At 45.1% G+C, this 144,179-nt stretch overlaps 2 protein-coding genes and 1 long non-coding RNA gene across 3 annotated transcripts; 2 read left to right on the top strand and 1 right to left on the bottom strand.

The window, feature by feature from the left end:
• Nucleotides 1-106: 106 nt before the first annotated feature.
• On the top strand, nucleotides 107-1,662 carry LOC147707755 (uncharacterized). The gene is made up of 4 exons (XR_015296468.1): nucleotides 107-201; nucleotides 286-386; nucleotides 809-878; nucleotides 1,405-1,662. It is a non-coding gene; the product is annotated as an uncharacterized LOC147707755 (long non-coding RNA).
• A 36,479-nt stretch (nucleotides 1,663-38,141) lies between these two features.
• LOC147707754 (trypsin-like) lies at nucleotides 38,142-88,127 on the bottom strand. The gene is made up of 5 exons (XM_086925665.1): nucleotides 88,073-88,127; nucleotides 69,775-69,943; nucleotides 51,941-52,200; nucleotides 50,693-50,829; nucleotides 38,142-38,350 (listed from the first exon to the last, which is right to left on the bottom strand). The coding sequence occupies exons 1-5, from the start codon at nucleotides 88,125-88,127 to the stop codon at nucleotides 38,201-38,203; spliced, it is 771 nt and encodes a 256-aa protein (XP_086781791.1). The 3' UTR covers nucleotides 38,142-38,200.
• Nucleotides 88,128-92,986: 4,859 nt separating this feature from the next.
• Nucleotides 92,987-127,242, top strand: LOC147707753 (trypsin-3-like). The gene is made up of 5 exons (XM_086926607.1): nucleotides 92,987-93,063; nucleotides 99,114-99,282; nucleotides 101,140-101,399; nucleotides 117,577-117,713; nucleotides 126,956-127,242. Exons 1-5 carry the CDS (start codon nucleotides 93,018-93,020, stop codon nucleotides 127,106-127,108), a joined length of 765 nt encoding a protein of 254 aa, XP_086782733.1. The 5' UTR covers nucleotides 92,987-93,017; the 3' UTR covers nucleotides 127,109-127,242.
• Nucleotides 127,243-144,179: the final 16,937 nt, after the last annotated feature.

Raw genomic sequence — 144,179 nt, 5'->3', positions numbered from 1 at the left:
GTTACATTTTCTCACCAGTACACCATTGTACTTGTTTACTATTGTCAGTTAGTGGACTACATTTCCCAACAAGCTCTGTCGAATATCAGATACACGTGTTCAAACTACGGGACTATTTGAGATTCGTGTTGTAACCCTCCGCGAGTTTTACGGCTAGGAACGTTTAGGAATCAGACACGCAACACCACTGATATTCTATCGGTAAGTTATAGTCGTATTATGTGTCAGTTGAGGCAACATTGTATCTGTTTGTGCCTCTAACTTCCCGTTTACATTTCATTATAGATATTGACAGCGCCACGTCACGTTGACATTAGTGTCTGCTATCGGCCGTACTTTTAGTCACCTCCACTTTGGAATAGCAGGATTTCATCCTGACTTGCGAGGTATATCCATCTACTTATTTATACATAGTTGGGCATTATTGCAGTGAATGCGGCTCTCGTGTTTGATTATTGTTTGAACATAGACATCCATATTGATTTCTTTACCGGTTATTTACCTCTTGTGGTCAAGTCGATAGTCATTCTAGTAAACAGAAGGATATTACCGCGTTTTTGCGGGTATATAGGCCATTACTTTTAGACATAGAAACCTCACAGTACGTTATTTCTAGTAATGTGGATGTCCAGTTCTTTCAGCGTAATGCAATAATTTATCTACCCGTTTCCGATTATGTGACACAAGACGTACGTATTTTAGCTAGGGTCCGCTTAGTTAAAAACTCTCTTTGGCCTTTTTAGTCTGTTTCTGTATAGTGGAGTCTATCAACTGAATGTAATCCCCCGTTGCACTTATTATTTTTTAGCTCCTACAAAGACGTTAACACTGACAGTGAAGACCTGCGTATTGGTTTAGTTACAGCAGTACAGGAATAGGTATGTAGAATGTCAATAACTCATCTTCACGGTCTCCTGATAAACATCTGAGTCTAACTGTATAGATGTAAGCACGCCTTCGTACGAAACAGGTTCCTACGTAGGTGCATTTCCCTCGTTAGAATTTAGGGCAACATGTCTTAGTTTTCCTTACTTTGGGTAGCACGATAAAAGCTTATATATATAAATATAACAGATGCTATTTCACACATTATTATCTGCTTAAGAGTATGCTCCATGCCTAATGTTATATAATGATTATGAACATCCAAATCAAATGCCTGTGCTTATAAGCAGGGCAGGTACATCATTGCCATGAGGGTCTCTCATGATACCCACTGATGTGTAGTGTATAGAGATCACACTGTGATGTTTAGTGTAAGTGATCGATGTAGCATAGATGTTACACAGTTTACTGTCTGATAGCGGTGTCACTGATATGTTCTTTCCTCCTTGTGCATAAGACTTTTTCCAAATTAGTTTGATTATGAATCCTTATATATATTTTTGTATCATACTCTTTTAGGTTTTCGCCCCTGAAGAAGGGAACAGGGCTTCCCGAAATGCATCGGGCGACACCATTTCACTACCGTCAATGTCATTGTGTTATTTGAACAACCTACTCTCAAAGATAGCTATGTATATATGTATAAATTCTATAACCTTCACTGTCAGTAATAATATACACGCATGAAGTGTTTGTGTTGTATTACTAAAATTATTATGTAGAAACCCAGTATTGTTTTGCTCGAAAAGCTACACTGGAAAATAAATGTATTGAATGTAAGAAACGTTGAAAGACTACTGATTTCATAGAGTCTGAAAATAACTTTTAAGTTGGTGAGAATTTATATTCTCCAGGAACAGTGCATCCTGCATGTAGGCTTCGCTTGCATATTTTTTTGTTGTTAATCAGCAGGGGTTCATAGTCCCAAATGACATAACCAAAGAGATTAAGTCCCTCTCCAAGCGGATACAAAAATCATTAGCAACATTGCACTCCGAGTAGCTACAAGCATGAAGCTGGGGAGCGATCTATGAGAAGTGGAGAAGTGTGGCTCACTGGTTAGAAGTGGCAGACCCTGAAGCAGAGATCAGGCCCGGGACCAGGGTTCAATTCCTGACGCGGCAAGGTCTTGGGCTCAATGTCTGCAGACTCGATAATTCTTGCCTCCGGGCCTACTCTACTCATGGGTCCCACGCTGCAACTCTGGGCAATAGCTTGCTTAATCTCCACAACGGCCCTGACAACACTGGGATGCCTGGCTTCACCTTGGGGGTGCCCAGGAAGGGGCATCTCACGGGGAAAGCCAGGAAGGATTCCACAGTGTTATACAGCGCCAGGACGCCCCGGTGATGGGCAGCTGTGCGCTTTACAAGTATACTACATTTATATTTACGAGCCACTGGAGATGGCACAGGTGCAAGGCACTATATTGGCAAGAGTATTGTATACTTTCAGTCTAGTTGAAGGCTTTCAGTCATGAGCTTTCTCTTTCTTCCTAGAGTGAATATACAACAAGGCTTCCTCCCCAGCATGGGGCTCATGGTGAATCTGATCCACTTCACAGCGGCCGAGCAGAGAGTGGTAACTATTCCCCCCAGCTTGATATTAACCCCTTCCGTGCGGCCGCGATTTTCCCCGTGTGCGGTCGCCGGCCGAACACGGGCGGGCCATGACGAACCCCAGCCGTCATCAGCACACGAGCACCATAGTGCATGACGGCTGGGGTTCGTCACCAGCATGGAAGGGGTTAAGAACATACCATCAACATAAGCACTCATTAGGGTGTTGAGTCTATGAATTATAGGCTTTTAGGGAGAGCCACAGAGAATTGTTATCTTTGTCTTACAAGAGCAGAGAGTGGGGTCTATTCCAATCAGCTTGATTTTAAGAACTTATTAGGTTGTTGAGGGGTTGTGAATTATAGGCTGGATGGCTTTTAGGGAGAGTCACAGAAAATTGTTCTCGTGTTCTAACTGGTTTATCTGAACACAGCATATAGAATCAGGCAAGGTAGTCCACTGCATGACAGAATCACAGAGAAAAACGTTCAATTATTTTAGAAGATCAAGGAAGGGAAGATCAAAACATGTAAAAAATGTACTTTAACGCACTAACAGGTAACAAAAGCCAGAAAGCTTGTTCTGCGCAGCTTCTATCGTGCCACCCGTTAAATGCACCTAGATTCACGCTGATGAGAAAGAAACAGAAGGCTTTGCTAAATAAATTTTAGTACATTTCCACAACTTAACAAAAATATTGCCATGGCTGACCTGTGTTTCATAAAGTGTGTGTTATAGATAGGGTTCATCAATACTCTGCACAATCACGCTATCCTGGTGACCCAATGTCCTGGATGTACCATGGCAGTACCACTTTTGTGGATGGTTGTCACAGCCTTTCCACACATTTCTGTAAATTGAATATATGGGCCTTGTGGGAGGGCAGGTCGGATATACAGACGCGGAGGCTGAATATATTGGCGAACAGCACTTTTATTATCAGGAAACAAGGTTTTAGGTTTCACAACGGGTTCCGCACTTCCTCCCGCGGCACCAAGTTCTCCAGTATTGGAAGGATTAGCCGTGGTACTCGATGTTCCTCCCTCTTCTTCCAGTGGTTGTTGTTCCTGGGACGATAGGGTCTCTGTGGTGTTGTTTTACCGGAGGTACCGAGAGGGAAAAAGAGAAAGGGGCCGTCAGTGGTACTGTTGTTTCAAAAACCCTTGCTCCTACACCGGACGGTAGTGCACGAAAATGGGGACGGTGAAGGGTTGTGCATAAAGGTATTGGAAGTGGTAGATAAAGGGGTAGGTAGTGAATTGGTACGAAATGAGGATAAGAATTTAGCGGAGGTATAGTCATAGACCAGACACAACTAACCCCAAGATAAGCAACCAAGTGATACTGTCGGGTACTGTTTTCTCAGAGGTGAACGTTTCGGTTTCCCCTTTAATAAATTCCACCCACAGTTTACACTCTACCTCCCACCTCCCGCAACACAAAACAATTCCCCAAATGGGCTTCGGTTCAATGTCACTCACCGGCCCCGCCGTAACTCTCCTGAGTCACGGCACGCTCTCCAGCCTCCTCCGGGGGACACCACCACTCCTCCGTCCAGCGGTCTTCGGTTTCCCCCGCCTCTTCTCCACGCTCAGCAACGCTGTCTTGACTCTCGGCGTTAAGCTCCGGCTCCCGGCTCCGAGATTCGGCGTCCTCCTCGTGGTCCGTCTCAGGTCCCGCCTCCTCGACGTTCTGCGACCCCGCTTCCTGTGTGGCGTCTGTTTTTATTCGTCCATTTTCTGTAGCGCCTCCTCTAGCCGTTACCTCACGCTGTGGAAAGAGAGGAGAGATATAGGTCTTCGTCCGTGTTTCTGGTGAGACATGATGTAGCCTTGTACGTGCAGGGGCGTCTGGGCTTTGTAGTCCAACCCTATCGGGTGTTCCGACAAGATCTTTCTCACATCCCCTTTCCCTTGGTGTCCTGTTACTAGGGTTTCTGTCCTGTGGATATCGGGACAGGAAATCTACATTCCCTTGCTCTGACCCCTTCCGATGTTGAGTGCGAAACCTATAGGGTTGTAGCGCCAAGAACCATCTTAACACATGATCGTTTTTTCCTTTGTTGCGGGATAACCATTCCAAAGGGGCATGGTCAGTAAATAAGGTAAACTCTCTTCCTTCCAGATAGTATCTCAGTGTTTCTATGGCCCACTTCACTGCCAATGCCTCTTTTTCAATGGCTGCATAGTTTTGTTCTCTAGGAAATAATTTCCTACTGATGTATAAGATCGGCTGTTCTTGTCCCTGTCGTGATACTTGTGAGAGCACCGCCCCCAACCCCTGATCCGATGCATCCGTCTGTAGAACAAACGGTAAAGAATAGTCAGGACTGGCTAGCACTGTTTCGGACGTCAGTGAACCCTTCAGGGTATGGAAGGCTCTTAGGATGTCGGGAGTGGGATGTCTCAAGCGTTCTTCTGTATTGGATGCTTTTTGCAATAGGTTAGTGAGAGGAGAGGCGATTTGTGAAAAATTGGGAATAATACTTCTGTAGTACCCCAAAAGGCCCAAAAAAGCCCGTAGATCTTTTTTAGTCTTAGGAAGAGGAATTTGAGATATGGCTGTCAATTTGGAATCTTGTGGTCTAATCATTCCCTTGCCTAAAAGGTATCCCAGATACTTTACTGTTTGAGCCGCTAAATGACTTTTCGAGGGATTGATTTTTAAACCATTTTCTCCTAGGGTTACAATGACTTGCTTCAAGTGCTGTACGTGTTGGTCCCATGTATCACTAAAGATGACAATGTCATCGATGTATGCTCCGGCATACCTCTCGTGAGGACGTAGGATACAATTCATTGCCCTTTGAAAAGTGGCTGGTGCCCCATGTAAACCAAATGGCATAACCTTAAAATGGTACAATCCATCAGGGGTAGAAAAAGCTGTTTTCTCTTTGTCTTGTGGACGTAAAGGAATTTGCCAATACCCTTTACACAGGTCCAACGTACTGATATATTTGGCTCTCCCTATTTTCTCTACCATTTCATCCACCCTTGGTAGTGGATAGGTGTCGAATTCAGATAATTTATTAACTTCTCTGAAGTCGATGCAAAATCTGACCGAACCATCCGGTTTTGGAACCAAGACAATCGGTGAGTTCCATTCGCTAGAGGAGGGTTCGATAATGTCCATTTCCAGCATCTTTTGGACTTCCTCTCGTATGGTTTGACGACTTGCCTCGGGTATCCGATTGGGCCGAAGTCGCACCCTTTTACCTACAGGTGTTCTGATGGCATGTTGTACCAAGGTTGTCCTTCCAGGAGTCAGAGAAAACACTCCTCCAAGGGGAGCGAGGTTTTGAGTTAACTTCTCTTTTAAAGTGTTTGGAAGACTAGCATCAATGCATTGAGCAAATAAAGGGGCCTCGTTCTCTGTTTGGGCACTTAGAATAGGCAGAGGTCCTTCCCATTTCTTTAACAAATTGATATGATAGATTTGTGAAGTACCCCTGGCTGCGTCTAGCTCTATTCTATAAGTCACAGGGGTGACTTTCTCAGTGACCTTATAAGGTCCTTGCCATTGTCCAAGCAATTTGTGGTCAGAGGAGGCCATCATTAATAGAACGAGGTCTCCCACCTCAAACTTTCTTTCCTTTGCTTTTTTGTCGTACTGCATTTTCTGAGTAGCCTGTGCTTCTTCCAGATTATTACGGACAATAGTCCGAATCTGACTCAGATGTGTTTTAAGGGTGGACACGTAATCAACTAAAGGTTTAGTATTGTCAGGTTCATTCTCCCACTTTTCTTGAGCCATGTCTAAAAATGTACGGGGTTGATGGCCATATAACAATTCAAAAGGAGAATAACCAGTACTTTTTTGTATTTTGCACCGTATAGCAAACAGCGCTAACAGTAACATATCCTCCCACTTCCTTGTTTCTAGCTCCAACAGTTTTTTAAGGGTTGTCTTAAGTGTAGCATTGTACCTTTCGACCAACCCGTCGGTCTGGGGGTGATAAGCTGCCGTTCGGATTTAATGTATGCCTAATTGGGTACACACTTGCTTCATGACTTTGGATATTAATGGGGTTCCTTGATCAGTCAAGATTTCTTTTGGAAACCCTACCCTGGAAAACACTGTTATCATCGCTTTGGCGATATTGATAGCATCAGGCCGCCGTAAGGCTATGGCCTCAGGAAAACGGGTGGCGTAATCCACCAACAGCACAAATCTACAGCCACTCCTCGACGGTAACAAGGGGCCTATAATGTCCATGCCTACTCTGTTAAAGGGTTCTTCTATCACAGGGAGTGGACGTAATGGTGCACGAGGGGGTATGTACCTGCTGTGTCTCTGACAGATGGGACTTTCTCTGCAATACCTTTTAACCTGTTGGTAAATTCCAGGCCAATAAAATCTCTCTAGTATCTGTTTTTCTGATTTCTCCGGACCAAAATGACCTCCTAGCAGATGGCTATGGGCTAGGAACATAACCTTCTCTCGAAATGGTGTAGGTACTATCAGCTGGGGGTTTGTGTAGGATTTCCTTTCCTATAAAGTAACCCGTTTTTCTTAAAGAAATAGGGACCTACATGAAGGGGATCTTCCTGTTCTAGCGCATTCTTCCAGGCCTCCAGTAGAACCGGATCCTCTCTCTGTGTAGCCCGAAAACTTCTGTCTGTTTCCCAGGGGTTCTCTTCAGGTATAACTGGCAATACATTAGGTGGCTTCCCTTTTTCTATCCTCTGTTTTCTACTCTTCCGTGGTTTTGATAAAGGCCACTCATGTTCGTCTGCTTTAGAAAAAGGAGCTTCAGCCCACCAGTCCTCTCCTTTTTGACTATCATATGCTAGCATCTGTGAAAGTTGGGGATAATCGTTACCCAGAATGACTTTCTCAGGCAGATTCGGTATAAGACCCACTTTTAGGGAGGTCCCCGGATCGTTGATATGTTGAATTGTAACCTGTGAAGTTGGGTATTGTTTAACATCCCCGTGTACGCATCGGATGGCCACCATCTCTTCACTTGGTACTACCCTAGGTTGAAAATCTTGGGGACGAACTACACTCTGTCGACACCCGTGTCTGCCAAAGCCAAAGTGGACTGTCCATTGACCTTTACTGCACAGTGATATGGGGGTAAAGGTTCTCGTGAGTTAGAACAGTAGTAGTTCCTGGCTATCCCTATCTCCATAGGTTCCTCTTTTTGGGGACAACATTTTACAATATGCCCCATCCCTCCGCAATGAAAACACTGGGGTCCAGGATTCGGCGGTCTGAACACCGGGGTGGGTATCATAGGTCCAGGTAAGAGAGCCACGGGATCTGGTTTTTTAGGGACAGAAACGAAAGATGGTCTGTGATGTCCTGGTCCGGGAGTTCTCCATTGGGTGTCTTCTCTGCCCTTTTGGAGTTCTTGGGCCCTGTTATAAGCCCTTGCGATCTCCACTGCAGTTTCTAGAGTCAGACGTGGTTGTTGTCTAACCCACCTCTGTATCGGTGGGTGGAGGGAGGCCAGGTACTGCTCTAAGTAAATTTTCGACATGATACCATCCTTATCCGTGGTGGCAGGCTTCAACCAGCGGTCGGTCATGTCTTTTACCCTGAAGTACAAGGCTCTGGGTGTTTCTTGTGGTCCCTCTTTTATCTGGCGTAACTTTATCCTGTAAGACTCGTCATCCACCCCCAACCTTTCCATTATACAGCGTTTAATGTCTGCATATGGCACTGTTCCTTGTATGGTGGCTGCTTGGTATGCTGCCTGTAAATCCCCTGAAAGAAGAGGTCCCAAATACTGACCCCATTTATCGACGGGCCATGCGGCAGCAGTGGCTATACGCTCAAAGTTTGTAAAAAAGAAATCAGGGTCCTCTCCACTAACGTATTTCTGCATCACCATTGATGGGAGCTTAGTAGGTCCTTTTTGGTTTCCGAGTATTTCAGCCAACTTGTCCATGGCAGCTCCATGTGTTTGACTCTGTCCTGTAAGGACCTTTTGTGTTTTCTCCCGATCATCTTCTACAACATGTAGGAACTTTTCCATTACTTTGCCCAAATGTTCTTGATGTTCAGCCATTTTTGTAAGTGCTGCCTCCATGTCTCCGTCAGATCCCACTTCTGACACCACTTGTGGGAGGGCAGGTCGGATATACAGACGCGGAGGCTGAATATATTGGCGAACAGCACTTTTATTATCAGGAAACAAGGTTTTAGGTTTCACAACGGGTTCCGCACTTCCTCCCGCGGCACCAAGTTCTCCAGTATTGAAAGGATTAGCCGTGGTACTCGATGTTCCTCCCTCTTCTTCCAGTGGTTGTTGTTCCTGGGATGATAGGGTCTCTGTGGTGTTGTTTTACCGGAGGTACAGAGAGGGAAAAAGAGAAAGGGGCCGTCAGTGGTACTGTTGTTTCAAAAACCCTTGCTCCTACACCGGAAGGTAGTGCACGAAAATGGGGACGGTGAAGGGTTATGCATAAAGGTATTGGAAGTGGTAGATAAAGGGGTAGGTAGTGAATTGGTACGAAATGAGGATAAGAATTTAGCGGAGGTATAGTCATAGACCAGACACAACTAACCCCAAGATAAGCAACCAAGTGATACTGTCGGGTACTGTTTTCTCAGAGGTGAACGTTTCGGTTTCCCCTTTAATAAATTCCACCCACCACCCACAGTTTACACTCTACCTCCCGCAACACAAAACAATTCCCCAAATGGGCATCGGTTCAATGTCGCTCACCAGCCCCGCCGTAACTCTCCTGAGTCACGGCACTCTCTCCAGCCTCCTCCGGGGGACACCACCACTCCTCCGTCCAGCGGTCTTCGGTTTCCCCCGCCTCTTCTCCACGCTCAGCAACGCTGTCTTGACTCTCGGCGTTCAGCTCCGGCTCCCGGCTCCGAGATTCGGCGTCCTCCTCGTGGTCCGTCTCAGGTCCCGCCTCCTCGACTTTCTGCGACCCCGCTTCCTGTGTGGCGTCTGTTTTTATTCGTCCATTTTCTGTAGCGCCTCCTCTAGCCGTTACTTCACGCTGTGGAAAGAAAAGAGAGATATAGGTCTTCGTCCGTGTTTCTGGTGAGACGTGATGTAGCCTTGTACGTGCAGGGGCGTCTGGGCTTTGTAGTCCAACCCTATCAGGTGTTCCGACAAGATCTTTCTCACAGGCCTGTTTTAGAAGGGGGGGTGTCGGTTGAGCGCGCTATAGTTGAAATGCACATAATTGTGCTTGCCCAGTGCTTTTTTTTTACAAAAAACTGTATTTATCACATTTCCATCACACAATGCCCACAATAAAGAACTGTGTTATGTAGCATACGTAGAGTCCATATTGTCCTATAGTAATCAAACAGAAAACCATACTGCATTATTGCCATGTTCTCGCACATCGACTCGGTAGTTATGTTAAGAGTGTCTCGTTTCCAGCATATTAAGTGTTCTTTGTGCCTAAGCCACGGGTTCACCACAGCTTAATGCATTTCCTTCTGGGCTTGCTATAGCATTTGTCAGATGTGTTCTCAGGGGTCCCCATATGTCTTTTGGTTGGGACGTTGTAGGTAGTAATTAGCTGTTTGTTTCAACATACGCTCGGCATGTCACCATGTCTATAATCTAGTTTGCAGATGTGGGTGTCCTGCCTCCCCCCAGTGCCTATTTAATCTAAGTTTGTCCATCAGCAGCACCAGCCCCACAAATGTCTCACTCCCTTGGACCTGTTTAACATATCCCAGCAGTGCCATCAACGGATTGCAAAAATAACAGTGGATGGACAGAATGCAGAACAATGTCATACATTCACCCCAGTACAGAGATCTGGGCCTAAATCCATCGTTATTTTTTGCACTCCACACCACCCCAGTTCAGACACGGCCATATGCAAATCAGCCTTGACCCTGTGCCTCATGGGAACAGTCCAGCCCGAACTGCCAAGCCATGTCTTTCCTGGACCGGAATCAGCATCCTAGGACCAGTTTCTGGCTATCAGCCGTCTTCAGCCAGGATAGCTTGACTCCAGTTGTGTGGAGAGCACGGGAATCACGTCTGCAGCAGAAACGAGTGTCCCAAAGAACTAGTTCCAATAGTCCCTAATCCGTGGGCATTCCCATTCCAGATGCAGAAAATTTGCATCAGGGTCCTTGCACGTTAAGCTTTGGATGTCCTCGGTCCAGGTGAACTTCACCTGCGATACTGGCATGTAGTATTGCCTATGTAAAAACTTTAAATGAGTCAGTCTGTACCCCCCCCCCCCCCACACACACACACACACACACAACGTTCGTGGATGCTTCCTTAGTATGCATAGTACGGCCATTGCTCATCAGTTATGTTGGATGCTAACTGCCGGGCCCACTAGGTCCTGGCCCTGGCATATGCGGGTGGCAAGTCCACCATGACTCATTGTACATGATAAGTCTACTGGGGACAGGGCTGCTGCTAGTAATGAAAGCACACTCAGTAGCTATCTTGTGCTATGCCTGCTCTTTTTTTATTTTGAAATGCAGAGCGCTGGTACTTTACTGCAGGGGTGCAACACAGTTAACTGGATATTACTGCCACTTCTCAGTAGCAAACAAGTACTCTGAGACAGGGGGTACCTGCACTTTTATATTTACATGTCATGCAGTGAGCATGCTCACTCTACCATCCTCCCCTCTCCCCTTCTTGCTGTGAAGCAGCTGACTGACAAAGAAGGCAGGGTAGCTCAGTTGCAGTATTCCCTTAGACTATGGGCCCCCAGAGCCTCAGAGTGCATTACCAACTCTGAAGATCACACAGTACATATTGGCTACTCCAGCTTTTGTATTGCATCAGGCAATGTGGTAACAAAACCCCATCCATGTGAGCTCCAGGAATGGAGACCAGTCTGCACTTAATGTGCATCATTAAACAGTTACCAGCAAAAGTTGCACACCTCTGATAATCATAAGTGTTACACTGTTGACAAGGCCATACACTTTCCGAATGCTGTATGTGCCCTTCTTAAAAGACTAATGCACTTTCTACTCTCTGACAAAAGGCAACATGCAATGCTTATTATGTACCTCTGAACTGCTTTCATCCTTTTTATATGTCAATTAGTAAGTCATTGGTGGCCCTCTTCTATCCCAAAGTTAGTGCCAACTTGTAGCCCTACTCTTCTGTTGACGGCTAATCCAAGTTTTTAGTTTGGAATATGTTGTTAACTTATCTTGTAGGCACATAAACCATATCAGGAGGAGAATCCACCAGCACAATTATCTTGAAAAAATAAATAGTATTGAGGATGAGATTTGGCTTGTGCACTTTCTTCCAGATTTATATACCTTCCAGACACCCCCTATATATTGGTGGATTTTCTATTGTTTCCCAGTTGTAAATCAGGAAAACAGGAAACACCTCTGAAAGAAATGTTATGTGAGGAGGAGAATCGACAACTGATTTCTTTTCCAGGTAATAGCCCCATTACTATGCCTGAAATTCGACCAGTGAATTCTCATCCAAAGTCGCCCCCTGGTACTCCTCCGCCCTTAGAACTATGAAACAATCCTGCCGCAAACTAGAGAGAGCTTGGAGACAAGAATACTCACAACCGAAGAAAGCAGAGCATAGAGCCGCAATAAAGCTCCACAAAAATGAAATAAAATCGGTACAAGCCCAATTTTATGAATCCAAAATTAACCTAGCTGCAAATTCCCCTAAAGAAATTTTTTAAATTGCCAAATCTCTGATCTCCCCCACCCCCCTGAGCGTCCGTCATCCGACGGCGCGCAAACCCGTTGAAACAACTTAGCCACCTTCTTCTCCCAGAAGATCCAGGCCATTTATTCCTCATTCACCACTGGTAGTGCATAGCTGCCAAGGTTTCAGATTGCTTTTGTGTGACATTTTCCTAATTTCAGTGTAAATATGAGTGACATTAGACGACTATGAGTGACACTTTCTTTCGAGCAAAATCAAGCGATGAAGACACAGGAACAATGGATCCACATGCACTCACATAGCAGCTGCATTAAGAAGAGTAAATTGAAAGGGAACTGAGGTCATTTCAGTCACTGGGGTTTCGAAAAAGAATGCAAGGCCTAGGTGTATCCAGTCATATAATCATAAAAATGTATTTTTTAAATAGCACTTCGTTCAGCAGTTCTATAAAGAATGGATTTTGGTGTAACAACTTAACAACGCTCAATATACTGGCCTCTTGAAGAAGGACACTTTGCCTCTTTCGGATTGCAGGTAGTGGTGTTTAAATTACTCCACTTCATGAAGTTAAGCGTACCAGAACTCCATGAACTTCACCCAGGCCTAGTTTTTATGCAGCTTCTAAAATCGCTGATGGGTTTTCATGAAACAAACCAGCAGAAAGTGGAGATATATTCCCCCCCATGTGTCAGTGCTACCCAGTATAGTCAATAACGAGGTCCACTAGGATTATGCGCTTCTGCGGTCGCTGTGATTTTCGCCTAGTTATGGATTTGCCGCATCTGCCATATAATCCATAATCTGCTGCATAATTTGCAGATTATAACCCCCCCCCCCCCCAAAAAAAATTGTTTCTATCTCAAACGCATCAAAGTTTTAAAAAATGTGGTTATTCAGGTACCTGGGTCACCCAAACACTTTCCGCAAAGTTTGACTGTTACTGGATCTGGGTGTTAATTTATTACTAATAAGGTGAGCTCTTTTCCCTGACACTGTTACCAGGTGTAAAAATGACAAAATAATGAAGTAATACTGTCACAAAAATGCCACATTATGGCTCATAATTTGCCTTTTCTTGCCTCATAATTTGCCTTTTCTTGCTGCATAATTTTTTTAACACTGCTGCATAATTCCAATGGTCCTGTCAATAACTTACCCAACCAGTATTTTCACTTATATATCTTGTTCTCTGTGTTTAATCAGAGGACTAACACAAACTCATGAACTATAAAAACGCGTGTTAAAAGACACAAACATTATTTCAGTGAAAGAAAATCATACACTGAGGTGGAGACAAAAACAAAAAAAAAACTTTGGGAAAAAAAAGTGTATTCCAGATGTTAGACTGTACTTTAACTGGTACAAAGCCTAGTAAACTAAAAGTCATTTTAAATGCAAAGCTACCAAAATGCTAATTATTGTAATTTTGGTATGGAACTAGTGAATGTTTGGGATGGAAGATTGGGGAGGGGGCTGAGTTACCTTTATCTTTGGCAGGGAGAATTGCAATAGATGGTGATGTTGCTGAAACTGTTATATCTATTCATAAATATTTCGATTCCTCTTACCCAGGAATTTTTAAAATCTCTTTGGTCATTACTGACATCCCTGGTGTCGGCAGGTGGGCAGGCGCGGGTGTCGTGGAAACTTTTGACCCTTCCTTTGCACCAGGGGTGGTTGGGCACCCCAGATATGCAATTATATGCATGGAGTGCTCAAGCTTGGTCCCTACATTATTGGGTACATCCCACTCCATTTCAACCTCACACAGCAGTGGAAACTGACGTGGCAGCACCAATCCCTTTGCAAGTGGCGCTGTGCCACACATATAAGCACCCTCGAGGAGATATAGACACAGTCCAGACTCTACGCTGGGCATGAGATAAATTAAGGAAACGGGCTAAGCTCAACATCCTATATGCACCATCAATGCCATTAGCACACAACCCCATGTTGCCCACTATGGGAGAAGGCACAAACAGAACATTAGCGCAGGAAATGGGCCTTGGAACTTTTGCAGACCTCTACCCCGATGAGGAATTTAGGTTGCCTCCTGTACCTGTCAAGGAGCATGCCGTTCCCTTTTTTGAATTATTCTTATACTACAAATTAAGGGCTACGTGTAGGTCCCTACATGACACTTTCCCCAGCTCCCCGCCAGCTCTGCCTGCATTGGAGAATGTGCTAAAGTCGGATTCGCCGCGCAGACTAACTACACGCTTATATTTAGTCAAATGCAAAACTCTGTCCCCCTGGTTAAACCCAAGGCACTTCAGGCATGGAATGCAGAACTCCACAGAGGAGCAATGGGCTTATTGCTGTAATCAACTTACGGCTTTATCTCCCAAGTATAAGCTCCGCCTCATTCATTTTAAATATATCCATAGGTTTTATAGGACCCCGTCGCAATTACACCAAATGGGACTAAGGGAAGATGAAAGCTGCTGGAGATGTAGCCTTGCCCAGGCCTCGTTTCTACATATGGCATGGAGCTGTTTACAGCTGTCCCTGTTTTAGAATTTCGTTTTCACCATGATTCAGAGCATGATAGGCACAACTAATGACCTGGATCCCCTTTTGGATTTATTAGGATATGTAAAGAACACACCCATAAATGTGAGGTAGCTACATGCGATGCTCCTTTTGCTGGTTAAACGCTGGGTGGCCATGTGGTGGGGAAGGATGGGAGTCCCATCCACGAAGAATTGGATCCAAGACGTAACATTTGGTCATACACAACTTACCACATTCTGGGAGCTGATGCCATCGGCATCCAGACCTAGGGATATATGGGAGCCATTTTTCGTATGGGCCCGAGCACAACAGGAGGAGAGATAAGAATTGCCAGATGAGTCACTAGACCCATAAACAAATACGAATAGGCCGGGGTATGGATGGAGGTATTGGGGTGGACGGATGCTACATACGAGACATAGGTACGCCCGTTCGCTACTGCTACTAGTTCGAACCACACAGGTCAGAGATCGAGATAGAATGAATGTTGGTCTGTCAACGTGTTGTAAGATGATACAAAGTGCCTTGATGGACTCTGTTCAGTTTTCTATTCATTTGTACAGGGGGACGCCCATGATTGTAATAACCTATATAACTCAGAACGGTATGGCGATGTATTATTGCATTGATTATCAACTGGCTTGTTATTTGTAATGTTTGTAACATTGTTGGAAAAAGTCAATAAATAAATATTAAAAAAACATTATTGTAAATTTGGTAATGTGAAGTGCTTAAAAAAAGCTTACGTAATTCTCAGTTGCTGTTCACCTGCAAGACACTGGCCTTGTGCCACTAAATTGTCTAACAAAATAAACCCATCCTCATGATGTAAGGTGAGGCACCGTTTCCTGGTAAATCAATCCCCAATCTCCACCAAATGTGTAAATGCATATTTTTGCGTAAGAAACGGGCAACAACATGATCTGAAACCAGTGCGCTGAAAGCAATGGACGTCATGGCTTTCACTTTGCGATCCCCGACGTGGCCCCTGCAACCTCTGAGATACAGGGGTCTGTACTGTCAGGGATAAAAAAAAAACATGCAATGCAATTGGTCTCGCCTTTGGGACCTTATATGTATTTAGCTATGCAGCACATTAGCCTGGATGCTGAAGCATCTACTGTTCTTTAACATGGAGGGAAAGTAAGCACCAAACTGCGTGACATGCCAGGTATGGGAATACATGGAGAGAAATATTGCCTTTCAGCTGGAAATGGAATATTTCAAGGCTCAGTTTTTAATATAAAATCAGGGTCTTCGGTGGTCATATCACTGAAAATACAAGATTTGAAAAATATAATATTGTCTACGGGTGCTTGTGGAAGACAATTTTTATGGACTGGAATCTAGAGAATGCAAAAGTGAATCTGGTATTTTACTGACATCTGCTGGTTGTTTTTATCAAGAAAGTTAAATAAAGGCAGTGACCAGAAAAATTTGAAAAAGAAAGTTCCTCAGCAGAAAGCAATTCTGGTATTTTATTGACCTCTACTGGTCGTTTTCTATCAAGACAGTTAAATAGAGGCAGTTGAACAAGCAGAAAGCGATTCTGGTATTTTACTAAACTCTCTTGGTGGTTTTCGATCAAGCCAGTGAAATAGAGGCAGTTGAACAGGAAAAAAGTCCCTAAGTGGAAACAGACAAGTCCTAGGGCTGATCTCCAGAGCCCACAAAGTAAATACACTTATAAGTATATACTAAAGTAAAAAAAACAAGCTTTATTGGACAATGTCATAAAAGCGTAAAAATATAAAATACATTTCGTAGTTTAAAAAGATTAAAAAGGTTGAGTTAAATTCGTAAAATGCGTCGTAAGTACAGAATACAAAAGTGCGTGTTTTGCCTACTGGCTTGGGCTAGAAATTTCACAAGATTTCAGTCCCAGTCACAGTTTACTTCTGATGACCCAGGCCCATCCTATGAATTTGGCCAGTGCTATACAGATGGTAAGATTATTGCTGGTGCGGATTATTCTAGCTGCTGCCATGCCACTTCTGGTTCCCAATAACTTGACGATGTATGTATGTATGTATGTATGTATTTTAATGCTTATTAAGCGCGGCTGTCACCCAGCGGGTATCCTGGCGCTGAGATCAGTTCCACCATCTGTTCTACCATTTATTCTGCTCTAGGGAAGAGAAAGGTTTTAAGGTCCTTTTTAAATAGAATCAAATTTTGACTGCTCCTCAGTGTTAGAGGTAGAGTGTTCCACATTGTGGCGGCCGTAAAACTGAAGGCGCGGCCGCCCATTCTCACTCTGTTTATTCTTGGGATTTTCACCAAGAACGCTGAGGCGGATCTCAGAGGTCTGGCAGCCTGATACCACGAAAAGAGATTTTGCAATGGTATTGGTCCTTGACCGTGCAGTGCTCCAAAAACCAGGCACAAAGCCTTATAGGAGATCCTCTGCTGGACCGGTAACCAATGTAAGATTGCCAGGGCTCCGGCAGAAGAAGCCGAGCGAGGCAGGGATAGGGCTAGTTTAGCCGCCATGTTTTGAACCCTCTGTAATTTATGGATCAAAACCTTTGGGGCTCCTAGAAGTAGTGCGTTGCAGTAGTCTAACCTACTGAGGATGGTACTACGCACTACTTCTACTCTGGCTTCCCGCGGGAGAAGCGGCAGTATCTTCCGTAGAGCACGGAGCAGGCCCATACATGTCCCAACAGTCCTGTTCACCGAGACGTCCAATTGCAGGTTCGACTCGAACAAGACTCCCAGATTGCGGGCCGAGTCTGCTGCCTCCACCGAGCCTGGAATGGAGCTAGGCCAGAAGTCTTCCGGCAATGGGCGAGGGAGTCGGTCAGAAGAGCAGTGCAATATCTCCGTCTTTGCGCCATTAAATTGGAGTGAATTGGCTTGCAACCACTCTGCTGTGGCCGACATACACTGATGGAAGGTGTCCCTCGACACTGCCTCTGAACCCTCAAAAGAAAAAATCAATTGGGTATCATCGGCATAGTTGATGACTTGAATACCGAAAGATCTTATAAGTTGTATCAGGGGGCGGAGGTACAGATTAAAAAGAATCGGACTTATCGCCGAACCCTGGGGGACACCCTGGTTCACCTGGCGTATGGCAGAGCGGAACGGTGGTAATGTTACTGCCTGTTGTCTGTTATCCAGATATGATGATAACCAGGCTAGTGCTGAGCCCGTTATTCCCGCATTACCGAGACGGCCCAGGAGGACCTCATGGTTCACCGTGTCGAACGCGGCCGACATGTCAAGCAGTACTAAAAATGCTGACTTGTCCTTGTCGACACGCGTTCGCAGATCATTCAACACGGTAACCAGAGCAGTCTCAGTACCGTGGCCCGGTCTGAAGCCAAATTGAGCTACATCCAGACTGGAGTTGGATTCCAGGAAGTTGGCCAAGGCTCTCGTAACCCACTTCTCTAAGATCTTTATCGCGAATGGTAGCAGCGAAATAGGCCTATAATTGGCTGGGCAGAGGGGGTCCAAAGTAGCCTTTTTTAGCAAAGGTGTTACAATAGCCAATTTCCAGCAGTCTGGTACAGATGCAGTAGCTAACGATTGGCAACAGATTGAGTGGAGCGGGGGAAACAGCTCGCCCTGAAAGGCCTTCCAGATCTTGTGCGGCATGGGATCAAGAGGAGAGCCAGATGATACACAGTTAGCCAGAGCACAAAACTCCTCCAGCGAGGGTATTGGAAAACTCGGCAACTGACAGGCAGACTCCTTGTTCATACTTGACTCAGAAGCCGGGTGGCCTGGGGACACAGAGGGACAAGAACCAGATGGCATAGGCTGCATAGAACCCTCAAGGCCCTTCAGAATGTTCCTAATTTTGTCATCAAAAGCTGTGGCTAAAGAGTCACAAAGCTCCTGTGACACCGGTGGAGATGGTATGGCACATGTAGGGTTGGCTAAGCTCTTTACCAATTTGAACAGGGTCTGTGATTTATTCGATGCCTTTGCCAATGTCTCTTCCAAGAATTTGGCTTTGGCATTTCTTAACTGGAGCTTATATTCCAGTAAGATGCCTTTATAGATAGCCCTGTCCTGCTCTGAATACCCTTTCCTCCATGTGCGTTCCGCTTGTTTACAGCGTAGCTTCACCTGGCCGAGTTCCTCGGTGAACCAACCATTGGTCCCTCTGGATCTGTCCTTCCGTTTCCGTAAGGGTGCTACCTCGTCCAAGGTTGTTAAGATTTGCTGACAGAGGGCATCATAGCTCTCACCTACGCTGTCCTTTAACTCAAATGTTCGGGACAGGAACATGGGTTGCTTAATCTCCTTTAACAGGCGAGTCCATGATCGATTGAATGTAGTACTCCCCGAACTAACTGGTTTTGATAGGGCCAGCTGAGCTACAGTAAAGAGGATCAGTGAGTGGTCGGTCCAGCATTGGGTTAAAATGTCCTTCACTAAGATTAGTTCATTATCCGCAAACACCAAGTCCAGTGTATGCCCCTTCGTGTGGGTGGAGGAGAGGACAAGTTGTTCAAGTTGAATGTTCTCACACGCTTGGCAAAGTTCTCGAAAGGCAAGATCATGGGGCCCAGAGGGCCACAGATTAAAGTCGCCCAAGACAAGGAACTTAGAGTGGGAGTTTGAAAGATCATATATCAGATCGACCAGGGATTGAAGGGCCGCTGTAGTTGACGAGGGTGGTCTATAACACAACAGGCCGGCCATCCACGTACCACCTTGGGTCCCGATAGAAAAGCCCATGAGCTCAAATCCCTGAATTTCCTTTATCACAAGCGGTAGGGGGGAGATTGAGTCTCTAAAAATACATCCGACTCCTCCTCCTCTGCCAGAGCCACGAGGAACGTGCCTCACGAGATATCCAGGTGGGCACGCCCACCCGAGTTCTACCTCGCAATCTGATGTGATCCAAGTCTCGGTCACAAACAGAATATCCAGGTGGGAGGATTCTATTACCAGGGCAATTTCCGCATAATGCTTAACTAGGGAGCGTACATTCAAAAGTCCACAGGAAAAAACCTGAGGTTGTACTCCTCCCTTGTTCTCGAAAGGAAATACCAGCGGGTCCGTCGGAGAACTCGATGTGCCAGAGGCAGCCCTATGCACTGCACCGGACGCGTCCGAGACGCGAACGGGCGCAAACGGGCTTACCTCTGGCGCACCTCCGGCGCGTCTACGGCGCGGCCGCTGCGCGTCTGTTTACACATACCTATTAATGGTATTGCGCCGCCCGGGCTTCCGGCTACTAGAGCCTCTAGCCCCACCCAATATGGCGCCTGAAGTGTCCCAAAACGTTAGCCCCCACCAAGATGGCGGACGGAAAACACCACCGGAACCCTGGAGCCCTGTCTAAAACCCCGCAAAATGCGGGTGGGGGGGCCGATTATGGTGCAAGAATGCCTAACTCTTTCCCCGCGTTGTTGGCCAGGTAATTAATACACAGCAGTAGCGCGATAATACATACAGAAAAAGCGGCGCAGTTTAAAATCAAGATTAGCTGAAGTAGTAAATGATAAATTTAAAATAGCAGCAGTAAATTAGTAATGCGCGCGATGATGAGAGATCTAAGGCACTTACCCGGGGAGCCGCTTAAATAAGCTCTCCAGTGCCCGGGCTTCCGGCTACTAGAGCCTCTAGCCCCACCCAATATGGCGCCTGAAGTGTCCCGATGAGGCATAGCCACTTCCAACGTGGGTCTGCATACACTGGGCATTCAAATAATATGTGGTTTATCGATCCCAGAGCAGCAGGACAACCCGGGCAGGCAACCTCATTTACCCGGGCCCATTTTGAAGTAAATGCTCTAACTGGTAAGCTGCCTATCCTTAGTTGGAAAAACAGCTTACGATCCAGAGGTTTTCTGATACTATCCCAAAAAGCTTTGAACATGTGTTTGTCTTTAAAACCCAGAAAGGTCCCTGTGAGTGAGAGGGGGGCAGCATTCCTGTACACTTTTAGGGTCACAGCCTCCCAGTACAAACCCTTGAGGACCTTTTTGAGGGGAACCTGGCATTCGCTGGATCTTCCCAGAGCGCTCTTAGTCCCAGTTCTAGCAAGCTTTTACCAATCCTGGATAACCATACGATTTTGTGGTGGATGTCACTTCTGATTACGTCCTTAAGTCCTTCAGCGTAGGTTTTCAGTTCAGGTGTTGTCCATAGGCGCCTCCAGTATAGAACAGGTCGGAGGGCAGCTATGTGAGCAATAGGTCTCATGGCCATGTCAAGATACAGGGGGCACATAGGGGTGCTCTGGGGTAAGCTTACAAGATTCCTCAAAAATCTATTTTCTGATGCTGTTAGTTTCCCCAGGTTTTTGAATCCCCATATCTCTACGCCGTATAGGGCTGAACTAATCACCTTACCATTGTAGACGGAAAGGACAGGAGCGATTGGTTTAGTGTGTGACCTAGCGTGTTCCCTATTTAATGCTCCTGCTAGCTATATACAAGAGGTCTTGAATTCCCAACCTAAAAAAACAGGGATTTTTAAGCGCCATGATGCTTTCTGAGATTTGTATCCAGCAGCTGCCCTGTGAATGTTCGCACTGTAATGTCCCAGTTCCTGCCGAGGAAGTTCACAATTTGATAGTTTCTGCTAACAAGCTACTTTCTTTCAAGAACTGGGAAGGCCCTTTGGATTGTGGGAGGGGGCCCCCTGGTTCGGGGGCTTGCATTCACATGCCTGTTTTCCTTCAGTTGCTTTTCAATTAAGTAGAAAGGTAGATAGATTGAAATGAAGGGTTTATTTTTGGAATTATTTTCGATGCATTTTTTTATCTGCCCAAAACTTTGTTGTTGTCACTTAGAATTATGTTACAGCAAACAAATGATGGACGGAATGCTGACAATGCAAACATTCTCCCACAGTCAAAAGATCTGGGTTAAATCCATCGTTATTTTGCCCACTACACCACCCCAGTTTGGACCCAGCCATATGCAAATCAGCTTGACCCTGTGCCCCATGGGAACAGTCCAGACCGAACTGCCAGGCCAGGTCCTCCCTGGACTGGAAAAAAGCATCCTGGGGCCGGTTTCAGGGTATGTCACCCTTTTTCAGCCAGACTAGCTTGAATACAGTGGCACAGTGAGCAAGGGAGCCCTCGTCTGGGTATTCCCATCCCACTTAGGACGAAAAGTGTTACAGCAAACAAATGATGGACGGAATGCTGACAATGCAACCATTCTCCCCAGTCAAAAGATCTGGGTTGAATCCATCCATTTGAATTATGACATAAGGATGAAGCACCCACGCCAGGCTGGGAACGATAGAGTTGATAACAATATGGAAACTGTAGGTGGTTGAGAGGTTTGACCAAGGAGTTATTACCTGGGTGCAGGGGTCGTGTTTCTTGAATTGGGCTATGGTTACCCTTATAGAAAAAAGCTGGGATGAGGGGTGCTAGAATCTTAGAATTTTTGCTGCTGAAGAATAAAGAAAATTAATTATCTCTGCCATTCCTTTACAGCAAGTATGGAAAAATTAAAATAAACAAATGAAATCCCTATCCACTGATTTCCTCTCACTTACACTTTGACTTCCACTAGCATAAGGTACAAAGCTTGCGCTTTGTTTCATTTCTAGTGTGATAGGGATGGATTGTTACTGTGCAGATACCAAAAAAGAGCATCAGGCACGATCCAGTCCAGGCCAATTCCTTCTATCCACATACGCGTCTTTTTCTCACTGCCCACAATGAGAGACCATTTGCTTATCACAGGTGTGCTGCCTAGAGGTGATACTCTATGTAGGGAGATGGCATATCATAAGGATGTCCAGTTGTAAGATGATGCGTGATTAAGCCGTGTGATTATGGCACCGTGCCTACACAATTTGTTTTGGGTCATGTGTAGCCTAATTCATTTGTTTACTGTTGATAGGATGGTATGCGAGAATAAATATTTCTGGGTAAGAAAATGTGAGCAACTGTTTACCCAGAAGTAAAGGAAAGAATAAGGTAGTGGGTGTGCCTGGGCAGTGATAATCATGCAGTAAGGCCATGAGCCTTGGTTCCTGTGCTGCTGAGGAGCTGGTGCACATCAGAAAGTGGGTCTGCGGCTGCTTGGCCCAGTAGCAGAGGACAACCACTTTCCCATCCCCTCAGAATTGCTTCTACCTGGTGAAGTGCTCCTTCTCTGCCCAGTGCTCTATGAGGATCTGGATGGGTGTGGCTTTCTGGTACCTCACTACATTGACGTCTCCTGAGCTCTGGTTCCTGCACACAAACATCACCAGGCCATCGGCTTCCCACTTCCCAGACGTTCAACTGTGCCTCTTCAAACTGCAATTGTCTACTACAGACTCCCTGAAGCCGCACACGTGGCACCTGCCTCTTCATCCATTCATGTGCATTTCCTTTCATCAAGCCATCTATGCATTGACCCAGTTACACTACCACCTTCCAAGCACTCACTCCTTCATCTAGCAAACCTTTAAGTTCAATCTTAGGCAGTATAGATTTGGGGCACATAATCCATTTTAGGATAGAGTACATAAGTATATGTTGGAAAAGCAGAGTTTCGATGCTGGCCAAATTGCAACTGGCAATAATAATAATTTAAATATAATAAATTATGAGATTACAAGTCAGTGAAGTTCTTTATAGGCTTCGGAGACATGGTTGCATTTCTCAAGGCCACAGAACTGCCTGACTAAAATATTTTGGATCATCTGCTACTTATCCAGCAGGAAGGCTGGCTGGCCCAGCAGAGTGTGTTAGCCTGAGCTTACCTGGAAGGCAGGAATAGCACCTGTTACAATGCACGCCAAACCATGCGTGGCAACAACGCAGTCAATACCACTACTGTGTCATTACCACTTTCATTACAACGCAAGTCATTACACTGACTTGCTTTAGGGAAGCGATGGACTTTGGAATAGTTAAAATTACTATTCCAACTCCAGTCGGTGTATCATTAGGGAAGGTGTTAGACTTAGAATCCAACCCCAGACCAACATTGCATTCCCTAAAGCATGTTGTTGTAATGACTTGCATTGTAATGGGCCTTGTATTAATGTCACAGTTGTGGTACTGACTGCATTGTAAAGGCACTACATTGTAGTGCCTGCGCTGTAATAGATGTTTTCAATGAAGGCAGTGACTTAGAAAGCATAACAATTCCAAAGAAGCAATAGAAGTATTTATTTAGCAGATGAACAAGAATCTAGAGTAAAGGAGCTATGAGCTGTCCGAAGGCACCTGTCCATTTTTGCTAGAGAATGCCAAGACAGCATCTTAGCATTTGTCACGTACATGTTCTGGATTTGGTATCTTCATCCATACATTCATAACGGATACCACTGCTAGAGACATGACCTTCAGAGCTCATAACTCACAACTACCCACCAACAGAATTACAAACCATACGAAAATCATACAATGTCTTCCAGCCAGTATTGCTATGCATCTCCTAGAAGCCTAGAAGTAATGTCATCATGAAGAGAGTGATTAATTAAGTAAACAAACATTGGCTAGCTGGAAGTACTGGAGTATGAGGTGGGTGGAAATTACATCAGTGTGGTGAATGCAGGTAGGTTAGAAGATGGAGTGTAGAGCTTCGTGGCTTCTTCAGAGGTGTAGGAGAAATAACAGCTTGTACAATTGGTAGCTCATCTAGTAGAAAGCATGATAGGAAAGAACATGCAACATCTGAAGAAACTCCAGAGACACAGTATGGTAACAGCAGACACACTGGGGACAAAGGAAACACTCCGCCACATGGGTCATCCCTGTTCATCAATATCCCTTGGCTTATCTTTTTCCTTTTTGAAATGCAGTTCATGAGGCACCTTATTAATGCCCTGCTGGTCTGTAGAATTCCAATTGAATTGAAGTATACAACACTGGCATCTATGAAGATACCAAAAAAGCATCAGACAAGACTGCTATTCATAATGAAACACCTACTTCACCACCAACAGAGCTCTCCTACTTTCAACAGTCTGTAGTTTCTTACCCTTTGGCTTCCACAAACATAAGCTACGAGACCAGAGTTCTGTCTCATTTCCAGTTCATCAGGGTGGATGGCTGCTAGGGAGACAACAAAAAAGTAAAAACTGCATCAGGCGCGATCTAGTCCAAGGACCATCCCCTCTATCCACACACACACATTTTCTTTCAGTTCACAATGAGCAAACTTTTGCTTTTTACTGGCATGCAGCCTAAAGGTGGTTCTCTAAGCATGGAAAAACCTTATGTTTAAGTGTACCAACTTTGTCAGATGATGAATGAACACTTCAAGCAAATCTGGTATAAAGTCTAAAACTGTGATTTGGTAACTGTGCTGCCTAATGAATGTGTTTACTGTGACTAAGTTTAAAATGGAAATAAGACTAATGGAATGCAAGAAAAAGCCCTGCAGGGAAGAGAAAATACGAGCAACAATGTATTCAGACATGAAGGTAAAGACAATGAAAAGGTTCATGGGCAGCGAGAATCATGCTGTGTGGAATAACCGCCCAGATAGAACTCAAGAGGATGGAGTTAACATCAACGCGTTGAAGGCAGGTGGGCAAGAGGGGGCTGAGGGCGTAGAATGCTGCTTTTTCCTTTGCTAATATGCACATTAATCCCCTAATGTATTTTCCCTTGCAATGAATGGAGGTAAGTCTCCTTGTGGTGCAATAAAGTTGCATAATGTTTTAATATGTTCTCAGCAGCATTTGCAATTGTCGCCAACCATGGGATAGAGATGCCAGCCACACACCTGGGCTATACTCCACCCTACTGGGTATGCTGCCCATCTCAGAAGTAAGCTGGGCCAATTGTTGTTCCTGTTATCTGCCATGTTTTGAGGAGCACAGTAAAAATAAAGCTCTATGAAAAATGTTGGGGTATGTTAGACCTGGCAACATTCACGTGGGTCTCACTTCCATTTTTTACTGTTGCCTCTTATGTTTTTGCTGGTTTTTTGATGCTTTTAGGCACTGTGACACTGCTGTTCAGCACCACAGTGCAAGTGCTCCCTGTGGTAAATTGATGTATGGATTAGTGACTCCATGATTAGCTTGTTTGATTTACTGTCAGATCCTAATACAGTGCACTGCATGTGCCCAGGGCTTGTAAATCAAATGCTGCTGGTGGGCTTGCAGCACTGGTTGTGCCACCCACCGGAGCAGCTTGTTAAGTGTGTCTCAGGCCTGCCATTGCAGAGCCTGTATGCAGTCTGGTACTGCCATGTTGACTGGGCAAGTACAGCCACTTGCCAGTCCCTAAACCTTCCCTTTTATACATGTTAGTCACCCCTATGGTAGGCCCAAGGGTAGGGTGCATTGTAGGTAAAAGGTAGGACATGCCCTGATGTGTGTGGCTTGTCCTAATAGTGAATTACAGCCATTTTCTTTTTTCACTATTGCAATGCTACCTGTTCCCCATAGTCCAGAATGGGCAGTTTGATTATAACATCCTATAATCCTAACTGACTCAGGGAACTAGGTAGAAATTCGAGTTTAGTATGCCTGATCTTAGAATGATAAAATGCATCTTTTAGTGAAGTTGGTTTTAACATTCTGTGTTTGAAAATACCACTTTTAGAAAGTAGGTATTTTCTTGCCTAGCTATCCAAGCCTGCCTCTGCTAGGTTGTGTATTCCTTTTTTTTTTTTTTTTAATTTTTGAAAACCTTTATTGTGCATCGAATGAATACAGTTACGGGCCTACAACCATCCTGGCCGGCCTCGAAATCAATTTGTAGCACGTTCGTCAACCAGAGAGCACCTCAGTAGTTCACCATTACAACATACTGCATATATTACAAAAAGCACTTCGAATAGACGTGACCACTGAGTTAAAGGATCAGATAAGGTTCATTTTAAAATATATAATTAAAAGGATCAGATGTCATACAATCAACCTAAGGGCACAGAGTGGGCAATGCACGCGTCAGGATGTCCACAGAGCTACTAATCATTATTGGAGTGCCGGTGCTACAGTACACATGTCTAATCACATTTCGCACCAGTCATCGCCCACCCCATGAACGCACGACCGCCTTAATACAGTGAGCAATATCCCAGAGTACAGATACGACAAGAGGCGCAATACTTAACCTCCATACTGACCCAAGAGAAGAAAGAAAAGATAAAGGAAACAAAGAAATAGATAAGTGAGGGAAAAAAGGAATAATAGAAACTAAGAAAGGACAATAAAACAAAAAAGAGGACCCTCCCCCTACCCCCCCGCCCTGCACCCCTGCAGAGGCTATGGCTTACTCCCCCTAGCAGCGTGCCTGTCGCCCGTAAAAAGAGTACCCGAAATATAGTTACAGAAAGGAGAAAGAAAGAACCATTTAGACAGAAAAGTAACCCAGTGTGCTACTCAAAGGAAAGAAAAGAAGGAACAAAAAGGCCATAGAAATGAAAAACCGGACAAGACCCCCCCAACGCCCCCACCCTGCACCCCTGCAGATGGCTACAGCCTAACCCCTAGCAGTGTGCCTGTCGCCCCAAAAATAAAAAGAAACCCCTCCCAAAGATAGGAAAATCCCCCCCACCCAGCCCGGAGGCCAGTGAGGGAAGAAAGAGGAGGAGGGCCATTCTAATTGGCCCCGCCCCCCCCCTGCGCACTATGAACGTCTTAAAAGCAGAGCCAAATCGTGGAAGTTAAACTCAAAACAGTATACAGACAGGTTATGCGAGTCCTGGGCAGTAGCATGAGCTCCGTAATAAACACGTTTCTACCAGCCAATTATCAGTCCCGGTGCAGCACACAGTTTTCAACCCTGTCCCCTTCTATCCGGCCCTTCCTTATGCGTCAGCTGAGCGAGCAATATTCGATAACATACATTTAAGCCCAACCGCCCGGGCAAACAAAGCCGCTCCATCCCCCCCTCATTTGCAAACAATCGAGAACCAACCGCCCATGTCCTGCAAGGATCGAGCCATGCCATTGTTGTCCCTTCATAACTCCTGCGGTCCAAGTGTAGACTACAAAGTATCGAAGAAAGAAACACTGTAACGGGCCGTATCAGTCGCGATGTCCGGGGAATATTAGGAGCTGTCTGGTGATAGTCGAACATCTGGAAAGTAGATCTAGGCTCTGTAGAGTCATCCGCACAGCACCTCGGGTCAGTCAGTACCACTGGGAAAGATGAAACACCCAGCGCGGAGAATGGTGCAATGCCAGCATTATGCCATCGTGGGCAGCGCAAGTCTTCCTGTCCCAAGGAAGAAGCAATGGCGTCCAGCCTCATTTCCAAAGCACAGGCGCCACCGATTAGAGCCACGCGAAGGGAGTCCAATGCAGCCATGAGATCGTTCAAATCGGGCTCCTCCCCATGTGTGTGTGGGGCAACACCATGAACCACAGCACTCTCCCTCCCGGACGGAGGTCCTTGACTTAGGGCGCAGCCTCCCGGCATAGCTACCCTGATGTAATTTAGCCCTGTAGTGCCCCGGGCTGGGTCCAGAACAAAGGAGCGTAGAACGGCCTGATGTCTCCCGGAACAACCAATGCCAGGGATAGTGGACTGCAGGACAAACGACTCCGGCCGGAGCCCTCGATGTGGAAGGCAGGATCTCGTCTCGCACACTGGGCTGCCCACAAGTCTCGGTGGGGGACCAACACAATGGCCGCGCTCGGCGACAAAGAAGGACAGGACGATCTCAGCTGTCCCCCAACACGCAGCTCCGTGCGTCTCGCGATGTCGTCCCACGAAGTGGGCTGGACAATTGCCCCAGGAGACGGTCAAGCGGACTTCCAATGCAGGCTGGCCGCTTCTGCCACCCGCTCATGGCCGAGATAGTCACGTTGGTGGCCGGCCTCACTGCGCACTCGAGGCCCCGGTCTCAGCACCCTAACGGCCGGAAAGGCCGAGGGGAAATTTCTGCGTTTCTACCGCCGGCCGGGACCTCCGGAGCATATTGCCGGTGACCACAGCACATCGCCTCCACAAATCTGCGGCATCCGCTCAGGATAGCAATCAGGATGTCTGCGCACGGAGAGAAGGAACCTGTAGCCGGGAGCCTAAGGGGCCATCACGGTCGCCAGCTTGGCTCCTCCCAGGTTGTGTGTTCCTTGACTAGAGTTTGAGTGACAGGGGTTGGGGGATTCCAGGAGACAGGGTGAGTTGCACCTGGGACCTGAATAGGGCTTTGCCTTCCCTCCACAATGCTGGCTCCACCTCCTGTGGTGCGTCTGATGCCCCTGGCCTGCACTGTCAAAGGACGAGAAGGAGTCCTGTAAACAAAGTGCTTCAGGACTGACCAGAACTGGTTTGGACTAGGCAAAGGCCTCTCTGCCTTCAGAGAACAAAGGGAAAATTAGTATAAATATTGGGATCCAGACCGAAGAACTTTAGATCACTTCTCGGAATAAAGACAAACCTTTGTTGAGGAGAAGAACCAGGAAGCTAAAGGAGGAGTCTACCCCTGTGGTGTGTGTTTGGGGGTTGGCCTGAATTGGTTGCTTCATAGATAAAAAAAGGAGAAAAGGACTGAGTGTGCTTTCTATCAACTTGAGGAAGAATCTCCAAGGACTTGAACTAGAGCTTGCCTCCTGCCTGAAGTCTCAGGGACACAAGACTTCATCAGCCAGCTCCCCCCTGAATTCCCTTCCTGGGAATTGAAGTGTCTGCTGTTGTGCCGGGCCTTCTGAGAGACTGCGTGTCACTGGGAGCTGGAAGCGCGATGCAACGATGAGAAGCGTGTCGCCACCGCAGCAGCTGTCATCGCTTTGCCAAAGAAGCGAGCCGCCGCTGTCATCGTCGCATTGCCGAAGCGCGGTGCATCACCGGAGAAGCGGGACGCTGCCACAGAGGTCGCAGTCGCATCACCAGAGAAGCGCATCGCAGGGCCTGTCGCGGCTCCAAAGATCATCGAGTCACCGCACGGCCGTCAGGCGTGCACGCATCACACCAACGTTGTCACATCACAACCAAGACGCCATTTTGCAGCATCGCACCGAAGAAGAGTATCGCATCGAGGTGCCATCTTGTCGCATCATACCGGAGAGCAGTAAGAAACCGACACATCAAGGAAACAAGCATCAACTCACCTGCGCAGCAGTAAGGAACCGACGCATCCACTCCCCTGCATGTAAGGAACCAACGCATCACCTTCCCTGCAACCCTTTTGTTTCTTTGCTTTACGCATTCAAGGTACATTGAGAATAAAGTGTTGCATTTACAACTTGAGAGAACTGAGCTATTTTATAACATTTTAAAGTCTATTTTTGAGTACAATATTGTGGATTTTTGTCGTTTGGTCTTGTGTTAAGTCTATATAAAAATACTTATTTTTATAATACAACCTGTGTGGTGTCCATCTGTAGTGTTGTCGCTGTATTACTTTATGTGTTCACAAATGCTTTACACAATGCCTCTGAGATAAGCCTGCCTGCTCGTGCCAAGCTACTAAGGGGGTGAGCAGGGGTTATTTTAGGAGTGTAGCCCCTTACCCTGACTAGACACAAGGGTCCCTATTCGTCAAAGTTACCTACCACTGCCAACTAGAGACCCCAAAATCTAACAGGGTACGTTGCGATGTCACAGTTGAAGCACTGTCTCATCCTGGACTATAGTGTGACCAGCCCAGAACCCCTCCCATCCTCCACAGTATGTGCAGGTCACCTGAGCATAGATCAAACAACAGCATGGCCATGAGTCTCGGTTCCACTGTAACTGAGGAGCTGGCAGATTAAATGTGCCTAAGCATAGATCATAAAAGGAGCTGTCATAGTGAGAGACAGAGTAGACTAAACTCCCTCCCTGTGCACAGACGCAGGCTGATTATATATAAAAGATCTCTGATTGTCTGCAGACCCGTACCTCGGTCTATAGATGGTAGCTCTACATCATAGGTGCTGTCATGCTCTGCTCCCTGAAAGGTCCCTCTCCTACGTATTCCCAAACAGCTGCAGCTGTATGTTTTGTCTAGATGCTAGGGTCTGACTAGAGCAGAATGACAAGGGGCATTGTTGTTCGACCTTGTTCACAATGTTCAGACTACATCCCAGGAACCTGCAAAGTGTGAACAGAACAGTGGGTTCTCATGTGAAAATATCAAAAGAAGCATTTGCAAAATAGGGGACAGTCTGTAGCGTACTCATGCCAACTTAGGGAAGACGACAATGTCCCCAAGGGCCACGTGACAATAGGAAAGAGTGGGATCTATCTATGCCTGTGAATGTTGAACTCCGACCTCTTGCCTGAATGCAGCCTCCAAAGCCCAAAACTGTGATGCCAGCAGCATCACTGGCCGACAGTGGATACCAGCATAGTCTTCCATGGCGCTGTAGGGCTTTAGAAAATTAAGCCATATGTTATGAGTCACACTGCAGAAAGTTTATTTACTGCCTGGCTTCCTGCTCCTTGCTCTGAATGAGGTGGGGCAGGTGCCTGGGACTGGCAGCCCATACTTAAATACATTGATTTATTTGGAGATATGATATGTGATCGTATCTCTAAATAAATCGACATATAGTCAATATTTTTTGCAGAAAATATTTAGGAATTTCAAAAGGCGGCAGTCCCAGCACCCTAAAGAAGAAATTAGCCCGCCATTTCCTTTCATAAGAGGGAGGAGGAGACATAAGAATGGAAGGCGGATTTCAGACCAGAAGTACAGCGGTGCCGCCCCAGTGAAGTATCCGTATCTATGATCTGCAGTGTGTTGTATTGACTTTTCTTTTAACAAAGAGAAGCATTGGGTTGGGCAATCTGTTATTGTGCCACCTTAACGTACCTCCACAATATCAATCTGAGAAGCCTGCAACTTCTTGCCTTCTCAACCACTGTGAGTCACGCTCTGGAAGCGTAGTACTTGGACTAGTTTCCAAAGCCATAGTAGCACAGACTGTAGGATACCAGAGGCAAATAGCGTAGACCCAGTAACCCCTGCAGCCCCAAGGTCCCACCCCCATATGGGGTTTGACATATGCTCAGAGCTGAGTGTGCATACTTGTGCAAGCAAAGGCAAATGCTGTTCCATAATCGATTATCTAGATTTAGTGCTGTGGTGAATTTGTGTGTAGCTAATAACAGCCTTTTGTCTGTTAATATGTCTTGAAATGTGTTTTGCTGTTCTCAAAATGCATGGTCTTTCTGTCCACCACCTCCAGGGATGGACAAAAAACTAGGCCAAACCCGGTCTGGGGTTGCTTGTGTTCCTGCCGGTGGGGCCTGGCCTAGGAATTTGGGCCGATCTGTTCCTATTGGAGCAGGAGCATGACTGATTTGCATATGGCAGGTCTATGTGTAAACCAGCATGGCGGGCCATAAACTATGGTTTGGAACACAACCGTAAGCCATTGCCAGTGGCAAGCATTTCTTCTAGCTTATGTTTCTTGCAAAACATAAAGGCCCCCATTAAGATGGCGGGCGGACTTTGCCCGCCCACCATCCCTGTGGAAAACGGGACCGCCCGCGAAGTGAGCGGCCGTCCCGCCATGCCAATTATAATGCGCCCGCCACACTGGCGGGAGCATCATGCATTTTTAACATTGCGGCGGGCGGTGCTGAAAGCACCGCCCGCCGCAATGTTAAAAATGCATGTATGCATTTGCATACACAGAGCGGCAGGCACTGCGCGGTGCCTGACTCTTTGTGTATGCAAATGCAGGGGGGTACCACAGGTACCCCCCCATGTGCACCCCCCCTCTCACCTTCACCATGCGGGCCCGCAGGGGGCCCCCAAAGTAAAGACTGCATGCCTTTCTGAGGCGGCATTGCCACCACGGAAAGGCATCTTTATGAGGCCATCCTAATATGGCTGGCGGTGTCTGAATGAATGAATGAATGAAAATAAATTTATAACGCGCAAAACTCAGTGGAAGACACCACCAGCAATACAAACCCTTTTTCGCCCCGGGAACCATTGTAATATGGTGGGGGGAAATAGGTGGCGGGCGGGGTCGATGTCGGGCGGATCACCACTGCCTGCATGGCAGTAGCGATCCGCCCGACATCCTAATGGGCCCCAAAGTCGGGCACAACCTCTTCCGTATCGGAAAGCACATGAACAAGCCCCAGTATAGTGTATGGAACACTGCCACTTTGTTTATCCGCACATCGCATTACACAGTGTTGGGCTTTGCTGTTGTCTCTTCTGTGGTCCCTGTCTTCATACGTATTTTTTATTGGTTGGCTTCGACAGTATGGCAGATGTATGGATATGATTGTTGTATGACTGACTATATGAGAGAGAAGTGTTGTGTAATGTTGTTGATGATTTTAATAGTAATTATTTTGCCTTGATTCCCTTGGACTGGGGGACATTTTTGAGATACATTATTGTTTTCGTGGGTGCATTCTGAAGAAGAATATGTATGTTCACTTTAATTGATTTTTTCTATTAAATATGTAAAAATATTATAAAACTATTGAAAATATTTAGAGATTTCTCTACGTTTAATAAATTATTTTTGTATAACACATTTTTGATATCTTTACTATTTTCCATTTTCTGTTGGCTTTGTTACTCATTTTTCTGTTCCCTACTTGGGACATCTATTTGCTTATTGAGAGACGCCACACGCTCATTCTATACCATAGGCAGGTGACTTCTACTCCCTTCTTTCGTAGGGTTATATATATATAGTCTAATTTTCCCGAAACCACCTGCCTGTATATTTTTTTCGGGATCCCATTTATGTCGTTTGTAGTTTGGGTTTTGCTGTTGGGTCAAGGAGTGTTGTAATGTTCACCCTCAGACGAATCCCTCAAATATTCTTTCCTGTCTCTTAGGGCCAGATGTAGGTGGCCCAATACCGGTCAGTAACGACCGAAATTACCGAATTTGGGCCGTTACCGACCGGTATTGGGCATTTGGGATGCAGGTGGCCTAAATTGCAAATTCGGTAATTTACTGATTCTGTATTTTATGGAATCAGTAAATTACAGATTCCTTAAAATACCGAATCAGTAAATTACAGAATTTGCAATGTAGGGAGCACTCAAATGAGTGCTTTTCCCATTTTAGGATTCGTTATTTACCACCAACTATAAGTTGGTGGTAAATAAGGAATACCTTTGAAAATGCAAATCTTTGCATTTTCAACTGTGCCATGTGGCAGACATACATGCCCTTAGGGTATGTATGTGTGCCACATCTGCACACAAGCACGATTCAGGGGTGCAACAGGGTGTCAAAGTGACACCCTTGCACCCTTGAATGTTTCCCCCATTTTACCGAACCGGTATTTACCGATTCGGTAATTGTCATTCATTCCTATAGGAATGAATGGCAATTACAGAATCGGTAAATACCGAATCGGTAAATTACCAAATTTGCAATGTAGGGAGCACTCAAATGAGTGCTTTTCCCATTTTAGGATTCGTTATTTACCACCAACTATAAGTTGGTGGTAAATAAGGAATACCTTTGAAAATGCAAATCTGTGCTTTTTCAACTGTGCCATGTGGCAGACATACATGCCCTTAAGGCATGTATGTGTGCCACATCTGCACACAAGCACGATTCAGGGGTGCAACAGGGTGTCAAAGTGACACCCTGGCACCCTTGAATGTTTCCCCCATTTCACCGAACCGGTATTTACCGATTCGGTAATTGTCATTCATTCCTATGGGCCTCCAGGCCCATAGGAATGAATGGCAATTACCGAATCGGTAAATACCGATTCTGTAAATACCTATCTTACCGATTCGGTAATTTTTACTGAAAATTTATCTACATCCCATTTACCTATTCTTAAATACCGAATCGGTAAAATTCGGTATTTAAGAATAGGTACATTGGGATTACCTACATCTGGCCCTTAGTGTTGAACACTCCTGCAAATGTAGCTCTCAGTAAATAGTTTTTAGTAGTTCCTGGGAGAAATTGTCTGTTGCTTCACATATTTCCAACAGATAAACCAAGCTTTGGAAGTTGTTTTGGTTTCTGGATCTCTTTTGACCCTCCATGGTTACTACTACTCAACGCAAACCAAGTTATCATTTTAGGATTATGAGGGATTGAATCAAAATCTTGTGCCTGCTGCAAGGTGTATGCACAAAAAAAAAACATAGCTCATTGAATTACAGCTTGTTACCATCAGGTTACAAAAGGTTCTCTTTAGGAAAAGCAATAACCCACTGCCCTCTCTAATACAGAGCGGAAATCTGTGACATATTCCACCAGGAGGTAAATTATTCATCTGGGCTATTTTTTTTTAAATATTTCAAACTTGTGATGAAATAGTTATCTCAAATCTCTCCAGCAAGTGAATTAATCCCCTCAGTTATCTTATCATTATGCCCTGACACATGCTGGGCAAACATAGATTTCTGCAACGGGTGCCTGAACCTCTAGTATTATGATAAAATGTAGTCTGTTTGTGACAAATGACAGCAGTCTGAGTCTCTTTACTGTACCATTGCTCCTTTGTGCTGATTTACTTAAGGGCCACATTTGTATAGATATTGGATAGGCGGAGTGTCCTGAACTCTGCTCAAGCACTCTACAGGGCATTTTAGACAAAGCACAGAACTGACATCCAACAGAGCACATATACCCAATGCGGCTGGGCATGAATGTGAGCACAGCAACAAGTATCACTAATCACGTCCATGGTATACCATCCAACAGCTCATTGTAGAAAAATGCTGAACCCACCACAAACACATCAGATATACTACATCCCTGGATATTACCCCCCTCACAGCAGCACTCTACACCATGACAGACCATACACTACACTATAACCAAATACTTAAAAATCAAGCTCCTGACATACAATATATAAATAGATGAGATACTTTTGTTTCATGCAATGCCAGTGCAGAAAGAAAACTGCAGTAAAAGCAAAATTAGTTGTAAGTACTGGAAAAATCCTATTCCTCTGAAATATTATGGTTCAAAGTGTAAACACTTTTATTTGATTTCAAAAGATTTTATTAGAAGAGATTTATAGACACAGTACAGACCGGGTGAAGGCAATAACAGCTCGGTTATGCGCCGGTGAGGTTACACTTGGCGACTTGCTGGCCGGCTCGTTCGTTCAGTTCAGGTATACTTTATGATGGTTCGGCGTGCTAGGGCTAAGCTTTATTGCTTATTGCCTCCACAAGGGGGGAAGAGAAAAGGTAGGAAGAGAGAGAGAGAGGCGGACAGGGTGGTTGATGCTCCTTGTTTTGGAGCCATCCTGCTAGGGTTCTTCCTGTGTGAGGGTCGGGAGTGCGTGTAGTCTATGGTCCTGTATGCTGTCTACAGAGGTTTGTATGAGTCTAGATAGTTGTCTAGGGTGTTCCACATCTCTCCTTTCCTACTGGCGTCTGGTGTGTGTTTTGATGTTATGTTGTCTGCCCCTCTGAGGAAGGTGACCCAGTTGAACCAGCTCTTGAAGGTTGTTTTCCCTGTGTCTTTCCAGTTTGCAAGGATTGATTTGACTGCCGCTGTAAGTAGGATGTCTATTAGTTCGCTATCACTGATTTGTAAAACACTGAGACAAGTCCAGTTGAACCAATAACAAATAGAACCTGAGACAGCAACCCAGAAGCATAAGGTTGAGAATCTTGTTCGACAATTGTGAAAGAACCATTTTGATGTAGTTGAAACCCTGTGTTTGCAACGCCACCCTAAGAACAGTTCTTCATTTAAGGCACCTTCATAAGAGTGGAAATGTTATCAGAGACGTTTCAAGGTATGGGCAGAGAGGGCAATTGCACAGTGCCACCACTTTCCAAGGGCCCCCTTGGTCAGGTATTCTTACTTTCACTCTCTCACACTCTTTCTGTATCAGAATCTCTCTTTGCTTTTCTCTACCCATTGACTTTCTCTTTGCAGTGTCATTTTTAGTAACTTTGGTTTCCCGGGAAGGGTAATGAAAATTTCAATACTGTATGGCATCCTGCATGGTGTAATTAGCAGCAAATATGCAATAAAGTTCAAGTTTTTTCCAAACAGGAGGCCCCAGAATATTCCTTACCCAGGGCTCCAAAAATCCTTAAGATGGCACTGAATGTTAGCTACTCATTGGGGAGAGGGTGTGGCCTAACAGCTTACGCGTTTGACCTTGAAGCTCGGGAACCGGGTTCGAGTCTCTGGAGGGACACTAAACATGGTGTGATTCTGGACAAATCACTTAATCTTTCTGTCCCTAACAAAAAATGTGCCCGTCAGTAATTTAAAAAGTGCTCTTGTAAAGCGTTCCAACACCTTCAGGTCTAGTTTGCTCTACATAAAACGACCCCAAAAAATGACTCCATCAATGTGGTTGTCAGCCTGAGGTCTAGGAACCCCTGGAGGGTCTGTGAAGCCTACTCAAGGGGTCTGCAACTGTTTAGAAAATGCAATAATGTTAACAGATGAATAAAATGTACATGAATAATGAAAATAATAACTTTCTGAAAATGTAAAAAAAACTTTAAATTGGGGCCTAAAAATTAAGTTAGTGTTCTCAGGGTGATTCGTGGTAGCAGCGCAAGTACATCTAACAGATTGTAGTATGGACGATGAATGACCTCAGTTGAATTTTGAAAAAGTCCAACCTTCCCATTAAATTTAAAAGTTTTATTTTTTTATATGTTTCATCAATCATGTATTGTTTGACTAATGCTTTTTTCTGTTTTTTTTGTTTATTATTTAGTGATGCAAATCATCGAAAATACCTAGGGTGAGGTCCAAGGCTTCTAGTTATAACTCAGTGAGGGGTTCCCGGATTCCAATAACCATTGAGGAGGGGGTCTCCAGATTCCTTGAATGATTGAGTGGGGATCCACAGAAGTCAAAAGGTTACGAATAATTACTTTATCACATTGAACAAGTGAAGCCTGTCACAAGGTCAGCTAGCAGAGAAGCTCTATTCTGCATCCATGGCTGTTGCTGTCCTTCACCAAGAACCTGGAAAATTCCCCTTTAGGTGAAGGAACATAGACAAGAATCCATGTGGCAATTTTGCACACACAAAACATGCTGCCAATTTACACAAAGTAAGAAAGCCACATTTATTTTGAGGCGTTAATTTCAGGCTTAATGCACGCTTGGTAAGTCAGCATACTAAAACACACTCTCAATGCACAAACACTGACAGAGTTAAAATTGACTTCAACCTTTTATGCATACTAGCAGGGCCTAACACAGTTAAAAGATGCTCTACATGGGACAGGTGCAGATTCAGAACTATGTTTAATTGGGAAATACAGCGTATCATGCATTTTCAATAGCATTTAAAAGTCAGGCCTGGTGCTTTCTCATGGAATGGAGGCCAGATATGGTTTACAAGAGGGTCTCCAACTGCTACTGTAGCCCTGAAGCTACCTCTGAATAGCTCACCTGTGAGCAGCCCAGCTTGTTAAATTAGAAAGCTTTTGCTTGGTTGAAATAATATACATAAACAAAATTGAGATTATATAAAACTAATATTATTAGTAGCTCTCAATGCGTTACATGGAATATAAGTAGCTCTCAGTACAGAAAAGGTTGGAGATCCTTAAAAGACTTTAAAGTAGCGATATGCAAATATGTTCGGGAGATCACAAATTGGCACGGCACGTTGAAAAAGACACTAGAGTTTTTTTTAAACGATTTCTTTTATTTATACCTGGAGTACAAATGGTAGCATAGGTCACTAAGGTATGTATATGTCTATCAGTCGGTACACAACTTCTCGGGGCGCAAAGCTGATGTATCATGGGTCTGGTACATTAATTCTATAGATGGCCTTATTATTATCATTCATGGCTTCCTTAAGACACTGGATTGGTTAAGGGGATACTTTTAATATAATTATAAGCTTTTATTGCATTAGTTATTGGCCACGATTTGATTGATCCAGGCATTATAGTTGCAGACTTCGGTGTATACAGTTGGGTGGCCCTTCATGGCGCAATCGTATCCCCAAGACACAACCCCCTGAAGCTGTCCGTTACATGCGAGGGGTCCTCCAGAGTCTCCCTGAAAAGGAAACAGAAAGATGGTGCATTAGAAATTGTCATTTGTTCAACAGACAGTTAAGAAATAGGGTTTGGGTACTTGAAATTTATGAATGGCAAATATATTAACAAATTAGTAAATATTTTAAAATACCATGCCATTTGCAAATAATATCCAATCACATACAATTCAGTAACAAATGGAAGTGATTAACAGGTCCTGGTAGAAGTAGCAAATTGACATTTTTTATTGATTGTGTATGTGCAGGAAGGAACTCCTTCCTGCATTTAACCAATCATCCATGGCGTTTTACTGCAGAATGCGGCACACATAGAAAAAGCAAAAACAATCAGAAATAAAAGTATAGCTCCTCGTTTTGCCTTTCTAACGCCTGCTATTGCATTGTGTTAGTTTTTGGCCCTGCCTCAGATCCTTGTAAATCGGTGCAGCATCAAAAAGCAATTGGTGTTGCGGTGGAACCCTGCCTGAAAGGGTACCATATATCCAAAGTGGTGTTAAACCACAAAACGTTGCTTAACGCCACTTTATAAATATGGAGCAGGGCATTGTGCCACAGGAACTTTTTTAAAGTGCCCTTCCTGTTGCGCAATGCCCTTCTAAATATGCCCCGCAAACTTTTGAGTAATGTTAAAACTTTTCATGCACGTTTTCAGGAAACATAGATTATACTGGTGCTAGTGATTTAGTACTGACATCTGGGCAGGCTGACTGTTGCAGCAATAACATTTTGCACTAGGGCAATATCAAACGGTCCATCTGCAAAACTGCACCAACCCGGCATGTTTAACGTGATCCAACGAGTGGGCAACTGTGGGTCTCCTCATTTTAATTTCACAAAAAGTCTGCGTAGTAACCTAGTTCCTCTTTTCCAAACAGCTTTGTGGATGTTTGATGTTTGGAGTTAGAACAAGGAAGGGGCTAAATAATCATGTGTTCCATTCCAGGTGACGGGTAATTGTTGTTATTAATCTTATTACAGTATTTCAATCAATTATGCCACTGAGTGGAGGAACCCTGTGTAAAAAACTGCAGTGCTGCAGTGATAGAACGTGGAAAAGTGTGCAGCACTAACTCTACAAACAGCGTGCCAATGATGTAGTTGGCGATTCTTGTACAACAAAATTCAGACCTTATTTAAGAAAAGTGTTGCATCGCTGGGGAAAAACAGCGATGCAAAACTTTTCATTGCGCCCTCCCTCCGACAAATTGGATGCGCCGTATTTACAGTACGACACTCCATGTCGCAAGGATGGCACAGATACGTCAAGCATCCTGACGTATCTCGTGGCACAGTAATGACGCATTGCTGGAGCGTGTCCATAATCTGACGCAACTCCAGCAATGTGTCATTACACATAGGGCGATTCCCATGTGAAAAGCCCTGCGTCAAGCCTTACGCCTGTTTGAAGCAGGATTCGAGGCAGTCAAGTCGTAGAAGTGGTGCAGTGAAATCTCATTGATTTCACTGTACCACTTCTGGAAGCCTTTTTTACATTGGAACGCCCAACCTGCATACATTTACCTGATGCAGGTATAATGGGTATAATGTAGCGCAGGCATTTACAAAGCAGCGCATCTTCCGAGATGCATCCCTTTGTATATAGGGTGCATTATGGCACATTGGTTACACCGCTGCAGCGTCACTGAAAAGCAACGCAACAGCAGCGTAAGGCCTTCATAAGGCGTAAGGCATCAGCTATAGTGCAAAAGGGAGACAGTTGCATCTTGGATGGGACTTTGTACTTGAGATAGACCCTTGAGCACAAATTCCTACACGATGACAACTAGCAAATCGTAAACCACGTAAGATATGCAAATATTACGCAAAGGAATATCACGTACTGTGCCTCGTTCCCCTTTTTTGAGTCTGGTTCATTTGGCCCCTGCACTCACCCAAAGCTATTTCACTATTTCAATAGATTGGCTTTGGACCAAGCAACGGGCCTCTTCTTCTGGCTCCGCCATGTTACTTCCCCTTTACATACAAAAGGAGGGGTTTGCTTTTGGGCAACGCAAAACATTTTTGACACTGTAACTGCATCAGATCTCAGAAGAATGTAGCCTTTGCATGTGAAAGTTGAATGCTGCTGCAATCTGTGTCACTTCGCATGCCCACCAATACACGCTTTCTTCTGACAATGAGGTGCATAAGCAGCAGTCAGGAAAATGGCGTTTCCATCCACCACAAATGCACCTCTGCTTTCTTTTTTCATACTTTCTTCAGAGGAGAAACATTCTTAAGACAAGCATTTGCAAAGCAATTGGACTTGCCTTTGGGACCTTATATGTATTTAGCTATGCAACACATTAGCCTGGCTGCCGGTGGACAAAAGAGTCAGGCAACAGAGCGAAGGGGCTGAGCAACTGACAAATAGCAAGCTATTACAAATCTATGAGACCAGGGCCGGTCCTAGGATATGTGGGGCCCCAGGCAGAATAGGAACATGTGAGGCCCCTAAACAGATACGACACAGGATCAGATTGAGTCGGCTAAGAAAGTTTTATTTTTCCTTTGAACTAAAATTACCCCTCACCCCCACAGTTAACAGCTAACAACCAATTTCTTTCACATTATTGTTTTGACCAATAAGTAGCTCTTTCACACACATTTGCATAGAATCACAACTGGAATGCAGGACCATTGCTCTTTGTGCTCTGCAGAGAGGCCACATTTTGAATGGTCATTGAATCTGAACACCTTTTCCAACCACAGACTGGCACAGTGTGAAAGTCATACTGCCTGCAGCCTCAACTCCAAGGTGCTCAACAGTAGCCTGTTATAGACACCTGGAGGCGGCTCAGTACAAAAGGAGCATCATCCAAGAGTAATACGCTGTGAGATGAAATACAGAAACACACATGCTGGAAACAGCTAGCACTATATGGGAATGCAAGATTAAGTAAAGCATGGGAAATAATAACAGGAACAAAATTACTGCCATTGATTACCCTAACAGCAGGACCACTGGAATTATGTGGCAGGAGAGGGCTAAATTATGTGGCAGGGTGAGTAAATTATGTGGCAAGAAAAGGAAAATTATGCGGCATAACCCAGCACATTTTGAAATAGTATTACTTCATTTTTTTGCCACTTTTAAACTTGGTAACACTGTTTGGGCACTGGTTGCACCACTTTAGTACCAATTTAACACTCAAATTTAGCAGTGGGAACAGAAAGTTGTCTATTCCAGCGTTTCAAAGGGCCTTCCCACATGTGGCAAGACGTGTCGCTGCATTTTTAGTAGCTTTTGAACTGTTTGAGATAGAAAGCAGTTTTGTTGTAAAAATCTGTAGATTATGCAACAGCTGATGGATTATGTGGCAAATACATCAAATGCATAATTATGCAGAAAATTCCGCCACCGCACAATCGCATAATTCCAGTGGCCCTACCTAACATGCAGCATCAGACTGGGACAGAAAATAGACCCTGTACCAAAATAAAAGGGGCCCCCATTAGCGAGTTAGTTAGCTAGAAAAGTGCCCCATGTTTGCAAACTAGGGCGGTTTTAAACTTGTAAAGACATGCTGTATACATTTTTTGTAAGGTATGGAAGACTGCACTGATTTCAGTTTGCTGCAGGCAATGTTTGCTTTGATATCATAAAAACCAACAGTAAAAACCGGCTCACCTGACCATAAAGCAGTTCAACAACTAGCCAAAACAACAGCCTACATACTGACCTGACAGTAGGGCTTTAAGTGGGAGGACAAAATCTGTCATTGCTTCCAGATAAATATTACAGCAAGTAAAATTACAACTGCAACAAGCCAGTACTCTTGGCTTTGTCAGTGGTTATTAGTTGCATAAGATGAATTAGCAGCATCTACAGGTTCCTTGTATATAATATTGTAAATACTCCAGTTCTGACATGATTAGACTGAAAGAACTATAAGGAGTCTCGTTGGAGCTGCATTAAAGGCAGCAATGGGTGGCACTGCAGCAGAGTTAAGAATTGTTTTTTCCCTCTGAGGGTGAGGTCAAAAATGGAGAGTGGGTCCATCTCATCACCTGCTTTTCAGAACTTTCATTCATTGTGCAGACACTGGATTAATGTTTTTTGCAAGCAAAGTTAAGGACATGAATATAGGGCCCCTTTTCAATGTCCATTTTAATTTACTACCGGGTCTAAGACTTGAATGACCCAGCACACTTTAAACCCCGCTCCATCCACTTTTGCATGCTGATTCTGCTCCTCTGCCTGCACCTCTTGTCTCAATGCCACGCACACACCTATCTGCTCCTCCCCACTGTATTCCATTTGTCTTGCCCCTTTTATTCGCCTCTCTGTTCCATTTCCACTTGTCCTTGGTGAGCAGTTTCCAATGTGATGCGCCGCCATCGCCACTCTATCCTTTGCTGTGGCCCTGAAGGACATTCTGTCTTTTATTCATACAGGGGCGGGCCACTTCACAGGCAAGGGCACTCAAATTACCTGCCTGATTGGTGTCATCAATATGCAAATGCAGCCATTAGGTCCACAGAGACGGGCCAGCAAGGGAGATTGACATAAAAAAATTAAAATATAAACTCTTAAGGGGACCCCTGGGCATCAGACTTCTGATGTCTTTAAAGGTGTGAGGCCCCGTGGCTGCGAGCAGGCGCAGGGCCCTGGGCAGCTGCGTATGCTGCCCATGCCTAGCGCCGGCCCTGTATGAGACATAACATTAACAAAAGATAAGTGATGTCTACCTCCCTGTAACAGAGTTTCCTTTCCGAGTGATATTGTAGCAAAATGAGATTCTGGAGAAAAACTTAATTAAGGAATTCTCTTCGGGACATACTTTCTGAAAAAACCGTTTCACTGATTTTACCCTCCTCATAAATGGCATTCTGAGGGTGTCGACTCTATCCTGGTTCATGACCTTCACGTCGGAAACAATTATTGTTTTTTTTGTTCCAGGATCACAAGCTCACTTATTTCTCTTTCCCTGGTGCAATCTTCCCACCCCGTGTCTCTTTCTTCCCCTTTTGGTCTAACCTCCCTTCTGCTACTCTTACCCATGTATGTCTACCTATAGTTTAGCCCAAACAGTTAAAACGTTATTTAAAATGCAGCGACACGTGTTGCGGTGCAGTGAAAGGCCCTTGGCAAAGCTGGACCGGTCTCCTTTCTGTTGCTTATTGGTACAATTGGGTGTTAAACAAGCGCTAATGAGGTGAACCACTACCCAGACAGTGTTCACAAGTTTATCAAGTAAAGGGTGAACTAGCAGCGGCTGGCAGATTGGCAGTCTCGCGCTCACAGAATGCACCCAAGTTGGGATTACGGTTCATTTAGAGGTTACCCGAGAGGAGCTGTGAAATAACTTCGCCATTTAGGCATCATTATACTTTATGACCCGTGGAAGGAGAATGCAACTTTAGCGACCAGAAGCTAATTACCTGCCGCTGGGTATACTCAACCAACCACAACCCCTATGCCGGACTTTTCGATGAGTGCTGCTGGGCAAAAGACTGCCATATCACACTTGTCATCTCCTACTTGTACCTGAATACAGAGTTGCACCAGCCGCTCGTGCCTTTCCGTGGGAAACGCCCTTTTCACTAACAAGGGCAACACCGGCGTCTATTATTTTTAATGAGGGCTCTAAAAACCAGCGCCACGCGTTGGGCATCAGATCTGTGTAATTCTGAGTAGCAAGAGCGCAAAGGTCTGCGCAGAACTAGGAAAATGCAAAGTACCAAGTACGCCCTGCTCAGCGCAACTCTGGGGGTGCCCTAGGCGATCCAAGTTAATAACCCAAATACCACGCTGGTGCCTCATAAAGATGGAGGAAATCATGCAAATATTTCTAAATCCACTTTTTCTTCATAAAACACAAACTACTGTCAGTACCGGCGACCATCCTTAACATGGACCCACAAAGGGTGCCCGAGACCAGATGGCAGCGCCAGCTAATTTTAATTAAAGATGCATTAAGAAAACCGGCATTTCGCCACCTTTCAACCATGCTGGGTACAGGAGCGGTATCTCGATACCGGATAGCAGCATGATGTGCCCCAAGAGGGTTGCCACTAAACAGTGATCTGGATAGAATGGGGCAGAAGATAATCTTCAGATATAAGCAAACATCTCAGGTGTCGAACCCCAATATCGGATGAAATATACCCCCCACCACTCAATGAAGCAGAACTTTTTCATGTACTCTTTCTCATTGCCAGTACAATGAATATAACCGGCCTATGTGTCCCTGTGTTTAAGTTCTGCATTCACCCCTCTCCCATTATCAGTACCACCCACGCTACCGACAGCAGCCCTCCTTTGTTCATTCAGCCTTTAGTCAGGGTGTTTATAGGAGGCGCATGGCTCGGTTACCCCAGACCAATCACCCAGTGGTTTCGCCAAATGTCGTCCTTGTGCGTAACTTAGGTAGCCTGCTCGCCATCTTCATCAGTCTTGAGCCGCTTGGCCTGGGTCTCATAGACACCCTCCTCATAGTTGTACTCCTCATTCGGCTGTTCATCTTTTCCTCGCCAAGCAAGAGGGCTGAATCATTCCTGTACACTTCCTTGTTGTGCAGCATGGCATCTCCTTGTTTAGAGAGATTGGGCAATGATGGTGGATGCTACTGCTTCGGTCAGCACAGCAGCTGCAAACAACTGCCAGAGCGTGTGCCCCCACACCACAGAAAACTCTCCCTTGCAGTGTCAGACCAAGCACCCACCTTGTGTTTATCCTATTGGCTGCCATTACCCTGCCTTAAATTCTAATTGGTTACTGTTGAGTCTTGTCACCGATGGGGCTGGTTCTTTACCCACCCTCCCATATGGTGCGATCGCCTTCTTAAAACCCGTTCATTAGGCCACCAATTTCTTCCTCTTACGATAGTATCTGTTCTTATTGGAGACAACGAACTATCGTATGCCCCCATCCCTCGTCTAGCTGCTACATAAAAAAACAATGCCCAAAATCGAAAGCGCCCACAGCGCGCAAATTCCTGTCTGAAGAAGGTAGGACAAACTAAATAAAAAACAATAGTACTTTAGAACTCTAAAAACAAGCATTTGCAATGCAATAGGACTTGCATTTACGCGAGACTTATTAAATTGAAAACAGGAGTGCAGGCGGGCAAGAAGGCACGAACGGGAGAGGAGGGTGCGAGGGGCCCGAGAATTCGTGGACTACAGGAGGTGAGGGGGAGGGATGGGAAGAAAATAGTATTTGAAGTAAAGGGGCCAGTAACCATGGAAGGATACAAATGACAACACAGCCGTCACGAGGAGGGACTAACAAGCCAAAAATGAACCGGATGGCAGCATTTAGGACCTAAGCCAATGAAAATAATGGGCGAAGAGTGGGCGGAGCTTCCACGCTATGCTGAATACTGCATGCCTCGCAAAGTGAGCACCGCATGCACGCTGCTGCTGTAGGCTCGACCTAAAAAATGTGTGGGTACCTTCAGCCTTGCAGTGATGTATTTTGTATTAACTTTACTTTCTTAAGCACATGAACTCCCAGTGGTCTTCCTCATTCTTACAGAGGAGGAGTAGATGTTAAAGGTTCTTATAGTTTGAGAAGTAAAAAGGATTTAAAAAAAATAGAGAATGTAGTTTTGCAGTACTCTCTCGTTTATCCGGCTGTCTTTTGGGCTATCTGAAAAAACGTAGCTAAAACCCACATTACAACTCCCAAAATACAGATTCCTTAGAAAGCGGTAATTCAGGGATGTAGAGATACTGTGGTATACTGAGTGGTACCATGGGTGTGCCACGGAAACAGAAGTTACTGCACTCAACTCCCTTCATCCTTATACATTTTTGGGGATTCGTCTTGTCCATAAATGTCATCAGATTATAGCTAGTGAAATGTCTGGGTTGGAAACTCCAGGAATGTGGTATTCCCACCCTACTAAAATATCCGAATTCGGCAGGTATCTCTGTTTGGACAGACACAAACTTGGAATGGGATCCCAAGTTTACAGATCAGCCACTGTTTGCTACAAAATGTCAGCAGGACCTTGCTGAGATCGTTTTTTCATTTGATAAAGCCTGTTTGTTAACAAAGCTAGAAACCCCTGCAGTTTTTAGGTTTCGCCTATTATCATTCGCTTGCGAATGTAATAGCCGAAAATTCAAGTGCTCCATCGACTCGTGAAACCACTGCGGTTTTTTCACAGTACATGTGAGTCACGTGACCACAAAAGCGGGTCACGTGACCACACAAGCACGCGCATCTCCCTAATCCGCCTGCCACACTTCTCCTCCCCTCGCTTGCATTCCCGCCCCCCACCAGGCTCTCCCGCCCCCATCCGGCTTCCCTCCACGCATCTCCTCCCCTCGCTCTCATTCCCGCCCCCCCACCAGGCTCTCCCGCCTCCATCCGTGCTTGTTAGCTATGTGCCTTAAGATGCTTACGTTCCAAGGTGAAGGAATTCTACCATTCAGCCGGACTAGCTTGGCCGCCATATTCAAACGTGGCTGTGTATCTTCAATGTAATAGTTATAATGGTGCAGTATGTGTATTGTGGCTGTGTATCTCGTGCTTTATCACGGGATGCACAGCGGTATTATACATTGTGTGGCTCTGGCCGATGTTCCTGGTTCCAACTCGTTGAGAGGGCGGTTGGAGTGAGTCGGACCGTTGCTGTGGACATGCGGGTACCTGGTCGTAGCCTCCTGTTAATTGTGAGACAATAAACGCGTCTCCAACGTTATTTTGCTTGGTCTTTTCATTTGATACGCAACGTATATTGGCGACTAAGGTCTCCGAAGTTATTCTGCTAGGTCTCTTCATTTCATAAGCTGCAACAAATAGGTCGGTTAAATTACATATTTGAAAGCGTTCTTTGTGTTTCATTAAAATGTCACAATTTCATAAGACTCAACGCTAACCATTACTTTTCGCCGCCACATATTCATATGGGTCATTTACGTCACGCAGCTTGGATTGCTTTGGGCTCGGTGGCAGGAGGCGAGGCTGAACTAAATGGTAGTCTGCCGAGTATTCTATCTTTTGTGTCTATTACGCTTCGACTCTTGCATTATTGTCCATTGTCTTTGTCTATGTGCATGTCTGGGAGCCTGGAGTGTCTGCCAGCAGGGACCGTATTCAGAAGTGGAGGAAGCGCCGAGGGCTGAGAGCTGGGCGGCGGTGAGGCAGGCTGAAGTGTGACAGGCTTCAGCTGCTGGGCACAGATCCCCCTATCTTGCTGCTGTCTCCTTATTCCTGCACTCACCTTGATCGCCCGGGAGGGGCCGAGGCGACAGCATGAAGGTGACCATTGTTCTCGAGGAGTGCTTGAAGGACTCACCCCGTTTCAGGTACAAAAGGGCCCTGTCGTCCTTTGTATTCTTCGCACTTATCACCTGTACACCTTCGATGGCAGTTTTTGAGTACCCTGGCTAAGGGGCAGGGCTGCAGGCTCAGCGTTTGTCTTAAAGAAATTGTCCTGAAATGCACAGCACTCTATTGACCTTATTACAAACATTTGTTCAGGGGTAGTGCACATTATCGTATTAATAAATCCTATATTATTAACAAGAGAAACAAGTCTGCTGAGGCTGATGGAGCCCTGCAGGTTCAAGATTCTTGTTTCTTGTGCAACTGTCTGATAGAACATTAATATGATAAGGACTTGTGTATTCATACGCTGCACACATACATACCCATGTATTTGTTGAGAAAAAAGTATCACTTGAAACCCGTATGCATTAGCAATTATTTTTACTGCTTTCTCTTCTTGCATTTGCCCGCAAGAGTGTCCTTTGTTATTCTTTTGCAATAATGCGTTGCATTAACAGGATGTTGCCTGATAATAGTGTGCAAACGTGCTCTCAAATTTTTGTCCAGTGAAGGCACTCCCGACCATTTCCTTTTAACCCTTCTTCTGATCACTCGTCAAGAGTGCTGTCTGATGATGTGCCGCAAGATATTTTCCACGGTGATCCTTTGCATCAACTTTAAACAAGTTTTCTGCAAGAGGTTTACCTCCGTTATCTTTTGCCAGGGTTTCCCCATGGTCTTTTGCAAAGTCTTTTTCCTGGATAAATGACTGCAAAAGTTTTTAACATAGTACAGCGAGTCCCCTAAAAGTTAATTTAGGATCCTTAATTTTCTAAGCAGCCATAAACCTTGCCTACAGATATATTTAGCATTCCACTGTAAAGTACTGCAAACAATTGACATGTGACCGTACGGAGGAAAAACATTCAAGCAAACAAAGACTTTCATTATACTATTATGCACTTTCAGAATTAAACTGATATGGACATAAAATGGGGTGATGGCTGGCTCATCGTGAATATTCTGTTGACCCGTATGCCCTTATCAACTAATAGAGACAACGAATTGCACTGCATACATCAAACTACCTCATCAGTGAGGAAAGATGTGCATATTTGGTTCTAACACCTTCTACTATCGTTTTTCACATTTAGAAAAATCTCCATCCACTAAACAGGAATCTTTCGTAGTCTGCGAACTTTAGCCTTTTTTGTGAAATCGACTGGACACTTACTATGCCGCCTGCCACACTTCTACTCCCCTCGCTCGCATTTTATATTTATATATTGTTATTGACAATGCCAATAACGATATATAAATTTAAAATGTCATTTACAAAACCAATAGCTCCAACTTTCCAAATGCGAAACCTATTGGCAACGCCAGTGCTTGTTTAAGATGGCGATCTTATAGTTATACCCATCATTCATGCTAACATAGAACACAAAGGCACTCATGTGCAAAGAATACATTTGGCAAAAGTGGTCACAATTTGAGCATCGACTTTTACCTAATGAATTGGTATTTTCCGAACCACCCTATGTACTCGTAGGTCAGTTCACAAAATACCGAATTGTAGTGGGTCGCAATTTTTCACACCTCATGAATATTAACGAGGTTGGTTGCACATAACCCACTAGTATTCGCTATCTTCACAGAGATTGTGGCCTGCTGTGATCAGCAGACCACCTTGTCTGTGATTGCTTTTATATTAAGCAATATTTTTTTTAAATGACACACGTTTAGCTTAAAAGAAACTAGGACAACTTTTTTTTAAATGGTTTCTTTTTTCAATAAGCTTCAGTGAGAGTTGACACTCATCCCGTGGACCACTGCCAACTGTCCCTGAAGCTTTTTTCAAGATTCCCCAAGGACAAGGAGTCCAAAGGGACCTCCCTTCACTTTTTCAAAACATCTCAACTTGGGTAGCAGGGTCGGATTTTAATCACAATTAGGCCCGGGCAGTCCCAAAAAGTGGCCCAAATTCCCCGATCAGGACCTTTCATGAAACACCATTTGGTTTATCTCATTTGACTCCTTTACAGAGAAATGCCCAAATAATTAAGCATTTTAAAACATATAGCCAGTAACATTGGTGAAAAATATAAACACTGCTTATGGCCGAGCGGGCGTGATGAAATTAAATGGTCCAAGGGCCACACATCGGCTCTGGTTAAGGGTGCCCACCTGACTGGTTATTTTACCAGCAGAAAATAAATTTTTATGTCCTGGCTGTTAAGAAAATGAAGAAAATCCCCAAAAGCCAGCATGCTTTTTTGTCTGATCATTATGTACTTTAAACAGGAAGTGGCAAAAACACTTTAAAATGTATTCTAAACTGCCTTAATTGATGGTGTCTGATAGTTAAGCTAAACAAAGGCAGATTTATATGAGCATCAGTTATATGACGCAAGATCGAATCCATTTTAGGTACCAGAGGTTTATATGATTTGGCCAGAATCACAGGATGTTGAGACAACGCCGAGTGGTAGGGTTGAGGTAGGCACAACAGCTATTAAATCACCAGGGCTCCCAGTGAGGCCCAGCGCCCACCCTCCATGCCCACCTTGACTTGAATGGGAGGCCAGGAGGTGGAGGGCTCAAGTGAAAGGTACTGCTTCTGGGCCGGGTTTGCATATTACGCATTACAGGGGCCTGGCGGGTGCCATGAAAGGCAATAGGGCCCTAATGGCGGTTGACCAATGCCCTAAAAAGGCATGGGCCACAGGTGCCCCGTATGCACCAGCCCATCACCCAATGCCCGACTGCCCATATTCTCAATTCGACGCTGCTTGGAAGTAAGTAACTTGTCAATGTTTTGCAATCAGATTTTGCTGGCAAAATATCGATACAACAGGGACAGTATCGCCATTTGGAAGGGACGTCCAAAACACACCCATCCCAAATACAGATTTTGAAACCATTTCTAAACCCATTTAATGATCTGGAAAACCTTTTCAGATTCACTAACTGGGTTTAGTACATTTGAAAAAGAGTTTTAGTATTTACCAACCCTCTTATTTACCTAATCAGAGGGTTTGCGAATGCTAACACCCTTTGTACATAAGGAGCGAAGTGCTGTATTGCAACCCTGAGCAGAGACTGATGTTCTCACCTGGCAGGTGCTTTGACCTCCCTGCATGAACCCGGCACAGATCACGTTGTTTGTGTAGTAGTACGGATAGGCTTGCTGGCACTGTGCGTTGGAGATGATAGGCACATTCAGGCACTGGAGAACATTGGGATACACCACTGGAAGAAGAAGATGCCATCAGATGAAACAAAGTGAGGATTTGTTACTAACACTCAGTTAATTTAAGCAAAATGTTGTACAAGTGAAGATTGCAAGGATTTGCACATTTCGAAAAATTTTATTTGAGGATGAATCCTTTTGTAAAAATGTTTTTGTGAGTGAATTATTTTGTTAAAGTCAGTTATTGCTCATTTTCTTTTTTTGCAAAACCTATTTTAGAAGAATTGGTCCCCCCAAACGCAACCATTGCAACAGCAAGATTACACAAGTATGCGAGGAGCATATCCCTGCATTTGTCCAGTGGCACCTCCTCCTCTAAGGTGGAGGACCGTCACCCGAGTGCTTTGCAACAGTGCTTTGCGAAATAAAGGAAAAATAAAATGAGAATAACTCGAGGCTATTATCATTCAATTTTTTCCTTCTGCTGCAGCTTTGGGAGCGGGCGGGGCTGCTCTGGTGAGAGAGGAGCAGGGGGAGGAATGGTGGCACACTGTAAGTGGTCATGGGTGTTTGAACGGCCGTCTGGCGGCAGCCAAACAGTCATATGCACTTAGCATGTTCTCCACTCAGGCTGCATTGACGGAGATCATGCCCAGGCTCCCATTCCCTGGCTGAGCGCCATACCACGGCACTCAGACCAATCACAATGCTGCATTGCAGCATTGTGATTTGTCCAGGGGAGCCTCAGCCTGGGTGCTTCCTGTTCCTTTCTGGCCCGGGGAGACGACAATGGGACAATAGAGGTGAGGCGCGGCGAGGGAGTAAGTCTTTTTTGTACTTTTTTTACAGAAACAACTCCAATTACTCAGGTGTAATTACAAATTATCTTAGCCCCAGTTAATCCTAAACTGTGAATATACTTTCCGCAGATCGTGGAAATAGCATCTATATTTTTGTACATTTCTTTATAAATTTTGCACAGGAGTTTATAGTCGTACAGTAGCCGAAGAAAAATGTTTAGCTGCGGGACATTAGTATGCAAATTTGCAATATTGTGTAGAGACAAACATAGAAATGACCTACGTTGCTGTTATACTGTTCTCAGGCACAGACATAATACCATGCACCTGTTTATGCATGCAAAAATAGACGCGGACAGCGCCATTTTACCTCCATTGGTCACTGTATTTCCCCATCCAGATGTGAGGCACCAGGTACCAGCTGCTGCACAGCTGGTTGGCAGAGCAATCGGAGTGACGTACTGGTTGTACTGTGCCGGCTGAGAAAGCTTGACCAGCATGATGTCGTTATTTTGATTCTGGGAGTTGTAGTTCGGATGCTTGATGACTTTAGATACTTGTATGGCTTGTTCCCTGCCTTCAGCGACAGTCGTATCGTATTCACCAAGGTAGGCTACCAAGGTGTTAGCCCTAGCAAGGGAAAAAACATGGATGAAGATGAGAGATCCTAGACAATATCAGTGACAGGCAGAGGAATGTAAACAAAATGTTTTACATTGAACATCTGTAGGCCAATCCCAAAGCATCAGCGCTTACCAATGCCAAGCACTCTTCCAGATGCCACCTTTGAAAGGAGTGAACCTAAACCACTCTTAAAGAGGTGAAAACATAACCACCCCTATCACTTGTTTACCAAATGTGCTATTGCCACTTCCACCAATAAAGTAAACAGCAAGCACAATCACTTTAATTCTCCCAATATACTCAAGTGCGTTAATAAATATATATGGGTTAACTACGACCTAAAAACAAGCACACCAGCTACTTCTGAATCACCTCAATAAACAACGCTTTGAAGGATATACTGTCTCATTTCAAGCAGTTCACACTAAACAACTGAAAAGCAATGCAATATAACACAAAAGTAAAATATCCTGAAGGAATTGGACCTATTAAGGTAAAAGGAAGGCTGTTGTCACTGTTTCACACCGATTACTCTCTCTGGTGCTGATGTTCGACCTAGATGAGCAACCATCTGCAAATAAATCAGAAGCAACCACATTGTTCCATTTGTCTGTCCCTCCCCTGGTGAATCTATGAAAACTCTCCTCACCACACAGACCAGAAGCAAGTCTGGGAAAGAGTCATTGGATGCTCCACATCAATTTCGATCACACAATTGAGCTATTTCTGTTTTTGAGGACTTCATGATCACTTAGCAAACGTTATATAGCTGGCCTTCTGCTTTCTGCCGTGTAGGAAAGTGATCCTTTTTGGTTGCCCCCCACTTTTTGCCTGGTGTTGATGGATTGTGTCTAAGTGTGCCCTGGGTTCCTGCCAAACAGGTACCCAGGGCCTATGTGCTTTCCCTAAAACTGCACTGTTGCACACCCAATTGGCAACTCTCTCGCCACATGTAAGTTCCTTGTAAAAGGTACCATGGGTACAAGGGCCCTGTGACCAGGGCTGGCCTCTCAGGGCTACAGCATGTATTGTGCCACCTTTAGAGGCCCTGAACCTCGATACACACACACAGCCATTGCAAGCTGAGTGTTTTTGTGTTCTTTGGGAGCATCATTCACCCTGAGGGAACCGTGGTTCTAACCTCAAAAATCCAACTCTCACAACCAAGTACTTACTTTAAACCGATAACTTCATTTCCTCCCATAGGATTGCATTGACTGCTTTTTTTGTGAAAAATGTTCGAAATGTGAAGTTGGAAATCGTATGAGAACTTAAGAAACTGTGTGTTTACAAAAACGGACTTACTTTTTATTTAGGAAAGGTCCCAGTGTTACATCTAGCCATATTACACTGAGTAGAAAAGCAAATCTGTAATGTAAGCTCAAAAGTAATCGTAAAGTAATTGCAAAGTAACTGACAAATAATTTCACCTGTTTCTGAACATATGACCTACATGTAACTACATTCAACTGCATTCAATTGTATTATCAGAAAACTACTATTTTACTTACCTGTATCAAGTCGGATTTGGCTCTAAAAATACAATGGAATAGAGAAATATTTGTATACAAAATAGTTGGCCAGAGTTCAGTCTTTGAGTGTGTGAAATCATGTCTTGCTTGAGTGTGTAAATACATGCTTAACACTACCCTCTGATAAAGCCTTACTGCTCGACCACACTATCACAATAGAGAGTAAATTATTATCTACTCAACCTCCGAAACTCTTTAGTGGATCCACTGGACTCTGTGCACACTATACCGTACTTTGGTACAGTATATACAGAGCCAGCTTCCTACATGCAGCAACTGTCAAGGTGGAAACACTATTTTGGAAAAAGTGCTGATCTTGTGTCCAAAACCCACCCACTGCTGGCTCATGAATTCAAGTGATATTCTAAATGTAATCTTGCCACAAAACTTTGTAGGTAATATTTTCTTTTAATCTACTTGGCTGACACATCAATGTAAAGTGAAATTGCTCGAACTATTGGTAAGGGTCACACTCCTGGGAGTCACAGCAAGCTGGCTGAGAGCCAGCGAACGCCATCAGTTGATCAGTGGTTGAACGCAGTCTGCCAGATCAACAGATTGAAAGGGAACTTGTCGCTAATGGCGAATCATGTCTACCCTTAAGACAACAGAGACTCTACTAGTCCGTCCACCTTTTAAACAACACAACAACAGGAAGAGAAGACCGTCGTAACAAAGTTAAATTTGAGAAGTGGCCCTGATGAACATAAGTGCTATCTCCAGATATATATATATATACATCCTGCATCTTGTGTAAACAAAAGAATCTTCTCTTGAGCAGTTATGATATGCCTATGCATCCACCCTGTTCATTCCTTTCTATAATCCTGCCCCTTTATGAACCCCTTGACTTTTTGTTCCTCTGCTAGGCAGCCAGCACTACCCAATCGCCTTCTTAGACCCTTTCAACACGTGCATTGAATGTTTCTTTACTTCTCCACCTTTTGTCTCTCCTTTTCTCTGCCCCCTCCTCTGATCTGCCCCCCTATAGGGTGACCAACCGTCCGTAAATTTCACGGACAGTCCGTAATTTCGGCCGTCTGTCCGTTGTCCGTGAAGGATTCTTTAATGGACGCCATTTGTCCGTAATTTTAACCCCAGGCACCGGTCGCACTACCCTACAGCCGGCACAGCTTCCACCCACCTATCTTCTTGACTCTGTTCCAAAGCTCAGAAACCAGCATTATTGGAGAGGCACAGCGGGATGGCAACCCTCACACCTTCAGCCCTTGATGACCCGTTAAGAGGTGCTTGAAGGTGACTGAGAGGGGGGGGGCTGCAGCTTCAGGAGCAGGGGTATCTATTCAGATGCAAACAGCCCTGAATGCGCCATGTCTCTGCGATTTAGGAGGGCTTCACACATTTCCTTTCAGCCCAGGGCCCCAAGCATCCTAGAACCGGCCCTGATTACACGACGGCGCAGCACTGGTTCTCTTCACAGAGCTTAAATATTGTCACTACATTGTGAACAAACCTCGGTTCTTCAAACATGCAGTCTTAATTTAATAAAATAAAGAAATGGCACAATCGCACCCACACAGATTAACAAAGTATGGTGGACAATCAGTCTCCTGGAGTATCTCCTGTAAGTACTGTACATCACAGTGGGGGATGGCAAAACTAACATTTTGGAAAGAGCCTGATTTCTCGTTGTCTTGACCAGGAGGCAGTGAGGAGCCCTACCCCACCCAGAAAGAGACCAAGATTATACTAGAATACTGCATGCCCCCCCCCCCTGTGCCCACCCTGGTGGATCCTGTTCCCCCTCCTTTGTTGGCTCCTTCCCCGCCCCTGTGATGGCTCCTGTCCCCCCCTCCCCTGCCCCCCCCCCGGTGGTGGATCCTGTCTCTGCCATGGGTGGCTTCTGTCCCAGTCCTGGAATGGCTCATACAGCGCAGGTGAAGTTCTTGATAGGCCTCTTGTCAAAAAGGCTCAGCTCAAAATTAATATGAAAAGGTGGGCGAGTGAGTAAGTGGAGGGATGGGTGGATGGCTGGATGAATTAGTGAAAGGGTGAATGGATGAATGAAAGATTGAATAGATGGATAATGAGAGAGGATGGATGGATTGATGAGTGAGTGGAAGGATGGAAGAGAGAAAAGGGAAATAGCTGGATGTATAGGTGGAAGGGTAGCTGGATGGGTAAAAGGGTGGATGGGTGAGTGAAAGCATGGATGAGTGAAAAGGTGCATGATGAGTGAGTGAGTGGGTGGATGGATGAGTGACATGATGGATGGGTTGATGAATTGATAAATGCAAGGGTGAATGGATTTATTTATTTATTTATTATTTATTATGCCATTTGTATCGCGCAAACTAAACCCGAAGGTGTCAAGGCGCCTATCAAAAGAGATCAAAAATTGCAAAGCACCACTACAGGTACGCTCGTACAAAGAGGGGGGTCTTTAGGGCAGATCTAAAAGCTTGTAGAGTGGGTAGAGACCTTAGTTCAAGAGGGAGAGCATTCCACCATTTAGGGGCCAGATTGGAAAAAGCTTTACCCCCCCATCTGGTCTTCCGGATGCGAGGCACAGAAAGAAGAAGTCTGTTAGAGGAACGAAGGTTCCTCCCAGGATTATAATGGGACAAAATGGATCCAATGCCAGTAGGGCTGGCTTTAGCTGACGCCTTATAGACCATGCACATGGTCTTAAAAAGGATACGGTCCACAACAGGAAGCCAATGAAGCTGCTTCCGGGCAGAGGTGGCAGAGGCACGTCGGGGTAGATCGAGAACAAATCTGGCTGCTGCGTTCTGGACCACCTGCAAGCGCTGTAGCTGACTTTTATTCAGTCCAGCATACAGCGCATTGCAATAGTCCAGACGAGAGCCCAGGAGGGCAACGGCAAGTTGCTTTCTTGCCTGCAAAGAGAGGTAGTGCCTGATTTTCCTTAGTATGTGGATGATACCCCAACAGGTCGATACAGTCCTGTTGACCTGCTGGCACATGCTAAGGATAGGATCGATCATAACCCCCAGATTTTTGGCTGAAGAGGTAGGATCAGGGCAGGCACCCAGTGAGTCCGGCCACCACTCAGCTGACCAAATCTCTTCCTTTCCTCCAAACACCATCACCTCAGTCTTCTCCCCGTTCAGTTTCAATGAATTGTGAATCATCCATTGGCCGACTGCCTCCATGCAAGATCTAAAATTGGCGGCAGTCGACGTAACTGACTGGGAGAGAGAGACGAGGATCTGGATGTCATCCGCATAGGAGACTACCTCCATCCCAAAAGATCTAATAAGTCTGGCAAGGGGGGTCACATAAATGTTAAAAAGGGTAGGACTAAGCGCTGACCCTTGAGGGACCCCACATTGCACAGACAGGGATGGAGATAGAAACTGACCCAGCATCACCCTTTGCTCTCTATGGTCAAGAAAAGAGGAAAGGAGCCCCAGGGCCGCCCCCCTAACCCCAATCTCCTTCAGTCGAGATGTTAATACCGAGGGAGATAGGGTATCGAAGGCAGCCATGAGGTCTAAAAGGATGGACGGATGAGTGAAAGGGTGGATGCAAGGATGGATGAGTGAGTGAAAGGGAGGGTAGGTGGACAAAAGGATAAATAGATGAGTGAAGGAGTGAAAGGATAAATGGATGAGAGAAAGGATGGATGAGTGATAGGGTCAATGGATGGATGAGTGAGTGGATTCGTAGATGGATGAGTGAGTGGATGGATGGAAGGAAGGATGGCTAAGTGAAAGGGAGGATGGATGGATGACTAAAAGGGTGAATGGGTGAAGGGTGAGTGGATGGATGAGTAAGTGAAAGGATGGCTGGATGGGTGAAAGGGTAAATGGCTGGATGGATGAGTGAATGGATGGATGGGTGGAAGAGTGGATGGATGAGTGTACATATGGATAGGGTGAAAGCGTGGATGGATGGATAATGGATGGATGAGTGAAAGGGTGGATGGAGGGATGGATGAGTGAAATGATAGATGGAAGGATGCGTGGTGGATAGATTTGCAAATTGTTGAATATGTTTGGATATGGCTGGGCTTACTTATATACTATTGCGCGACCTCTGATGTGTCTGTAAAACCTATCCAATTGTCCTGAAGTTTTGTCCTGAATTTTGACCTCCTGTCCTGAATTTGTGTCCTGAATTTCGACCCTTTGTCCTGAATTTTTACACTCACCGTCCTGAATTTGCACCAATGCCAGTTGGTCACCCTACCCCCCTCCGATGGCTTGTCTTCTATGCTTTGTCGTTAAAACGTTAATAATTGTGATGAAAAAAAGAGGCAAAGTTAAAAAAGGATGGACAGGCAGACAGAGGTAGGTTGCCAGACTAGAAATAATGCACTCCAGGAGAGAATAGATCAAATTACAGTCTGTGTCCTCGTGCTACTACTTTCAAAGTCTTGAACGGAGCTATTCACTGAGGTTGGATCAGTTTGTTAACTCGAGTGCTTCTTTAGAGCATTATTTTGTATACAAGTAATACAAATAAAACATTGCCAGCGAGCGCGGGGCCTTCGGGTGTGCGTTAGCTGAAAGACAATGGAAGGTCAAAAATACCTAGCACTTTTCAGCTGCATAATCACGCTGAAGATGTGTACAGACGTGCAGTGCATTGGTGCATACCAGAGATGGCAGCACTGCTCAGATGGTCGGGGGCGGGGATGCCTCAGGGTATTATTGCATTGGAATATTTTACTTCCCGTCCCCATTTTCAGGCATCAATGTAGTCCCTTCCTCCTTCACAGGGTTGACGTAAATTGGTGTCTTTTGGCCTCTTAATAGAAAAGGTGAGGCTGAGAGAGGACGAGTGAGTGGGCTTGTATGTATTGGAGCAAGAGAGGGGAAAAATTAAAGCATGCGGGCAAGTTTACAGATCTACAGTCCAATAAATGACCAACGGAGTAGGGTTAAAAGCTCTCAAGTCTACAAAGGTATCTTCTTCAGATGTAGAGCTTCATCCTAGGGAAGATGTGCTTAAATAAACTCTGTACCTCATCACTTAGCATGACAACGGCATTCATCACAATGACTGGTTTTGGAAGCCAAAGGAAGGACATTGCTCACATCAAATTGGAATCATAGAAGGCAATTGATGATCCTTCTTAGCGGCGAGATAAGCATTTCATGTCAAGCAGAGACAACATGCTAAATGATGCTAAAAGGCATTGTAGGGAAACTAATCCTATATAGGGCAAAACATTTTAAGGGTTTCAATGGGGAATCACGTATACTAAATCGTGATTTCATCCCATGCCTGTAGACTCAGGACGCATTTGGGTCCTTTGACCTGAAATTCTACCTGTTTTTAGATTGAGGGTTTCTCTATTGTAGTAGATGCTATTGTTTAAGCGAAAAATTGTGTCCCTCTGATGTGCATGTGTCAAAGTATGAAATGGGACCACGGGCTATTGCAAAATGCATCTAGATCGCCATGTCCAGTGCTTAATTTGAGACGTGGATTTCGGGGCTCGCACTTGCACTTAGAGCCAGATGTACAAAAATGAGGAATTCCAATGTCCTAATTGCGATTCTCTCTGACTGGCAATTAGGGAATCGGTATTCCTAATGTATGAAACTCTTTTGCGTTTCATTAGCTATTCCTAGTGAGTCACAAGTAGGCCTATCTCATGCATCTTAATGAGGTAGGTCCCAATTTGCAACCCATTAGGAATCGCAGCTATCACATGAATGGTGGCCTGCTGAGGTCAGCAGACCACCATGTCTGTGATTGCTTTTTGGTAAAGCAATCCTTTTTTTGCAAAAGCTACCTGTTTTCCTTGACCAGTAATCTGTGGGACCATTGCCTGCTCTTAAAAAATAACGTTTACATCCTCAAAAGGGACCCCTTTCCCCTTGCAAATGGGTTGCAACCAGTGGTAAAGTAAATACTGTTTTACGACTGGAATTCAGTTGTAAAGCAGCAATACATACCATACGGACAGTGGCTTAACTAGGGGGAGCGACGGGTGGTCCGCCCTGGGTAGCACTATTTATGGAAGCAGTGGAGGTGAGCAAGTTGTGTCTGTCGACTGCCACTATTCCCTCGCCCCGAGGGCGACAAGTCGTCTGCAAACCCCCTCCCCCTGGAACATGCCACCCAACCCCGCTCCTACCTGCATTGGGCAGCAAACTTAGGGGCCTCCTCGGGTGGCAGTAAGTCTAGCTACGTCACTGAATACCGATTCTTTATTTGTCAGGGAATCCCTAAACAAGCCTCTTCCAAATGCCGAATCACAAATGCAAGATGCAAAATGGGATTCAGTAACATGTTACCGAATTACATTTTTAATTTTTCACATCAGAAAAAGCATTTTTTACGGCCACAAACGGCCTAATTCGACCAGAAAAATGCTGAGTACATCTATCCGGCCCTTAACACCACCACTAATGCCAGTCAACCACATGGTGGCGGTATCTGTCTAGTTTTTGAGATGAGCACAACAACAGTGTTAAAGAATCCATGTACATTAACATGAATAACACCTGCCAACCAAGCCATTCCTATTGCTTTGGGTGGCCTGGAATAGTCTCTATTGCCAGACTTGTGCGGTGGTGTGGTGTGCAACGGTTAGTAGTTGTGTTAGTACTGTCATTGGCGGTGCTGGTAGGAGCAAAGGAGCAAAGGGTGGTGCAAGCTGCAATTGCCTCTTTAGAAGGGCCCTGACGCTTACTTTTTAATAAATTGAGCACTGCTCGTGCGTGTCTAATGAAAAATGTTATCCCTGATCCCTGCAGGGTCACGGTCTATTACAACATATTGAGGAACTTTCATATTGTCAGTTTCGTTTGTGCTGCTCAGTAGGTGCGTTGGGGAAATACCACTCTGTGTGCTGCACACACTGGGAGCTGTGGTCACGCAGCCGCACATGCATCTCATGAGTGCGGTCTGTTCTCATGAATTAGGGTCAGAGAAAGTGGCAAACATAAGGTGTAGATCAAATAAAAACCTCATAGACTGATAACGACGTGTGCTGCTATTACATTATTGAAATTTGCGAGTCACATCGTAGTCTGCTGAAACGAATTTTTTTATACCCTCTTATTTTTCTCCAAATGGGAAAAAAATTCCAGGAGGCAAAAATGGTTTCCATGAGCCTGCGAAAAGGAGTGTTTGCGGCACTTCTTCACCCCCCCCCCCCCCCCTGGTTGGCAGTGCATTCAGAAGCCAGACCTATTGGCATTGCCAATGCTCATTGAGTAGTGCCCTGCTTGTTTTTCTGAACGCGCCGACAACCACCGGTTCCCTGGCCAGAAGGGAATATTGCCGCGTGAAGTTTACAGAGGGCGAGAACTGGGACAGGACAACAGTTCCCAGTGTGCCAAGCGGTGCGCAGGCCAAGAACGTCATCGCACGCGCCAAGAGGCGCATAAGGGGCGGCTAGGGCTCCCGCAGCGCAGGGCGTGCGCGCGCATGCCCGGGCGAATCCCGGGCCAAGGGAGGGCCCCTATACGCCCATCAGCGACTGGAGGCGGCTGGGCTGGGTCACCCCCTTTGGCGGTGATCAAGGATCTCCTGTCATTACACCTGAAATCTGTGACGGTACTGGAATCTGAGATAGTACAATCAGATAATAATGTAAGCAGGGGGGCGCCGCCATGCAGAAGAGACAACCCTTGTGTTTTTTAACAGCATCACTGGAGATATCAGAGTCGAGAGATAGTTCAACATTAATTTCATCACCAGCAAAAAAAGTCAAGCAACTGCCTAGAATGACGAATAATACAGAAGAGGCCACCACGATAAAATCCAATTTAAAACAAAAGGCAAAGAAAGGGGGAAACCAGCGGGAACATCAAAAAGAGAGACCTCTGCCACAGACAGTCAACCCTGGATGGTTAATCTCAAGACAATATTTTAAAAAGTGCATTCTAAATTAGATTGTATGGAACGAAGTTTTATGTCTGAACTTAAGCTTGTTCAAAAGGAATTAACTTCTTTAACTAGTTTGGTCATTGACCTCCTTGTATTTATAAACTTGTGTAAATTAAGCACAGACGTGAACATACAACCTAGGTATATGGATGTTGGTGGAAATAAAGTCATTTGTGAAAGTAAGCTAGCAAATGACTCTACAAAGCCTGTTATAGGGGGTCTATGTTGGCCACTCAAAGTCAAAAGCCGCCCATAGAAAATCGAACGGGTCCTGATATAGCGAAAGAAGCAAACAGAGCAGGGCTAATAGACAGGCCCAATAATCATGAGCATACCACCGAGAACACTATGGATGAGCCCTTACACCTACCTCCCCAGGCGACACCTTATGTTATTGTGCTTAAAAATGTCCCGAGTTTACAAAACAAGCTTTTTGAACCATATGGGGAACTCAAGAACCAGGTGATTCATTGGTTAAATGTTAATACGAACATTGACACTACTGTCTTATATCACAATATTATAATGCTGAGGAGAGTGAATTGGGTTGGGAAGTCCAGGAAACACACTATGGGAGATTGTGCGGTGGTGAACTTTCGCAGTAGTAAACTGGTAGAAGCCCTTTTAGAGATTTTGATGAATAACAACAAAAAAGTTAATTTCGTGAGGACTGAAAATATAACTGCTGTCCCGTTAGGATATTTTTACAGGCCAAACGAGGTTCACCAACATATCCACAGGACTAACCCGCATAAGCCTCCTTTTAATATCCCCATACCTAACAGGTTTGAACCATTCAGCGCATGTAGTGAAATCGATTGACATAAGAAAAATGATGAGTGTGATGGGAAGAGAACTATGGATGATATTTCTTTCAGATGTAGGAGAGACGGTAACGAAAGAGTATATAGATCGACTGATAATACGAGCATGCAATTACCGTGCAAGGACTGTAGTAATCTGAGACAGTATGGATCAGGTAAAGGGCTATATCCCTATGTTAAAATGAGTGCTAGTGGTATGCACCCTCAAATATCTGGTAGGCATTGCCACGAAAATCCTGGTAATACCAGGAATACGGAGGTCAGCTAGAAGGAAAACAGGGCCATACAAAGTACAGTTTATAATGACTATACATCACCGATTATTACAACTTGGAATATAGCAGGTATTAAGAACAAGATAAATACTGAAATATGGCTTAAATCCTTAGAAAAGTTTAGCATAATCATGATCCAAGAAACATGGAAGTAATTTGCACTAATGCTAAACCATCTAGGCGAGGGAGAGCTAAAAGTGGTTTAGCAACATTGGTAAAGCTGTCAATACCAATTCACAATTTCATCAGTTGATACAACTTTATTCAGAAAGGAAACAAATAATTATTTTGATTAACTTTTATAATAATGTTTTTGATGGTACCAAGTCAAGGGTGATCAATGATTTAGAGGTTGATTTAGAGATTTTTGTGAGAGATCTCGTTGGGTCATTCATAATTTTGTGGGGGGGGGTGATTTTAATTCAGAAATTTGCGGTATCCCGATAGGAGAACAATGTGGATTTATTGATTGTTTTGGGGATCGGATATCTCATTTTCCTTATGAGCCATATGGAGAAGCTATAAATACTATTACCTCTAAATATAACCTAATAGTTCTAGAACCTGAAAACGCACAGGGTGATAATACTATTCCAACCTATGTAGGCGAGAGAGGTGCGTCAAATATAGATCATTTTATTATAACAGCAAATTTTAAAATCCTGGTTGAGAAAATTATAATTAGTGAACATCTGTTTAGTGACCATCACCCTCTTAATTTATTTGAAACTAAGAATTGGTTTGGGTCACCAACAGAGGAGTAAACCCATACAATCAGATATAGCACTACAAGGAAATAATGGAGTATCGATTAAATGGGCCGGTGTAGATCCAATACTATTTCTGGAAAATATAATAAGGAAAATTTAAAAGGATATTGAGATCTGTCTAAATAACCCCACTTCAGATGTCCATATCGTAAAAGCCTTTTGTAGTATTACATCTGAAATAGCAAATGATCTAACTAGTAAAAAGAAGAAAAAACCCTGTGAAAATACTCCTAGATGGTTTAACGAAAAATGTACAAAGTTAAACAAGACTTTAAAAATGGCTCTTAAGGCTAAACCTAGCATTTGTAGTAAAATAAGACTAATGAGGAAAGAAGATAAAATAGATCTAAATGATAGGAAAAGGGAAATCCGAGAGGACGCTCGGGCGAGTCTCGTCCAGGCTGCTGAAAGTTGTAACGCATGTTTATTTTGGCATTCTATCGATCATCCTTATTTTAAAGATATTTGTACACCGAAGATTGTAATTGCAGTCCCCCCCCCCCAGGACTGGATTACATATTTTGAGTTTATTTTTAATCCTGGTGCATGTAAACCCACTCCAATGCGTGAGCTGCAGAGTTGGAGGCATAGTTTATAGTTGGTTTATAGGTTAGTTACACCATATACTTACAGAGGTAACAGGGTGGGATGAATCTCTCTGTTTATGAACTGCATGTTTCACAGTCAGGTGAGAGTGTTTAAATCTTGCAACTACCGCCGCCCGACCCCCGGGATGTGGGCTGAACGACTGTGTTTTACTATCATATCCGAAATGTCTTGCTATCCGGCATGGGATACGACTCTCCCTGAGTGTGTGTAATGTGCCTACCGTAGTTTGAAAATAAAATAATTTAAAAAAGAAATTAAAAAAACACTCAAATGCCAAATAGTACCATTATGTTAGTAGAAACTATAAACTCTGTACCCATTACATCGCCAGAAATTAAATTAGCCCTCTCAAAGAATGCCAGCGGCAAAGAGGCTGGTCCGGATGGTGTACCAAATGACGGCTTTAAAAGTAATATGGAATTCTGGACCCCGGTATTAGGGAATGTTCTAAATGCTGCTATGGGAGGAGTTATATTGGCATTATGGTCACGAAGCATTATTGTGCCAATCTTCCAAAAGGGAGATATAGGAAAGGCTAACTGTTACCGCCCTATATCCCTTCTGGACTCTACTTTAAATTTAATGGGTAAGATTCTTTTAGGGAGATTAGAAGACTGGGTGGACGAGAATACCATTCTCTCAAAAGCCCAGTTTGGGTTCAGAAGAGGTATGGGGAACAGTGCCTGAATTTGGATCTCCTTATTGGAAAGTACATGCTGGCGAAGGAGGGGGCTCTTCACCTATGCTTTGTGGACCCTACAAGCGCGTTCGACTTTGTTAATCACGCAAAGTTGTGGCAAACTTTAAAAGAGATAGGAGCACCAAAGTAAATTATTTTATTCCTATCTCAAGTCTATAACTCCATAACTTCTAGAGTCGCTTTGGAAACAAAGGAGAATGTACACAGGATTTTATGGTTACTAGAGGTGCACGCCAAGGATGCGTATTGGCTCCTCTGTTGTTCTCCTTATATATCAATAATTTGGACTCCTTTTTGCAAAAACAGAAAGCTGATTGCCCTAAAGTAGGAAGTCGTACTACCCCAGTACTACTCTACGCGGATGACGATGTCCTCCTGTCGAAGACAGCAAATGGTCTACAATATCTAATTGAGAAGTTCTTCCAGCAAATGATAAAAAAGGACTTGCAATTTCGCCCTTGGTGACCAAATAGTAGCATGTGGAGATGAAAATAGGCTTACTGTCACAGATAAACTGGTAGGGGCTCTTAGTGAAGCAGCACAAGTTGCCCCTCAGTAAGTAGTGCCAAACTCCAACTAAACCACTTTGGAACAACCGTCAGGGTCGCATGCTGCATTCATATACCCATTCTTATACCAATGTCAACTTTATTGGGTATAGTCAAACGTGGGAAAAAGGTGCCAAGCAGCGTAATCACTGGACCTTGGGGGAAAAAAAACCCAAAAAAAAAACCATGATCAATCAAAGGACCATTACCAATTTAATAACATCCAGAAATTTCTCTTGCGTAAGTTTCCTGATCTTGAGAGGTCCAACTTCGATGTTTGTAGCACAGAAGTGCGCCAATCGAGCAAAGTAGGAGGTAGCCGATCCTTCCATCTCCTACATATTTCCCTCCTGGCCAACAAAAGAAAAGTAAATTTTTTGCCGGCCCATGAAACTCTGGGGAAACACCAAAGATGACAAGAGCAGGACATAATGTAACTTGGGATCCCAAGGAGGTGGAGAGTGATAAGCAAACTGAAGTCCAAAAAAGTGATAAAAGTGGGTAATCTAGGAACATGTGCAAATCCGAAGCTGCTACCATGCCGCATTTAGGGCATGAGACAGGTGAATTATCCGAAAACTTCAACAAACGTTGAGGCAAATAATAGGCCCTATGCAACGTGAACAAATGGTTTCGGCGTAGCCAAGATGGTTTCACAATGTTCCACATGATCTTAAAGGACTCAAACCACAGGTTCTCCACGCTGATGTTTGAAATATGTGCGGTCCACAGCAGATCAGGCAACTGGAACTCACCCTCGATTTCATCCAGTAAAAGATTGTACCAGAGTGAAACCTCTTTCTTATATGGGGGTTTATCTATTAAGAGGGACACTAATATACTATCACCCCCTAGCTGAAATCTACCTTTAACAGAAATCTGTGAGTGTGCCCAGCTTTGTATTTGTAGGTATTTGAACCTGGAAAATCGAGTCCCTATTTTTAAACTCAATACCTCCCACGGGAGTAGGCTACCATCAACAAAAAGATCACCCCATACCACCAATCCTGCCTCTCGCAGTGGTACTGCAAGGCTATCCAAAAGCCAGCTCGGGGATCCAGGTGAATTCCATAATGGGGCCTTACAAGAATAATAATCAATTTTAATGGCACGCCTAAGTTTAGCCCATGTTCTACATATATCTCTCAACACCTTCAGTTGTACTTTTTTTTTAAACTTGGGATCCCCAAACTTAAACAAGAATTCATGGTCGGCAACCTTTTCCCCTCTGAGTAATGCAGCAAACATGTACCCACATCCCGAGTTTATCGGAGATTTTAACAACATCCTGGCATGGGACATTTGAAAGGCCCACCCATAGAGCTGTAGGTCGGGCGCCGCCAAACCACCCTTCTCTCTTCGGCGCCTGATCTTCTTCCAGGCAATTCTAGGGTTGCGATTATTCCAAATAAAAGAACATATATCACTTTAGAGTTTGGCTATCATTGTAGGTTCAAAAAAAAAGGGGGATTGTGTTAAATAAGAATGTAACCTTCCGTAAAATAGTCATTTTAACTAGGTTGGATCTACCCAATAAAGATAGCGGAAGTGAAGACCATGATTTCATTAGTCTACGGCATTCTTTGGCAATGAGCGAGAAATTTGCTGGAACTATCTTGTTTATATCCTTGTATATATTTAGGCCTAAGTAACGGAGGACTGGACTTAGCTGTACCCCTGCCACTGTCACAGGGTCATTCCAGACCATTATATCCGTCTTGGCAGCATTGACTTCATAGCCAGATACGGATCCGAACTCCTCTGCCAACGCAATTACAGCCGGGAATGCCGACCATAATTCAGATGTAAAAATGAGAACATCATCCGCATACAATGCTACCTTCCTCTCCCATCCTTCAAACACAAAAGACTTGATGTTACTATTGTCTCGAATCCGTTGAGCAAAAGGCTCTATATGAAAATCAAATAAAAGGGGGGAGAGGGGGCAGACTTGGCGGGTACCCCGAGAGATGTTAAATGGGTCTGATAGTTTTCCGTTGACAAGTATAGAAGCTGATGGATTTCTATACAGGAGTTTGACTGCGCGCCTAAATGTTTTGCCGATGTTAAATTTTCGCAAGAACTCCGATAGGTAAACCCAGTTAACCCTATCGAAGGCCTCGGTGGCATCCAAAGTCATCACTGCAAGAGAAAGTGACGCCACCGTTGCCATATCAATGGCTCCTATAAGATCATATGTCAACTCGTGCAGCGGACGCCCCCTTACAAAGCCCTTTTGATCTACATGCAAGATGTTTGTTGCTACAGCCCCCAACCTATTTGCCAATACAGATGTAAAGATTTTATAATCGGTATTTAAGATAGAAATTGGTCTATAAGACCCACAACTCGTTGCTGATTTTCCTGGTTTTAGAATCAGTGTTATCGAGGCGCTATCCCATGATTAAACCTTACTAAAACTTTTGTTATGACATGTTGTAAGACCAGACTTAAGAGTGGCAGGAGTGGTTATAGGCAGAGTGCCAAACTTTGTCTACTTGGGCCTTCGTTTTAATAGTAGGGGCAATTGGAGACTACATATTGATACTATTAATTTGAAATTTTTAAGAGTAGTCAAGGGAATTTTTAGATTCTCATCCAAAATGGGAAACAAGCCAGTTAGGGAGATACTTACTTTGTACAGAACTAAGTGTCTGACTGGGGCCTGCTACGGTGCAGAAATATGAGGAAGAGTAAGTACTGACTCCCTGCAAACACAAGAAAATAAGTTTCTGAAAAGACTTTTGGCAGTACCAAGCTCCACAGCCAATTATGTCATACATAGAGAACTGGCTGTACCATACATAAATGATACTATTAGAATAGCTGGTCTCATTTTTTGGCGAAGGCTATGGACAAAGGATGAGGCAAAACTTGCAACAGATAAAAGATTGCCTTGTCCTCGATATTTGGAAAAAAAATCCCATGTCTTGAGTAGAGTACATCCATAATTTATTGATGGATTGCAAGATAGATTTGATCAAAGGGTATCTAATATCGATACAAGGCATTAGCAAAATTGATCTGACGTTGAGATATGTCTCGCTTATGGACTGTGCTAGAAGTGTTGAAGACAAACATAAATGTAGCGTTACTGCTTATTGTCAAATCCCGTCTGTTCGGGGTTTACAAAGTTACCTAAAAATGATTGTTAATGCCCAGCACAGATTCTATTTGACGAGACTGAGATTTGGTACTGTACATTACCTTGTAGCATTTCGTGACAGAGGAAAAATGTTTCCATAAGCTACCGAATTGCCTGTTGAACGGGAAAACTGCCCAGTCCACACTACATTTTATATTCTTTTGTACTCTGTATAGTGATATAAGGAAATTAATTTTAAGACCCCTTCTTCTTGCCATTAGATTGTATATTTATAAAAATGCTTTTAATTATTTATGTGCTTTGGATAATATGAAGATTATGTGCACTGTTGTACATTTTATTGTACACGCAATAAGGAGAAGAAAGGAATTGGCGTACTTAGACGTATTATCATACGAAAAGATTGATGAGGATAATTAGAGTTGTTCCAACAAAAGTGTAGAATTTATAGCGATTTTAATTATATGCGATGTTTTGCACAATTATGCATCTATGTTGCACAAGGTGTTCTACTTTATAATATTTTTACATTATTGTGTAAATCTAAAATATGTCATTAGTTTGAACGTAATTAAGAAATGTAGGCCTTTATAAATTTCCTTGACTAATGTATGGTATATAGTAAGAAATATAGTATAGAAATGTGTCTGAGGTTTTAAAATTTTGTATGTTGTATCTTGGATGAATTTAATTATGGTTTGTTATAGAATGCTTTTATGGATGTACATTTTACTCCGAATAAAGCTGTTTTGAATTTAATTGAATTGAATTGAATTGAGTAATAAGTTTAGAAGTGCAGTTAATGAGGTCAAACTGTAGCAAGTTTTGAAAACTTTCCACAAGGAGACGTACTACAGAAATATCTCAATGGTGCAACAGGCCCGTTTTTACACTCCCTGTGTTTTTTTGTATTACAGAGAGGTGCACAAGAGTCTGTACTCATTTTGTAGTACCAATACCGTGAACGGAAATGCTAAGCATGAACACCTGAAGAGATACTCCTGCATCTGAGTTAGCAAACATCTTTGCCTCGGGCCAGTGCCGTATTACAGACAAAAGCGCAAGAGTGGAAGATTCCCAAGAAGTACTCTAACAGCACAAACAAGAAGTGTGCACAATTGGTGTGCTCTGCACAAGTACCTTTTGGTAGAGGGCACAGAAGGCCCAGCATTTACCTTGTTCTTATCATGAATTGACATTGCTTTAAATAGTATTTGTTTCTGCATTTATTCAACATTAGACATTCTTTTGCCTTGAAGTACAATCCCAACAGAAATGTTTCAGAGGTAAATGAGTAATGGCATCATTCCCTTGCTCGGATCATGTACCCATCTGTATATTTCAACAACTGCTCTATTGTGCGGAAGAAAAAAAACTCACGGCTGATAGCAATGGGCGGCTGATACGATCCAGTACTGATTGATCAGAGAACCTCCACACCAGCGACCTCCATTGCATGTGAAGTAGACCTGCCAGGGAGCACTGTTTCGGGCACAGTTGTAGCCGTTGACTACATCATTGATATCTTCAACCTTTGTCGGATAGGCAGCTGCAAGAGAGGATTCAGGAGAAACTTGAAGAGGTGTAGGTCAGATGTTCCCACAGTAATGGAATCAGATACCTAGTACATACAGTAGTGACCATTAGGTTAGTCACCTATCCTAGACAAAGTAGTGATAATACGCTGCCCTTAACAACTAACTTTTGTGAAGCAATATCTACACTTGGGGCTGTGTATTTCTGACTTCTTATATTCATAGATAACTTTAACATCTTGTGTGGGAACCTAGGAATATCATCTGAAGTGAATAAAGACAACACATGAGCTGACATATTTGAGAAAAACTAATGAGTTGCCATAATGTTACCCCTATTTGTTGTGAATTTTGCTTAGAACAACTAGAAATCTGGTTGACCCTTTTACAGCGCGACTTATGGCGCACCATCAACTTTGGTTCACAAAACAGAGAATCATCACTGATTAAATGAGGACGAACCATTGCCTTTGTATATATTGTGTTTTTGTCACATTGTCACCTTGCGTCCTTAACTGTATTCACCCACTTGTCACTTGTGCCGTCACTCTTTGCTTCACTAACACATAGAGCACAAAGCCCCCTTGGGTTGCCACTGCATTTTATGCCTACAGTGCTGCTTTAACTGTCCTATATGAAATGTGTTCTTAAATATATGATGCCACATGCACTTTCGAAAAACTGAAATCCAAAGTCTATCTTCCTTTTTTCCACGTTCTCGTAATGTCATCAGTGATGTCATCGGTGATGTCTTTTGAGATGTCATCAGTGATGTCATCAATGATGTCACTGACCATGTCATGAATGATGTAATATGTGACATCATCCGCAGTGGATTGCGGGTGCGCGAAATATAGTTAGTACAACTAACTATATAGGAGCAATTTCAATGGTTTTTTAAATGCAAATTTCTAACTATATAAGGTCTGAAACCTATGGTTTTTGGGGGCGTGGCTTGGACGCCGATCGGGATGACGGCGTGAGCTCGCAGCTCCGCGCGGAATCCCGCTAATTCTCCTGATTTCTGCACCCTGGGCGACCCGTGGTCGACACTCCTGCCCTACATAGTATAGGGGGACCATTGGGCGTCGGCAGAAAGTTGCTGGGGGACTGTTGGCCCCGAGGAGACCCTGATGAGCGGCGGCTGAGGTGTCGCCGAGAGTGAGAAGAAAATGGCGGCGGAGAGGACGGGCGGCTCTGGACGTCGAAACTGAGCGGCCTTGGTGCTGACTGGTGGAGGGCTCTGCAGCCGAGAGATCGAAGCGGTAGGGACTGGGGCGACAGTCCTGAAGATCGGGGGACAGGGGACCCGGCTCCGCTTGGACTTTTGAGGACGCCTGCTGGCCGCTATCCCTCCCTCTTCCCTTCCTCCTCCAGGTTCACGAGGGGGCAGATCGGGCAGTGCTCACCCACTGGGCCCTTGGAGCTGCGGGCATTGGCGGTGACGCCTGATCCTGCTCGATATCGGGAAGTTGGCACCGACCCACGAGTGCCGGGACTGGACGGGTTTCCTGGCCTGTGACGCAGTACCCTAAGATGGCGGCTACGGGAGGGCCGGTGGCCGTGGAGCATGGACAGGGGGACCGGGCGGCGCTGCCCCAGGTGGGCGAGACCCCCTGCCGGAGTTGGACCAAGAGCAGCGACTGAATCGACGCTTGGATGCCATACTGGACGCGATCGCCTCGACCAAGGAGGCGTTGCAGCAGGGCATCGCGCAAGTAGCCACGGGGCTGGGGCTATTGCGAGCGGACCATGCGAAGCTGGCGGATAAGGTCAAGGACCATGATCAGCTGCTGTTGGACGTGAAACCGTCGGTGGTGACCGCGGAGCATAAGATCACGGACATCCTGGCCCGGCTGGACTCGCTGGAGCGACGTGCGGAGGATGCTGAAGGCCGCAATAGGAGGAATAACGTGCGGGTCGTAGGCCTGCCGGAACGAATTGAGGGGGAGGATGCGGTGGCCTACATGGAGGTCTGGTTTCGGACTGTGGTGGCGCCGGAGGGGCTTACTCCTTTCTTTACTCTGGAACGAGCCCATAGGGTGCCTGCTCGCCCGCCGGGTCTTGGCCGCCCCCCCGACCGATGGTGGTGCGGCTCCTCCATTACAAGGACCGGGACCTCCTCATCCAGAGGGCTCGGACGTCGGGCCCGTTTGAGGTGGAGAACAGCAGGGTCACAATCTTTCCGGACTACACCCAGGCGGTCCAACGAAATAGAGCATCGTTCCTGGCGGTGAAGAAGGAGCTGCGAGAGGAGGGCATTCAATACTCCTTGCTCTTCCCGGCCAAGCTGCGGGTCATCCTGGATGAGACCACGCACTTCTTTCAGACTCCGGATGAGGCATGGCAGTGGCTGGAGTCGTACAGAGCGGGGACGGATAGGTCGCACAAAAGTAGGCGAGATCGGCCTAAACTGCCTCAGATCAGACAATCGCAACGCATTCGGTCCCGCAATAGGCGCCAGCGGGAGAAACGGGAGGCCCAAATGGCTGCGGAGAAGAGAGATGCACTCGCAGCAACGGCGGCCATTACGGGGTCGCAGCAGGAAAGTGAACTGGCGGAGACGGACTCTGGCGGCGAGGGCAGCAGGACAGGAGAGGACCTTTCGGAAGCGGAAAGCTCGAAGGGGCCGGTGGTGACCCCCCAGACTTCAGATGGGATATTTCACGGTTGAGGCTGTGTTGGGACTTGGACGAGATCTGATGGTAGGGCGGTATCCTGTTGGAGTTGGGTGGGTTGCCGGGTAGGGTGCCACGGGGGCAGGACGGGATGGAGCGCGAGGCGTGGGCTCCGCTAGCTGGGGTCAGCGATAACTCACCCCCCTAGGGCCCTTAAGGCCTTCTGTGGTGGAGACCACAGGTTAGGAGAATGTGTGGTTGGTTTGAGGTTTGGATCGGGGCTGACACTGGGTTTGTGGGCTCTGTCCTGGGGAGTGGGGTTTGGGGTGGTTTTTTTTTCAGAGTTTGTTTCGGGGGGGGCAACTGCTTTGGTGGGGATGTGAACTGGCGTTCTTTGACCTGGACTGTTCGCTGCTGGTATGGGGACGTTACCTAGTTTAAAATGCCTAACGTGGAATGTCCGGGGGCTACGAACCATGGGCAAGCGCCACAAGGTGCACGCATATCTGGTGCGCAGGGGGTCCAGATTGCTATGCTACAAGAGACCCATCTGACAAAAAAGGAATGTGCTGCGTTGCAGAAAAGATGGCGGGGCCAGGTGTTCGGCACCACTTATTCAGCTTATGCCAGGGGGGTGTTGATTTGGGTGAGAGCGGGGATACCGTTCCAGGTGCTGAACCAAGTGGTGGACCCTGATGGCAGGTTTGTGGCGGTAGAGGGGCGGTTGTATGGTAGGGATGTGGTTCTCTGTTGTGTGTATGCGCCGAATACTGATCAGGCCCGATTCTTCGATGGCCTCTCTGGGTCCTTGGCCTCTTTCCTAGCGGGCCCGGTGGTACTTGGGGGGGATTTTAACTCGATTACGGATGTGCTCTTGGATAGGTCTCACCCCCCCCTTGTTGATTCCCCGGTACGTAAGTTGGCCATGCATAGGAAGAATTGGCAGGACAGGTGGGGGTTGCTGGATGTGTGGCGGGAACAGCACAGGGACACCAGGGATTATTCCTTTTACTCGGCTCTCCATGCGCTACACGTGAGGATGGATGCAGTGCTCTGTGGCGGATCCCTGGCCCCATTGATCTCACACACGGAATACTTGGCTAGAACCATTTCGGACCATAACCCCCTATTGGTACATATCCAGTGGCAACGAGAGCGCTCGGCGATTCCAACATGGCGACTCCGGCCTGACACGTTGGAGGACTCAGTGTTTAGGGAGGCTGTCCAGCAGGGCGTCGATCATTACTTTGGCGAGAACGAGGGTACGGCCACGTGTAGGTCCACTGAATGGGATGCGATGAAAGTGGTGGTGAGAGGGGTATGCCTGGGTCGGTTTTCGAATGCTCGTACGACTGTGTTGAATGCACTTGCGAAAGCGGAGGAGAATCTGAGGGACTTGGAACGGCGCAGGCCGTCCAGGCCGGACTTGCAGGCCCGGTTGTTGGAGTCGAAGGAGGTGGTCGCCACTGAAACGGAGCGGTTGAGATGTTACGATTACAGGCAATACGCCATCAGAGCGCATGCTGAACGGGATAAGGTGGGCACGCTCTTGGCCAGACTCGCTAACCCTGAACTTAGGGGCTGCCCGGTCCTTAGCATCAACAATGCACTGGGGAAGACGGTATATTCTCAGGCAGCGGTGTTGGAGTGCTTTCGTGTGTATTACGAGGAATTGTACCAGAGCCAGTTGGGAGTGGAGGCCCAGGAAATTACGGAGTACCTAGAGGCGAGGCAGCTTCCGGTCCTTGACGAGGAGGATGCGAAAGAGTTGGGCGGTCCGATTACGCTAACTGAAATACGGGCGGCCATTAAAAATATGGCTCGGAATAAAACACCCGGGGTGGACAGGCTACCGATCGAATTCTACCAGCAGTTTGTGGACTGCCTGGCACCCAGACTGCTGGTGGTGTACACGGAGGCTTATGAGTTAGGGGGTTTGCCTGGATCCATGAGGGAGGCTTTGATTGTGCCGCTCCTAAAGCCCGGCAGGGATGCCACGGATGTGAGGTCCTATCGCCCGTTGTCCATGTTGACGGTGGACTACAAAATCCTGAGCCGGATTCTGGCCGCCAGGCTGGCTCCACACATGACGGGCCTGGTACACAGGGATCAGGCAGGGTTTATCCCCACGAGGAGCACGGCGTTGAATATCCGTCGCCTGGTTGGGATAATGGACGCCGTTCTGGACGAGGATGGGACCCAAGCGGTCTTATCAGTGGACATAGAGAAGGCATTCGATAGTTTGGAGTGGGTCTTTCTGGATGGAGTGCTGGAGAGGTTTGGCATAGGCGATGGGTTCCGCCGGTGGACGAAGGTCCTGTACTCCTCAGCGACGGCGCGGGTGCGTTTGGGTGGTTTGGTGTCTGCGGCGTACCCGGTGGGTAGGGGCACGAGACTGGGGTGCTCCCTTTCCCCCCTCCTGTTCACTCTGGCGATGGAACCCTTGGCGGTCCATGCTAGGTCGGGTGATAGATACGCGGGGATACATAGCGGCGGGCGGTTACATCACATCTCGCTATATGCGGATGACCTGCTGCTGTATTTAGACAATACGGAGCGGGCCCTGGAAGGAGCGATGGACCTGTTGTCGGAGTTTGGCCAGTTGTCGGGCCTTAAGGTTAACTGGGCGAAGACCTGTGTGTTTCCGCTGAGAGCGGAGTCGCCCTGGCCTGCTCGTGACTTGGGGGTGGTCTGGGAGCCTTCTTGTTTCACTTATCTGGGAGTCCGTATCTACCATGTGGCCACGGACCTATTAGAAGGCAATATTGGTCGGTGCATGCGGGCGCTGAGGGGCAGCATGTCCTTTTGGTCGACCCTCCCGCTGACGGTTCTGGGAAGAATTGCTCTTTTGAAAATGGTGGCGCTCCCCCGACTCCTGTACTACTTCCGGACGCTTCCCATTTGGATTCCTCAGAGGATCTTTAAGGACCTGAGGACGATGATAATTGGCTTCCTGTGGGGACATGGCCGCCGTAGAGTGGCTCTGAGCACATTGCTACGCCCCAAGACTGAGGGGGGGATGGCTGTTCCTGATTTTGAACTGTATTACTTGGCGGCGCAGCTCCAGGTTCTCACGCAACATGTGGCCCGGGTGTTTAGGGGACCGGAGTGTGATCGGGAGTTGGGGATACAGCGCCATGTGCTGTCCTATATCGTTATGCAGCAGAGGCTGGAGCTGCGGGGCCTCACAATGGAGGAACGGACGCTCAGGCTGTGCTGGCAGAGGAGTCTTAGGACGGCGAGGGCGACTCGGCCTTATGCGCCGGAAATACCAATTGGCATGCTGACGGCCCTTCCACACGGGGGCGATTGGTCCCCTTTGTTGGAATGGGAGGAGGCGGGACTTCAGGTGGTGGGAGATCTATATGTCGATGGGACTTTGCTGCCCTTTGGAGTCCTTCAGGAACAGTTCGGGCTGTCTGATGGGGGCTTTCTCCTGCATGCGGCGGTGGTAGCGGCTATACAGAAGCACTGGAAGGGAGGGCTCATAGAACCGGACACCACAATGGCGTGCCAATACGTGGTGATGGCAGCGGGCACCTTTAAGGCTGTGACCTGCCTCCATAACAGGATGTTGCACGAGGGACTGTAACCGCTCCAGGGGCTCAAAGTTAAATGGGAGGAGAGTGTGGGCAGGCCTATTCCGGACACGGTATGGAGCCATATTTTACGGCGCACATGGAAAGGCACGAGGAATGCGCGTTTCCAACAAGTGCATTTCTTTGTGCTACATAGGGCCTATCTGACCCCGGGAAAAATACGGCGGTACTTCCAGGTGCAGGACGCACGGTGCCCGAGATGTTCGTCTCCGGAGGCGGACATGGATCATTTGTTTTGGGGTTGTTCGCATTTGGAGGCCTATTGGGCAGAGGTGGGGGACCTCCTAAACGATGTGACCGACAGGGAAGTAGACTCTGGTTCCCGCACACCAAACGCACTAAGGTGACGAGCAAATTTATTGACCTGGGTTTGATACTGGCACAAAGAGAGATCTCATGGCATTGGAAGTCCAGGGGCGGGCCGTCAGTGAGGAGGTGGAAGAATGAATTGCTGCGGTGGTCTGATTGTGAGAGTGTGCTCAGAATGAAGCTGGCTGTCAAGCTTGGTGATGAGAAGGCCTTGGATGCAGCGCGTGCGTGGGAATTGGTGGTGCAAGCCTTGCGTGACTCGTTAGTGGAAGACGAGGATTGAGCGGATGGGACCTGTGGACACCGCGAGGCATTCTAACTCAGAGATGTCATTGACACTGTAGCGGGGATCCATACTACACTTATGTACAGGACACACACCATTAGCAGTTGCCGGGAAGGGGACGTTGGGGGGTTGTTCGTGGGAGTTCGGGGGGGGGCAGGAAGCCAGGGGGTTGGTCGACCGCGATGGTGACTCAGAGCTGAGGAGGCCCAGTGGGGCGTAGGCGATGAGCGGGAGGTGGCAGGGGGGAGCGGATCAGATGTGGTAGGCCCCACAGAGCGCGGGATGGGTCTGGAAGCGGCTAATAGCATTGACTTGCACAGGTGGGATGGCTGACGCTGTTATTTTTTTTGCGGGTGGGGGGGTAAAATGCAGATACGGAAAACGCTCTTTCGACCATGGTCCCTAAGGGACACTCACCGTGATGCCTTCCTGTTATTTAAGGAACTATGCCGCCCGGCCTCCGGGATGCGGGCTGAATGGCTGTGTATGGTATACGTCTTATTGATTGAACGGGGGGACATTACGAGTGGACTGGTTGAGCCATTGTATTCTGTGGTTTCTAATTCTGCAATAAAAACAAATTTTAAAAAAAAAAAAATGTAACCTATGGTTTTTTTATATGAATGTGCAAGGTTTTTAAAATGCTAAATCCTAACTATATAAGGCCTGAAACCTATGGTTTTTTAAGTGAATATATATATATACATATATATATGCTCGCCCCTTTTACTAAATCCGATTGAGATATTGTTGTTGATAACACATGTACACCCAGATCTCAATTCGGTCTATGGGTTATACTCCTGTCACTTTACCCAGCATAGGATAAGACATTGATTCTGTTGGTGATGGGGTTAGTGAGAAGTGTGAAGATCTGGCTCTTCGACTAACCGTGCAGGGCCTAGCACCTACACACCTGCTCAAGTGACTCCTCCCTATATCCACTGCCCGTCTGTGCTGTGGCTAGGTGTAGGGGAGGAAAGCCGGGGGCAGTGGGTGGGGCTGGTTGCAGGAAAATGGAAGAGTGGTTGAACAGGAGAGCAGAGAGTGTGGCAAAAGACGGGAAGAGGTACGGAGCATGGGGGGAAAAGAGGCATAGAAAGCAGGGAAGGGTGAGGAGCAAAGGAGCAAGAGCCAAAAGGCAGAAAACAATAGAAAAAGGGCAAAATAGGTGCAAGGAAGCAGTGGCACAAGAACAAAACTAAGCACAGAGAAACAGTATCAAAATAGCAAAGGGATCACAGAGCAACAGTAGTGAAAGAGCATAATGAGAACAGAAAACAGGGGCAAAAGAGTTTAGCTCAGAAAAACAGTGGAAAAAAGAGAACATTTGCATAATAGAGACAGAGGCAAAACAGCGAAGTCAACACAAAATAGCAAGCAGAAAAGACTAAGCAAAACAGAAGCAAACCAGGCAAACAGTTGGGAGAGGGAGTCGAGCCACAGTGAGAGTGTGAGAGAAACAGAGTGTGAGAGAGAGAGAGGCGAGGGGGAGAGAAAGAGAGAAAGAGAGAGAGAGAGAAAGAGAAAGAGAAAGAGAAAGAGAAAGAGAGCGAAAAAGTGGAATGAAGCAGTAGGAGAAGGAGGCAAGGTGCATTGTGTCACACCGGAGCAAGGTCCGCGAGGGCTGGGCTTGGTCGTAGGACCAGGGTGCCCCAGCCAATAACAGTGAGCACTGTGAATATATATATATATAAATATAAATATATATATATATATATTTTTTCTTTTAGTTTTTTTTGTTTTGCATAGCGCTGGCTAGACCCGGAGGTATCAGAGCACTTTATATGAGTTTCCACATTGTTACAAAGTTACATCAGTTACAAGTTACATCTGTTGCTAGAAACATTTAAGAAGCATAGTGGATGAGATAAATGGAGCATAGAGGGTAAGGGGGTGACGTAAAATGGTAGGAGGTAGATACGGCGAAGAGACGAAGGAAAGTCTGCCCAAAGTCCGGCTGGGTAGGTGACAGCCAAGGGGGAAATCCACAGCCCATCTCCTCTATAGCTATCAAGGTAGCTCCACTGGGCATCAGTCAAAATGCAAGGTCTCAATAATATGTCATTATTTAAAATTGTATTGAGCACAGTATAAGCAGGGCCACTGGAATTATGTGGCAGCAGAGGACCAAATTATACGGCAGGGTTGACAGAATTAAATGACAAGAAAAGGCAAATTATATGGCATAATGTGCCACATTTTGTGAAAGTATTATTTTATTTTTTGCAATTTGTACACATTGTAGCACTGCTTGTGCAAATACTTTATCTGATCAGCACCAGTTAGACACCCAAATACATCAATATTGAATTGAAAGATGACAAGTCAACCTCTGTGATTGGTTTTCCAATGCACAGGAACACATGTTGCCATGTTTTTAGTAACTTTTGTTCCATTTGCTCAACAAACATATTATGCATCAGTTGACGGATTATATGGCATATGCAAATAAACACTGTGGCCACAGAATCACATAATTTCAAAGGCAGTGGACCAGAGTGTAAGATTGGCTGCCACAAAATGATTTAGTGTTTTAGCTAAAACAAGTGCTTTCAAATAATGCATTTTAGTAATAGGTAATCGGACTGTGCCTAATGCAAACATTTTTATAAATCCATTAAGAAGTCAATTTCTCATTAGTGAAGCAGGCTCAGTGGCATGCAAGCCCAGGAGTGTAAGGGCCCACTGCATCACAATTATGACTGTTTCACTTTACAAAGAGGCCTGGTGGCTCATTTTCATTGCTTGCATTAGGCCTGAGGGCATCCATGCTGCAAAGAGGCGAGCAACCTGTGGAACTTCCTTTATTTCTGAAAAAGGACAGAGGGTCTGTTTGACTGGTGTGATGGTCAGGCATGGTGGATAAGCGGCGAAAGAGGCAGAGGAGCCAGCTTGCTACTCACAGCCATAGCTATTATTAGTGCAGCAGTTGCATTGAGGCCTAGAAGTGTGAGAACTGAGTACTCCCCAATAATGGGTAACAGTTGTGTTTTAGTCATCTTTGTTGTTATTTTATTTTTTATTTAGTAGTTCCATGCTTTGTGTGGATTATAAACTATAGAAAAGGTAGCCCAGAAAATGACCTTATAATCCCTTCATGCTCAGATCAGCCTTGCTCCACCCTCCCCCTCAAATCCTGCCATAAAGTTTTGGAGGGGGCCTGACATCCAAGCCTTCGCTATTTGAAGACCTCTGATTGTATGTCTAGCTGTTGCGGGAAATAGTGGTCAACGGTGGGAAGAGGCGACACTGATGGTGACTTACGAGCCAGGAGCACGTTTATTGAACTCCTGTGGTACCTGACTAGCTGAAGCATCAATTTCCAGAATAATCTGCACACCTGCACCACATACACTTTGAAATCAAAGCAATAGGTTCTGAATATAGGCCCGACTAAATTGCATGGCTGTCGTGATAATACATTTCTCAAGCTTCTCATAAGTAGCGCATTGAAGCTATGGTCAAGGTTTACCTGCATGCCACACCGCCAGAACCAACAGGAGAAGGAGCTTCATCTTTGTGCTGTGCTTGCCTCTGGAGCATTCCACTGATCGCAATGAGCTGAGGAGTCTTTATTTATACCCCCCTGTCTATCAGTTCCCATACATTAACGATAACATGAACCTTTATATTAATAACTATCAAAACCACAGGAGGGGGGTTGATTAAACAAGCTTATGCTGATGCGATAGCTTTATTTTCTGGCCAATTTCCAGTGTGTATTGAAATAAAACCCTGTGACCGTTTTAGTGGATAACTGGAACCATTACTCACTATAATGACGGTATCAACTTAGAATTTACACAAGATGGGCCTAGTGCCAGGTCTAAGTCACCTTCTAGTTCCAAAAATCGGTTCGATGGTGAATGGAATTCATTTCTTATCACTGAAGCAGTGTATGTTTTTTTCTAACAGAACACTATAGGTGAGTATCCGGAGGACACAGTCAAAGTCAAATACTTGGCCGAGCCAAGTCAGACTGCACCTAGACAAACAACAGGGACATCCTCATTCAAGGTCGGAGCAGTCATTGAGTTTGGTTTTATAAATATTTTAAGCAGGAGAATTTTGCATATTTTTATGAGGGAAATTAAAATGTATAAACTAAAAAGGGTGACAGTTAATCAATGCCAAATATTCACTTTTCCAGAATTTTAGCAAAAAATATTTAGAGAAGTTAACATTTTTCACCTTGAGAAGAGACCATCTGTAAGAGCACGTGGAGACTCGTACTATTCACTAATGCCCACATGCATCAAAGTCAATTGCATTCGCAAACGGTGCGAATGGCAATTTTCGGCCGTTTGCGAATGCAATTGACTAATTTGGAATGCATCATGCATTTCGCAATTTTAGGAATCGCAACCATGTTGCGATTTCTAAAATTGCGATTGCATTTAAGAAATTGCAATTTCAGATTTCTTAAATGCAATGCATGATCATTTTTTAATTGCGAATTCGCAATTTGGAAGTGGTAAATTAGCATGAAGTTGAACTTCATGCTAATTTACCGAACACTTTCAAATATGCACAAATTGCATTTTTGAAAGTTTTAATTTACACACACACATGCCCTTGGGGCATGTGTGTGTGTAAATTGCATTTAAAGTTACATTTCAGGGGTGCAGGGAGGGGTCCTTTGGACCCCCCCGCACCCTTGAAATTGCATTCACATTTTGCGATTCGCAATTTGAAATTTGCAAAATGTGAATGCCTTCCCATTCATTCCTATGTGCCTTTTGGCCCATAGGAATCAATAGGAAGGGTTTTACTTAATTGCGATTCGCAAATTGTGAATCGCACTTAAGGAAAAATACAGAATCGTAAAAATAAATGCGAATTGTTCATGCATTGCAGTTTGCGATTTCTAAATTGCGATTCCTTAATTTTTGCAATTTAGGAATCACAAACGGGTGCAATAATGCATGTGGCCGTAAGACCTCTCACTGGTAATTGCTTTACTCTGATTCGTTCTTCCAATTGATTAGAGCTTGGTCAGTGCTAAGCTGTCAGCTCACCGCTAGGGAAAGCTCCAAATCACCAGGCTTCATCTTAGGCAACAATTTGAACCTGCAAGCTCCCATCAAAGGGTCTAGATCGCAAAGGAGCTAGAGTTGATGCTGTCTTGAGATCAGGGCTCGAGTTGGTGTACCACGCGGGTGGATGGCAACCCCCCACCTATTTTCCTGTGTGTTTACTGGGTGGAACCCGTCCCCTCTGCCCAAAAGATGGAGCCGGTACCCGAGGCTGCACCTGCACGCGTGCTCAGCACCAACCAAACCTCACCTCCTACTGCCGAGAGAGGGCGAACAGAGCTCTTTTAGCCACATGCTCCCCGTTTTGCCGGTGGATCAGGCAGGCCCAGTACAACTCCTCGAGCAGGCAGGTATGCTCTCCTGCTCGATGCAGGTCACCTTTCCAAACCTAGGCCGGTCTGCAGGGAAATCGTTCATTATGCAGACATACTTGAACCCGGGTATTGCAGCCGGCGCTTGTCCTGAGATTTAATGGAAGCTCGCTTCTGACAAACAACTCTTTAGATACTATGGGACTGTGCTCAAAAGGGGCGTGGTAAACACGGTAGTGCATGTTACAGTTAACACTGTTGTTGATTGCCGACCAGTGCAGCTCAACTAGTGCGAGGGTAATATGCTTGACTTTCATTTTATAAATAGCTCTGGCTGTGCAATTCTTCCTGCACATTTAGCAGGAAAGAAGCCCAGTGGAGACTACATGTAGTCTAATCTGGATATCACCACGCCCCTCAACAAAACCCTCCACTAAAGGCAACATGAGCTGGTGATTACAGTTTTTCATTGAGCTGCTGATGCCCTTTGAACCTGCCCCTATCGCCTTGCCCTTTGAACCATCCCCCATCGCCTTGTAACCTTTGTTAATGAGGGGGGAGTACATTTCGTTACGCCACTTCCTGTTGTGACATCACTTCCGGTGACTCCACCTAACTTGGAGCGTCCCCCACTTCTGTTTTTTAGGACTTGTGCCCTGAATGAGATGATTTAAAACTGGTGAGCCAAGATCTCCCGGGGCATTTTTGTATTACAGAAGAAGGCATACTCTTCTGTAATACTGATAACGCCGGAGTGCATAGAGTGCAGGCGCTATCTTCAGTGGACATTCTATCATCAGCAGGGGTCTGTGGCCTCTAATAAGGGAAAGAACTTTGCCCCTGTGCCGTATTATGGATGTGGACGAAGAGGAAAAGAGGTTGTCAGGAGGTGCAGTGACTTTGATCCACAAAAAGGTGGCGCACTATCAGTGTACCCCCTGAGTTCGACCCATGAAAGGGCCAAGGATCCCATCAACCCCCCCCCCCGAGCCCCCCCTCACCAAAGACATCCTCAAGCAGCCGGGTGCAGTCACGAGCTGCATCTGCCTGCGGAGGGATCTGTGTGCCTCTTTAAAGTGCAACCGGGTGCCGCGCGCACAGAGGAAGACAGAGTGGCTTATTCAAACACGACTGTCCTAGGGCAGCGCATAACTTGGAAAAGGGAGCACTGTCCTGGTTTTCGCACAGCCTGTTTAAAGGTGTATTATGGTCATCACCTAGACAACGGCTTGGTGCCCTCAATGCTGGAGCACTGGCAGGAATTGCCAAATTACACAAAGTCCTTTTCAAAATCCCTCTACAAGCACTGGGCAGCCTAGTCACTGCCTCTAGAATATTTGATCATATATTTCTGGTTCTCATCACACTGAACTGACGCCCTGTTGAAGCAAGAAGTGTTTTTTCCCTAGCATGTATTATCCATCAGGACTTCATGTTGTCTTCCCTTCATTTTTAGTCCAGAAATGTGCAACCTCTGCTGAACAGCAACAGCTTCGTAGCTCAGACTCTTCTTCTGGAAATGCCATCTTTAAAAAAGTATAATACAATTAAACAATCTTTCTTCAGGAGTGCCTGCAGATTCTAGAACTCCATCGCACTGGACATCAGTACACTACTGTCTAATGTTGCTTTCCTCCTTAGTCATTAGTGCATGTAGCCTGTCTCTGGGTAAAATGACTGAGTGACAGCTGGGCTTTGTGTACTCCTCCTGGATGGCCACACATTACAGATCACTTAGGTGTGCCTGGATGGGCCATCACTGGCCGAATGGGAGGGAGGAGCTGGGTAAAACCCTACTTACTCTTAAATAGGCTGTGTCCTACCTCCACACAAAGGGCTGAATACTCCTGTAGTTAGTCTGGAGCCAGGGCAAAGAAGGCATGGTACCTTTACACTTCACTGGAAAGCTTCTAAAAGATCCCCCCACTTCAAAGTCAGAACTGGGCATAAATATTGGCTCTCAGACACCAACTCTTTAATACACTTCTGGACCTGTGGATACTCTGCCAAATAGAAGGACTGATGTGCTGCTGAATGGACTGCCACTATGCTGGACTACTGCTCTGAAGGACTGCTTCCTGCTGACCTGCCAACTATTGCCTGCTGCCTTCTTGCCTGGATGAGAAAGGAAGGGACCACATATGTTGAACCCACAACTCCAGAGGGACTCCTAGGGCTAGTTGGCTGGCCTCCTGACTTGAGCCTCGGGACAGATGGCTCTCACAACCTCAACCCCAGCACCTGGACTCTATCCTGCCAAGTGGTGCCACTTCAGTCCTGGACCCTTGCCAGTGGGCCTTAAGCGCTCTGCCAGCCTCTGTAGACCCTGTGGAACTGATGCATCTCCTCTGCAGTGCAGCACAACCCTGAGCAGAACGGATGCATCACCATTATTGCATGAATCTTCTTTGACGCAAACACCTGCATCGCCATCACAGCCTCTTCAGAACCAAAACTGTGTGATGCATTCTCAGCACAGCCCTTTGCATCCCTTGTCGATGGCAGCCTCAATGATGATGCCGGATTCCGCATTGCTTTTACAAAACAAGGAGGACAGTGGCCTACAAAGGATTTTGTTTATCTATAATTATTTGTAATTCTTTGATCAGTAAAACTATTACAAATCACACTCTAAACAGAATTGATCAAAACAGTAGATGTATCAGTTGGTCACAGCTGTTAGTTAAAACAAGCAAACAATAAATCATACATGGGGCAAACAAATTATTTAAAAAAAATATGTATTCATATATTCAATATATGTACCATAAAAAGTTTTATCAGGGATGATAACAAATGTAGTAGCAACAATACATAGTTTGCAAGGTGACATCAGTTGACCTGTACAAAAAACTATGTTAACATCTTCTCTATAAAGTTAAAAACAATCAATGTTCTGAAGAGAAAGATGATCAAGTTGACGTTTCGGTCTGTCAAGGATATAAAACCATCAGACCATCTTCAGGACAAGCAGTTGACTGAGACTCCCCGTATAATACAATGTATACAATACTATTATACCATTGTACAGTCACAATATTTTAAGAAAAATGCACCCGTGTGAAAAAGAAGAAAATGAGTGATTCTTTAAATAAAACCATCACCCAAAGTAAGTGTCTCCTACAAAATTGAAAGAGGTTATTTAATTATAGTTACTTACACTAGGTTTTTATTGAATTATGACCTATGGCTTAATTTAGAAAGATATATCAATCCTGAGTTTTGAATTTACTGCAACAAAAAAGAGCACAATTTTATGATGTTGCTGAAAAAGGCCCATTTTTTGGTGTTCACATAAGTAAGGTTAAAGCACTTACAAAAGAGAGTTATCTCTGTCTCTTCGTTAGGACAGATATGGAATGGATGGTGGTAGAGCTGTTGATTTAAGCAAAAAGAGAGCACATATACGATGTTGTCGTCCATCATATGCTCAATAAAGTTATTTACCACACAGTGTGTGTTCATCGATATTTAGTTAGTAGCTAAAACGATGTTAGCACTAATTCCGCATTGCAGCCCCGCACTTCCTCTGAACTGACCCCTCAACCCCAACTGTGCACTGTGAGACGCATCTTTGACACTGGACTTCACATCAATAACTCCCGTCAATGGAATCCTAGGGGACAATGAAGGACCTTGCATCGCATCCTTTCCGCATCTCAGAACTGATGCATCACTTCGGCTGCGCACCACATCTTCGTTGTGAATCCTTGCAGTGCTCTGCAAAGCATGATTTAAAATACTTTGTTCAGCTGACCTAACTGGGTCCCTGTAGCTGGGCCATGCTCCATTACACTCAGCCTAAACTTGTGACTTTGTCATTGTCTGGCGCAACCAGATATCCTCAATTGGCACTTTGTGGTTTTTGGCACTGTTTTCACTGAAATCTTTAAAGTTGCATATCTCCGGTTCTACTGATTGGATGTTTTTTGTTCTGGACTTGTTTTATGTATTAAACAAGAATACTCTATTTGTGTAATCTGGAGTGGGTCCTTTTTGTGTGTTGTTTCCACTTTCCTTCTGTTTGAAATATTGCGGAAATACTTTACGCATTGCCATCTTGTTAAGCCTAACTACTGTGTGCCAATCTGCCAGGGGTTGAGCACAGGTTCATATGTGGTGCGATTGTGCTTTTTACAAAATACTTTACACTTTTCTTGTTTCCCAAGTTCTGCTCTTTATTTTCTACTAGTCCTTCCAGTCATAATCATAAATTGGGAAGACTGGTAAATATGGGCGGTATGTGTTATTGTCAGTCGTCCTTTGTGCTGAAGGTTATTTCAGTTTCTTTCACAGGTGCTTTTTTAAAGAATATGACTTATGGATATTAGTGGTGGCTCAGTTGTAATTACACTTGTAGTGTTTTAAACTGTAAAGGTTGTGGCATCTTTTATTGAACTCATTGAAACAAATGCAAAAATGGTACAATGCATTTGCATTAACTGTCCTTATTACACACAACCATTGTTCAGATGACAGTCTGCACCACTGCCATCAGAATAGTCTCTGAGATCCTAAAAGCTTAAACACTGCCATCTTAGCATGTCGGAATGGAAAAAGTTATCAAAATCTGGAGATTTTGAATTTTATGAGTGCACTAAAGCTTTTGTAGTTTTTACTGCACTTCTCATGATGGTAGTCAACCCCCTTTCCGTACTTCTTATTCAGTTTTATTAATGTTAAAATGTAAACTATGAGAGATTTCTCCTAGCCCTATGTTCCAGGGATAAAACCTGAGATGGTAGAGTTGAATAGAAATATGTTGGCCCTGTGTTAAATTAGGGCCAGTTAACGTTCCCCTGCAGAGATGTGGATTCAAATAAATGTGTTGTAATTATCGGTTCCAGCAGCTCTTTGCAACCAATTGAACAGGCCAGATGCAGGTCAACCTCATGGCCTGTTCCCTGGTAAACAAACGCTCTGGTCTTATCTAAAAAGACCAAGGCCATATTTATCAAAGTTTTGTGTTGCCCTTGCGCCACACAAGGTAACACAAGGGTGACGCCAAACCTAGATGAGATTTACCAAGCCTTCCAAGACCACCTTTTGGGGTTCTGCAGTGCTTGGTAAATCTGGAATAATGCAAGGCAGTGCAAGTCGTTGCCTTAAGTTACTCTGCCATAGGGTTGCATTCCATGGGTGGAGCGTGGGTTTTCCCATGCATCCACCTATGGATTTTGGTGCATTCCCAGATATAATTAAACAGCAAGAGAGAGAGGGAAAAGCAACTGGAGCCACTGTTGGTCCCCCTGAACAATGTAAATCAAACACCAAAAGAGTGCATCCAATAAAAGAACATCTAGCAAGAGGAATCACTCTAATTAAAAGAATCCTCACTCACCAAACTAGTTCCCAGATATACCATGAGTGGTAGACATGGGTATGCGTATAAAAAGCTAGGCCTTCCCAGGCATAGCATAACAAGGAGAAATATCTTTATTTCCCCTTGTATTGTCCTCGTTCTACATGTGCTGAATTCAGCATCACCTGTACACAAAAATTACTGACTGAAACGCAAGCATCCTGGTGCCTGTTTTTGGAGCTAGGCAGCCAAAAGTGTTCCAGCACAAGGAGAGAGCAGGAATGGGCCATAGCTTGATAGATAGGCACATTCCAGCCCTCCCCCTTTCACGCAGAGCAGCAAGGTGTCTTGCCGCATTGCCTGAAGAATTGATAAATATGGCCCTAGGAATCAACAGAATGTTGTATGCTTCTTGGTTATGAGTTGAACTTTATCAGAACAGCTGGAGCCATCTAGTTGGCTTTCACTGGGAGTGAAGCCTTGGTTCGGCCGCCTCCAACTACGTTAAGACGGGCCCTAGAATCTGACTCCATGACCTCAAGTCAGTGGAGTAATGAAACCTGCGGACCCCCCTGCAGAGTGCATGGAGGGGCCCTCTATGCTCTGGCCCTGGTCAGAAGCTCTCAGGCCTGCATGTACACAGTGCAGGTGAGGGCCTCCTGGAGCCCTGCCACCTCACCATAGAGGCTGTCGGGGCTATTGTTATACCACTGCTTTAAGTCCTTCTTAGGCATTTTGAAACAAACTTACACTTGTCTTTTTGTTAAAAGTTATTAATGAGTGCTAAACCGAGTGCTGTTTTAAACGTACCTTCATAGGATCATACACAAGCTTACACTAATCTGACTGTCAATAAAGAATTGCTACCTATTAGTATTTCTGATTTCAGATTTTTCCTTGTAACTTTAAAAGAGATCCTGGCACTTGAGACAAATGAAAACATGAGACTTGACCACTGATTCAGTACCGGGCTAAGCACTAGCTTCTTTCCCAGACCCTTTTGCTCTGTTCTTGAAGGCCATTACTAAATGATCACTTCAACATGGCATAGTCCGGGTGCCTCCTGGTAAGCAACTAAGACCCACAGTCAACCACCACATGACTAGTAAGTTTCACTTTCAGGGTACTCTCCCCCTTTCTCTGCCCAAAACATTAACCCTTTCTGTGCCAAGGATGTAACGTTTTTTTCGTTCGCCACAGTGGCCGTGTGCGGAGGACGTAACTGTTACATCCTCTGCGCATGTCCAGGAATTCCTGCTGCTGGATACAGCAGTTGGATTTCATTTTTATTTTTATTTTTCATCCTGGGAAGCAGGGGAAGTGCTTCTTATATCATTTGTATCAGGGGACCTAGGGGAATGCCAGGTGGAAGGAGGTTTTGTGGCTCCCTACAGATCCCAGAACCTTCCATCACCGAAATGCTGGATTTTTTTTTTTTTATAGTCAAAGTTTGAGATTTGCAATGCATTTTGGGTAATAAAATGAGGTGAGTGCCACCCAGGTTAGCCCACCGGGGATAGCCCTAGGCTAGCTAGGTTTCCCTGGGTGCTGGCTGAGCCAGGATCCAAAATCTAAAGGAACAAAAATATTAGAACAGTTGTTATGGCCATTTTTCCCGGCCCGGGAGCCTTAACCTGCGTGGCCGGGTCCAGGAGCTCCGACCAGGTTCAAGGGCCCCAGGGCTCAGTCCTCCAACCTGCAGCACCGCATGGGCCCAGGACAGGGTTCCATCCCCCGGCCTCCCCCTCTTCACCTGTGTGATAAGGTGCTTGCGGGTTCTGGGTCAGGACCCTCATCGCAGCCCTGTGCCCTTGGCCCAGCTGGGGCTCCGAGCATCCGGGCCACAGGGTCCCCTGAGCCTGGTTATTTGGTCACATGCTGTGCTTTCCAAAGGGGGGACCAGATGACCGGTCTGCCCTGGAAGTCCTTATGGGGGCTTATTTGCTTACCTCGATCCCAGCCAGGGCTCAAGGTGCATTTGGGCCTTCGGTTCCCTCTGTCACTCGGTGCACACGGATTACAAGAAATGGTGTATTTTTCCCTAGATTTCTAGGGAGAGGGTACATTAAACCCCCTTCAGGTCCAATCATTCTGAGCTGGGCTCAGACAGGGCTCAGACCCGCCCACTGGGGCCCCCAGGGGCCGGGTCTGCTGCTAAATTCCAGCCCTGCCTGATGGGCTTTTCCTCCGAGACTGCCTTCCCCGAGAGCAGGCAGGAACATTAAGTGAACATCCCAGCTGCCCTGGAAGTCCAGCTGAGGGCTCATATGCTTCATTAAGCCAAGCAGGACTCTAGGAGAATGAGTGCATTTGTATTGGTTGTTTCCTCTGTACCTCTGTGTGCATGGAATACAAGTAAGGGTCATAGCCTTCTTCTGAATTATTAAGGACAGGGTACTCCAGACCTTCTTGTGGTCCAGCAGTTCTCAGTCAGGTGCTATCAAAGGACCGGACCGCAGGGCCTCCAGGGGCCCTGGTCAACACTTGCCTCCCAGACCTTCCCTGTGGGCCTTTCCACTGAGCCTGCCTTCCCCGAGAGCAGGTAGGGACATGTAACTGCCATTCCAGCTGCCCTGGAAGTGCCAATAACGGATCACTGGATTTCCAGGCAGAGCCCTTGGAGGTCGGGTGTGTTTGTGCCGGTGGTCCCCTCTGTCCCTCAGTGTGTATGAATGACGAGAAAGGTAGGAAGCCTTCCTTTGGATTACTAGGGCCAGGGTACTCCTAGCCTTAGCCAGTGACCAGCTGACCCAGAACCTGCCCACCTCTGTCCTGGGCTCATCCTTGGGCCCCCAGCATGTCAGAGCACCTGGAACAGGGTTCCGGGGGCCCGGTGAGGCTTCCACTGCTTGGCTGGGTCCAGGAGCTCCATTTGGGGCAGATGTGGGCCCTGGTGTGGGTGCCCCAGCCCAGGCTCCATCCTCCAGTCCACCACATGCAAAGTGCTAGGGACTGGGTCCTGCAGGCCCGGGGAGGCCTTTCCTGTGACGGGCACCAGGGCAGGCTCTCCTGCCCTGGTCTCCCTCCTCCGGCCTGCCCCATGGCCAAAGTCCTGGATCAGGGGTCCACTGGCATAGGGAGGCCTCCCCCCACTCCCCCTGCATGTTAAGGTCCTTTGAGCCCCAGGTCAAAGGACCATTGGGGCCTCCCTCAAAGCCCTGTGCCTGAGGCCCAGGTGAGGCTCTGAGCTCACAGTTGCAGAGCCCCTGTCCCTTTAAGGACAAGCAGAAGCCATGTTCACTAAGGCAAAGCGCAACCAGGTGACCCTGCCGGCCATCTGGTCGCGTGCAATACTTTCCAATGGCACTACCAGTGTCGGCGCCTCCGCTAAAGCGGAGGAGCATCGCCCCACTGCTTTGCAGCAGTGAACGAAAGTACAAATAAAATGATAATAACTTAACGTTATTATCATTTTACTTGTTCCTGCTCCTGCAGAATGGGGCTGTGCGGGGCTGCTCAGCTCAGAGCAGAGCAGGGCAGGGCAGGGGAAGAGTGGTGAGCACACTGAAGTGCGCATGACACTTTGGCAGGCCATCTCGGACCAGCCCAACATTCATGTGCACTTGGCATGTTTCCACCCAGGCTGCACTACAGCCTGAATGGAGAACATGTACAGGCCCCCAAGTTCCCGTATGAGCGCTAAATGATGACGCTCAGACCAGTCACAACACTGCATTGCAGCATTGTGATTCGCTTAGGGGAGCCTGGCTGCTTCCTGTTCGGCCGATGCAGAGGAGAGATGATGTGGGAGAGAGAGGTGACTAGATAAGTGTTTTTTCTTTTTTATCATCCTCCTAACCCCTTGCCCCGCCCCATCACCCCAGATCCATGTCTGCCACCACTGGGTGCTAACAAATGGCTGTGATGCCCTGGAAGTCCCGATGAGGGCTCATTTGCCTACCCGTCCGCAGTCAGGGCTGCAGGAGGATGAGCACAATTGCACCTTCGGTCCCCTCTGTTACTCAGTGGACACGGCTTACATGAAAGAGGAGTATTTTTCCTCCAGATTACTAGGGAGAAGATCCCTCGGACCCCCTTAAGGTCTGACAATTCTGAGGCAGGCAAGCCAATGCCTGGGCTGTCCGCCTGACCTCCGAGGGGGCGAGTTCATACTGGGCCTTTAGGTGTTCAAACGTGACCATTTCAACCTTCCTCCAGAGATCATGAGCATTCTGCAACACACACAGAAAGAGGAAAACGCCTAATAAGATTGTTTTAGTGCCAGAAGGTGCCCTTTCCTGCACAAAAAAGTCCTGCATGCAACGGAGGCAGTCTTGCACCATTGTGCCAGTGCAGGGAGAAAGGACAGGAAGGCTCCGTATTGCTTAAATACGTGCATTGCTATCCTGTCCCTTTGGCGTAGGGCAGCGCAGCTAGGTGCCTTGCTGCTCTGCCCTTCTTCAAAATCCCATTAATAAGCCTCAGAGTATATGAAACTGACGTGGGACCATATCAGGATGGGCTCCGCTTGCTCAGCACAGCGCTGAGCATTTGTTTTCATGTGCCTACATTTGTCTGAATTAGTTCCTGATACTTATACAGTATAGTTCAGAAACTGTGAGCACAGTTTGTCTCTTTCTGTTTCTGAGCTGTGTTATTTCAATAAATATGTTGCTAAATGAATGCACTTTACACAGTGCAAGAACCCACAAACAGACCTTCGGCTCTGCACAAGCGCAGCTCCTCATGATATTTATTTATTTATACAGAGTTGTATATAGTGCGAACTTGTCCCGAATCGGGTATCAGAGCGCTTTACATAGCACCAGTTGCATTACATGAGGGCACATTCATTTTTGTTAGGCACGGGGAGATGAAGTGCTTTGCCCAGAATCACAGGATGTTCAGCATCATTGCCGAGACTCTAACCGGGTACCCCAGATTCGAGGTCGCCCGCCCTAGCCGTTAGGCCAACTCTTCTCCCCAATATTGCCCCAGATGTGAGCAAAGTGACCATCAATAGTGTGTGCGGACATGATATCCATATGGAAGGTATGTTTTTGCAAAGAATGTTTATTTACGGTGTAATCTGTAGTCTCACTAATAGAACTGTGTTTTAGCTGCATCTGCTCAATTGTTAGTTTTCTGCTTGGACTTTGTTAGACTTTAGAACCTTTCTCAACCTTTGAAAATCCTAAAATCAAGGAGGGCACAACATTTGTGTGGACCTCTAACAACAATTGAATTCGCTTTTTAGTAAAAGGTCAAGAGTATAAACTTGCTTGTCCTTGCTGGAGAGTTTCTATGCATTTGTTTGCCTGTCTGTGTTTATTCTACCATTGATATCACCAATTTGAACTTTTGGTCACATTAGGCCACAGACTCATGCTATCCTTGCTGCCAATGTCACCCACCAACCCTCGGCTGAGGTTGTGAGGCACACTAATATATTGTGTTGCACTTGTATACTTCTGGGACGTGGGCCAATTTTCATTTTACTGTTTGTTTTAGGAGGTATTTCCGAATGCCATATCAGAATTTGGATAAGATAAGGCATTCAGCCCATGTTCTGCAGAAAGTTCTATGTTATCTCTGACGCAGGAGACCTGATGTAAAACTGTATAAAAAGGCCCTTCCAGTTTTAACAGTTGTAGGCAGACACAGCATAAGACCAATCCTCCAAGATGAAGTTCTTTCTGCTGGTGGTTCTGGCACTGGGGCATCAGGCAGGTAAGACAATGAAAATAGCGTCAATGTGCGAAACTCATCCGTGTGGAATTTAGGCCTTTAGATCCTTATACAGAACCTTATTCTCTGCGATTGAGGTGTATTTTATAAGAGGACTCACTTTCTTCTTGAACCTGAGGCTGTAGGCATCCCATACGTTCTATAAATATATGCCGGCCATAGAGCGAGAGTAAGCCGGTAAACGACAGACCTCTAGCGTCACTTAGAAAGGGAAACTATCGGAGTAACAAGTAACAGAAGCATCCTTTATGTGGTAGGAACTAGCTCCACCTAAACTAATCACTAGTTCATGTTATCAAATACAATTAGTAGGTGCGTAGATTCTCGGGGTTCAGGAATCGCAGACCAAAGGAGATAGTTCAGGTTCTAATGAGACAACATAAACTAAGCAGGAGCTGCATACGGTGTGGCTTAACAAGCTCAGCTCTGGAGCTCTTTCATACCATAGTCCCATCTCCTGGTCCTGCCTATGTTCATCTCTTTTCTTGAAATGATAAGATAGACTGCAAGTTGTCTTTCAAAGAATGATGCAAGTACACCAGGGAACACTTGGTGAAGGTCAAACTATCCATTTTTTAGAGCACTTCGGCTCACATGTCATTTTTATCTACTGCTGAATTTTTTTAGATAAGGCGTTAGCCAAGACATTTTGATATTGGTAAAAGTATGCGTTGAATAAACTTATGGAGGTTTCAGCTAGCGCTCTTTATCAATTGGTATAGTTTTATGCCATTCAGGTTTTTGTTCGCCCACTACGCCCTCCATCATGGAGCAATGGGTCTGCCACCTTAGCCGTTGGCTAACTTCACTGTGAGTGATGGCATTATTCCATTTCACAAGGAGCACATCTGCACACAAATTAGTTCCATTAAATGCCCTATTTGTGACCAAAATATATTTTTTCCTTTAGCCATTTTTTTAAGATTTGACAAGGGCCCAGCAGTTTCCCCAACAGTAGACCTGTGCAAAACCTGCCACAAAACAAAACAAGCACTGACAAAGTCAAAAGACTGATGGCCAAGAACAGACCAATTGACTTTACTAATGCTTGTTTACATTTGTGGAGGGAACTCCTAGTGATACCCGAAAATTCTTGGTAAAATAAAATCGCCCGAGTTGCCCCTTGTTTAATAACTGTTCCGGTTTCAGTTGATAAGTGGTTGAAAGCCCTGATGGGACAAGTTGGCTGTACACAAAAAGAGTCAACGTATTGTATTTTCCATGGTGATGAGGTTGAAGAAGCAGTTCCCATTTGCCAAGCCCAAACTTCATGATGCAGAGGAATTTGTGTTCCATTGTTCTCCCCAAAAACCTTCTTTCGTCGCAAACACATCGCGACACCGCAAATATATGATCATGCCTGCAGTGAACTCCAAAAGAACGAACAAATTAAGGGAAGCATGCATTTTCCCAACACATAAAACAACCATTTATAAATCCAGTATGTCTTTTCTTTGCAATCTGGTGCAATGGTTAATTTTCTTTTTATTTTTTTTATTTCAAGCACATGCTACAAAAAAATAAAAAGACAGTGCCATCACCTGAACGAGGCTGCATTATAATTGCAACAAGAATTGTTGATTTAAAAACAAAAAAAAACATCCATTAATGGAGCGGTTTTACTATAGATGTTTTGTAAACCAGAAACTTTTCAATTGTGCAACACATTTTTTGTTTTTCTATGTGAAGGAGAGAAAGATAAATTGCCAGCCAACCGTTTATTCAAAAGCAATTAGCTACAATGTTGCCTTGATACTTAAACAGTTTACAACCTAAACTTTAGAAAGGACTGCAAGCAAAACATACAGCAGCCATTTGAAGTTAATATAAAAACGTGAAATAAAAAAGCACATTTTAAACCAGCTTTGCAACTGAAGAGAAAGCAACTATGTTTTTGGCAGGGTGTAACAGATTTGCTAAAACTTTGTGAATTCCCTCAAAGTGAAGCGAGCGAATGGGATTATTGGGCTGAGCCATTGCCTAAGCCATAGGTCTTTGAACGTTTGTGGTCTGAGCCCCCTTAAGTATATGGTTTGAAATCGGGCCCCCCTCCAAAATTGAATGGCAAGATTTGGGGGAACAGGAGAGGCGAGCCCAGGTGGGACTTATCAGTGAAACCTTTTTTTAGAGATTTTAATCTATAATAATTGCAACACTTACGAAAGAGACAATGTATAGAACAAAACCAAAAATTGACCAAAAATACTGTGCCTCTTAATAGGGGTGTTATGAGCCCGTCACTCTCCTGGGCCCCAATGCAACTGCTGCACTATTGATGGCAGCAGCCAGGGCTGGCATTTTCTCAGAAAGCGCCCTGGACGAAATTTAATTTGGCACCCCTCCTGAACCTCCTCCTCCACCTCTCCCCATCTGCCCCTCCCATTGGTGATTCTAGTGTGGGGGGGCATGTTTGTGCTCAGAGGTAACGTCCTGCTGAATATCTCAGAGCAGTGACTGGCCTGTGAACAGACATCTGCCTCTTGACCCTTCACCTGAACCGCCTATTTAGTTTTTAAACTGGAAGTGGTTCCATGGACCGGTGAAGGGATGAGGAATGGGGTGTGAGATATAGGGGATCAGAGGAAGGCTAAGGAAAATAAAGAAAACAAGGTTTTATAGCCAGTCTGGGGGTAATGAACTGAACTGGCAGCCTGGAATGAAAGCATTATTCAAGGAAGCTCACAAGGTCAGCTGCATGTGCGCCCTTCTAAATTAGCTGCCCCGTGCCTGGTTCCAGCTCACCCATGCCAACAGCCAGCCATGGCTGCAGCCCTGAAAAGCAGGCTGTCTCTCTGCCTGTTCCCCCTTCCTCACTGTATCTGGCCACGAATCCTGGCCATCACTCCTGTCTTTCAGCAGACTCCCTTTCCTGAACAGAAAGAAATGAGATCCCATGTGTTGCCCCCTCCTTGCAGTAAAGGTGCCCTCTGTCCTAAAGCTAGCATGGCAAATGAGGCTGCATGCCCACTCCATGCCCCTTTTTGTAAAGTAAGAACATTGTAATCGTGATGCAGCGGGCATCTCACACTCCTGGGTACCGGTGCCAATGAACTTACTTCATTAACGAAGCTACTGCCTTGCAAAGAGCAGTTTCCTCATACATTTCTAAAAAAAGCAGGACCCCCATATTGCTTCATCTCCCTCTCTGCCATCTCTCTCTGAGGCCCAGCTAATGGGTCTCCTCTGCTTCAGTTTTCCCCTCCCTTGGGCCATAGGTCCAAAGCCCAAAGCAAACCTGGTGCAGAAAAGGTGCAGTGGGCCCTAAAGGAAGCAAGGAAGGATAGTAAAACAGCCATAATCGGGATTTAGTTGGTTCCTCACACCTCTGGGTTCCAGTGGCACTGCACCTCTGGAAACAATGTAAATGACAGCCTTGCGAAGCAAGCTGTTTCCTCTGCCCATTCCACTGGCCCATTACCCCTAGGCCAGAGGCCCAGCATTGGCTCTTTGCTCCTGTGTGTAAAGAAAACCTGGTTAAAGGCCCACATTTGGCCTCGTTGTCTTGCTCCCTGCACATTGCAGGTTACCTGTACTCTAAGGCAATAATACAGCCACATTCTGGGTGCAGGGGTCCCTCACACGCCTGGCCTCAGTGTCGCTGCACTAATGGCAGTGATTGCCCTTTAAAGACATGAGTCACAATTTCTCTGCACCTTCCTCAGATCACCCCTCTGAGAAAACTGCCTATGTCCATTTATAAATGGAAAACTTAACCCCCACATAGCGCCCCCTACTCGGGGGCATCTCTTTGACACTATGCGTAGATCATGCTCTTATTCTGTTTCTCCTGGGACATAAATCTGAGGCCCCAGGTGTCTGGACCATCAGGGTCGGGGTCTCAAAACGACTCTGCTGATATCCTTCTGCCATCGCCCCCCTCGATTCAACTGGAAGGTCATCTGGACAGAGATCAAGGAGGTAGGATCTATGAGGAACAACAGGCCCATGCTTTTTTTTTTTAACTTTACATACTTTTTTGTTAAAAAAACAATTGACCCTAAATGGTTAATGTAGCTCTTGAGAATCCTCTTGGTGAAAGTGAAGGGAGGGCAGGTGGGAGAGGGTTTGGGGGGGATCTCCTGTGCTGTGAAGCTGAAGAAGGGAAAGAGAGCTGAAACAGGTCTGCTTACCAGGGTGCCTGCCACCTAAAAGGAATGTAAATGTGTGCATTTGGTTAATCAGCAAATGCAAAGGCTGCTTGGGACACAGGCATCAATCGAGGGAGTCGGCTGAATTTTTATGGAGAGAAAGGTTTATTCTTTTTGAGAATAAATGTAAGGGTGTAATCAGCAGAGCTCTGAAAAACGCTTTTAACGGGCACTATAAACATATTTGCACAATGACATTCTACCTATTACTGAAATATGTACTATGAAAGCACTTGTTTTATCTTAATCAATAAATCAATTTGTGGAACCCTATCTTATACTGTATATAATACAATGTTAAAATAATGGCTTACGTATTCACAGTGCTTTTTGTTACAGGATGGGACCTCGCAGCACTATAAATACACTAGTCGCTATTCCCCACTGCACTAATCAGAATTCAGATCTTTAGCGCTTTGATCCCACATAAAGACATCTGCAGCGCTCACATTAGTCAAATGCAGTTTCATAATATAAAATAATACATTTACCGCTGTTTAGTTTAACTTGCCTTTATGGTTTGTGTTTTTTATATGCAGTTAACTGAAAGTGAAAAATCAATAAGACACAGAATATTTGGGCATTTTTAGGAAAGCCTTTGACCCCACCACCACGGCATGGATTACAGTTCTCTACTTTTTAAGCACTTCGACCATGCATGTAAATTAAGGCAGCCTGGAAAACTCATTCACAAGTACTTAGAGCGTCATTTGTGCTCCCCTGGGAATACATCCACAGTCCCACAGGGGACTGCATCCCACAGTTTGAAGACTTATGCCCTATGATGTGGAGGTTGGAAGCAAAATGGGAGTGGCGATTTAGCAGACCAATGGGTGAAGACAGCTGACAAAATCTCTTCTTTATATGTATATTACGTACGATTTCTTTGGGGGGAAAACAATAGTCTGGCAACACAGCTAAAGATATCTCAAAAAAAGAGGCCAGACCTAAAATTCAGATGCCTAGTTAGTGTCACTTCTGCAGTACTGTTATTATTTAGGGTCCACTTTATAAATGTAGTTTGAAAAACAATTTTGGCCGTAACTTTGTTCGTTTAAATTTGGGGGTTTATTTTCCTGAATGCTCTTGAACACTGTGGAAGGCCCACCCCTCGCTCAACCCTCTTCCTTTTTTTTACGGTAAATGACTTTTTAAAACTTTCTTACCGTTTCCTGCGTGTTTTATTATTTACAGTTTTAACAGAGGGCTCTTTCTACCTTATTTGACTATAGCACATTTTGAAGGGAGAATTAATAATTTACAATTCCGTTTTTCAAAATATACCACTCTCATTGAGGAAATGCATCATCAAAGAAAGTGTTCCATAATATTATTTTGTCAGTGTTTTTACAAACTTAAGCCCAGCAACATTTTTAACCTCAGAAACAATGACCTGTAATTAGCTGTTGTAATACCACATTCTAGAAATACTAGCAGCATAGGAGCAGTTTTACCGGACAGCTTCACGTTTATGCTTCTGAATGGGAGGGCCATGCAATGATATGTATTTTTCTTCTCAGCTCTATGATGAGAAAACTAAAAATATTGCCTCTCTCTGTCTGCACTTTGCTGTCTGCTGCTCATGTACTAACTCAAACAAATCCCCAGGCTGAATGTATTTCAATTGGACACTGCAAATACATAAGTAGCTGCGCTGAGCCAGCACAGCTGTTCATGATACAACCTCTCATCCGATAATGCCACATCGAGCATCATCAGTACCGTTTGGTCTTTAGTGAGCTTGGCATTACTGCACAATTCAGGATCGGTTTCTAATCCTGAGCGGAAACGTTAATAGGTAACAGTGATAGTTACTGATTCTATGAGTGATTTGATTCCATAGCTATGGGACCAGTTGTCTGATCCCCTCATTTCTGCTTACAGCTGCCTACCCGACAAAGGTTGAAGATATCAATGATGTAGTCAACGGCTACAACTGCGCCAGGGGCAGCGTGCCCTGGCAGGTCTACTTCATGTGCAATGGAGGTCGCTGGTGCGGAGGTTCTCTGATCAATCAGTACTGGATCGTATCAGCCGCCCATTGCTATCAGCCGTGAGTGTTTCTCTTCTCCTGTACAATATATCAGTTGTTGAAATATGCCGACTTGAACCATTGAATGATGGCCATTGCCCAATGATCTCACCCATGTTTGATGTCCTTGGGTTCAGAGGTGAAAGGTGGGAGGTGGATCCTCTGCCTTCATTACGGTGAGGAAGGTAGTGATCCATCCGAGCACATGCCCTTGGATGCCAATGTGGGGGAGTCTTTTTATCAGTGTGTGGTGGGATATAGTGCAGAAGGCTGCTGAGAGGTCAAGGAGGATCAACGCTGCTGTTTGTCGATCTGAGATGCAAAAGAGATATTTTGTTGTGCCCTGGGGAGGATCATACTTACATTTGTCTTTTGAGCAGGAAATTGCTTGCTAGGATTTTAGTGCTTGTTTCATGCAAGTGAAGAGAGCTAGGATGGAAGAGCAAAAAGGTGGATAAATGAAAGGGTAAGAGGATGGATGCAAGAGCAAAAGGGTCAAGGGTATAGGATGAATGAGTTGACAGATGAGAAATGGAAAGATGGGGAATATGAAAGGATGAGTGTGTGAATGCCTGGATAGATTGATATATGGACATATGGATGGATTGATGGATGGATTATTCAAGTGTGATGGTAACTTTCTTAAGGGGAGTAGGGTTTGCTTGCCTGATGCTCAGCATTTGAGAATAGGTAATGTTCAAGTGAGGTGTATTTACATTTTCTGGCTACCTCCTTGTTGCTATCCATCTGTGGCATTGCCCCAGTGTAAGTAAGTTTGCATTTCCAAAAGCATGCAGAGGAAATTCAGCCGGTATTGGAATATGATCTGAGTAAGATGTCTCATGTAAGTGTTAAATACTACCATGGCTTAGGACTGTCTTGGTGAACCCTGCGTTCGATGTGTTTCAGAGGCGATGATGATTCCATTTAATTTGTTGAATGTAGTCTGAATGGAACAGATACAATTATTGTCCCATCACCAAGCCAACTTTTCTAGAATCTCGGATGATCACAGAGGATCTTGTGGTCTACTGCCCCATGGACCACAGAAAGGGGAAATAAAATCAAAATAGCCATTTTGCAAACATTGAAGGAAAAGAGCAGCTATTTGCTAATGTCAGCAGTCGGGGATTCTGTGCCTTTACAGGTCGGGAGGCTGATTGCAAGTCGTGTAATAGTCTATTCATTTTACCAATACTCGTGCATGGCAGGTGGCCTGGCTCTATGGGCTCCATGGTATTTTGCTGTGAAAGCTCAGATCCTAGATGGGTATGTGGTGCGCCTTTCCAAGGGTTGAGCAGTTGATTTGTTCATAGTGCTCATTAGAACTTTCTTTGGTTAATTGGGACTATTCCTTGTGGAATGGGACATGGATGACTCTTATGATACCTACTTCAAGATGTAGACATATGGTCGTCTATGACCTGTCGTAAGAAAGAGCGCAACATTGTTAACGTTAAAGTGTGGCCACAGTCTTGCGAATTGTTTATGTTGAACATTTTCTAGTGTTCTCTCTGTCACTCCTTCTGGCCCTAATTTAAAATTGGTCAAGAAATTTTCAGTAACACCACGAGGTGGAAATACCATTTTTCTGCATTTAAAGCTGCAAAGCTAGCACCGATTTTGCCCTTGTGTATGGGCGTGACTTTCCTATGCTGTGATGGGGCATCACCACATTTGAAATGCGGTAATATAAGTTCACTTGATGTTGCAAATGTTTATGAAATGTGCAGTCTGCAGTTTCTGCACAATTGCATGACTGCACATCACCAATAGGTTTAAACGAGCTGTCCCTCCATCAATCCATCCTTTGTCTTCCACTCTGTCTCTATCTCTTTTTTAGTTAACTCATTCTCCATTCATGGTTTTCCCTGCTAGGGCCAATACTTTGGTAGCCTACCTTGGTGAGTATGACACGACTTACACCGAAAGCACGGAGCAGGCCATCCAAGTCTCTAAAGTCATCAAGCATCCGAACTACAACTCCCAGACTCAAGATAACGACATCATGCTGGTCAAGCTGTCCAAGCCGGCACAGTACAACAACTTCGTCTCTCCGATTGCTCTGCCAACCAGCTGTGCAGCAGCTGGCACCTGGTGCCTCACATCCGGATGGGGAAATACCCAGCCTGATTCAGGTAAAATGGTGCAAATCCACTATTTCTACATGTACAATCAGGTGTATAGTATACACGTTTGTCTGTGTCATTGTCCAGTTTGCAATCAGCACATTCCAAAATGAGGCTGGAATTAAAGGGCAATGCCCTTTAGTGCAGTTGACTGTATGTCTAAAAGCTAACTGTAGAACTGGAAGTTCAGAAGATGCGAGGAAGTTGTTGTAAGTTGCCTTTTGCTTTGCATTCTCGTTTTTGGTCGTTTTGTTTTGCAGTTATAAATGTAAAATTGTGCGTGACACCTGACATAGGACAATTCGAGGTACCTGAGGTGATGTAAACAGTCTAGCTGTGGAAGAACAGAAATGCAACCAGTTCAAGCAGTGGTCTTTTTATTGCTGCGCCCCCTCATGTAAACAAAAATCGCTGTGGTGCCCCAAAATGACAAAAATATTTTTGAAGCAACTAATCTATCTAATTTGTATTTCTAAATATATTTAGGAAGTCAAACATGGCAGTTCTCTTCAGTCATCTCTTTTAAAAACAAGCATTGGCATAGCCATTAGGTCTGGCCTTTGAGTCCTTATAAGTGTTTAGCCATGCAACAGTTGATGTTGTTGCACCAAGGATATTGTGCTGCATAACTAAATACTTATGAGGTCCCAAAAGCAAGACCTGTTGGTTATGCCAATGCTTGGTAAATGTGCTATGCACCTTAATACATGTATCTATCAAAGGTGCAGTTTACACGTTTCATTCAGCTGGAGGTGTTTCACGTGGAATTTGTGTGTTAAATGTAAAAACAATCTTTGTTTTATGTCTTCAAAAAGAATGCTGAAAATGAAACTATGTTCTCTTCAGGGGCTGTCTACAAAAGGTACTGATTACATAGGAAACCATGACGATTCAGAAATGCGGCTTTTAGGGACAGTCTCACGGTTTCTGAGCAGGATACTTTTATAGCAGATGAGGAGATGTATTCTCAGGAAAATACAGAGAGAAGACAGACACAGTGAGCTCTGTACACACTTTAAAAAAGCAGCCCATTGCATTGCAAGTGCTTGTTTCTTTTGGAACTCTTGCCATCATACTAGATGAGCAATTGTTCTTTAAGCACAGGCAGCCGGCACTTAAGCTCCCTGTGCAGTGCATGTTCTCTGTGTGCGGGCTCTACATGTGCGCTGTCTGCGAGACGCTTGCACATGGGTTGGGCTCCGTGCCCATGCTGTGTTTTATTATTGTGTGTGCGCTCATCCATGCAAGCGCATACGAGGGGTGTTTCTGCTTGCCTTGTGACTGTTTTCTTTGTCCTAATGCCGGTTACATTGTTCCTGTCTGCGCTCTTCTTGCTGCTGTCTGACATTTGTACTTCCCCATCCTCTCACACTTCTCTTTCCAGGGCAAGCCTTGCTGTGTTTTTGATGCTTGCACAGGACTGAGTGCGCCTCAAGTTTCACTTGTTTAGCTTCTAGCTCGCCACAGTCACTTCGTGAGAATGTGGGCCAACCAATGTATCCCCCATCACTCCTTGTCTCACAGTTGATTGGTAGTGCTTAGACGCATTATGATTCATGACAGGGTATGTGAGTTGGGCACAATCAGATTGGCATAACGTATGCAACTGGAGCATGGCTGACAGATTTTGCAAGTGGGCTGATGAGGCTGGCACGCTGATTGCTCAACGCGTTCATAGTGAAGCCAGAACAGGGATTGTGCAAAGAGATGGGCGAAGCTGGCACAGGATAGGCTGAAGGCGAGCGGTGAGTAGGTGATGATATTCGTACAAGTGGGTCAGGGAATGTATCTAACAGAAAGGCAGAAAGACCCAGCAAGGCCGGACCCCGAAATGTGGCTGTGGAGACACACCTAGGGTACCGGGAGGCAGGGGCGGTCTGTGAAGCTGCCGCGCTCGCTGTTAGAGGAGCGGGGTGCGCGAGCCTGACGCACTGTTTACGGGGTTGATGGTAGTGGGTGAGACTGGGACAGTGACCAGTGTCAGAGAGGCAGCCATGCACGTGGCAGTGATACCATCGATGCACTTTTAAAATGTTTGTGCACCGGATTTCTAGCAGAATGGTGAGCAAACAGATGTGCAATATGGTGAAATAGAGAAGCGCACCCACTAAGTGGGCCCGTGATGCTATGGTGCCCACGTGCCATTTGCCTAGCTCGCTGGTGAAGCTTCCAAACGCACGTGCGCAAAGCATCAGCTGTTTTTGCTCTTTTTGGAAGCACATAATTGTGCTTGTGGCATGCCCCTGCGCGCTCCCTGAAGGTGTATTCCGCCACAAGCACAAGTATGTGCTTCCAAAAAGAGCAAGTGATAGCTAAAGGACCTCCTATGCAGCGCATGCGCCCTGTGTAGGCGAGACCTAATGAGATCGGATACATGATCAGGAAAACAATAAGACAGAAAGTTTTTTTTATATGTGTATGTATAACGGGAATACTCCTAGTCCCCTTGGTCAATAATATTTTGTGGCAACCCTTTCCTTACTCTATACTCTTCCCCCCTCCTTTTTTTTTATTTTCCTTTTTTTACTTTCCTGGAGTTTCTTTGATTTTTGTGTTCCCCCTCCTTGTACTGTCTAGGACTCTGGGGCCCACTGTATTTATTTAGGTATCCCCTAATTTCCACTTTACAGATCTTTTATGCCCAATCAAGGTTGGGCTTAACCACGTAGAATAGCTCTGATCCCATTTTTCTCCCAACGCAGTGAGGCTTTAGTGAGCCCGTTTTATTCTAACAACAAGCACCCAGTCTTCATAGCTACAGGGACAAGGTTGGGTTTAACCACGTAGAATAGCACTGATCCCATATTATTGTTTCTCCCAATGCGGTGATGCTTTATTGAGCCCGTTTTATTGTAACAACGAGCGCCCAGTCTCCATAGCTACAAGGACGCACTGTTCACCGCGCCACACCCATTCGGCACGCGGTGACATCACGGCGTATGGACAAGCCCTCAGTCACTCCAGGACGTGCCAGCTTCTTAAACACTGCTTCGGAGCCCCTGGCTGACACACACGGGGCGCCTAGGGATTTGCAAGTTAGGCAAAACAGCCTTTTAGGACTGTCCACAAGTAAGTTACCTTTACCGGGATGGGCAGGCTCTGGACTTTTTTCAAAGTAGCAGGTAGGCTCCGTTTTGCATCTAGAATCCGGTTCTAAACCCCTCTCCTCCCCGCCCTCCTCTCCCTCCCCCTTTCATCTGTTCTCCGATCCAGATCGTGGCCGGATCTGGTCTGTGCAAAACCCGACGCCCATGAGGCACATTCCAATAGCGCTTCAAGGAAGCGTTTTTTCTTGCCCTCTCTGAATGTATACATGCCTTTTAGTTTTTAGGGCTCGCCTGCTGGGCATAGCTGGCGAAGCTCTATTATGGCTTATCGAGAGTTTAACTACTGGCGATTCACTGGCGATTCCTTGCAGTGCATGTGCTTTTTAGGTCATTGCGCAAGCGCAAGCCCTAAAAAGCGTGTGCTTCTCTAATTATTCACGGCCGGCCGGCCGGCCATACTTTCAGTTTCACCTCCCCCCATGGCCGTGTCTCCTTAGCGTTTCACACGATTTGGGTTTTATAATATAAGCTGCTTTTCACTTGTTAAATAATTGTATTTGATTTACTTTTGAAAGAGATGTGCAGAAAGAGATGTGCAGAGTATCTATGTGTAATCCTATACCATACACAAACGCGAGGTTGAACTGCTTTATTTTTGTGACTATCTCCTTGTGAGGCTCAAAGGGGAGTCCCCGGCTTGGCCGCGCACGTGTTTTGTGCGGAGGTGTTCTCTTCAAAACATGGCGGTGCTCCTATCGCGGGTTCTAAGCAGGCGGGAATGTTTGTCTGCCACTTGCTCGAAGAATTGTTTGGTAGAGCACAGCTGCTGGACCAGACACTAACATACTCTGAAAGTTTTCTCAGTTTGAGCACATGAGCCGTCTTCCGGCATCTGCGTCAGTGTGTGCTCCCTCGCCCTTCAGTTCAAGCCCTCTAATCTCCCTCTGCACCCCCCCCGTTCTTCCCAACCAGCGAGTGGGTGCACGTCACTGTCGTTGTTTTGCTTCATTATTTCTTTCTTTTCCTTCGCCTAAAACACAAACTGCTGACTGCCAGCTTCTTTTCCGCCCTCCTCGCTACAGTGTCTGCGCGGAACAAGGGCTTCATTGTGCTTGTTGGTCTGGATGTAGCATTGGGCTCCCAGCGCCACGTTTCTCTTATAATAATTTCATTGTAAAATCGGAACTGGGACGTCGGTTTGGAAAAAAATAATTGGCTGCTATTGAAAAGCATTTTCCTTGCGAAAAGTTCGAGTGTGTACTCGTATTGAAGGTTTCTAACTGAGCAGCGTCAGGAAGTTAGTTATAGATACAAAGCAACGCACTGCAAAAAGTCTACATGCGCGCCAGTCACACCGGTTGGACGGTCACAAGACCCACCTTCACCCCTATGGAACCCTTCCGTTTATTGTGTATGTGTGTGTGTATATATAATATGTATGTATATTTTAATGATGTGTCCACATTTAGTACTATTCCTATGTCTGTTTGCCCGGGTTTTTTTGGTTCTGAAAAGCTTGTCACCCGAAGCATCTTTCTTTCATGTTTGAAAAAACAGCCCAACACTCGCCTACCACATGGCTATACATACTACAGGTTTTCAGAGCAACACCAAGTAATAAAACTTGACAAGCTGCTTCCAACGCAACATAACATCGCACTGCGCAACCTTTTCTTTATATATACAACCCCACACAAGAAGCATGCATATGTGCCAAATCACCAACACCTCTGTATTATTGTAAGGTAATACCTTACAAGCTATTCGTGCTGCCATTGTAAAAAATAAATACACTAAAAATTGGGCGTCTTACTGGCGTCAGCACCACACATGCATTAAGCACAGAGCTGAACGCCACGCGTTCATTAGACTTGAAAATAGAGGCTACTAAACTGCAAGTCTCTGACTTTTTTATCCAGTCATGTGTACATCTGCCATGTGTTCTTTCAGGCCTTTTGTAGCCAGTTGGTTCCTAGTCACCCACCTGGGATTGCTTGAGTTTTTCCTCCTGTACATCACGTACATACAAAACATGTTGCATTACAAATGCTATAGGTGTCACATTTGAAAAAGTTAAAAGTATTGGCATTGTAAATGACAAAGCTATTAATTTTGCTATTTTCAAGACCAACACATACATTTTTTTTGTCATTTACAAAATCAATAGCTCCAACTTTTCTAATGCGAGACCTATTGCATTTCCAATGCTTGTTTTGCTCGTGTGTTAGACTGGATGTTGGTATGCCATTTTGCGACTTTGTAATCACGCCTGTTTTTGGGCGCATGGACACCCACGTAAATTGGAACTTTCGGTGAATGTATAATTGAAGATTAGGGAGCGATCGCATTTCCTTGTAATTAGCACTCACCTTAACTCACGTTCTACTAGTGAGTGGGTTATGAGTGCACAGACTCACCGCAATTAAGTGGGTTGTAATATTTATTCACGGGCCTTATTTAAAGCCCAATGGTGCTCGCTGCACCCTAATGAAACCCATGCATGACGACTCATGAGCTATGCATCAACACCCATCGTATTTCTCTATCACTTTGGGTGTTGCATTTTGAGCACTTCGCACACGTCCTATGTACTGAAATGTGTGTTTGTCTTTTGTCTTGTTTTTCTTCCTTTACAGATGCTTTTTTCTAGGAATCTGGGAAAAAGTAACTCTACAACCACCCACTGAATTTTATTTGGTGGTTTTTTCACGTAGTCAAGGGCAGGGTACACCTTAGCGAGTGTATACCACCCGGGCTACCACCACGGGTCCTGACGAAAACCCTATAATCATAACAGCGGTTGAAACATGTAGACCATTTTTATTTTTCACTACAATGCCTTTGACACCTGAGTCCTACCTAATCTGGCATGGTGTCCAGCTTATAAGAATCGTATAGTTGCGCAGACATTCCAGAATAAAGTTTTGATAGTGAATAGCTTACTGGACAATTTTTATATCACCTACCTTTTTTACTCTCACAAAAAAAATTCAAAAAACAAACCCGCTCAGATGTCCCAGCACACCCGGATAGCACTCGGCTGTCCGGGTGGGGCCCCGCTGATGAAGCATGTCATCAACTAGGTTGGTGAGTGAGGGGTCTTCTAACGAAGGATGAATTTGTCCTTTCAGACATTTTGTGCACCTCTTTTCTTCTGACAGAGGCATTATAGCACCTCCTGGGAGTAATCCTTCATTTAATTGGATACATGATCGCCAACATGCTGTGGCAGTCTGGTCTCCCTAGTGTCAAATAATCCATAGTGCGATCTTTTATCCGGAATGGGAGGGAGGGCCTTAGAGGCTCATTCAGAGCTCCTTCCCCTTTGACACCCACTCCCAGCCAGGACATGAATGACAACAGACGTCACAATGTTTTGACCATGGTGCTCGTCTTCCCCAATGCCTTGCACCGACCCATGATCAGTTTAGGCACCCCAGGGAGGCCACCTCCAGTTTTAAAAACCTCTGCATTAAAGGGAGGGCTGGTGAAAATCCTAACTTGTGATGCAAACATCACGGTCATCATTATGTCATCTGGAACATGCACATTTTACTTCACATAGTATCCCTTGGAAAGCGATGCCTGCTGCACTTTACTGCAACCATATGACAAAAGCAGCACTTAGAGAAAGGGTAAAGTGAATTTTCCGAAAAAGCATGCGTGTTATTTCCAAGTATAAGTAACAATGAACCCTTGAATGACCTCTATTAGCAGCACACATGCTTAAACTGCTGAGCTACTGAAGCCACAGAGTACATTCACGTATCTACTGCCTATGCACAGGGTGAAGGGAGGAGAAGCATGGGTGTTGTTGCGCCTTTAATTCTTCTGATGAAGCTAAAAAGTGAATGTATCCGACCTGCTTCCGGCAGCAGGCAGCGAGGGGTACACCTTTGCGGAAGGGGGCAGATGTTTGATGCATAGAGCTGCTTCCTGTCAAGGTATTCCTCTCCGTGTAAGCTTTGAGGCCCTTGCGCACATCTACGTCAAATGAATAACAATGATGTCATTTATTTAATTAAGGCTTTATTATAGCGCATGTGGGGCCTTGCAGCTGCGTCAGGGTGCTTGCAGCAAACGTAGAGAGAGGGACAGTATGTACTATAGATTTTGGTGCCAATTCGTGTGAGTATTTTTTCGAAGTGGACCTAAATTGCAATAATCTGGTGGTTTTACAGCCCTTTCTGGACATGCAGAAAGAATTTTTGCCACTCAGTTTTGCTTCCACTCAGGCTCTAATAGTGAGCCTGCAGGGCTCTGGCCTCTTAAAGACTTTTGTCTGGTCAGTTTAAGGATAGTCAGTCGAGGGAGATCACCATTAGACAAACTAGTCAACTTGTAGTGACAATTACGGTTGTTGCATTGGGTCGTCCGAGGCTCAAAATGCATAAGATGAGGTGAAGTTTAGGCGCTGATGACATAGGCGGTCAGCAGCAGGTGCAATCCTGCTGACCTCCAAAGTCAAAGAAAGCAATGAACTTCTGGAAAGCAAAGTTGTGTCTCATTTCAGGCAGCGTAGATTTATGATTCCACCAAGATACAATACGATTCCAAAGGGGATGATGGACGGAGCGCTTGAGCAAATCAAACACTCACCCCCACTCAACTGATCTGGGTTTAATCTATCATCATTCTTTAGCTCACTCCAACACCCCAGTTCAAACATGGCCATATGCAAATCAGTCTGACCCTGTGCCTCATGGGAACAGTCCAGACCGAACTGCCAAGCCACGTCTTCCCTGGACCGGAAACAAGCATCCTGGAACCGGTTTCGGTTTCATAACCCTCATCAGCCAGGCTATCTTGAATCCAGTGGCAAAGTGAGCAAGGGACCCACGTCTGGGCATACCCTGCCAACTTAGGGCGAACAAAGCGATACCAAAGGGGATGATGGACGGAGCGCTTGAGCAAATCAAACACTCACCCCCAGTCAGCTAACATTGCCCTGTGACATGGTAGGTAAATAGGTTCCTGGGGACAGCCTAGATGGTCATCCTGCCAGTGAAACAGAAAAACCTTGCCACACCCAAGACCTTTTTCTGCCCTTGGAACAAGTTTTGCACCTCTTCAAGGGGGCTATCAAACACCAGTTGAAGCTCATGCAAATGGTCCTCAGGAGGCTTTGGGCAGAGAAAAGGTTACTGTCTAAAAGTACCTTTTCCTTAATAGTTATCACAAATTCGATTTTACCTTTATATTGAATTTAAACGATTATCAAAAAGAGTCTTTGAATTATATTTTTAGCTGTTTCCTAACGACAATTAGTATTATTAACTGTACTCTTCTAGCCCAGGTTTTTGCTTTGGAACAGCCAGCTTTGCTACAGCGAAAACAGATGTTATGGCCTTTTCACTATAAGGACATGTGTGACAATAATTTTCTGCATGTCCCACTTTTAAATACCATGCACCGCTCCTTAGGGCTTATAAGGCCTATATAGGCATAACATATTCATACTGAAAAGGAACGTTTAGAACATTCAAAAAGGTTCATGTGGACAGGTCAAAGATGCAATTTAAAAGTGCATAGCTAGGCTACAATGGTAGGCTTGCAGTCATGTTTGCACTGACTCTGTAGTGGGTGGCAAGGTATGTGCTGAAGCCACTAGTGACATTTTGCTCACAGGCCCTGGGAACACTCGGTACCATATATTAGGGACTTAAATATGTCTATTAGGAGAATTGCAACATGCTTTAGGAGACGGAACACTTGAACTGAGGCCTGGGTTAGCTGAGTTCAAGACTAAACAAAAACAGCACAATCCGTTCACAAAAAATTGGGGCAATCATAGAAAAAAAGAGGCATTTTCCTACAATCATCCTCAGAGGTGAATGACTGTTGATGTTTTAAGTTTAGAGGGGAGTGTGTTATTAATTACACACCATTTATAGCACTCTGTTCCTTTGTTTTCTTAAAATGGGAAACAAAGGAACTTTGATAAATGTCCAGTAAATGCTTCAACATGCTAGTCTTTTCTCTCTCAACACTGCTAATTTAGATGAGCTTTAGTATCATAGTGGACAACTCATAAGTCCTTGCCAGATTGGTTCCATTCAGGTGTCTTTCTCTAAAGTTCAGGTAAAAAGATACAGAGAACTTACCCAAGAAGGTTGTTAACATGTCATGTATCAATAATGTTGCAAGTACAGCAAGCATTGGCAAAGTCATTACTGGTGGCTCTAAAGGGGGAACAAATGGGGCCCCATTTATGGACAGACTGATGAATAGGTTAAATACAGGGTTCTCACTTTGAAGAATGTGAGACTTCAAGGGGTCCGCACACGGTGTACCTCCATGGTGCCTTTCACAGATAATCAATAGGATCCTACATTAGGAAAACTAATTGCAAGTATTTCTGAATTCCACTTGTAATCACAAGATGTGTATATGAGTGAAAAATATCTGGAATTATTGGGGCATAGAGCTGCACTAAACAGGAATTGCCACAGACCCCACATGGACCAAAAGACAGAACCATGTCAACCAGACTATGCAGAATTAATTGTTCTCCAGGAATCGACCTTTCATTTTTAATCGCCTTCTGGGTATTCACCTTAGTAGAGATATTCTTGAGACACCAAGGGAATTTTTATTTTCTATGCCATGTGCGAGTGCTTTCCCGAGGTAGGAAGTCCATTTATCATTATAATGATTCTTGATGAGTGAGGAGGTCCGAGGATGAATCATTGTTCCTCTCCTTACAACATTTTGAATTTCCTCTTGCTGCTGGACAGAGAAACTGGACACTATGTGATGCATCGAAAATAGGAAAAATGTCTGTGTTTACCATATCCTAGCCTCATCTACATCAGCTCCATCCTGGAATGTTTTGGGGTGATCCGTCAAGTGGAGAGTGAATAAGAAACGGAGTCCCAAAACTCATTTTTCCCTTTCATTAGTTATTGAGAAAATAAGGCTTAAAATGTATAAATATTTCAGATCCTAACATAACATCTGATTTGATGACACCATATCAACAAAGATGTTGGGGCAGCCATTTTAAGACTCAGGAATTGAGTAGCCTGTCCTAGAATAAAGTTAAAAAAAAGATAGGTCTGGGTGGTGGCCCCTCTGGGCCCCAAAAATTCTTTTTTTAAGTGTTGCCACAAATTTGTGGAGGATCGAAGGAGTGGGGGAGGGAGGTGGCACATTGCTTTATTTTGAGGAGGGGTTATTTGCCCCCCCCTCCCTAAACCACCGTTAGGTTCTGGGGACCCTTTCCTTTGGGGTTGGCTTTATTATTAGGGGAGGAGTCATGCAGCTCAACTTCCCAAGACTCTCATCTAGGTTAGTGGACCTCATCCCCTGGAGCCGTTTTCAATTTTAGGGGAAGGGGGCATACCTTGCCCGCACTCTTCCGGAACACATAACACAACTTTACTTCCACCCGGGCGGGAGCATTGCAAAAAACTGCCCCCTTCTGGGTGGGAGCAAAGTGAGTGAGCCAGCTCCTTCCAGCACCACTATGGCTGCTAGCTGGGAAGCCACAGAGGTTTTTGGCAGCCTTGGGGCGCCCCTGTGGGCCCAACAAATAAGAACATGTAGGTGCCCTGGGTGGGTATTGGGTCACACACTTTTGAAAAAAACAATTCCACCTCCCACCTCAGTGGTGGCTGGAGAGCTTGCAGGGGCCACGGGGGCTTTGGGGCTCCACAAACAGCTCCCAATGATTTTGGTAATGTGGGAATTCCAGGTCGCCTTGGATCATCCACTTTTGAAAGACAATGCCCCCTGCTGCAGGCACTTGATATGGGCGCCTGCTGGGGAGTCAGCCAGGGCCACAGGGCACTAGAGCTCCTCTCGCAGCTCCAATAATGTTGGTCGTATTTGTGCCCCAGGTGGGTACCAGGGCACTCAGTTTACAAACAGAATTGCAAAGGAATATTAAATAAGCCACAGGAGCTGGTAATTTATTATTCATTGTTTCTTTGTAGGAAGTACATATATTGCCCAAGGGCTCCTTTAATATTTTTTTTTATTTCTGGTGGTGCCGCTAAAAGGGGCAGGGGCACTACCAACCCTCTTGTTAATGCTGTGGGGGCTGCATGGAATCGTCATCATGGAGAGTAGAGAAGGAATGTCTTGCAGACAATTAGTGTTGGTCCAAAGATCTCTCACTTTGCCAAACAAAAGAATTTCATTTTTGTCTACATGGTGAGGGAGCGAGTAATAGTTACTTTAGGGCACAAATTATAGTTACTGGCTGAGCTAGATATCCTAAGGGTAAAAAAGCCCCCTGGTGCCAATCAAAGTTCTGTTTGTTAAAATTGGATTCAAGGGACTCTTGTGAGAGTGGCATACTAACTGTACCCTAACACTGTCCTCTGCCACTCCTGTGCTGGTGTGTGCATGCGGGGGGGGGGCACATGTCATGCCCCCATGGAATTGCACCCACATTTGAACACGGTGTAGCATGTAGGACATGGTGCTTGCCACACCATACAGGTATGTACTGCAGGCACTGTCACAATGGCGATCTGCTGTACAGACTCTCCTATGAGCCTAACAGGCCAACGCAATGAGATCACCAGAACACCGCAGCCTCCATGGTTTAAACTTGTAATCCAACAGTCAGGTGCTCTACGGGCTCGGCGGTCCTGTCGGTGAGGCCGTTGCGGCAGGAGGATCGCCAAACTCGTAATCAGTCCCCTAGCTTCCTGCTGAATTTGGAGTAATTACGTTCAGGTAGTGCCTCTTTAAAAAAAAGTCTACGGAAAATGCATGGGCATTTTACATTTTGTGACCCCTTTTTTCTTGGCCCTTGCTTAACACATCACCCAGTTACTTTCCATGCACAAACTAGACAAAAAGTAACATAACTGCCACTTACAGGCTGATCAAATGATGCATTCAGCTCCTCTCCCTGTCCATTCCTTTCAGCCAATGGAATGTAACTTCTATAGGCAACTGAAATAGAGGAAGGACTAAGCAGAACAGAGGCATGCATGACCTTGGTTAGTGGAAAAAGAAGAGGGAGCTTAATGGCAATAGACCTGGAAATGCACTTTATTTTCCACATGACTGAGTTCCACTGACTCTACTATTTAGGTCAGATAGGCATTGTTAGATCCTCTCTCTACAGGATCTTTCAGTGTAAAACATGTGATTTTATAATCCCTAGCACAATCTCCCATATGCGTTGGACTATGGGGAGTGGTCCCAAAGCTCCCATCATTGATCCTCGTTGGGTTGGTCAATGCAGTGCATAAAGGGTCAAATATTCTGTATCATATTCAAAACCATTCTTCAATCTGGTCTTCTCTGCATTACGCTTACAGAGAGATATTATCACAGTCACTTTCTGGAACATCCCAAGTTAAAATACTGTACAAAAAAATGCAGAACTCCATGGTTGTCACTGTATCTGATCTTCGTGCACAGAACCACAAGCATATTTGTCCACTCTTTGCCGAGCTTCTAACTCTCTGCACGACAAGTCACAGCAGCCCTGATCCTACAGATCTTTGAAGTCCCTTCTGTGCCTCATCCTTTTCTCTAGACCAGCTAATCTTACCCTTGAGACGTATATGACCCCTACTGAATCTCTTTTGAAAAACCTCTACGATTTTAACCACAAAAGAATACACACAAATACAGAAACAACTATGGGCCCGATTCAGATGTCGGCAAGAAGGCTTCAACTGAGCCATACTGATGAGCTCAGTCGGAAAGGAATCTGATACATGGTTTTTCGGATGGTTTACAACGGTCTCAGAGAGCCCATCCTCCATCCAGAAACCCTTCAATACTCTCCCGGACGCCTCTTTCCGGCCGAGGGAGTACGATGGCAGTTCCCTACTGCCTTTTTGTGCCAGTCTTTTCAGCATGAAAAGGCAGTGGGAAGCTGTCTTTGGGGGCCCTCAGTAGGGCCCCTATGGGTGCAAGTCCGCCAAATGGCAACCTAAGGGGCACCTATGGTGCCCCCCTGTTGAGCCCTGCACCCTGTGGCAGGCACTTTGAGGTGCCTGCCACAGGGTGCAGGGATGAACTGCACCTCTGCATTTAACAGTGCGCGCATGCGTTCCGTTCGGATCGCAGGCTCCCAGGATTGCGACGGAACAGGGTTTGGTCGCATCGTACTTGCAGGTCTGTAACCGTCGACAGGAGGTCGGTCGGTTACAGTTCCATCGGAATCGGGCCCTATATCTAAAAGAAATGCCCACATTATAACATATTTGATTCAATTCACAAACGAAAAAAATACGAAAGCTGAACTTTTAATTTTATTGACAGGGTTGTAGCGCACAAAATGTGTTTTTATTTCTAAAAGATGAAGCAATATGTTGGACTCTAGCAGATATCTTTGTAATTTTTGCTCAAAATGGATGTTCTCTTTTTGTCAGTGCATAGCATTACTTAATTTGATGCCACAGTCAGCCATACTTGCTACTGTTTGCTGGGCTCGTGCTGTTCCCAAAAATCAAGCTAAGGCTACCAAATTTGGGGCTTTTTCACAAACTGCGTTTGTGTTATGTGAAGTAGTACTACAAATTAATACTATTCACTAATGTACATTCGGAGACCTCCAACTACACCACTCCTATCTTTTGTGTGCAAAGGACTCTGACATGTGTGGAGATGTCCACACACATGGGTCTACATCTTAGTATTAATTGTGGGAGGGAGATGGAGGATTGACAGGAAAATGGGAATACCTTCACCTAAATCGGATAGGTTTATGAGGGTTAAAAATTGGATTAGGGAAGGACATTGAAATACAAACGCCCGATCCACAAAAGAGTAATTTTATTGCTATTCACAAACTACACTGCTAAAGTTACTATAGCCAAAATGCCCCCAAAAAAGTAGTACATATACTTCAGCTCAGCCTTGCATTATTAATTAGTATAAAATTTAATATCAAACATATAAAGTTAAACGTTTGTTAAAAAAACCATTCACAATATTTATATAGATAAATATTAATACGTTTAATATATCTTAACTTCAAATAAAATTATTATTGTAAATGGGATTTTTTAAATTATTGCTTAAAATAATATATACAAATAAAATGTATTTTAATTAAATTTTAAACATTTAAGTTAATGTGTGACAAATTTTTATTTTATTAATTCGAGCATGAAAATAAATGTAAGCAATCATTTTGCATCCATATTTTATATTAAAACCTTTTTATAGTTTTGTTTAAATAATAACAAACTTTAATCATTTTCTGTATGCTTTAAAATAGGAAGATCTCTGCCACGATGAAGGAACTCTTCACCTATGTGTTAAACATTATGAGAAGTAACTTTGCACTTGGAAATTCTGGAGTATAAGGTTCCACCCAGGGTGGAGATACGTCAGTCTGCACCTAGGTAACTTTATACTAGGAAATGGTGAATAGCAAATAATTGCAAAGTTACTATTAGCTACAGTAGTACATTTACACATGAGTAAGTGTAACTAGTATATTTTCCTTTGTAAATGTATAGGCATTTATATAGCGCACTACTTACCCGTAGGGTCCCAAGGCGCTTCGACCGCTGCGAAACCCTTCCTGGCTTCCCTGAGAGATGGTCCCTTAATGGGTATCTCCAGGGTGAGACCAGGCATCCCCGGCGGTCTGGTGGGGCCGTTAGTGAAGATGAGGCAAGCTAATGCCCAGAGTTGCCGAGTGTGATCACTGATCAGAGTGGGCACCGAGGCGAGAGAATTATCGAGTCCACTGACCCTGGTCCAGAAACCTGCCGCGCCGGGAATCGAACCCTGGTCCCGGGCCGTCCTCTGCTCTCGGGTCTGCCGCCTCTAACCAGTGAGCCACACTACTTCACTACTTCAAATAGGGTTCTATTTAAAATAAAATCGTTTATTTATCCAGTTTCAACATATCAATGACAACCATCAGTGCAGCCCTTACTACAATATTCACAGTACATAGCGAGCAACTGGAGGGGTATTCCATTGCATTAACAATAATAGATTTGCAGGAGGCAATCGACCAGTGACATTACAGTTAAACATCCAAGGTACATATCTAATTACAGCCTAATGCAAAGGGTCAAAGGACCTCTAAATTTCCCATGCGGGTGCTCTCCCCATTTAATGGTGTATCTGCAGGGGCTGCAAATCTTTCCACCAGGGTCACCCAGGCATCCACGTCGTTCAAGCTGTGTATCCCTCCTACTGCGTTTCGTATGGAGTTCCTCCACCAAAGACCTCATAAAGCTCTATTTGTTGCCTCCAATTTCAAAGTCCTTCATATTTACTGTACACTTTATAATTTTCCAACTTACATATACATTTTTTTGTGTTTAAATAGTTTATTAATCTGCTGATGTCATTTTATTTTCTAAGTAGTCATGAACCCCCTGAGTAGAGTAGGTGCCATGGGCCCCAGGGATCAGTAGACCCAGTTTAAGAATCAAAGCCCTGGATGCTTCTTTCCCCACAATGAATATATTTAAATTTGTTTACAGTATTCAAGATGAAATAAATGCGATCCTCTCTCAACCTCTCCCGTAACTCATGCATCTGTTACTCCAGGCTACTCTACTGGCAGGAAGTAACTTCTCCATTGACTTGCATTGAAGTGATAGATTTTTTCAGCAGGAAAAAGCTGAAATAAAGCCATTTTCACTTTTAAAAAATCAGAAGCTCCCTAAATTGGCCTTTGATAGCCAGATTATGACAATCCTGTACCTAAAGTTCTGACCTTGAAGTTGCCTAGAAGGTGTGTAGGATTCTAAAAATAACATATTGCCATATAGCATGTGCTGCTTCACTACTCTTTCTTCCGCTCAATAACAGTTACTGTATGAGCATTAAAAAGAAACAGAAGGTATAAAATACATGAAACAAGACATTTCTTCAACGTTGCTTCACAAATATTTTGATGAATAAGCATGTCGTTTTTGTCATCCGTAAATGTAAGTTACGAAGAGTGTACTGCTAGAAAAAAGATCCCATACAGTAGATTTTGCTAAATAAACACCTCAGCAAAAAAACTATTTAAAGAAAGATTTCTCTCAGCAAATTAATTTGTATAAACCATTTTGATCAAGTGTTAAAATGTTTGCACTTCACGCTGGTTGCAGAGTTTGCAAACCTCACAAATGTATATTTGGTCTGCTCCTAGTGTATCTTTCGTTGAATCTAAACTATTTACTTCCAATGTTGTGTTTTTCTTCCAGTGGTTTATCCCCGGGTTCTCCAGTGTCTGGATCTGCCAATTATCTCCAGTACACAGTGCCAGCAGGCCCATCCCTACTACTACACAGCCAACATGATGTGTGCTGGATTCATGCAGGGAGGACGGAGCTCCTGTGGGGTAAGAAAGTCATTCCACCCTGCTCATGCCTACAGTACAGAACTTCATGTTGATTGTTAATTTGAATGAGACATAAGGTTGCAAAAGGGCAATTTTGCTGGAAACTGAAACAAGTTCTAGCTTTGTGACCCAGCATGCTTATAAAACATTGTTAAACCGGTGTTGTTATTTGCCAAGGAGAGCATAGTCCTGCCCCCATTCTACTTGTGACAGTTAAGAGTGCAACTCAACCACTGTTTATTACAGCCTATGGCACTTGTAATACAGCAGACAAGATATCTGTCCCATTTTGACAGATCTTTCCGTCTGCAAGGAATATGCTAAGAAGGTTTTACTGTAGCTGAGGGTCTTTTTACTTGTTTTCTCTTCTATTTCCATTGCCTTTTCACAATAGAAATTAACCTACCAATATTGTGATCATGTTGTAATTTAGATACAGCTTATTTACCACAACACCCAACATTCTACATATGCAACCCTACACACACCTTCCTTCACAATCAAAACATATAAGAATGTAATTAGCAGAAATATTAAAAGTAAAACAGGAATGTAAAAAAAGGCACCATATGGAATAGAACTGCCTATAGTGGGATAGGGAACATGGAAGGGACATGCATGCAAAATGAACTTAAGTTGATCAACATAACTAACTACTCAGTGGTAAAATGAGCATTAACGAAAGGCAAATGTTAATACAAACATGTTGCAAACATAATCTGATAAGGCGAAGAGAGAACTAACAGGTACCATACGCATGTACGTAAAAAACGATACACAGTTTCATAACAAAATCCTTAGACTTCACAAGACTAGTTATACGTCTCTGTGGAATCTAGGTTGGTGCTGGTCACATTCAACTTCAACACATTCATCTGTTCCCACACCCATTTTCTAATGCACATTGGTGGACTTGGAGTCGGGCACCAATTAACCGAATCTCTTGTTCCACACCCATCCATCCTTGATAATTATTGCAAGTTCCTTCACTTCCTTTTTTGAACAGATGCCGCAAAACTGGAAAATCTTTTCTGAACATGAGCAGGTGCCTTAACAATCAATCTGTTGCAACATTTGCCTATTGTGCTATATTTCTTTTTCACTTCACGTCTCACATCCACAACACTGCCAACCTTCACAACATCAACACTTTTTTGATATATCTATTTCTTGCTCAATTTCGTTCTGACATCCCTGACCCTTAATATAGTGAAAGGTGACATACCTGTGCCTATATGAGGTGTGGTTCTGATGGCCCAAATCATATACCTCATCACAGACTTCCTTTCCAAACCATTCACCAACGCCAAATGCAAGCTGATTCTTAATAATATGATTATTTCTTTCCACCAACCCATTACAATGGGGATGATATAAAGACGTTCTGATGTGTTTTATGTCAGACAGTTTTGAAAATTCTTCCATTTACCGCGACGCCAACTGGGTGCCATTGTTGGTCACCAATTCCTAAAGATACCCTTCTCTCAGAAACACTTCTTTAAATAAATCAATGACTACACCAGCATTCCCACTGTCCACAAATTTGATTTCATACCGCTTAGCAAAATAGTCAATTAATATGCAAGCATATTTTAGTGTGCAACTGCATGCTTCCGATATGTCAAAGCGCAGTTTGTGCCATTTCAAATTAGCTGTGGTTATGGGGGTAACAGGACTTGTACCAGTCACCTGGGTCTCAACACTCATGACTCACACACTAAACTCACAGACAAAACATTCCACAGCATGTCAACCCCTAGCCACAAAAAAATTGTCAGGTATTCTAGGCTTTAATGGCACAAATACCAACATTTAAGTTAGAACCTTGTTGCACAACTCCGACAGAACTACCAACAATCCACACCTACGCAAAACACCATTAACAACCAGCAACTCATCTGAAGCCCTTAAATATGGAATTAAGTTCCCCTGAACTTCTTTAGCAGGAGGCCAATGACTGGCAACAAATTCCTGCACATTTTGTATGCCAACTGCTAAGGCTTCCATCCACTCTTCTTCAAGATGAGCCCCATTCATAGTAACATCGATTCAACTCACCACTCATACCCTTTCCAAGTCATCATACATTATTTTCAGCTCAGACTCACATAATAGTAGTCTCGACAAACAATCAGTAAAAGCATTCCTGGCACCAACCACATAGTCTAAGTTGTTGTGAAACACTTGCAGTATATTGTCATTTGGCAATGCTTGGGGTAGCTCTTCCACCCTCACTAGTGCTAAATTGGTCTACCAATGGTTAATATTCCATTCTTAGAATAATCATGCTGCCCCACACAAACCTTTGAAGTACTGCACACTCCATCACAAACCAAGAGCCTCCTTCACTATCATGGAATAAATAGTCTATGTACCTCTCAAAGCCCTTGAAGCAAATGCAATGATTCCTCAGCAACATTGCTCCACTTCTGCATAAATATGGCCCCAAGGCCCACATTGCTGGCATCAGTGGAAATAATACATGTGTCATTAGTATCGAATGGCTTCAGAGGGCATGCTATAACAATGTCTTATTTAATTGACTCAAACACCTTGTCAGACTCATTATTGTAAATATACTTTACATTCTTCTGAAGCAGGTCCCTTAAGCATGCTGTCCTACTTGCAGAATGTCCCACAAATTTGACGTAATATTCTATTAAGTCCAAAAGAGACCTAAGTTGATCCCTGTTGAGATGTTTAGGATCCTTCTCAATTGCTTCCAGTATTTTGACTTTGGGTTTTACCCCATCCGGGGAAAGTGTGGAGTTATCCTTCCTTAATGTCAACCCACTAGATCTCAGTATGTCACAGTCTGTCTTTGGTCCTATTCAGATTTATCTTGACCATACACCAAGATATCAGCTTGAAAATATGTGACTCTGGGAAAATCTTTGAACATTTTACTCAACAATCCCTGAAAAACAGCTCAAGCAGATGTTAATCCCAATGGCATCCGGAAAAAGGGATACGCACCTTGAGGCAGGACAAAAGATGTAAGATGTTTGGATTCTTGACACAACTCTACCTGGTGGTAAGCAGTTGACACATCCAATGATGTAAAAAACACTGCCCCTTTAAGGGCTGGCAACAGTTCATTAATGTGGGGCAATGGTTGGTGATCAACCTAAATATTAGAGTTCAGTTGCCTTTAATCAACACACAACCTCAACGACTTATCAGATTTTGCAGCCTTCAATAGGTTCAAAGATCCCCTGATCACACAATTTCCTACGTTCAGATTTCAGCTCATTGCTTAGCCGCAAAGGTACTTAGCACACCACGTGAACAACCACCAGGGCAAATAATGTGGTGTTGGAGACTCATCAATTTACCTAAATGTCCTTACCCACTCACACTCACCAATTCGACCGATATATGCACTGCTTAAATCATAAATTTTTTTCATTTAAATAACCATATTAGGATGATTTGGATCCAATACCATGTCCAAATCACCCTGTTCATTCCATCCTGACAACTCAGAGCCTCGCTTGGTGGAACTGCCCTCAAACTTCAACGTGGTATCAAATTGACCCTTAACTTATAATTTCTTTCCCCCATATAGAAATATTTCAATGTGTGAAGCTCGTAATTGTATCCTGTGAAACCCTTCAAAATCCTTTACATTCAAAAGTGTGAAAGGTGAACCAGAATCCACCATTAATTTACTGATCTTTCCATTTGCAGCAATTCTACACTCTGGAGGTAGGCTTCTGAGACACCCATTCATAGTAGATAAACCTACAGTTTCATCATGCCCTGGAGAAGTTAGCGTTAATATTCAATTGCCATCATCCTCAGAAAAGTCATTCTCCAATGGCTTTATCATTGTTGAACTATTCTGTTTCTGCCCTGGCATTGATTTACATACTACTGCGAAATTGACTTTCTTGCCGCATTTAAAACAAGTTTGGTCTTGTGCCAGGTGGACTTGGTGCTTGGATTGACCACTTTCTGTGGAGCCTTTCCGCTTTCTATCTTAGATGATTGTCTATCAGATTGTTTAGAGATCAGTTGAACCTCAGTTCAAGGTTTAGAACTTTTATTAATTTCCTTCATGCCTTGCTCCGAGGGTTAGATATCGTCAATGCTGTTTCCAAGTTGGGATCTGCAGTGGATAGAAGTCTTTCCAGGATTTTCGTATTATTAGTCCATACAATTAGCTGTTTATTCATAAATTCAACCTTGAATCCCATAATTACATGTGGGTGTAAGCATATATGCAAGGCAGCTACAAAGTCCTCAATAAACTCTCCAGGAGATGTGAATGCTGTAAAAATGTACGCCGATCCAGAACAGTTCTTTTTTTGGATTGAATATCAATAGTGCTTTTTTCTTTTTAGAGGTGAATGTGTCACTGTTGAATGTCTCCAAATATGCCTCAAATGCTTAACTCCACTGTGGCCAATTAAGTGGAGGAGTTCACAAACGGGTAAATATGGTGTGGGGCTGGCATCTTAACTATGAGCATGGGTGAGTTGCTGCCACTAATACCATAGTTGCTAAATTGTATTAGAAACTAATCACAGTTATTAGGTGTGCCTGTCACTGTGAACACACTCAATGCACAGAAAACCTGAACAGCTTCTCAAATAAAGATGGTCACCAAAACTCAAGTACTAAGTTTCTGAGGCAGATTGGGCACAGATTCATTACCCAACAGCACAAAATGGTTGCCAGTTGGAACGTGGAGAATGCATGCCAAGCAAAGCTATCATATGGAATGGAAAGCTTCCCAATCTATCAAAATGGCTGCTGGCATCATACACACAACTTGTGTTTATGGAGGTAGTAGGGCATGGAGGTGTGGTTCAGGGGTTTTCATTCCAGTGAGAGGGAAACACGTGAGTCGCCATAAATTGCCACCGTAAGGCACCAAATATGCTGTGGGCTCAGCATTGGCAACATCCCGCCGCCAATGTGCTGGTCCTCAACTGTGCTAACAGATACTGCTGCAGTCCGGCACTTCAGTGCACCAAACAAAGAGATTCCTTCTGTGATGGAAAGGAGTAGACTCACTGGAGAAGACTGGTGAGACTGACAGTCAACCCATTGCCACTGAAAAATGTGCACTGCGGTAATAGTTAACACTCATTGGCTTTTCCTAGGCCCAGAGTACTAGCACAGGCAGCCCTAAGTACATTTTTATAACGTTTCTTTTGTGCTCAAGTAAACCTGATTCCACCATTAAGTCATATTTTACAAACTAAGCAGTTTCACATTTAACATTTCATCTCATAAGTGCCCTTAAGGCACCATAAACAAGGCACTTACAGAAAGGGTAAATAGAATCAATAAGAAATTCCAATGTATAGTACATGATTTAGATGGGGAAGCACAGACACTTTAGTTCTGTTTAGCAGTGGTAAAGTGCACAGAGTATTAAAGCCAGCAAATATAGTGTGCAGACAAAGGCTAAAATTGGAGTGACCATGCAGAAAAGGCGAATTTGCTACACTAACTAAACTAGCTTGTGTGTAGGTCGAGAGACACTGGCACCACAATTATCTTTCCGAGGCTAAAATGGCTTGTAAGACTGGCCACAGAAATGCAAATGTCCAGTCAGACAAGCACCATCGAAGCATTATACTCCCTGACTGCTTAAAAGCAGCAGAGCTTCCCGTGAAATGTTTAGAATCATTAGGGACTTCTCCAGCACATTGCATTTGCAACAGCAGATCACCCCTTCACCGGCTTTTATCATTTCTCTAGTTTCTTCCGATACCATTTTGATTATTTATCAACTCTTTCAGTTGAGTCGTCTTCAGCCTGCCTGCCTAGTGATTTGACCTCAGTTCCTGCACAGGCGCTCACCAAATTCAGTCATGTCTCTCTTGAGGAGACAACAAAAACTATGATCATCAGTAATTCATACTTCTTTCTGAGCCCTGTCTAGCCTAAATTTTTTATTCTACAAAGCTGGTCATCAATACCTCAGCCTGCAGATTGGTTAATTGCTCTCTTCTGTCGAGTCATCTCCCTGCAAACAAGAAAAGAGCTTATACTCTTTCTCATTTGAAAAGCCCTTCTTGGACCGCTTGGTTGTCAGCAACCAGTCTCGTCTCACTTTCACTCTTTTGTGCAAAGTTCACAAAGAAGGTTATTAACTCTCAGCTGATGAAGCTTATCACCACAAACTTGCTTCTCAACCCCATAAAAGTGGGTTCCTTGCCTCTCCTGGTACCAAAGCAGATTTTGTCTCCGTTCAAAATGTACCGCAGATTATCTCAAACGGTGGTCAATTTGTAAAAGAATGAGTGCTGGTGCCCAAAGTCTTCTCAGAAGCCCTTGGCCGGCTGCCCATTTATCTCGCTCTTGCCAGTTCTTGCATTCTCATTTTGTGAAGCTTTTTCCATCATTCTCTTCAACCATTCCGTCCCTTGCTCGCTGTAAATTTCTGATGCATGAAAATAAGTGCTAGTCCCCATAAATGAGTGCTGGTGGCTCCCACTGGCAATCACCAGCTCAAAGTAGGCACTGATCTTGAATGAATGAAAATAATCTTATAAAGCGCGCACATACATGGCGTAGCGCTAAAGGAGAGAGCAAGAAAAGAGAAGAAGAGGCAGAAAAATGGAACACTGTTAAGTCGGTAGGAGCAAACCTGGAACATACGGCAGCCTATTCGACTACGTTCGTGAACAGCCAAGTTTTCAACTGCTTCCTGAATTGCATCAGGGAGGCTTGCCCTCAAAGCGAGAGAGGTAGTAGTTCTGATCCTGGTTCAAGGCAGAGTTGTCGCGCTCATCCTTTTATCTCCCCCAGCCATCAGCACTGTGTCTTGCCACACTACTTGACAGACTTGGAGGGATGGAAGTGCGTGGGAGGATTTGAACTGGATTGGTCATTTTTAGTAGACCACAGCAAAGACTGTTTTACATTTCCTCTTCAGCCAGGGAGACTTTATGCAAAGTTCTGCAGGGATCACCACTGAACCCCATGTTATTCAACATGTATGTAACGCCTCTTGCAGGGCTGATTATGGAACATCATCCATCCTGGATGTGTTATGGAGATAATAGTGATATCATTCTCAGGCTAGATGGCAACAGCAATGCGGCCGCCTCAATTGTTAGTGTGTGGCTGAGGGAAACTGTCTGAAACTGAATTCAGATAAAAGCGAGGTGATAGTCCTAGCAGTCCACCTAAGATCTATTCCTCCAGCGTGGCCTGACTCTCTGGGGCCTTTGACCTTTGCCTGTTAAGAATGTTACAAATCTGGGGGCTGTGTTTGATGATGAACTCTCCTTCGAAACATACTTGGCAAAGGTCACATCATTTCCTCCAACTGAAGATTCTCTATAAGATTGTGTCATTTTCTACCGGATGACTCATTATCCCCTTTTGCTACTGGTGGTGGACTCTCTGCTAGATTATGCGGATGCTTTGTATTTAGGACTTTCTGCCGACACCCCAGTGCACCTACAGCAGGGATAAAATGCCGCAGCACAGCTTTTGCTTAAACTCCAGGTACTCAACCTCTATCAGGACGCTGCAAATGCTTCATCAGCTTCCAAAACACAATCAAATTACTTTGAAAGGCTGTGTCTGTGCTTTAAGACCCTGTGTGAATCAGGTCCTTTTTTTTTAAAAAAAAAGTGGTCCCAAAAGGTCTCTTCAATCCAGGTCTGCCTTCCTTTTTCAAATCCCTAAAATCTGGAAAGTATTTCAAGTGGGCATATCATTCAAAATACACACCTTCAGAAGGTGTATAATTTATGACATACTTCTGTATATGTCCAGCACCATTATTATTTTTATAACGGATAATAATGTTTATGATAATAAGGTCAATTATTATAATTATAACCATAATAATTATTATGTTTTTAGTATTATTTATTATTGTTATTGTTTCTATTATTAGTGTCGTTGTTATTGTTTTATTTATTGATGTTATTATTGATTCTGTGGTTGCTCCTTCTACTTTACTCATGTGGTTCCCCAGAAAGACAAGGAAATGCGTGTACACCCTTCACATTTCCGCCCCTCCCATAAGGTCAGAGGCCACTGGATTTACAACGCCTATGGCTTCCTTGACGGTGTGGGCACGTGAGGCAGCACTCCTTGGTGCGCGTGAGAGGGCGCTGCTTGGTGCGCGTGAGACGGCACTGCTTGGTGCGCGTGAGACGGAACTGCTTGGTGCGCGTGAGAGGGCGCTGCTTGGTGCGCTTGAGACGGCACTGCTTGGTGCGCGTGAGACGGCACTGCTTGGTGCGCATGAGAAGGCACTGTTTGGTGCGTCTGAGAGGGCACTGCTTGGTGCACGTGAGACGGCACTGCTTGGTGCGTCTGAGAGGGCACTGCTTGGTGCGCGTGAGACGGAACTGCTTGGTGCGGCGTGAGAGGGCGCTGCTTGGTGCGCGTGAGACGGCACTCCTTGGTGCGCGTGAGAGGGCACTGCTTGGTGCGCGTGAGGTGGCACTGCTTGGTGCGCGTGAGACGGCACTGCTTGGTGCGCATGAGGCGGCACTGCTTGGTGCGCGTGAGGCGGCACTGCTTGGTGCGCGTGAGAGGGCACTGCTTGGTGCGCGTGAGAGGGCACTGCTTGGTGCGCGTGAGGTGGCACTGCTTGGTGCGCGTGAGAAGGCAGTGCTTGGTGCGCGTGAGAGGGCACTGCTTGGTGCGCGTGAGGCGGCACTGCTTGGTGCGCGCGAGAGGGCTCTACTTGGCAGCTGCTGGGTTTGAACTGCGACAGCAAGACTACTGAAGGGAATCTCACAGGAATGCCCCTTTGCTGAAACAGAAGCTGTTTCAAAATTCACAATTCATATGAAACTCTTCACGCCGACATAAAATAGATTATGGAACAATGTGAAGCCTAGATTCTTATTTCACATGTAATGTTTTTTTTAAAAACGGACAGTTAATGTTTATCGTGGTGTGACATTTCTTTCCCAGGCTTCTGGAGACATATACAACCCACTCATGCTTTAACTATTGTTATTTTAACATGTTGCCAGAATCCTCTGGCAGCTGCAGACCTTACTGAGTGGTCCTTCTGTGGGTTATTGAATGATAATGCAATATTTGTTCATAAATCTTTGCATAACAAAAATGGTTGTTATAAAAACGGATTAACTTGTCAAAAATTCTAATTCTAATGTAAAAGTCCACTCTTAGACCATTCCTCCCTCGATAAGAGGCTGCAATAAATGTTTTTACACCGGGGGATGTCTGTTTTGTCAAGAAACACAAATTACAGTCTCTAATGGCAAATGTTGGGGTTTCTTTTGCAGGGAGACTCAGGAGGACCCCTGGAGTGCAACGGACAGCTTCAGGGTGTTGTCTCTTGGGGACCTAGCAAGTGTGCCTCGAAGAATGCCCCAACTGTATACACCAAAGTCTGCAACTATAATGCGTGGATCAATCAAGTCATATCTAATAATTAATGCTTTGACATTATATAAGCACAACTAAAAACAAAAAGTCGTTCTTTCACCCAAAACAATGTCATAACAAATAATGTATGTTCATAATATGGCCATCTATAGTCAGGCCCACTGGAATTATGCAGCAGGGAGCACCAATTCGCGAACCACTTCACCAAGTTTTTACTAACTTTGTATCCGGTTGATCTAGAAACACATTTTTTGGGTTAAAATCAGCAGATTATGCAGCACATGATGGATTATGTGGCAATTGTGGCAAATCCATACTTATGCGGAACAAGCTGCGCCCTCGTAATCGCATACTTCCAGTGGTCCTGTCAATAATATGCATGAATCGGTCAACATATGATACATCGGTCGCCCCACGAGTTGAACCAGAATGCTTTGCACCCGAAGAAGCCAGAAACTGGCTATTACATATATGTGACAGGGGACTGTGGTGAATTTGTAATCCAGTTGAAAGTGATAGAAAGAGCTGTAACAAGTAAAGTGAATCAAAATCTAGTGCCAATTGCAGTCTGGAGATATCTGCTGTCGTTCACGCTTATAGTGATAGTGTAACTTCAAGTAAATTGTACACTGTATCTAATAGTCCCTTCCATAACAGCGAAACTTCTATATGTTCAGGAAACTACATGATTCTCTGTACTTTCTTAATAAACATTCAAGTTGCAACAAAAAATTCTGTAGACTATTCATTCGCCGAAAACCCATTACCTTGTGTTGAAATTTTCTTGCACCAACACCACAGCACCATGATAGTGTAAATTCTTGATGTCTCTTGCACCAAAGTCTTGACTTTAATCTCATACACCAAAGGTTGGCTGCATTTTGCAGTTCACTGTTGCTATGGTGGTTTATTTTTCTATGAAAGTCACATTATTGATTTTATTCTATGTAAATCATGCTCTATCCTTAGCTTTCTGGATAGCTACATCAACACATGGACGCTGATTCATCAAACTGCCAGTAGTAGGAATGACATCACACAGGAAGTTGCATAACCTATGACCCCAAATCCACCCTTGAAGTGATATCACATGATGACATCACACTAATTGACATTGCTGAAGTGCCATAATGACTGCATGATTAGTATAACAACACAGAACAGACTAATGCCTACTCTAGACACCACTTATTAGGTTGCTGACATTATCTTTGAAAGTGATGGGGCATATTACTTTTCCGAAATTGTAGTAAATGAATGAAGTGAGTGAACTAGTTCTCTTCTAAGAGGGTTCAGGGTGGGTAAGTTCTGACTCAAGAACATTTCTAAAAAATTGGAGGCATGGCTCATTTTCAAGCACAATTTTTACACAAACCGGCTTAAAAGTCACAGGCTCTGAAAGGGCACTTATTAAATATTAAAACCCAATCATGATGCGCCAAGCCAATGTACCCTGAATCTCCCCAACTGTTGACCCAATTTTTTAAAAATATGCTATGAGTGCCCCCCATATTTCGAAAATGACCTTCATTGTGCCAGGGTCAGCATTTTTTCTTGGGTGGCCTTCATATGTCATGGCTGCCCCTTATGCAAAGATTGCATGGAGCATGTCAGTACCAGGATTCTGTCTTTATTGCCGTCAATATACCATGGCTGAACCTTATGCCAAAAATTGGGCCAGCATTTTGTTATGATTCTCCCTCCTCCCCCCCCCCCCCCATATGTTGCGGTTGTCCTCTCTTATGGCAAGAATTACCTCCATTGTGCAACCATTATTTGCCATAGGTGCCTACTATCCCAAGAGTTTCTTCAAGCATGCCAAAATCAGATTTTGGCCATGAGTGCCCATGTTGAAAGAAATACCATTTGTATACTAGTACCAGCATTTTTGCAGGGGTGCCTGTTATGACAAAAAGTTACTCCATTATGTTGGTGCCAGTTTGTTGTCACAACTGGCCATCATGCAGAGAATTGCCTCCAGTATGAAACGCCAGTATTTTGGCATGGGTGCTTATAAAGTTATGACTACTTATATTAAGCCCGGGACACTGGCAGACTCAAAAGCGTAACACCACATTCACACTCAATTACATTTGCTCATTCACACTTATTCATTCACTTCTAGTCATTCAGTCTCACTCACTTCTTTACACTCACTCTTATTCATTCAAACTAATTGGAACTCACTATTATTCAGCCTTACTATTTTTGAAATTCATATATTTTTTCTCAAATACTTGCACTCACTCTTAATAATGGCTTCATTTTCACTCGCTTTCACATATTTTCACTTACTCTGACTCGCTCATTTTTAGTCATGCATTCTCATTCACTCTTACCCTCACTCTCTCATGCTTATGCACACTCACTTGCACACATTCTCATTTATTCTCACTTCTGACTCGCTCATTCACAGTTACACTCACTTATTGTCACTCCCACTCTAACACTCCCTCAAATTAATCCTCACTCATCCATTTTCATTCACCCACTCTCACTTGCAGTCACTCTTAGTCTCACTCACTCTAAGTCATACTCATACACATATGCTTGTTGTCTCTCACACAAACACTCACACACAAGCATGTACACAACATACATTTAAAAGCATTTGTACTTACCTCAGCTACCAGCAAAGGTCCCTGCTACAGCTCCTGCTGCTCCATTTTCTATTATACTAATAGTGAATAATACACAATTACATTCTATTATTATAAATTTTTTTTAACTAGCCGAAATCAAGAAGAGCGGAGCATGTCAACAATGCGAGACCACTGAGTTGTTGGCACTGATTTTGCCAGCTCTGAGGCCAGTGGTTGCAAAAGCAGTGCCAGGGGTCACAAGCTGCAAGACAGGGGTCACAGCTGCGGCCCAAAGATTATGTCAATGCATCAACATGGTAGTTTCACAGATGGTATGCATCCCTATGTTTAACTGCTGAATGTATTCTTATTACAAATTGTCTTGTCATGCTATGGCAGAATTTAGAGCAGTGCAAGGCTATGCACATATATATCATCAGAAGGGGATGCCATATTACACCTACAGAGACTGTGAGCTTTGAAAATGTTTCTTTCACTTGGAGTCACATCAACCCTTAGCCTGTTTCTGCCTGACATCATTAGCTTTGGAGTCTACAAGCTCTGCTGATTGTCCAGGGTGCCCTGCCTAACAAACAGTGCTCTTGGGAATACACTTTGGGTCCGATTACGATGTTGGGCGGAAAGGGTGTTTTCCGAAAATCCTGCACCCTGTCACCCCATGGTGTCTGCCACTAAGTGCAGGGTTTTACAGGGGGGGTCCCTTAGGTACCCCCTCAGACATCAACCGCAGGCCACGGAGCATAGAAGGCCCTACCAGGGCCCCCCAAAGTCACTTTCCAACAGCGTTTTCGTGTTTGACAGGCTAATGTGGAAAGGCTGTTGGAAAATCGACATTGTAATCCCGAGGGTGGAAACGCTGTCAATAGGGGTGTATGATGCGGTTCCGACCAATACAAATACTCTGCGAGTCGCTCTGTACCAATTCAGAATGACCGCGTGGTTTGAATTCTGACCGCGAACATCGTAATCGGGTGTTCAGAATGTAAACCAACCGAGTCGGTCGGAAGGGCTCCGACACGGTCGAGGAGATTCCGACTGTCAGGAGGAGGCTTCCGCCCAACATCGTAATGGGCCCCTTCATGTTCAAACACCAATGTCATCAGAACTGCATATAGGTATCATGTTTTAACAAAAATTATTTCCTATATCATGTGCTGAGTGTCAACATACACTTTTTAAAACCCAACTCAGATTAGTAGGATACAATCATCTCAATTACTAGGTCATGAGCAATCACATTAAGAGCAGTGAATATAAGTGATTTACATTTGTTGCAGGACATTGTGGGCTAGTACTTAAAGTCTAGGGAATTTTGGATCTATGTTTTTAAATGCAAGTCTATATCGCAGTCATTATATTAACATAGTTTTCTTACAACCCTCCTTGGCAAAGCTTTGCCTTGTTTACACAAGGTAACAACCAGGAGCCACAGAATACATGTGGCGCACTGACGCATTCTGCACCACCGTGCAGTTATATCTGTGCAATGGAGACAGACAGGACACTGTGCCAATCACAGCAAATGTGCTGTTCCTAGAGCAGATGCAAACTTGCACCTCTGACAGGAACAATATATTGTTCATAGGCAGACCAGCTGTTTGAAGCTGCCAGGCCGCCTTTCATTCGACAGTAGTAACCAAGCCTGGATGGCAGAGGTCCCCCTGCTAGTTAGTGCAGTGAGTGACTGTAACCACCTTCAGCAAGATGCCTATGGGTACCTTGGGACCCCCTTTGCAAACTCTGAATGGGAGCTGTATGAGCGCGCTGACTGTTTTCACCTTTACATGGCGCAAAGTCAGTGGCTGCCTTACAGCAGCCTTGCCTCTGTGCCAGTGTCTTTAATGTGGCGCAGGCACAAAGGCAAATAAATCTCATTTGCATGGGGTCACACCACAAGGAAATGAGGGAAGCCCCCTGGAGCTTGCACCAATGTATATTTAGTGCCAACGAGATCTGTATTTGAGTTGGAGCTATGCAAACACCTGCGACTTCTTCTGTAATACCAAACTGGCCCCAGGGCACAAAGAGGGGGTGCTCATGCAAGTTGTGCTGCCGGGGAACGTTGTAACATATGGCTCAGATAATCTAAATATTTAAACCGTTTCAGAAAAAGGACAACGGTGGAGGATTCCCAACAGAACAGCACCTGGTCAAATATTCTCACAATATTAGTTTAGACCCACACTATAATATATGGGACAATATGTGTGCACACTTCAAAGACACCCACCGTTACAATGTTGGTTCAAGACATGAACTATGGTATACTTTAAACAAGGTCAAGGTGCACCACTTTAGAATTTGTAGAAACTGATAACTTTGATGAGGTTAACAGCAATAATCACATTAGTTTGTTACTTGTGTTCTTTAAGAGTTCTTTATTGAGTTCAGTTGAGAGTAAAAAGACACACACAGGAGCTACAGCCGACGCGTTTCGTCCTCTTGGGACTTCTTCAGGGCACAATAAAGGATAAGATAATGTCCTTGTATCCTCTCCCGCAGTTATTAGGATTCGTGGATTTGTCTGTGACGTTTAACTGTGCTCAAATAGGCATCCTGTTCAACAAAATAGTTTTCTGTGGAGGAATCTGATCTGTCTGCGCCGTTCTTGATCTTAGGCGAAATGTATCTATTTGTAGTCTCGTTCTGCAAAAGCTCTTTTAGAAGGGTATTTCAATTTTGTGCATATAATTCTCATCAAAATATGGATGATAGTCCAAATAGAGCTGGAACCAGGGTAAAAGGCATGGGATGTAGGTTCTGTCTGACTATCTATAGTTGTTAACTTGTTGTAGAGGAATTGTTTATTGGTCCTCCTGCTTGGACACTCTTAATAAAGTGAGCTAAAGCATCCCCTGGTTCCTAGAGCAGCATGCAATACAACATCCTCCTCCGTCAGGTAGCAGCAATCTAAATATTTAAACCATTTAAAGCACACATTTTGCCATTATTAGCGGCTTGTGGTGCAAACATAGTCCAGGTACATTAACGCCTTTGCAGCAAGGACTGGAAAGCTGTTTTGTAAAGTGGGGTATTTGTGGCTATTTTACTGCTTACATTTAAGAGTGCCTTAACTCACTGGCATATCAATGATGTTGGTGTTTGGTGTGGCTAGAGCTCTTACCAAATCAATGTGGTGCCATCTGGGTTCAGGGGTGACTGATACCTTTTGAAAGTGGTGGGCGAGCAAAGTGCCCCACCACTTCCAAAAACCCCAAAATTAGACAAACCCACCCTCCAAAAGCGCAAACAAAACAACCCATTCCTCCAAAAGCCAAAGTACAAACACCCCCTCCCTTCAAAAGCCCAAACTTAAACATACACTAAACTACATGGATTACACATTTAATATATAAGAAATAAAAAGTAAATTGCACTTACCCACGGCTATGACGCGTCCTGCTCTGAGTTCTCCTGTAGTCTGTGGAAGAAAGAGCTCCCTTAACCAGCATGGGAGTAGCGCCAGGATTGGATGGAGCTTGTTGAACCCATGATCCTTCAGTCCCTGGAGGCCTGTGCTTGCTCTCCACCTAGCTGTCTAAGACAGCTGAGTGGAGAGCTGCAAAGTATGCATTTCAGGCGGGCCAATATAAGACAGCCGGACAAACTGACATGCGTAGTTTGGAGTGTCTGGCCAGTCCCCCATGCTGCTAATCGGCAGCAGAGGACAATCAAGACAAGCCCCAATTTCTCTTAGCTCAGGGCCAGGTTGGCATCTGATGGAATCCGTGCTAATTGTTAAAAATAAAATGGCAATGTAATAATGTCATTGCCAATTTATTTTTAACAATTAGCACGGATCGCAGGGGGGTGGCGCTCCCCTGACCTCATAAAGAAACCGTTGCTGTCCAGGTTATTTGGGATGCTCAGTACCTAGTATGCCATGCAGTATGTGAGAAAGACAATTGGAAAATTGGAGGGAGTGGTTAATGTGGGGAAGAGATGACATTACTGTATAGGCCCTTTGAGAAAAAGAACCCAATGATGAAATTGGTCACCTACTTGTCTGGTGTATGAGGGTTTATTTTCCAACTCACAGTTCTTTACACTACTGTCTTTGTTTTCCTTCTCCTTGATTCCCCCTTACCAAAATTGAATGTGGATTATAAGGTTTTGGTTTGTGGTATTGTTTGTACTCCTGTCGCTCTTTAGTTGTTTGATATAGTTTATCTTAGAGGCTTAAGAGCAATCTTGTTTAGCCCTTTCTCTCCCATTGTTTTGACTATATGGGAAGAGATGACGCCCATATTATGGCATCCTGGACACAGATCAGTCTTTACAGTTCTCTCTAAGGAGTTCTGTTATAGATTTGTTTATTACTGCATAAAAGAGATAATATTTTTGGACTCTCTAGCCTGAAGTGGTGCGAGAATAGACTATGGCTTTCTGAGAAAGCTGGGATCAAAAAGGTTTGGGGGGGGGGGCGAGGGGGTGGGTTGGTCATTGTGAACTCTGGGCTTTCAAGACAGTTTGAAGACGTCTTATATTGACGTTATCTGCCAGCCATGCGATTTAAGCATTTTCCATGCCATAAAATAGTCAATGTAACCCATAAGCGTAAGACGAAGGATAGTAGCTGTCTGGGTGAACTAAACCATGGCCTGAGAGGCCAATTGAGCCCTAGATTGTTATGTAAAAATACTGTAGAGTGCCATTCAGCATCTATGTATGTGTTTGAAGGTCTACACATAAATAGTCTATATGGAGCAGTTACTTGATTTACTTGGGAAATTGTTCTGAGGTGCTCCCACAAGCAATTTAAAAGAACCTGGAGGAATACTTGATTCTTCAGGGTCACTACGGTTTTGAGGGCAACAACATTTGCAGGTTTTACCCCAATGCAAGGTACCAGGAAATTGGGCAGTTATTCAGTTTGTAAGGGTGTATTTGTAATGCCTCTTGGTTACAAGGAATACAGAGTGATAATAAGTTCCAAGAAGCCCGTCCTGTCACAGCTGCATGCTACCTCCAGCTATCAGTGGGGGATAGGAGGACCAGGACTACTGGTCCCAGCCTCGCATGCGGCCATTGCCACCCACGTCATTTGCCAGCACCTGGAGGTGTCTTAAAGCTGCTCATGGGCATCCTTAACCATCAAAGCCCAGAAGAGGCTGGGCCTAGTCACTTGGTTCTTGGTTATAGCTATTCCACTTTTCGAAACCTACGTCGAATCCCAAGGATGAGCCTGAACAGAGTCTTCTTGCATAAGTAAGTTTGATACACACCAGTTACACTCCCCTTTTTGAAATGTTGGCTAAACTTAAATCAAGGGGGGAAATGCGGTCACTCCAAAACCTCTGCATAACTCTACACTCAACTGTTTCCTACTACGGGCCTCCAAGGCCATTGACAAGGAAATTCAGGTTGCAGAGTGACATTTGTCTGTAGAAGGCAGTTCGGCTGCTTTCATTACTGCTCCTATTGATTAGGTCATTGTACAAACTGCACCAACAAGTGATTCTAGGTAGAACATTTATGTACACAATAAAACCCCATCTGTCTCATTCCCTGCTCAGCGCCCTCTACCACAACTAACGGCAACTCCGCAGGGTGAAACTCCAGCTAAACAGCAAAAGAAGGTGAAACACTTGGAAGCTCAATGGGTTATTAGGACTAGATCCAGGAAAAAGATCCAGGAATTAGTTCCGGAAGTGCCTAATGACACAAGGCAAAGATCATCTTCTCTGAGTGACTTAGACACTGTTTTGCCTCTCCACTCTAAAGGTTTTCCCTGCAAACTATTGAAACATTAATATCATGCATAGAAAAATCATCTCCAAAATTGTTTTGCCCATTCCGGCTAGACTGGAACAAATTCAAAAATCGTTTGCCAATATATTATCTGGGGCAGAGGTAAAAATGAAAATATGTGAAGGGGGGCACAATTTGACAAGGGCTTACATGGTCTGGTACTTATCTAGGTCCCCTACTCCAACTACAGACTCTGGGGCAGGGGCGTAACACAGGCCCCTGCAGCCCCTGCGGTGCAGGGGGCCCTCAACCTCCAGGGGGCCCCGTCAGCACCGCACTTCTGCTGGAGAACTCTAGATTGAGTCTGGAGGGGGCCCCTTCATGTACCCTGCAGGGGGGCCCCCTCAAGGTTCGTTACGCCACTGCTCTGTGGTTATGGATGGCACCACCCTCACCCAGGCTAACAGTATTGGAAACCAGACCAACATTTTATATTTTTGGATTAGGGAGCGTGTAACCCCCAACCCCCCCACCCCACCCCCAGCCCTAGTTATTAATAAAAATCAACAAACATTTTTAAAAACAATATAGACAGAAATTTTCACAGAAACTACAGATACATTGATAGACAGATGTTGTTACAGGGCTAACCTTAACACAGTCTGATACACAAGACGCTCCTACCGTAAATCTAACAATGCATGTATTTACTTTCTGCGTGTCCCATCTAGAGCCTACGGCAAAGTTAATGACTGGCAGCTCCCCCAATCCCAGTGTATTACCAATACTACTCCCAGATTAAGGTTGCGCAGGCGGTACAGCTTATTGGATGTATACTTTCGCCCGCCCCCCCCCTTCGCCCATGCCTTAAACTCCATTACGGGGGCTGCAGACTTCTGCATATTGTCACCTAGATGCGCATGCGGGCGTGGCCCCAGGACCACTGGAAAGGATGACTCCCCCGGCCCCCACACCCCGACAGTTTACTTATCAGCTGTCACTACCCCTGGAGTTACATGGTGCTGACCGCTAATGACCGAAGACTATGCTTACCAATCATGACCTTACCGCCACAGGCCAGCGTAGTTGCCCAACTACCTGGCCTCCCCCTCGCTCACTAAGAAGGTCATGTACTGCGCCTCATACTCTCCACCCAAGCTAGAATGTCCTCCATGAAAGCCTGATTCCCTCTATGTGAGAGGTGCACCCTGTCTTCCAGAAAGAACTGTTCCCCCTGTGTCCTATTGACCTCAATCTAGGGGTCCTAAATAACTTATCAAATTTGTTGTTGATCCGCTTTACCGCGTGATTCAACGCTCCCACTAAATCGCCCCGCTCTACTGGAATCTAGGGATCATGTGAGACCATGCGATTATCGACTGACGTCACTGCTTCGCTAGCCACCCTTCTTCTGTGAGCAGATCTTCCACTAGCACCCTCCTACCTAATCGGGCCAAGTCATTACCCCCTAGGTGCAGGATCCAGATTGCAAGTGTTCCCTTACTTGCTTTCAAAGTGCGTTTCACCAGCTCCCTGAATTGACCGACGCACAAGCCACCCTGTCCAAAAAATGATAACCTAAGCCCAAGCTGATGGGCCCTAGTCCTGACAGATCCTGAAAAGAAGTTCTTCAAACGGCGGACATATGACTGCCCTATCACCCAAATATCTTGATATTCGTGGTGCAAAGAGTAAACTTGCGCCGCCACTTCTGTTTCCTTGAAGTTCGTCGTCCGGCGGTCTTCCGGTTGATCCTGTGGCTTGTGAGTGTGAACGAGTGCAGGCTTCACCCTGCGTCACATGGAAAAAGAGAGCCAAGGTAAATGCATTTCCACGTTGGCATACTGCACACATTACAAACATGTACGTAGCACTATCTGATAGTGAACTACACCCTTCTCCCTGAGTCACAGGATGAAGGGAAGACTCAATTTGGACGTAAAATAGACGGCAGGGCCGGCCCAATGCATGTGCAAACTGTGCACCTGCACAGGGCCGCCAAACCCGAGGGGCCGCCACGACGACCGACCGAGCCGAGGATCGGATTCGGATCTATCACTGTGGCGGCCCCCTGGCAGGATTTGGCGGCCTCCGACCGGGCAATGGCTTGGCAATGGCAGCGACGGCGCGCGTGAGCGCTCTTGTTTACAGTCAGTTTGAGGAACTTTGGTGGCTCCTGCAGCACGTGGGGCCAACTCGTGATGGCTCTCGTTAGCTGCTTCGTGGTGAATATACATTTTGCAGTGGCAGGACAGAGCCTGCCTGAAAAACGTGGGTGTCGGGTTTGTGCCAAACAGCTCCAGCTGCAAGTTACAACCTCTTGTGCCGGTAATGTGAGCAGAGTACTAAAATACATAGATATTCTGTGAACCTTCTAAAATGAAAAAGGAAATGAATAATGCATTTGACATAACCCCCGCATATTTTCCGGCTACGCTTAGAATTGCCGGTACTCTCTCTTTCAAAAAAACGGACAGTACCGGGCCATTTAAGCACTGACTGATGGTGAAAAAATGTTCAAGACTTTACACGCAATGGTTACTTGGTGGTAGCTTTAGGTTGTGACTAATACATTTTTACATTCAATGTATTATAATTTCTTGTATTTTATGTATTTGAAACACAATGTTTCATCACATTTTAGGACTAAAGGCTAAGATCCTTATTGGAGACATTTTAAATGGAAGGGCAGAATTTTATCTTAAGACACTCTGGTCCCAAGTCACAAAAATGACGCAGGACGTTTGCCGGGAGGGTGAGGATGTAATGTGGTCTCTACTGCTCATCCATTTCAAGAGTGACTGGCGCGCGGGTTCTGCAGTCCTGAATTTAATGTGAATTGAGCCAATAACGTCCCAGGGTTGCCCGACTGTCCAATCCTTAGCTCGCCAGAAGTCCCTTGTTTGCGTCTGTTGGATTAATGGAAGGACAGCGACTGCACACTAGAGATAATAAAACAGAAAAATAAAATACGGCTTCAGGGGCGTAGCTTTGAGTCAGGATGGGTGTTTGGAGTGTGTGACACCACCCAAATACAAGTATTCTTGATATGGTAGTCGTGTCTGGGGGCCCTAAGTTGGGTCTGTTGTCTCTGTCAGTTTCTCTAACGGGCCAAGAATAGAAGACACAACAGTGACCTAGGGGTAGGAAGTGTGGGGTTGTGGGGAATCTATCTGCTCCAGATTTTGGAGTGAAGGGGACATGGGGGACAAGTAACAGGGGACACGGAGAGTAGAAAAACTCGTGCGCACTTCTACTGTTGACAGGGCCATCGAAGCGTTAAAACGCTACCACTCATGGTCCTGATTTCGACCTACTAACCTGCCTTCAGTCAGGGTCGGATTTTTACATTAATGCCCGGGGCCCGAGGAACAAATTCCTGAGGCCAGATGTAGGACCTTGTTTTTCGGGTGTGGGGCAGGCAATCAAGTCAAAAGAAGAAAAAGTTAGCGGTGTGTAGGAAACGGGAAATTACTTCATGTGCTGAAGTGTTTTTTCTCACTGTTCGCTGTATTGGCCAGATTACCTCATTTCGGTATTTAATTTTTTTCATTCCCGGGCTAGGCATAAGGAATATTTTTGTTCCTGGAGTGGGCTGTTGCTCACTGTTCGTGTGTCACAATGCCCTCCTCCTCCTAAATTGTATCGTTCTGAGACGATTTCGGAAGGGTAGGAGCTGCTGCAGGTACTGGTCAATCATCTAACAACTTTTCTGGACGTATTATTAGTAAAACACCTTCCTGAGCTCCGCCCCGTCCGGACCCCCTCTTCCGGGGGCCACCACCTACACTCCCTGCACAGGGCCACCATGAGCCTAGAGCCGGCCCTGTAGACGGTCACCCTTTGCTAGAGCCTGTGCAGCCGCACATACCTCTTGTAACAGTTAGAGGACCACCTACCAATCCTCTTGAGACGCTCGTCCCCTAGTCCCCTTGCTGCTGCTTTGGTGGCCGCCCCTATCCTAAAAGAATGAGTCCCGAAGTCGGCAGTGTCTAACCCGGCATTCTCCAATGCCAGAACCATGACCCTCTTGAACTGGAAAACTGTGAGTGGTGACCCATCCCTATGCATCAAGAGAGGCCCACTCGTGTCTTGGGCACGTTGGGCCATAAAGGCCTCCAACCTGTAGACAGGGCAACATGCAGTGTTCCCTGCCCTGTGTAACACAATGCTCTCCCCCCTACCTTCCTGATCAGTTTTTTTGACTTCAGGATGGAGATCAGCACTGAATCCTTCCCTATGTTCACTTGTCCTATCTGTAGGCCACCTAGCCAATCTTTCTTGTTTCTTGTGACTAGTTTGTCTACCCTAAATGTACCGTAGAATGCAAAGCAGAATGCTGCTTGAAACAGGATTAACGCGCCTGGGGAAACACAAACCTGCGGTTGTGCCCCCACTAGCTTCCCTAGCGTTTCTAGTCCTATGGGTCTCCGGACATCCGGCTGCCCTCCCTGCAAGCGTTGCCACCCTTTCAGCGCCTGTGACACCACAAAGTTCCTCGTGGGATCCTCCCTCCACCTATCTTTGCAAAGAATGATATTGCTGTGAAATGCCTCCTTGCTCCTGATACTGTGCGTCCTTGTTCCCTCATGAAAGCAACATATGCTACCGCTGACTCTGGGTCGTGCCACCTGTGCTCCCACTGTTCCCCCAAGAAAAGACGAAAAGCCCCTTCGTAACCACTCCTGGTTTTGGGCGCTAGGCTCGTTGCCACAAGGTTGGATACTCGGGGGCACAAAGCTGCCAAAGCTGTTCTGGGAAAGGTGTTGGGTGCACCGCTGCCTCTGGGATGTGTGACCTGCATGGCTGCATTTTAAAACGAGACAATGCATCATCCGCATGGTTCAGAATACCTGGCACGTGTTTAGCTTTAAAAAGGACATTCAACTTCATGCATTATAACACAATCTCCTTCAGCAAACGCAGCATCATGCTGCATTTATCAGTTTGGATATGTATGCATTCCACTACCGCCATGTTATCAGACCAGAATATTACAGACTGGTTCCTCAGTCCTTCAGCCCATACAGACAGTGCCACCAGGATTGGAAAAAGTTACAGGAAGCTTATGTTACTCGTGAGCCCAGAGTTCCTCCACTATTCTGGCCATCGCTGAGCTACCCACTAGCACCCCAGAATGGCCCCGAAACCTTCGCTGCCCGCTGCATCGGTCACCAGACCCAGTCCTGGGGTGGACCTGGGTGGGCTGGGCCACACCACTCTCCCATTAAAGTCAGGCAGGAATGCTTCCCAAATCAGCATGTCCTGCCTGACTTCGCCGGATAGCCTGGTGTGATGATGCTTCTCTCTGAGGCCTGACATGGCTTGTGCAATGGTGCAGGAGAATGGGCGAACCATTGGGATAATGTGTAGTGCAAAATTCAATTGCCCTACCACCTGCTATAACTGTGCAGAGTAACCTTATCTTTGTTGAGGCAGTGTTGCAGCGCAACCCCGAAATCTTTGACAGTGTCTGCTGGTATTCTAGACACCCCTTGCAATCCCCAGGAATTCAATCTTGGTGCTCGGACCCCCTGTCTTACCGGGTGCCAAAGGCACACCGAAATCCGCCATCAGGGAACAAAACTTTGACAGGGCTGCTCCACATTCCCCTTGATTCTGGTGCCCCTAGAAAAGAAAATCATCCAGGTAGTGGAGCACCCATTGACGCACCGAGTCCCTCCTGAATGCCCACTCTAAAAAGGAGCTGAATTTTTCAAAGTATGCTGAAGACACTGAGCAGCCCATTGGCATACACTTGTCCACGTAGTACTTCCCCTGAAATTGGAAGCCCGGCAAGTGAAAATCTGAGGGGTGGACCGGCAGTAGTCTGAAAGAGGACTCCATGTCGGGTTTTGCCAGCAACGATCCCTGACCTAGCGATCTGAGCATGTCAACTGCCTGGTCAAAAGATGCACATATCACACTTCACAGTGTGTCCGCAATGGCATCGTTCACAGAACTGCCCCTAGGCGCTGAAAGATTGTGAATCAGTTTGAAATCACCTGGCGTTTTCTTAGGTATAACCCCTAGAGGAGAACATACAAAATCCTCCATTGGGACATCATCAAAAGGTCCTGCCACCCTACCCAGGCTTAATTCCTTCTGTTTTTTTGCTGTCGCTATGCCCATGTTTGACCTAACTGACAGCTGATTCCTACAGTGTGTCACCCCGTTGTAGCCCTGGGCTGGTATCCTGAAACCTTCAACAAAACCTTCTTGAATCGTCCTGGCTGCTTCAGGGCTATTGTACAGCTCTAACCAAGGTATCATGGCGCTAACGTTAACTGGGTATCTAGCCTTTCCTAAATGTTCCTCGCTATTCTTGCTTCTTGCCCCATTTTTTGCTGGATGTTTTGTGACACCTGGGCTCGGGGTGGGATGCATTATCACAGTAACCACAGGAATGCTTGAACCTACATGTACCTGGTGCCCTACTGTAGGTTCTTTTGTTATAATAAACCCTGTGTTACCGGTGGGGCCTGCTTTAAAAGGCTGAAACCGAATGCTGTCAGCTACTTGCCCCCCACGTTATCTGTTTGGGCCCTGGACAGGATGTCTCAAATGGATAAACATGTCAGTCTGGTTCCATCTTAGAGTTGTGCTTTTGCCCTCTTAAACTCTGTGTCATATTCCTTCCACCCATCACCTCCTTTTGTCGCGTGTGCGACGGTGATCCTATTCTGATGACATGCCATTTCAGACCCAACCTCTGGGAAACGTTCTAACATGACAGCCATGTAAATAGTGAAGCCATGTATCCAATTGGCCAGGCTATCCTCTACTCTGAACTTCAGAATAATGTTTGACCACTCTTTGTGATGTGTCCATTCCTTGTTTTTTCTGGCCTCTTCCCTCGCTGCCTTGTCTATCAGGAGGGAAAACATGCTGACATATTCCCCCTTTCAGATGGTTTCCTTAATCTCTTTAGACAAATGCTGCACCAAACGTTCCCTTCCGGAGCGCATCTCCCCCAAGCCAAGTGGAGGTAATGTCGCACTTGTACCTGCTGGTGCTGCCGCATCAGCCGTCTTGTGCGCTTCAGTGTTATTCGCGTTGCTGCCTTCGCCATGGGTTTTGCACCCCCGTGCCGGTACTGCTGGCACCTCCTTATGCTTCCATTTATCTAACTCAGCCAACAATTTCTTTGCCCTTTCATATGCATCGCCTTCCCCGGATGTCGCCCTGTGGCGTGGAACCAGTTCCCCACCGTCTCCAGCCATTGGAGCACTGCCACCAGACTGGATGCTATGTCGGGCTAAACAGGTGTGGCTTCAACTGGCCCTTCCTCTTGGGGGGGCACAGGGACAATAGCTTGGCCCTCTGTTAGCCCTGCAGGCACGGCATCACTTGAGCCCCTTTCAACCTGAAGCCTTGGCGTAGGTGCAGGTAGAACCTGCACAACATCTCTTGGTGCCACCCCGCGCTCACAAGAGCCCCTCTACCACTGGGCCTGTGCCTGTTCTATTTTGGCGGTGGCGGGGAGTAGGTTTTTGGCAGAACAATAGGCCGCTGGGCCTCCCTTCATGCACCTCTGGACCTACCACCTTATCTTTCAACCTGTTATGGGTCTGCCCCATTACCTGGACTTGCTGCATTAAAGCCTCCAGCATGTGGTCTGTGCGTGACCGCTTCTCATTCCACCGCACCTTAGGGGCCATGGCGAATGAGGCTACCTCAATTTGGGACCTGCCCATACGCAACCTGCAATACGCGTGGACCGTAGCCCTTGACAGATCACTGTGTCACCTCTTACCTCCAAGAAGCAGCAGCACCAGCCAACCCTTGCACCCACGCAACCAGAGCCACGACCTACGGGCTAACCCAGTAGGCTCATATGAGCCGCCCGCTCAAACCCTCTGTGGCTCCCAGAAGCGATGAGATGCTGGCTAGCCGGTGCTGCCCAGGCAGGTTCCTCCAGTGACCACCAGCGACCTTTCTGAGCCAAGAACTGTCTTGTCCTCCCAATGATGCGCGCTGTGACTGTGGAAAAAACAAACAATATTGGTTTCGCTGCACGCGGCCCTGTGTCTGCTATTCTCGGACACCTTAGACTCTCCCCCTCAGGATCACCTGCAAACCTGCCTCACTTACTATTAGGTAGAAGAGTAGATTACCAGACCTACACTAAGCCCCCACAGTATGTCAATTAAACAGCAGATAAACTACCAGGCCAACGTGGTGCAAAATAAACGCAGCGCCTTCGCACCAACCCCCTGCCCAAGCAGATTGTCACCTATTATCTTACTGTGCCCTGTAGTTAAACCTTTTGTAATCGCCCCTCACAAAACGGCCAAAAAATGCTATAAAACAACCCCCTTAGCTCCTGAAGGGACTCTGAGCATGCACAAACTGTAGCTGAGACAGCTGATTTCAAACCCCCAGCTCAATGTGTTCTATACCACCTGCGCGGGCCAACCGTTAGTACAAAATCACGCTGTTGGCTGTTTGCGCCCTTTAAATTCACCGATGCCCCAGTGAATGCTCGGCAGCTCGGTCCTTAAACTCGTAACACAAGGGATAGAGAGATCTATGGCTCCGAGCGCTGTGCTACCCTAGCCCCCACCTGCAATAAATGTGAGCATTAACCAATTCCCCCCATATCGCCTATGAGCCTGGTGTGTTGTTCACACAAAACGAGCACACTGTCAACCCTGAACAGATCTACTCAGCCCTGGAGGCACTCAAGCTTTAAACTACAGCGCTCACCCGGTGGACCGCCCACAAGCGCACCAAACAACACGCGCACACCGCACCAATCTCCCGCTGCTCCGCCGACGAACCTATTGGAGCCACTCTCTCCAGCCTCTGGTTCTCCGTACTGCTG

This window comes from Lissotriton vulgaris, chromosome 6 (assembly GCF_964263255.1).
Source record: "Lissotriton vulgaris chromosome 6, aLisVul1.2, whole genome shotgun sequence".
Taxonomy (NCBI): Eukaryota; Metazoa; Chordata; class Amphibia; order Caudata; family Salamandridae; genus Lissotriton; species Lissotriton vulgaris.
The sequence above is the reverse complement of the archived record's forward strand: the minus strand, read 5'-3'. Positions and strand labels throughout refer to the sequence as shown.

What these genes read in the sequence shown, in the direction of transcription:
- LOC147707753 (XM_086926607.1), top strand. Translation starts at nt 93,018, where the DNA reads ATGAAGTTCTTTCTGCTGGTGGTTCTGGCACTGGGGCATCAGGCAG. An exon ending in GGCACTGGGGCATCAGGCAG is followed by an intron (nt 93,064 to 99,113) that starts GTAAGACAATGA and finishes TTCTGCTTACAG; the next exon opens with CTGCCTACCCGACAAAGGTT. An exon ending in GCCGCCCATTGCTATCAGCC is followed by an intron (nt 99,283 to 101,139) that starts GTGAGTGTTTCT and finishes TTTCCCTGCTAG; the next exon opens with GGCCAATACTTTGGTAGCCT.
- LOC147707754 (XM_086925665.1), bottom strand. Translation starts at nt 88,127, where the DNA reads ATGCCTAAGAAGGACTTAAAGCAGTGGTATAACAATAGCCCCGACAGC. An exon ending in TAGCCCCGACAGCCTCTATG is followed by an intron (nt 69,944 to 88,072) that starts GTGAGGTGGCAG and finishes CCTCTCTTGCAG; the next exon opens with CTGCCTATCCGACAAAGGTT. An exon ending in GCCGCCCATTGCTATCAGCC is followed by an intron (nt 52,201 to 69,774) that starts GTGAGTTTTTTT and finishes TTCCCTTGCTAG; the next exon opens with GGCTAACACCTTGGTAGCCT.